This window comes from Typha latifolia, chromosome 2 (genome assembly GCF_019914945.1).
Source record: "Typha latifolia isolate L0001 chromosome 2, TyphaL0001v2, whole genome shotgun sequence".
In the NCBI taxonomy this organism is placed as follows: Eukaryota; Viridiplantae; Streptophyta; class Magnoliopsida; order Poales; family Typhaceae; genus Typha; species Typha latifolia.
In genome coordinates, this window is record NC_133087.1 from 3,469,305 (window position 1) to 3,588,871 (window position 119,567).

At 38.5% G+C, this 119,567-nt stretch overlaps 20 protein-coding genes, 2 long non-coding RNA genes and 1 other non-coding gene across 40 annotated transcripts; 12 read left to right on the plus strand and 11 right to left on the minus strand.

Moving 5' to 3' along the window:
* Positions 1-2,019: 2,019 nt before the first annotated feature.
* Positions 2,020-3,881, minus strand: LOC140781056 (acyl transferase 7-like). The gene is made up of 2 exons (XM_073126834.1): positions 3,223-3,881; positions 2,020-3,089 (listed from the first exon to the last, which is right to left on the minus strand). The coding sequence occupies exons 1-2, from the start codon at positions 3,640-3,642 to the stop codon at positions 2,250-2,252; spliced, it is 1,260 nt and encodes a 419-aa protein (XP_072982935.1). The 5' UTR covers positions 3,643-3,881; the 3' UTR covers positions 2,020-2,249.
* A 4,702-nt stretch (positions 3,882-8,583) lies between these two features.
* Positions 8,584-11,487, plus strand: LOC140782155 (acyl transferase 9-like). Its single transcript, XM_073128588.1, has 2 exons — positions 8,584-9,317; positions 10,488-11,487. The coding sequence occupies exons 1-2, from the start codon at positions 8,901-8,903 to the stop codon at positions 11,310-11,312; spliced, it is 1,242 nt and encodes a 413-aa protein (XP_072984689.1). The 5' UTR covers positions 8,584-8,900; the 3' UTR covers positions 11,313-11,487.
* A 583-nt stretch (positions 11,488-12,070) lies between these two features.
* On the plus strand, positions 12,071-15,465 carry LOC140781685 (uncharacterized). 2 transcript variants are annotated; one of them, XM_073127781.1, is made up of 3 exons: positions 12,071-12,778; positions 14,434-14,707; positions 14,847-15,465. In XM_073127781.1, the coding sequence occupies exons 1-3, from the start codon at positions 12,458-12,460 to the stop codon at positions 15,209-15,211; spliced, it is 960 nt and encodes a 319-aa protein (XP_072983882.1). In that variant the 5' UTR covers positions 12,071-12,457; the 3' UTR covers positions 15,212-15,465. The 2 variants fall into 2 exon arrangements, with proteins under 2 accessions (XP_072983882.1, XP_072983881.1); XM_073127780.1 differs by having other exon boundaries at positions 12,144-12,778; positions 14,434-14,773.
* Positions 15,466-15,742: 277 nt separating this feature from the next.
* LOC140782685 (uncharacterized) lies at positions 15,743-21,237 on the minus strand. The gene is made up of 4 exons (XM_073129387.1): positions 19,760-21,237; positions 18,300-19,231; positions 16,661-16,717; positions 15,743-16,128 (listed from the first exon to the last, which is right to left on the minus strand). Exons 1-4 carry the CDS (start codon positions 20,727-20,729, stop codon positions 15,886-15,888), a joined length of 2,202 nt encoding a protein of 733 aa, XP_072985488.1. The 5' UTR covers positions 20,730-21,237; the 3' UTR covers positions 15,743-15,885.
* An 807-nt stretch (positions 21,238-22,044) lies between these two features.
* On the plus strand, positions 22,045-23,474 carry LOC140782437 (crocetin glucosyltransferase, chloroplastic-like). The gene has a single exon (XM_073128991.1). It carries the CDS (start codon positions 22,051-22,053, stop codon positions 23,452-23,454), a length of 1,404 nt encoding a protein of 467 aa, XP_072985092.1. The 5' UTR covers positions 22,045-22,050; the 3' UTR covers positions 23,455-23,474.
* Positions 23,475-24,907: 1,433 nt separating this feature from the next.
* On the minus strand, positions 24,908-26,714 carry LOC140781118 (UDP-glycosyltransferase 75C1-like). Its single transcript, XM_073126931.1, has one exon. It carries the CDS (start codon positions 26,449-26,451, stop codon positions 25,042-25,044), a length of 1,410 nt encoding a protein of 469 aa, XP_072983032.1. The 5' UTR covers positions 26,452-26,714; the 3' UTR covers positions 24,908-25,041.
* Positions 26,715-29,706: 2,992 nt separating this feature from the next.
* On the minus strand, positions 29,707-32,023 carry LOC140782974 (UDP-glycosyltransferase 75C1-like). The gene has a single exon (XM_073129893.1). It carries the CDS (start codon positions 30,868-30,870, stop codon positions 29,977-29,979), a length of 894 nt encoding a protein of 297 aa, XP_072985994.1. The 5' UTR covers positions 30,871-32,023; the 3' UTR covers positions 29,707-29,976.
* Positions 32,024-34,658: 2,635 nt separating this feature from the next.
* LOC140782513 (uncharacterized) lies at positions 34,659-41,372 on the plus strand. 3 transcript variants are annotated; one of them, XM_073129124.1, is made up of 14 exons: positions 34,659-34,925; positions 35,099-35,259; positions 36,356-36,417; positions 36,617-36,704; positions 36,793-36,854; positions 36,930-37,023; positions 37,152-37,580; positions 38,078-38,533; positions 38,611-38,796; positions 38,875-38,979; positions 39,094-39,177; positions 39,663-39,816; positions 39,895-39,964; positions 40,929-41,372. In XM_073129124.1, exons 2-14 carry the CDS (start codon positions 35,161-35,163, stop codon positions 41,065-41,067), a joined length of 2,028 nt encoding a protein of 675 aa, XP_072985225.1. In that variant the 5' UTR covers positions 34,659-34,925; positions 35,099-35,160; the 3' UTR covers positions 41,068-41,372. The 3 variants fall into 3 exon arrangements, with proteins under 3 accessions (XP_072985225.1, XP_072985226.1, XP_072985227.1); XM_073129126.1 differs by having other exon boundaries at positions 34,723-34,925; positions 36,989-37,023; XM_073129125.1 differs by lacking the exon at positions 39,094-39,177 and having other exon boundaries at positions 34,685-34,925.
* A 721-nt stretch (positions 41,373-42,093) lies between these two features.
* LOC140782636 (FCS-Like Zinc finger 10-like) lies at positions 42,094-44,587 on the minus strand. 3 transcript variants are annotated; one of them, XM_073129313.1, is made up of 3 exons: positions 44,333-44,587; positions 42,590-43,709; positions 42,094-42,464 (listed from the first exon to the last, which is right to left on the minus strand). In XM_073129313.1, exons 2-3 carry the CDS (start codon positions 43,672-43,674, stop codon positions 42,323-42,325), a joined length of 1,227 nt encoding a protein of 408 aa, XP_072985414.1. In that variant the 5' UTR covers positions 43,675-43,709; positions 44,333-44,587; the 3' UTR covers positions 42,094-42,322. The 3 variants fall into 3 exon arrangements, with proteins under 3 accessions (XP_072985414.1, XP_072985416.1, XP_072985415.1); XM_073129315.1 differs by having other exon boundaries at positions 44,117-44,455; XM_073129314.1 differs by lacking the exon at positions 44,333-44,587 and adding an exon at positions 43,872-44,072.
* A 5,212-nt stretch (positions 44,588-49,799) lies between these two features.
* LOC140781277 (multiprotein-bridging factor 1c) lies at positions 49,800-50,452 on the plus strand. Its single transcript, XM_073127199.1, has one exon. The coding sequence runs from the start codon at positions 49,874-49,876 to the stop codon at positions 50,321-50,323; it is 450 nt and encodes a 149-aa protein (XP_072983300.1). The 5' UTR covers positions 49,800-49,873; the 3' UTR covers positions 50,324-50,452.
* A 316-nt stretch (positions 50,453-50,768) lies between these two features.
* Positions 50,769-56,694, minus strand: LOC140781275 (heat shock 70 kDa protein 15-like). The gene is made up of 10 exons (XM_073127198.1): positions 56,566-56,694; positions 55,212-56,426; positions 53,923-54,150; positions 53,718-53,813; positions 53,415-53,639; positions 52,564-52,758; positions 52,332-52,478; positions 52,103-52,252; positions 51,429-51,559; positions 50,769-51,202 (listed from the first exon to the last, which is right to left on the minus strand). Exons 2-10 carry the CDS (start codon positions 56,379-56,381, stop codon positions 50,998-51,000), a joined length of 2,547 nt encoding a protein of 848 aa, XP_072983299.1. The 5' UTR covers positions 56,382-56,426; positions 56,566-56,694; the 3' UTR covers positions 50,769-50,997.
* A 2,119-nt stretch (positions 56,695-58,813) lies between these two features.
* On the plus strand, positions 58,814-62,225 carry LOC140782620 (uncharacterized). 2 transcript variants are annotated; one of them, XR_012107915.1, is made up of 4 exons: positions 58,814-58,895; positions 60,567-60,895; positions 61,059-61,221; positions 61,939-62,225. It is a non-coding gene; the product is annotated as an uncharacterized lncRNA (long non-coding RNA). The 2 variants fall into 2 exon arrangements; XR_012107916.1 differs by lacking the exon at positions 58,814-58,895 and adding an exon at positions 61,533-61,634 and having other exon boundaries at positions 60,852-60,895.
* A 3,816-nt stretch (positions 62,226-66,041) lies between these two features.
* On the plus strand, positions 66,042-67,931 carry LOC140782099 (uncharacterized). Of its 2 annotated transcripts, none has more exons than XR_012107788.1 (4): positions 66,042-66,181; positions 66,526-66,606; positions 66,870-66,951; positions 67,173-67,931. It is a non-coding gene; the product is annotated as an uncharacterized lncRNA (long non-coding RNA). The 2 variants fall into 2 exon arrangements; XR_012107789.1 differs by having other exon boundaries at positions 66,056-66,265.
* Positions 67,932-68,225: 294 nt separating this feature from the next.
* On the minus strand, positions 68,226-71,772 carry LOC140782098 (uncharacterized). Its single transcript, XM_073128483.1, has 3 exons — positions 71,380-71,772; positions 70,918-71,211; positions 68,226-68,588 (listed from the first exon to the last, which is right to left on the minus strand). The coding sequence occupies exons 1-3, from the start codon at positions 71,652-71,654 to the stop codon at positions 68,420-68,422; spliced, it is 738 nt and encodes a 245-aa protein (XP_072984584.1). The 5' UTR covers positions 71,655-71,772; the 3' UTR covers positions 68,226-68,419.
* A 6,272-nt stretch (positions 71,773-78,044) lies between these two features.
* Positions 78,045-81,758, minus strand: LOC140781144 (ATP synthase subunit d, mitochondrial). The gene is made up of 5 exons (XM_073126962.1): positions 81,404-81,758; positions 80,287-80,368; positions 78,818-78,882; positions 78,567-78,653; positions 78,045-78,478 (listed from the first exon to the last, which is right to left on the minus strand). Exons 1-5 carry the CDS (start codon positions 81,575-81,577, stop codon positions 78,377-78,379), a joined length of 510 nt encoding a protein of 169 aa, XP_072983063.1. The 5' UTR covers positions 81,578-81,758; the 3' UTR covers positions 78,045-78,376.
* A 575-nt stretch (positions 81,759-82,333) lies between these two features.
* Positions 82,334-84,137, plus strand: LOC140781145 (glucan endo-1,3-beta-glucosidase 8-like). Of its 2 annotated transcripts, none has more exons than XM_073126964.1 (2): positions 82,334-82,669; positions 82,939-84,137. In XM_073126964.1, the coding sequence occupies exons 1-2, from the start codon at positions 82,428-82,430 to the stop codon at positions 84,035-84,037; spliced, it is 1,341 nt and encodes a 446-aa protein (XP_072983065.1). In that variant the 5' UTR covers positions 82,334-82,427; the 3' UTR covers positions 84,038-84,137. The 2 variants fall into 2 exon arrangements, with proteins under 2 accessions (XP_072983065.1, XP_072983066.1); XM_073126965.1 differs by having other exon boundaries at positions 82,508-82,673.
* Positions 84,138-85,248: 1,111 nt separating this feature from the next.
* LOC140782886 (syntaxin-124-like) lies at positions 85,249-86,193 on the plus strand. The gene has a single exon (XM_073129737.1). It carries the CDS (start codon positions 85,249-85,251, stop codon positions 86,191-86,193), a length of 945 nt encoding a protein of 314 aa, XP_072985838.1.
* Positions 86,194-86,299: 106 nt separating this feature from the next.
* Positions 86,300-86,370, plus strand: TRNAG-GCC (transfer RNA glycine (anticodon GCC)). The gene has a single exon. It is a non-coding gene; the product is annotated as a tRNA-Gly (tRNA).
* Positions 86,371-86,407: 37 nt separating this feature from the next.
* On the minus strand, positions 86,408-90,699 carry LOC140782885 (uncharacterized). Of its 2 annotated transcripts, none has more exons than XM_073129735.1 (10): positions 90,537-90,699; positions 90,374-90,435; positions 89,586-89,705; positions 89,383-89,482; positions 89,127-89,207; positions 88,759-88,808; positions 88,407-88,557; positions 88,089-88,145; positions 86,946-87,067; positions 86,408-86,852 (listed from the first exon to the last, which is right to left on the minus strand). In XM_073129735.1, the coding sequence occupies exons 1-10, from the start codon at positions 90,549-90,551 to the stop codon at positions 86,636-86,638; spliced, it is 975 nt and encodes a 324-aa protein (XP_072985836.1). In that variant the 5' UTR covers positions 90,552-90,699; the 3' UTR covers positions 86,408-86,635. The 2 variants fall into 2 exon arrangements, with proteins under 2 accessions (XP_072985836.1, XP_072985835.1); XM_073129734.1 differs by having other exon boundaries at positions 86,946-87,205.
* A 1,900-nt stretch (positions 90,700-92,599) lies between these two features.
* On the plus strand, positions 92,600-101,651 carry LOC140782589 (sterol 3-beta-glucosyltransferase UGT80B1). 9 transcript variants are annotated; one of them, XR_012107907.1, is made up of 18 exons: positions 92,600-92,732; positions 93,503-93,574; positions 93,670-93,763; positions 93,855-94,027; positions 94,222-94,292; positions 94,441-94,522; positions 95,664-95,765; positions 95,900-95,955; positions 96,748-96,819; positions 97,083-97,117; positions 97,340-97,559; positions 97,875-98,096; positions 98,196-98,255; positions 98,343-98,382; positions 99,267-99,488; positions 99,577-99,682; positions 100,993-101,116; positions 101,238-101,651. XR_012107907.1 is itself a non-coding variant. In XM_073129232.1 (17 exons), the coding sequence occupies exons 1-16, from the start codon at positions 92,646-92,648 to the stop codon at positions 99,643-99,645; spliced, it is 1,677 nt and encodes a 558-aa protein (XP_072985333.1). In that variant the 5' UTR covers positions 92,600-92,645; the 3' UTR covers positions 99,646-99,682; positions 100,993-101,132. The 9 variants fall into 9 exon arrangements, 6 of the variants coding, with proteins under 6 accessions (XP_072985333.1, XP_072985335.1, XP_072985336.1 ...); XR_012107908.1 differs by lacking the exon at positions 99,577-99,682; XR_012107909.1 differs by lacking the exon at positions 98,196-98,255 and having other exon boundaries at positions 98,302-98,382.
* A 2,724-nt stretch (positions 101,652-104,375) lies between these two features.
* On the plus strand, positions 104,376-108,556 carry LOC140781177 (uncharacterized). The gene is made up of 2 exons (XM_073127020.1): positions 104,376-107,452; positions 108,047-108,556. Exons 1-2 carry the CDS (start codon positions 104,608-104,610, stop codon positions 108,427-108,429), a joined length of 3,228 nt encoding a protein of 1,075 aa, XP_072983121.1. The 5' UTR covers positions 104,376-104,607; the 3' UTR covers positions 108,430-108,556.
* A 1,035-nt stretch (positions 108,557-109,591) lies between these two features.
* On the minus strand, positions 109,592-113,985 carry LOC140782326 (DEAD-box ATP-dependent RNA helicase 39). The gene is made up of 9 exons (XM_073128834.1): positions 113,371-113,985; positions 112,991-113,086; positions 112,710-112,898; positions 112,454-112,594; positions 111,921-112,061; positions 111,306-111,448; positions 110,633-110,762; positions 110,455-110,503; positions 109,592-110,330 (listed from the first exon to the last, which is right to left on the minus strand). Exons 1-9 carry the CDS (start codon positions 113,896-113,898, stop codon positions 109,873-109,875), a joined length of 1,875 nt encoding a protein of 624 aa, XP_072984935.1. The 5' UTR covers positions 113,899-113,985; the 3' UTR covers positions 109,592-109,872.
* A 755-nt stretch (positions 113,986-114,740) lies between these two features.
* Positions 114,741-117,102, minus strand: LOC140780990 (uncharacterized). Its single transcript, XM_073126731.1, has 4 exons — positions 116,904-117,102; positions 116,319-116,704; positions 115,662-115,826; positions 114,741-115,154 (listed from the first exon to the last, which is right to left on the minus strand). Exons 2-4 carry the CDS (start codon positions 116,616-116,618, stop codon positions 115,056-115,058), a joined length of 564 nt encoding a protein of 187 aa, XP_072982832.1. The 5' UTR covers positions 116,619-116,704; positions 116,904-117,102; the 3' UTR covers positions 114,741-115,055.
* Between the last annotated feature and the right edge of the window lie 2,465 nt (positions 117,103-119,567).

The window sequence follows — 119,567 nt, forward strand, 5'->3', positions numbered from 1 at the left end:
ACTGTACGTTCGACTGGGTTGTTCTCTCTTCTTAGTTTATAAGTAGGCCCTATGATAATGCCCATATAGTCAAGCCCAACAATGGATATTTTCAAGGCCTATAATAGAAGTTGTACCCCCCTGATTTAGTTTGTCCATTAGGTCTATGGCTATCAAAATAACCAAGCCGGCCCGAGCTTGGCTCGATGAGGCTTAATTAAGCTCTATTAAGTTGGCTCGAAAATGAGTTGAACTAAGATTGATATTTGAAATAGGTTTGAAAATAATTTCAAATCAAGTTTGATCATGAGTCGACTCGATCAATAAGCTCGATAAGGCTCGAAATAATTATATATGTATAATATGAGTAATATTTTCTTTTATACTGTACTATAATTATGTTATATTCTAAGATTTACTTAAATTGATTGTTATTTACTTTGATGTTTAGTTCTAAATTTTAATTATATTAGTTATATTTTTGAATTAGGTCTTATTTTAAGTTCGATTCAAATCTCAAGTTTGATCGGGCTAAAAATTTGGCTTAAATTGATTAAAGCTTGAAACTGTTTATTTATTGGCTCGAGGTCAAAATTAGCTCGAATTGAAATATTTTAATTTAAGCTTAATCACAAAAAATATGTTAGTGGTTAATTTTAATTCAAGCTTGACTTTGAATTCAAGCTTGATTAAAGTCAGGTAGATATGATCATCGGGCTAGAATATTCCAACACGATATTGCCTACTAGTCTATTAGATATTGGACTTAGGTTGGGTATAATGTGTTAAATATTTAAAAATATATATATTATATTCTATTGAGCCGAGTTTAATATGGAAGCCATTTTAATTATTTTGCATAGGAATATAATTATATATTGATATATAATTTATTAAATATCTAACGTGGGACTAAAAGAATTATAGAAATATACATGTATTATGGGTTGGGTCATAGATGAGAGTAATGGATCGGGCCGAGCTGGCAAAGGCTTAGCTTATGCTGCCCACTATCATCTCGGGCTCGAGTCGAGCCAGATCTAAATCGGGCTCGGACCGGACTTAGCCCGATTAAAATTGGACGGGTTTGAGCCTAATGATCATGTCTAAAGCTATGATTGATCAAGTTTGACTTGATTACATCCTTAATTAGATCTTCAACATGTATGTTGTATTTCACTAATAAAAAAGTATAGTTAGAGAATTTGGTCCGCAAAAGAATTCATTCAGTGCGGAAGGGAAATGCTTTGGTTTTTAATTTTTTAGTGTACTTATAAATGTGCTAAAGAATTCGAGAGGGCATACATAGACCATTGTCCTAATATTATAACCGAGGTAGTCCTCCTCCCTGGGAAGGTTTGAAGATGGTGGTTAAGACCTGGTCTATAGATTTGATGTCGCTTAAATGTAAACGGTAGATTTCTTATTATCCTAGGATTAGGATTAAGGCCCATTTCATGAGTCGTCTAAATAATGGTGCAGCTCACAAGTTAACTAGTCTACCTTTTTAAGCCTGTAAATATATTAATATTTCTATTCACGCTCATTTATTAATTTCTACAATTCAATATATATATATATATATATATATATATATATATATATATATATATATATATATTGGATATGATTAGCAGTGTTGGATAAGCATATTCTATGCCCAAATCAGCTCGCACCGAAATTATGCTCTGAATAGAATGCCCTATGTAATGGATATGTAACTTATTTCAAAAGAATAATATATCTCTTGAAAGTACTAATATTATATTTTAATTTTAGTATACTGTTCAATTTATATAAGACTAGAAATGAGATGAGTAAATAAAATTACATTATCGTTCTCGGAACTAATGTCGATTATCTCTCAACTTATATTATATCAATCACCATATTTTTACGTTTATTCCGACTAATAACTTAGCACTTTTTCATGTATTGCAATTTTACATGTCATGTAAGCCATCCTATTTCTATATCAAATCAACTAACAGTAACACGCTTCATGCAAGACTAATCAAAAGAAATAACGTCAAAGAATCATGGAGGGACATAGAACATGGTGTTTTTTTTTTGTTATTGTTGTTACACATTGTGGCTTTCCACGCATTCCATTCAGTTACACCCACCAAAATATATAAAAAGAAATAATAAAGTGGAACATAGTTAAGATAAATAACTACTAATCTCCTAAAATAATAGGACAATCAAATCAAACACTTCCTTTGTTTATTCCAAAGAATTATCCCACTAATTGCTCCATTAAGCAAAGTCTAATCCAAGTCCATCATCCCCTCATGGAACGCGGCCAAGTCCCCCTTTGTAACGCACTGCGTGATCAAGCGGGCCCCAGGCTTGTGGGCCGAGGGCTTGACGAGTATGCACGTCGCGATGTAGTCGAGGTTCGTGAGTGGCACCACGTGGATTGGAGGCCCCCACCCGTAGTCCACCTCAGCAAATCCCAACCTGGTCCAATCCGAGACCAGCAGCGTGTTGTAGTCGGACGTGACCTGGTACGGGTCCTCCCTGAGCTCACCGTTAGCCCACCTGGAGAACTCCGAGGGCAGCCTCTTCTTGCCTTCTTTGATCATCTTCACAATCTCCACGATCGAAGAACGGGTGATCTTCTCACTGGTGGTCGATACTCTCATGATGTAGTAGCAATTCCCGTAGTACCCGCCCTTTTCGGGAAGCTTCTGGTGCAGCAACGGGCGAGCGTTCATGGCGAAGGACAGGTGGATGCTCGTCTTCGGGTCGAAGTTTATCGCCAGAGTTCGGCTCTTCCATGCCTTCGCTATCAGAACGTCGAAGGCCGAGCACCTTTGACCGGTCTGCTCATGGAATTGGTTCTTGAAGTGATTGATGTAGTCAGTGGAGATGTCCATCGCTAAGTACTCCAGTTGGACATCGGACTGCCGTGGCAGGGGCCCAGTTGGCGCTTTAGGTGGGTCGGGGATTGCGTCCCGGAACCAGGCCGGCTCCACAGTGGGCTGTGTGCGGCCTCTCGCTATTTCTCCGACGGCATTCATGAACTGCGCCGCCCCGGGACCGTCCGCGACCGCGTGGCTGAATCGGAATCCGACCACAAATCCACCGCAACTGAATTCCGTTACCTTTGAATCACAAGGAGAATTTTAGGCTAGATCTACTATGATAAGGGAGAATTAATTGTCATCTCTGACATTGTAGAGAGAGAGAGAGAGAGAGAGAGAGAGAGAGAGAGAGAGACACAAAATATTTGTGTACCTGGACAAGCAAGACCATTGCATCCTCGTCAGATGCCTCCAAAGTGGGCTTATTAGGATGAGGCAAGAGCTCATCCTTGGACACCATCAAAGGGTGCTCCAAGTAATCCACATCCTCCAAGCTACAACTAGCCGAAGCCTCTATAAACCACACCCCTTCCCCTGTGCAGTTGACCTGCAGCTCTCCGCTCTCAGATTGCGAAAGTCTCCCAGCAATAGGATAGTAGTACACCAAGGCCTTAGCCAGAGCTCTTTTAATGGTCTTTGACGGCTCATGGCCTTTCCTGAATACATGGAGAGACTCGATGAGGGCTCGCTGCGTCGGATACCGGTCGAGCCACGACAGCGAGAGTTTGCCGGCCGGCGTCGGCTCCGACGGGACGACCACCGCCTGAGAGAGCCTTGTGACTTTGACGCTCATGGCTACGGGAAGGGAGGGAATTATTGAAGGGTGTGTGTATTATTTTCTACAAGATAGAGGAGGAGGAATGCTTGATGTGTTTTTTTATAGCGTTTGTTGGAATCTATCTTCCTATTTCAACTACCTTGGAAGTAGTTAAATCTAGGTGTGGATTTCCTGGTTGTTATTTTGAACAAGAAAGAAAGGACTTCTTTTGGTTTTACACCTAACTTCATTCGATTTATTTCACATGCTACCAGAATTAAATTTAAATTTGGCTACTCTTAAAAACCTCTTCATGCCAACCACTGCCCCAAAAGAAATTAAAATATATTATAACTCATCTTCTAGGAGAGTTGATTTATATATCTAATCTCTAATTAACTTACAAACTTATGACCACTCATTTGATGGTTAGATTCTGAGTCTGCATTGCAATCCAAATAGTATCAAACTATGACAAAGATAATAAGAAACAAGTTTCTACCAACTGTACAACTTAATTTTGTCACCTTGTGAGTGCATGCAAGACAGGGCCCATCTCTGCAGTGTCTACAGAAAGCAGTACACTTAAAAACTCATTCACTTGGTTTGTTAATTTGAAATCTGATATATACTCAAGGGAGTAGATTCTTCCCCAATGCTTATATTTGTTCTTACATCTTTTATAGGCTATTATTTATATAGCATATTACTCTTTAATTTATGATCATGTGTAATTAATATACTTATAAGCAATTATTATACGAACATGCTGCAGTCCTTATACATTGGAATAGCTATTAAACTGGCTCTATAATTGAGGCACATGTTGGCAGAGCAGCAGCAATGTTACAAATATATCTATATAATTCCTTTCTAATGTCTCGTGTGCTAAATAGCAGTGTACTCATCTGCAGAAAGATTAGGGCAACTTTAGATCCATCCTTTGTTCAATTGTTTTCACTTTGATGGATCGTTTCATCTACTTGATACCGTTCATAAATTTACATCGCTATCAATACAACATTTGAAGCTCTACTTCTTTAAATTCTTCTTTGCTTTTCTTTATCTCTAAAGGTGGGTTTGATTGGAAATATAATTAGGTTGATCTCAATTAGCTCGTCAATGTCAAAGGACAAGCAAAGGACAGATGAACCAGTTGGTCATTGGTTAGTTAATTTTCCATCATTAAAAGTGGTATTTGGTCAGAACTCACTTTTTCTCTCCCCCTTTGGTAAATTTCTAAATTTTTAGTTGTATTTCTGATTTATATACAACTACCTATTTGATGTTACTTTTCATGTTAAAAGAAGTCTAATATTTTTTAAAATTTGCAATAATGAGTAGGAAAATTAGTTTTTCTTTAAAAAAAATAAAGCCTCATATATATAATTTAGACTTTGCAAGTCTTTCAAAAGAGAGAAAAGATAAAAGATCAAAAATTTAATAGTTTTGACGAAAAATTATATACCTTTGATTGCAGATATATAAGATACTCTGAATTTAATGTTTGTATTATTTTTTGTACTTAATATTGTGTTTCAACAGCTGATGCTTTATTTTTTCTTTTCATTTCGGTGTATCAAGTTATAATAGATCGCTAAGCTAAATAAATCATAACTCTATAAACTCTCTCTCTCTCAAAAGAAAAAAAATTGTATTCTTACTGGAATTCTACAATCATGTAAGAAGAAATCATATAGGAGGGTTTCACTTTCACAAAGAGCTAATAGAGCAGTGACATATTACATGTCAATTACGTACTCCTGTAAGTTGCTAATGGAGGAGTTAAATATTACAAGTTAATTACTCCAAATGCTTCACTTTCATGAACAGCACGATGCATGATCGATCTCATCGTCATGTACACAAATCATTCAATGGTAAACTTAGTGGGTTAGGCTACTATCTGGCACACTGGCATGCATTATAAACGCTTCAAAACTGTTACTTTGACAGGCACATCAATCACTCGTTAAGAAGTGTTGAATGATTCATTCAAGGTTGGTTTGTTTTCCACGAGGAAACCAACGTTTGCTTAATTATTGCCTAGGAAATATTAAGACTAGTGATTGCAACCAAACCTTTTTAGACTTTTCTTCTCATTGTGAGAATGGAGGGAAAGAGGTAGGTGGGCATGCGTGCATGGATGTTGGCTTGGATTAATCTTTATTAGTCTTGTTCAATTAGCACGAAAGAAAGAGTTAGAAAAGGTAGCAAATCCTAATCACTCGACCACCAAATCTAACCTTGTGGTGTGTGATCCACTTCTCAGATTCTTGTAAGGTTTATTAGGTATAAAGATTAATTTAGGCCTTCGCTAACAAACAAAGGTTTGTGGGAGAAGAAGATGCTACCGTATAGAATTGGAGATCAACCCAATTAGTCTACTTAGATAGTTTAATTTTTGATTGAATAAGACTAGGTTTATTGACTACGAGTAAGACCCGAAAATTTTCTCTTTCAATGAGTTGGTGAATAAGTTTGAGCCGTTCTATTCATTTTTGTATTTACTTTTCTAAACACGATCAAAATTATTGAATACGAGTGATTAATATATATATATATATATTGCATACACTTAAAATTTAATTTAGATGAAATTAAAGTAATTAGATACACGTGATCAATATATCGACATATCTAACAATACGTTTAAACTGAATTGCTTAAGTCAGCCCACATTAAATCCACTAAAAATATGATTCGAGTAGAAGCTTACTAAGTTAAAAGTGTGTAAGGCTCCAACGAACTATGTTCTAGCCCGGGGTGATTAAGATTAATTAATTAATTAATAAAATTAATAAGAACCCAAATAATATAATATGAATAATGCTTCATTTAAAAAAGTCAGATGATATCTCAGATAAGATGCAGTTGCTGACTAGGATCCAAAGGTGCTCATGAATATTCTTTTTTAAAAGTGTACATATAAGTTTTCTATTCTAAACAAGTTGGATTCCAAGTCAGCATCCTAAAACACAATGAGTTACCTCAAACTGCTGGTGAAGAAGGATAAGGAATAGAAATGGAATTGATCATAGGAATTAGGCAGGTTTGTGTTTGGAGGGATTGGTATAATCTAATCTAATTCTAATCGTTCTCCTGCCCTCTTCCCATGTTCACTCACATGCCTAACTGTTCGCCAATAACTCCCCACATTTCATGTTCAAATCCACATTGCCTTCCGATCATTCTTGTTTCTTATTTGTTGTTGTTTTTTTTTATATTATTATTAGTTATTATGCCTTCCTACTTCCTATCCTTCTACCAACCTCCTTCATGCACACCACTCAAATTCCTCCAAACCAAACTCCCTCCCTCCAATTCAACTCAACCTTAGACTTCCAATGTCCAATGTCCTGTATTCTTATTCTGCTACGGGTACCTAAAAAGCACCACTCTCAACTGTAATTATTGATGTTTATTATCATACATACATATATATATGTATATTTATGGTAATAAAAGGAATTTTTGTGGCCTGTCTTTAAAGATTTTATAACTGTACCTTTCATTTTTTTTTTTCTATAATTTTTATTTAACATCATGATATTATTTTGACTAACTGTTATTGATCAAATTATTAAAATACTTTCACTATCCCCTCCGCTTCTCTCTACCTCTATATCTTCTTTTATCTTTCCCAACCACCTCCTCCGGCCGTTGCCACCTACACCATCTTTCCTCATCGTGCTCCTCCTCTTTCTCCTTCGTATTTTTGGGAAGAGAAAGAGAGGATGAAGAAGGCAAGAGTAATTTATGTATTTATAAATTATTTTATATATTATAATGGAATATTCTTGCTAGTATCGTCCACGTTAACCTAGGTTATAAAAAAAAAAGCATTAAGCCATATACGAGTAATATAAGAAAAAATAATTATTAAGCTTAAACACCACCCTTTTAACTTTAGCTTCATTATTTGGATTGAATAAAGTTGTATAGCTACTAAAGAACTTTTAAACCTAAAAAGATAAGACAACCAAAAAGATAATTGGCCCCATGATAACCAAAAATCTACCTCCGACAATAACTCGTCAGAGCCAGAAGGAGCTAGGTGCAACTTTCAGGCTGCAATGTTGTAGCAGAAAAGATGACAAGGTTGATGCGGGAGGAGTGAAAGAGCGGAGTGGTGATAGAGGAGGAAGAAGGCAGGTCGAACAACAAGCAGCAGCGGATAACAACAATGGGCGACAATGGATAGAGGCAAGTGGAGTGAGGGAATATAGCAAAGATAGAGGAGAAGGGCAAGCGGGACACGATGGACTGCAGCAATAAGGAAGAGGAAGGCATGCCAAACGGCAAACGATAGTAGGTGAAAACTCGATGGAGAGAGAAAGAGAGATGACAAGCAAAAAGAGAAAGATGAGACCGATGATGAGAGAGAAAAGACGATAAGCATAAAGATGGCGATGACAGATATAAATATAGAGAAATTTTATAGAGGAGAGAGGAGAAGGGAAAATGAATTGAAAAGGAGCGAGAGAACTCTCCGCTCTACCAACTAGATAAAATAACTTTGTCTGTACTACATAGAGTTAAATGCTTACATTTGAAATAAAGAGATGAATGTAAGATAAATAGAGGGATGGATGTAAAATAAATCGGGCCAAATCACCCAAGGTTAAATTATAATTGAGCTTATATAAATATGTGTGGAATTAATTGGGATTCCTTCTGTCTCAAGTAGTACTGCTTAAAAACTTTGTTTAGTCCTTATCCAATTAAACCTCTGGGTACCAAGTGTTGTACTCAAATCATTTACAATTCTTATAGGCTCTCCTCCACTCAGCTTATTATTATAAAAAAAATTTGGACCGACTCATTCCTCATTAACAAGGTTTGAATTTAATAATTGCAAATAAAAGGTACAGTTAGTGGGGGGAGGGCAGATCAATACTCTGCAGCCTCGATTGCAGGAATTTAATGCAGTCGGGTCGCCTGGCAGCTTCTTGATCACATCAGCCCATGTGCAGCAAAAAGAGGTGCAGGTAAAACTTTTCGTATTTGAATAGAGGTAATACAAGTAAATACAAGACTCGAGGCGAGGCCGCAGGGAATCCCATCCCCCCCAAAAAATTAACACTAAACCTGCCATTAACCCTCTCTAATGAACGCAACCCAAACCCAATTAGATTATAATGACCTGGTCATCGTGCCAACAACAACTCCTCCTCTCCCTCTTCACAATAAATACTAGATCAAACCCAAGCTTTCCCATCCTACTCCTCCTCCTCCTCGGCTCCTCCTCCTGAAAGCTCAATTACTACCCCCCCAAACCTACGACCACCACGATGGGGTTCACGGTGACGAGGATCTCCGAGGGCCCGGTCCGACCGGCCGAGCCGACCCCGACCGGAACCCTCCCCCTGGCCTGGATCGACCGGTACCCGACCCACCGTGGCCTGGTCGAGTCGATGCACATCTTTAAGCAGGCGGACGAGCCGGCCAAGGTGATACGGGAAGCCCTGGCGAAGGCGCTTGTATTGTACTACCCCTTGGCCGGCCGGATCATCGAGCCCGTCCCGGGCGAGCCGGTCGTCGATTGCACGGCCGATGGGGTCTACTTCGCGGAGGCGACAGCTAATTGCAGCTTGGAAGAGGTTAATTACTTGGAGCGGCCATTGATGCTGCCCAAGGAGGAGCTCGTGCCTTATCCCAAGAAGGAGGATTGGGAAGTTGAGCCGGCTAATACCATTATGATGATGCAGGTAATGGATTTCATTTTTTTTGTTTGTTCACTTGATTTGCTTCTTTTGTGCGAAAATTGGTTGAATTAGTCGTTGGAGCTATCGATGGGGGCTTTTTTTAGTGAAGATGGAAAAGTAAACATCTATTAAGTTGACTTAGATTTAATTATTTGAAATATTATTTTTCTGTTCAGAAAGGAAAAAGTTGACCACTTTGCTTAGCTTGCAAGTAGAGGTAGCGATCAAATAATTATCTTAAGAGCGATATAGGGGTAAAAAAGTAATTTTTTCCAAATGAGTAGTAATTGTAGCACTGTGACTTTATACTTGGGTTGAGAGATCTTCTTTGGAGGATTAGAAGCATTCAATTTTTTTCCTTACGTGAGCACAAAGTAATCTAGGACTAGGAGAGCTTTAGGCTGTGGTTAAAAAAGTTAATTGTTTAGGATCGACAAGTTAAAACCAATTTAAGAGGCACAGAAGAAAGGAGCGATAGCTGATTTCTAATGTAAATTTTTGATCCAGTTCCCTCTGTGTTCCTAACCATTTGGCTTAACTTCTTGAAAAAAGTAAATAAATAATAAAATTATTTAAGTGTGAAGTGTCGGTGCAATTATTTGGACTAATGCTACCAATTAGTTGGATCTTGATGAGATATCCAATGACTAGGAGGGAGTTGTTCAGCTGTCTCTCTCCCAAATAGCTGGATAACTACATGCAGTTGGCAATTTGTCTTAGCTTTTTAAGGACTTGTGAGTTGTCATAACTTTAGTCTCACTCACTTGTCTAGCTGGAATCATGTGTACATTTCAGGAGAATACAATGCCGTTAATGATTCATTTTGTGCAGGAAAAATCTATAGATATGATGTGGATAGTAACAACTACCTTACCCTGAATTATACCTACAATTGATTTGTTGGAATAAAGTTCAAATCCTCCCAAGAATGGAAGCTCCACCACATTATATTGATTTAAACTCACATATTGGGTTAAATAGAAGTTCTTAATCCCAGATATGATTGTGAGTGTTTATATGAATGACAATTTTTATAATTTTCTCAGCATAACTATGTGAAATGCCAATCATTTATTCATTGTCCTCGTGCAACAATTTGGTTTATGTCAGAATCTGATGTTCAAGAAGGGTATGCCTAATTTCCTAACCCACTTTTTTGTTTCGCAAAATCAGGTCACAGTGTTCACATGTGGTGGATTTGTTCTCGGCCTACGGTTCAACCATGCCTCTGCCGACGGCCTGGGAGCGGCCCAATTCATCACTGCTGTCGGAGAGATGGCTCGAGGCCTCCCAGAGCCGACAGTCAAGCCGGTATGGGGCCGGGAAGCTTTCCCAAACCCAAAGCTTAAACCAGGGCCACTTCCAGAGCTACCTGTGCTGGCCTTAGACTACATTGTACTGGACTACACCATAGATTACCTCAACCAGTTGAAGGCCCAATACATGGAGCGCAGTGGAAAGAGATGCTCTGGATTTGATGTCATCGTTGCGAAACTCTGGCAATGCCGAACTCAGGCTCTAAATTTGGATCCTGAGGTTGATGTCAAGCTCTGCTTCTTTGCCAGCGTTAGACATTTGCTTAAGCTTAACAGGGGTTACTATGGCAATTCCATTTTCCCCATTAAAATGTCTGTGCCCAGTGGTAAGATCCTTAGCTCCACATTGATGGAGGTGGTTGATTTGATCAGAGAAGCCAAGGAGAAGATGCCTGCAGAGTTCTTCAAGTTCGCTAATGGAGAGCTTACTGAGGACCCATTTGGAATGACATTCAATTATGAGTCTATTTATGTGTCTGATTGGAGCAAGTTGGGCTTTGCTGAGGTAGACTATGGATGGGGGCCTCCAATGGTTGCTGGGCCTCTGGTGAATAACGATTTTATCGCTTCTGTCGTGATTTTGAAAGCTCCGGCGCCGTTAGAGGGGCTTCGAATGCTAGCAAGCTGCGTCACTAAGGATCACTCCGAGGATTTTGTTCGTCAAATGAAGAACTTGGCGTGACAAGTTTGTTGTAATTGGATGAATAAGTGAAAGGATTACAGATATGTATTTTGCATACTGAGTGATAATTTTTAGGGGTTGTGTAGCTGCTACATGTCGTTTTGTATGTTGTTTCTTTGTATTCCTACAACTTTATTGAGCTTGTTCCACTAAAGAGAACAATAGATTTTATCTACATTGCAATGCATAATATTGATGTTTCTTGAATCCGAGAAAAGTAGCATCCTCACTCGAATAAATTCATTCAGACAAAGTTTAGTTCGATTATATATATATATATATATAATGGAACTAAACTGAGCAGAGACTAATTTGAGCTTGGCTCATTTACTAAACCAGCTCCAGCGAGCTCTTTTGACACACTTTAGGTGAGAATTGTCTCTCTTTATCCACTATCACTTCTTTTACTTATCAATATTTTTTAGACTTAATTCTTTAATACAATAATACGTCAATAATACACAAGAAACAGGTGTATATTAATCAAGCTAATTTCAAAATATACCATATATAAAGAATATAATAATTAAAATCTTTTCATATACTCAAATATGATCTGATTTCTGAGGTATCCAAATATTATTCCTACACACTGTTATTCTATGTCCTACCTCTTCTCCGACAAGCAAAAGAAGAACGAAACATTGTCTGACTCGAGGTCTCACTATATCATGCTATCTCCATCGTCGGATGCAGATCTAACGGTCGTTAATAGAAGATTAGAAGGGTAACATTACAATGAGTGGTGTACGTTACTTGAGCTCGCACCGCGTGGACAAGTTATTCCATTTCGACACGCCTCTTGTCTCTTCCCTTCTCTTCTCTTCTCTTCTCTCCGATGTCGATATAAACTACTCGATACCAACTCGTATTCCGAATTCTCCCAAGAAACAGATTTGTTTCTGTGATCTCTTCATATTTATATCGCTTATTTTCTCTCATCGAGCTATCGAAGGATTGCTACTTGATTGGATAATTTAGGTTTTGTTATCTAGAAGTTTTGATCTCTCGTTTGGGAATTTTGTATAGTGAATTCGATCTCCTTTCGGATTTCTTCATCGTTGGGAAATTTCAGTGTGTTCTTTGATCGGTATAAACCCTAAGTTGGATTTACTATCCGTTGCTTTTCGGAGATCGGGGTGTAGATGGCCGGGAACGGAAGCAGGAGAGACAACGGAGCCCTAAATTTTAGCAGCACGAACGTGTTCGCGGCGCTCGGGACCCTCAAGAAGAAGAAGAAGTCGGATAAGGAGTCGTCGAAGAGGAAAGGATCGGATAAGCAGCAGAATAAGGAGCCGGCGCAGCAGCAAGTATTCTGGGCGCCGACGCCGTTGAACGCGAAATCTTGGGCTGATGTAGATGACGACGACGACGACGATTACTATGCAACGACGGCACCGCCGCTGCCCGTTTGGGGCTCGTCGGAGGCGGGGGGGAGTAAGGGCAATGCAGGAACTTTAGAGGAGGTAGGCTTCCTTTTCTTGTTCATGAATTCTTTTTTTAATCTTTATTATTCTATTCATTGGATAGAACTGTACTTTTATACTAACTCTTCTTGTTTACTATTCTAATTGATAACTTATTTGTGACTGTCATCTAATTCTGGATGTATTCTTCTTTGTTTAACTTGTGCTGTTAGTTTGTACAAAGGCGAGAATTGAATGTTTTAAGATCGATAATGTTGGGTGTTTGCAATATGATACTTGGTTTAATTAGAGTAACTTGTGATTTAGCTTATGAAACTTAAATTGTTTAGGTTAAGGGTATCAGCAACGTTGTCTTAGAAGGATCGGATGACATCATTAAGAAATCTTTATTCAGTCAAGTTAGTTATGGAAGCAGCATGCTGTCCTTTGTCGGGAGCACACTGTCATTTTGTGCTGCCCGTTTCTGAGGTTTGGTATGAGTAGTGAAAATGGATAATGCCATAGAACTTTATCCACGTGTTCAGGAAATTATTCTGTATCCTTTCTATATCTGCATTTGATTGTCGTACTTGTTTGTCATGACAGAAAACAAATTAATGCAGAGAGAGTTCCTTTTTAGGCTCATGGAAGTAGTTTTCGGTGAGTCCCTTATAGCTGCGCTAGTTGATGTACGCTTACAGCAATTAAGAATTCATAAAATCTTAGATTTCTCATATAAAAGGTAAAAGTAATAACACATTTCTTATACGATATAGTAAGAGTTTAACATAATTATAAAAGGTTTGATGAAATATGCATAAGCTCTAGAATCACTAAAGCGAAACGGTCATATTATAGGAATCACTGTGGATGCGGCATGTCGAAATACATTAAATCAAACTACCCCTTTAAGAAACCTCTCTGGATCCATGTTGAAATCAATTCGGATTAGTAAGGTAGAGTTTGATAAGAAATTTGCCAAAAAAACTGTCATCTATGTCCAGAAAGGAGTTAGTTTATGTGTTCAGAACTTCAAATTTAGACAATTCCTAATTTATATCAGAATGAGTAAATTGATCCTAATGGCATTGATCTTGGCATCGTCAGTACTTGACTATCTCCACTTAGTAAAGATGTTCAAATTCCAATTGCTTAACTCATCAGGGTAATGTTCTAGACTTTGGTGTATACTGCGGTAGAAGTAATCAGACATGATTCTGTGAATGATAAACAATAACCTACAATGTTACAGAGGGTAAAAATGAGGTCGTAAACATTACATAGAGATCTACTAGTAGGTCTAGTTCTAGCACAATATATGAGATTTATCCTGTGCGGAGTTGGTACACGGACAGTTGCAAACTGAAAAGCTGCAAAATAGGCAAAATGAATTTTAGGCATATAATGTGATAAATTTGGTTCTCGAAATGTTCTTTGGACTTTTTCATGTAGAGATGGATACTGTGGTTATTTTAATGTAAGGATTCTAATACTTGAAAATAGGTTGGAGTTCAGATATAGAATGTGAGGAGAGTGGAAGAGCAATTAATTGAAGGACAAGCTCCTAAAGCTGTTTTCCTTCTTTCAGGAATGACGGATTGCATTGGATTTACCAGCACTAATTCTTTATGTTTTTTATCAGTTCTGCTCTTGACCAACTTATATTATCTGATCTAGTAGTTTTCTTAGATCCTTGTGTATATAATTTTCTGCAGGAAAGTGAAAGTGAAGAGGATGGCCTTGATGTTGATATAGGTGATGATGACGATGATGCTGAGGAGGAACCCGACCAAGAACCTGCAGCCACTCTTCCAGCAGCAGAACCAGAAGGGAAAGAACGTCGCCCTGCTCCTACACAAGCTAAAGATGGTGAAAGGCAGCTCTCCAAGAAGGAGCTGAAGAAAAAGGAACTAGAAGAACTTGAAGCTACATTGGCTGAGTTGGGAATTTCTGGCAATGGCAACAATGCTAGTCAAGGCAAAGCAAATGGTAAAAGTGCTAGTACACTTGCAGTGCTATTCCACTGTAATCCAAATCTTTTGAGCAAACTACATGGTACTATATTTTTTTCCTTGATAATGTGATGTACGCCAGTAACTTAGCTTTTCCAACATGTTCATATTTGCAGATGAGAGTAAACAAGAGGAACATAACGAGGACGAGGCCAAGAAGGAGAGTAAGACTGCAAAGAAGAAGAAGGCCAAGAAAGACAAATCTTCAAAGGATTCTAAAGAACAGCAGGGACAGACTGATGGTATGGAAGCTAATAAAAGCCCTGAAGAAACCAGGGTTGGTGAAGCTGAAGAAGAAACTTCAACAGTGGATGTGAAGGAGCGGATAAAGAAGGTGGCATCATCAAAGAAGAAGAAATCAAGTAAAGAGGTTGATGCTGCTTCAAGACATGCTGCAACGGAGGCTGCTGCGAGAAGTGCAAGGCTTGCAGCTGCAAAGAAGAAAGAGAAGAGCCACTACAATCAACAACCTGTGCGGTGAGCTCGTCGCTTTTTGGATGATGAGCTCCAGTCCTCAATTAAGCATTGGGTGTCTTAAATAGATTTAATTTTTAGTTAATTGTAAAATAATGGGGCGCTTTTATGTCTTTGTACATATCGCTCAGGGGTTGCTTGTGATGTTCCTTCATCAGTATCTCATGGAGACATTTCCCATGTCGCTTTGAACAGTTAAAGTTGGATGTTTTCTTGGACTTAATGTGCTAATTTTGATATTCCATTTCTTCTGTTTTGGAAGCCATTTTTTATATATTTCTTGACTACGGTACTAAAAGCTTTGCAACCGAGGAATTCCGGAAACCATAACTGCGGTCAAAACATCGAGGGTGCCAATCAAGAGAGGAAGATCTTAATATGTTAAGAGCTGAATACTGTTTCCGTTAAATAAATAATTTCGATCGGTTAATTCTCGCGATCAACGAGAAGTTCCCCTGTTTTGGAATGTTGAAATAGGTGTTGCTTAAAAGTAATTCTTGGTTAAGCACTCAACGAAAAATGATAACCCTGTACAATATCTCGAAAATGGAAATCAAGAATTTGAATCAATTAGACCATCCACTGTCACAAAATCAGTAAATTGATAGCCAAAGGCTTGGAGAGCTACTAAAAAAAATCAGAAAAAAAAAAATGTGGGAAGTTGTAACGAGATAGTTACTTCTATATCTTCATGCATTTGGCAAGGACCTCTGCAAATTTGTTGTATGTGCTATTCTTCAAGTACTTCTCTTGTACCCTTTGCCTTCCTATCATTCCCATCTTCTTCCTCACAGATGGGTTACTAAGCAAAAACTGTATATTCTCTGCAAGGGTTTGTTTCCCTTCACGGCCAATGGGATGGAGAAGGCCCGTTACCTTGTTCTCAACAATCTCCTTGGTGCCTCCTGCATCTGTTCCAATAACCTGCTACTGAAGAATGATTAGAAACATAACCAGTTATCCCTACATTACTTTCACCTATACCAGTCCAGAGTAGTGTCCCAACTGTAATAATTGAGCAACTGAGTTCAAGGGAGTTCATATGTGTGTGTTTGCATGCCCGTGTATTTTGAATCAATGACTAGGTGTCATGAATGAGATACTTATTTTTTAAAATTTGTTCACTAAAACAGATCTGATTTATTTAATTAATATATTAACTGAAGGGGAGAAATCAATTACAATTTCAAAGATCTAAAATGAAAAACAACATAGCCTGTCTGACCTACAAAACCTATAAATACATCTAAGTTTATGCAAATTCAATCATTGGTTAACACCATATTTTCTCAGAAAAAAAGAAGATGAATGCCACATTAAGGAGAAGAAATTTTGATTTTTCCTTCCTTAAAATGTGTGGCAATAGAAAGAGATTTAATAGTCACGGAGTATCAGACAGAAAATCAAGATAGAAGTAGGGCACTGCTGCTAAAATGAAGTAGAGGATCTTCCATACCGGCAGGCCAAATGCCATAGCTTCAATTGTCACCCTTCCAAATGTTTCTCCAACACCCTACAAAAACCAATAATTTTTTTGTCAGCCTTCCTGTCTTTTCACTGACAAAGGAACTCAAGCATTTGGACATGACTAGGAAATCTTACTAGCCAAAAAGAAGCATAACCCAGTCACGACCAAAGTACCAAAGGGCACTGAAGATTTTACTTATTGTTCATCTGTCACTGAGTTCCCTACAGAAACAGGTCGAGTTGGAATGTGTTCACATACGGAATTTTGGATATGTCTAGCATTTGAAATTCTGTTTCATTCTAACTCATGTGGTCCACAATTGTGCTTTCTGGATCATGAACTATTTCATATTATTGAGGTTGAATGATGGTCTACAATAGAACACATGCAGATAAACTAGGGGAATGCTGCTCTGCTTTAATGACTTCTCATGTAAGAAGAATTACATAATATAGTTAGCTAGTTGCCAATTCAATTGATCCACTTTGAGTCAAAACTTGCTTTAAGAAGATAAATTTATAATGAGACTATCCTGGAAATTAGATACGATAGCTTTCTAAGACCTATAAACCAAAATGGATATGCGGCTCATTCCTTGCCAATCTTTGGCACTAGGTTAATCTTTCTCAGTCATCAAGCTGTGCTTATTTAGCAGGCTGGCTGTTTCTAACCAAATAAATAACTCTAAAACGTTCTTTCTATGTTGATTCTGAATATGTTACAATTTGTGCTGCAGAATCTGACAATTTAGCTTCAAACAATCTGTTGCATGGGTCTTGACTATTTCTAAGGTAATCTGATATATGCTTTACCTCTGTTACTTATAAAATGCTTATCATATGCCTTGCATAAATTAAGTAGTGAAGAACATGTGATAAGTGGCAAGCTATAAGGTTATACCTGCATGTGTAGATAATGCTTTCTTTTTCTTCTCATAGTTCAAATTGATGATACTACCCTAATAAGTATTAGAAATCCTATAAAAGCAAATAAATAAATAAAAGATAAAAGATGAAGCACCAAGCCTTAACTAGCATAGTGATGACTACAAAGAGAGTGGTTTAAGCATGGAGTCCTGTCAGTTGTTTTTGGCGTCTTAATTCAAGGTAAATTTGGCATCTAAGAAGGGAGCGACTTTATAGTAGCTAGTTTGATATTCTTACCAACTCTTGAAATAGTAATTGCTCAATTTGAACTATTATATTAAATCAAAACAGAGAAAGGTCATAATGATCTCATATCCTACATCCATGTGATGTCCAAGAATATCGAGTATCCATGTTTAACAATCTTGCCATATGGGATTATCAGTGTTAGAAAATTGACTTGGTACAAAGGATTATCAGCAAAAGAACAAATGAATGATTACTCTGTAACCAAGTATGCTTGGTACAAAGGATTTAAACAAAAGGATTTCTTGATCATAATCAGAAGCTGTTAGTCTTAATAGTGAATCACTCAAAAAAGATAAGCTCCATGGATTTCTACCTTAACATTAAAAGGGTCACTGATCTTGGTATCTGAATAGCAAATGGTAAATTTCATCAAGCAAAGATTTATTGAACTAAACGAATGCATAATTATTTCAAAAGAGTTTTGATCGGAAATAACATGCAAGAATTTTTACCTGTGCATTGATTATGTAAACATCTGCCGCAGCATACAATGGGGCAACATGTGTTGTTGTTGGGGTCCAGAGAACTATCTTTGACAAGTTTAGATGTTGAGAGATCAATCCTAGAATTGCTTTGATATAAAGAACCTTATTGCTCTTTGATCCAAGAGAACCAATTAGAACTTTAAGATTCTGCTCTTGCCCATCCTCTCTTTCAGCCAGCAAATATCTTGACTTCCTGTGAGTGCTCTTTGCTGTGTCCTTAGAAGTTTGATTGCGCAAAGAAAAAATATAAGATAATCTTGAGCCTTTTCTCCTGTTTCTAGAAGCACCACCAGTATTGTTAGTTTGGAGGACATTCTTTCCTGGTTCATCGGTCAATTCCATTTTATGAGACGAAGTCTGGGGATTGGGCTTGCTGGCAATAGCGGATTGGTTTACAGATGCAACTTGAGGCAGCTCTTTCTCTTCAAAAGAATCATTAGGTTTAAAGTCCTTCAAAGAGACATTATGTTCCAGCACTGAAAGAGCTGATTCAAGAAGTAGATATTGGCCTTTTCCAGCATTTATGCTACTTAAGGACATAAGAAGCATATCATTATCACTTAAACCCATCTCTTTTCTAACTGCATTTCTTAACAGATTTCTCTTTTGCAGCATCTTCTCAACACTGAAATCCGGGGTATTCAGTGAACAAGGAATGCCTGCTACAAATGCCAATTCATCATTCACAGAAAGTGGCACTACCATAGGTGGTGAGCTCAATCGAATATGCTCTTCTTCACACCATGATAACCACTGTTTTGACTGTGAATCAGACAAGAAAATCAATATCTTCACATGGTTAAGCAGATGCAATGATCTATCAAAATATTCCCGTCGATTCTCCATGATCCACCAAACAATTTTATTCGATGCAGCTGGAAAATGCAACAAGTATGGTTCTGCAAATAAAATAACGGCATATATTTTATCAGCACTTCATCAGCTTGGAGACTAATTTGTCTATGCGTGAAGCTGACATCATTTTATAGGACAAATAAACCTCAATTATTAATTTCACATGATATTTCCTGTACAAAGGCTAAAAGAAAATAACATACAATTCTGGCTCACTAATAAAAAAATGAATTACTGAGCAGAAACTTAGTGAAAAATATAGTATGGTATGAACAACCGATGACAGTTAAGCAGCTGACAGAACAGCCAAAATAGCAACATGGGTCAAGGCAAAGGACAAGTGAACTTTATCAAAGTACAAAAATACTGTTAAAGATGATGCTAATTCGTGTGCCGCCATTACTTTTAATAGCCCATAGAGGAGTACAAAATATCCATGTTAACAAACTTGCCAAACAAAATAAACAGCCATAATTTTGAGATGACAATAGCTTGCCAGTTGCAATAACAGTAAAACAGAAAAGGAAGCGATAACCACAAGCTAGTATATGAATTGAAATGCAAGTACTCACCAATCCAGGAAGAACACACTGCTGATCCTGCTATAACAAGATCAGCTTTCATGGCACTCTTAAAGCTGGCATCTACTCTGTCATTAAGCACTTTGATTCCTCTCTTTCCAAGTTCAGCCATCAATCCACCTTTCCTGCTAAGGACTACTGCAGAAACAGTCCCTCCACAGCTCAAAATCTCTGTTGCCAACTCCAACATCGAAAGTGGTGCTCCTGTCATTGAAAGCTCATGAAAGATCAAAACAAATGACCGAGACCAAACAATTCTAGCAAAGTCCCTGTTCCTATCACAGGTCCCTTTTCTTTTATCAGGACTCCATCCCAAGATCGCACCCTCTGTGTTAGCAAATGGCCCCATGATTAACCCATAGGAAGTATTCCTTCTCGGTATCATCCCATCTTCCATTTGACCAATTCCAATTTTTTCAACATTATCCTTTGGTATCACTACTCTCTTTCGCGGCCTTCTAATTCTCTTCTTAGGAGCTTTCTTCTGGGAGGGAACCGGTCTCTCCTTGCTCACTAAAGAAACACCCATCTCCAAGAGATCTGTGTCATTCTTCTCTTTCACAACCGCAGATTCCTCACCAGAGGTGGTAGTAGTATTAGTAATTATCGGTGCTGCAGCTCTTCTGATATCCTCGTGCAACTTAGCACTACCAATCTCCGTATAACTCACAAACTTTGCCTCTGTATTGTCATTGTGAGCCCAATTTGATTGCACATGAAAGCCAATGTAGGCCCACAGGGCGATAAGAATTAACCAGAACACCACACGGTTGCTCCTAACCCATTGAAACCGCCCTAATATGCCTTTTGATTCCTTTCGCGGAGTCCGACTAGAATTCAACCTCCGAAAGGAAGGTGAACTCCTACCACCAGATCTCCCCGACAACGTGGATTTTGAGCTTCCATTTGTTCGAACTGAGATCTGCCTCAGTACACTTCCATGTTGATCGTTCTCCTCCATGTTTAATTCTTCATTCCAATCTTATCGTACTCAAATCCCCTCCCCCCAAAAAAAAGAACCCCTAATTAAGAGATCAAATCAAACATCGCATTGTGTTACTTCTCGAGCTGCCTAGCAACAGGAATCACTTAATAATCGCGAAAAAAATCTTGAGGACCAGTGCCCTAAATCTGCGGAAACTTCTCAAATGCGAGTTTCTAGCGATCCAAATGCATCACTGCTCTATCAAGTAGAGGCCAAAACAAACCGATACTAACTTGCTTCGTTTCAAATGGAGCAAGCGGAGAGATCAAACCCTAGCACCAGCGGAGAATCGATCCACGGATCCAGAACAGCTCGCTCCTGCTTCACGATCGCCGTCTCCCCGTTTCCAATTTGAGATTGGGAAGCTCGAGGGTTTTGGATTTGGAGACATGGAGGCTTGAGGATTAAGAGCTCTCTCGAGTAATTTTGGTGGCTTAAAAGTTACAAAGTCTTTCTTCTAAATCTCCGGCACACCACGCGGGGCTCGGACTAGGAGGCAGCAATGATGGAGCTCATCAAATGGAAACCTGGTTGCTCGAATCAAGTAGTCCACCTGGCAAACTCTTATTGGCAATCTGGAGCTACCATGCACTTTGGCTGTAGTAATTTACTACATCGCGGTTTGCAGACAATTAGCTTCCTAGCTGTGTCTGTTAATGACTACTAAGAAGGGTGCTTTGGTAGTGGTCGCGCATATCGCGCTTTTCTGCGGATTTCTCGTCATTGGTTCGTGAGATTTCCGTGAGTCATTTCATTGGGGCCCACAAGTAAAAGTTTAACTATTTAATAAGCCCATAAAAGGAAATCTCATAGCAGAAATTAAGACACGAATAATCGCTAATAATATGTGTTTATTAGAACATTCTTAGATCGGAATCGGGTTGTGGTAGGCCCAAGCCCGACTTGGCCCAGAATAAATATTCTTCTTCAAGTCGAAGCCCGATCCGCTCGGCAAAAAAAAGAATAGACGTAGTTAATAGTATGGCACGAATTCTAATAAAAGTCGCTCCACGTGTTCATTTCTTGAAGCGTTAAAATTAACCGGCGACGTAGTTAATAGTATTTATCCAACTTCTAGAAGTTATCTGACACTGTGTGTTCGGACGGAGATTATGAGAGAGAAAAAATAGAGAAAAGGACAAGGAAAGAAGCAAAAGTTTTCATCTCTCCCCTTCAGTTACCTATTCAAATGGCGTTTGCAATTACGCTATAACTTTGAAAGACCAAACGTACTATGATCTTTATAAATAGCTAGTAGCTCGTGTTACAGTAATTAATCGTTCATATTCTCATCGCAATGGAGGATTATTCAAAGCAACACTTGTTAGTAGTTGCCTACCCAGCCCAAGGCCACCTCAACCCATCCCTCCGCCTGGCCAAGAAGCTGGCCCGACTCGGCGCTGTCGTCACCTTCTCCACCAACGTCTCCGCTCACCGCCGCATGTTCCCCGACGCCTCCACGCCCGACCAAGAGGTGTCCGACGACGAAGTATCCTACCTACCCTTCTCCGACGGCCAGGACGACGCCGTTAACTACCACCCCTTTAACGAGTTCTACTCGCGCCTCAAGCACTTCGGAGAACGTAATCTCTCCAAGCTCGTGGTCACCCTCCGGGACCGCAACCGCCCCGTCACGTGCATCATCGTCCCCTTCCTTTTGCCTTGGGTCGCCGACGTGGCGCATAATCACGCCGTCCCTTACCTATCCTACTGGATCCAGCCGGTGACTGTATTCGCCATCTACTACCACTACGTCCGTGGCGACGCTCGTCTGATCACCGAGCACGTCGACGACCCGTCGTCCGTAGTGAGATTACCGGGATTGCCCCCGATCCTGGTAAGTGAGCTGCCGTCCTTCTTTACCCAGCCCGTTGATGATGAGTACAGCTCCGTCCTCGGCATCATACGCGACACGTTTGACGCACTGGAGAAGGAGACAACGTGGCGGAAGCCCAAGGTACTGGTGAACTCCTTCAGTGCACTCGAGAAAGACGTGATCCCCACCATCGACGCCGTCGACCTCGTCATGGTCGGGCCGTTCCTGCCATCCCTTAAGAATAAGTCCGTGGGCGACCTATTTGAGCCGGACGAGAAGGAGTACATGAATTGGCTCGACGCCCAGCCGGAGAGAACGGTGGTGTACGTATCATTCGGGAGCCTGGCGCAAATTCCGAGGCGGCAGATGGAGGAGATCACACGTGGCCTTAGGACGTGCGGGCGTCCTTACCTCCTAGTGGTGCGAAAGGATAACAGGGTACTAGAAGCGATAGAGTTGGAATCGGAAGATAACGCCATGGTCGTGGAGTGGTGCAACCAGGACAGGGTGTTGGGCCACCGATCGGTGGGATGCTTCGTGAGTCACTGTGGGTGGAACTCAACGCTGGAAGGCCTGGTCGCCGGCGTCCCCGTCGTCGGCTTCCCCCAGTGGTCGGACCAGCGTATGAATGCCAGGATGTTGGAAGACGTCTCAAAGACCGGAGTTCGGGCGGTGATCAGTGAGGAAGGGATTTTGGAGGCGGAGGAGTTGCGAAGGTGCTTGGAGTTGGTCATGGGGGACGGGGAGAGAGCGTCGGAGATCAGAAACAATGCAAAGGAGTGGAAGGAGAAGGTGCGAGAGGCCGCGGGAGACGGAGGGTCGTCCGATCAAAATCTCAGGGCCTTTCTTAAAGAACTCGAAAGGAACATGTTTGTTAAATCATAACTACGGTTGCGCTTATTGATCTGATGTACTATGTCTAATTTCTCTATTAATAATAAAATTCTCTATTTGATGGAGGAAATATATAGTCCACTATATTCTTAAAAGAACCACCTTCATATTATTTTTACGTATAAAATATCATTATAAATCAAACACCTTTTCGAGGACATTACTCAGGAGTATTAGAAAATTTGGCTAGTGTGATGTTAGCCTAGTTAATTCAAATAATATCGAGCGTCACATAACAAATATAGGCAAGACCGGGTATTAATCACAAAGTTATTTAGATGTTGATGTTATTTGAAATTCAATATAAATATTTTAATAACCATTTTTTTTTAAGAGAACAAGCTTCCTAGACTGGTAATTCATTAAACTTAGCAACATTAGTTGTATATTATGTGATCTAATTTGATCCTGTAGCCCTCTAACCTAGACAGATGATGTCTAAATTTCAAAAATGCCCTGGTTATTTCTTTCACATAAGCATTCTCAATGAGGATACTTTTGATATTGCTTAAAGGGAAGCTCCTGACCATTATTACTTAATGGTTGCAGATAGTTTTTTTATTGTTTGATTTGACTCTGTCCATTCTCTAAACAATATAAACTTAAAATTTCTATGAATATAATATTTTACTATCAAATTTTCAAGAACTACATCTTCAAAAAAAATGAAGGACCAATTATTAGCTCCAAAGATCAAGAACAAAAAATTCAAACTAACAAACTTAATTATGAAAGATAAAAATAGAGAGTTAACTTGTTGTTATAAGCAAGATGCTCTCTTCCCCTATATTTAAAAAAATTTAGAGATATATTCATACTGCAAAATCCGTACGAAATAATATATTTTGTACTAAGTAGAGACGGTGCTTAAAAAATAAAACAAAACAAAAGTATAGATTGTTCTAATAAAAAATAAAAATAAAATAATAGGTATTGATTGCAATTGGTGCCCTTAAAACATGTGCAACACTTAATTAATCAAAAAGAGAACGCCATAAATAAATTATTTAATTTTTTTTACATAACTACCGTTGAAAACTTTTAAATTGCCACCAATGATAATCATAATTAAAATATAGCCTAAAATTTAAAAATAATTTAAAATAGTTTAAAAACTATCAAATTTTATATCGATATTATAATATTACAGAAATATATTTTTTATATGAGATAAAAATTATTGATACTTTTTAATATTTTAAACTTAAAATAAGATCATAATTTAAATCATTTATATCTTAAGCTTAAATAATGATCTCTTAGGAATATTTGATTAAAATCACTTTGACTCCATCAAACTTTAACTAGTATACTAAATTGCAGAGTTGGTAGAAATTTACCTACTGACTGTAGAAGGGTGAGATCGGTGAACATGCCAAAGTTACAGTGGAATATATTGAAACAAGCCAAGAAGAAAAGGCCAAAAACGTCAATTCACACGAAATGATCAAATGATTTAATTATATATCAAGAATTAATGCTCGTACATCAGTCTGGTACGTGTTTATGAATACAATTTGATTGGATTCGTTATCATTAATTTTAATTAAGAAGAAAAAGGAAGGACAATAATTGTCTCTAGTTGCACCTTGCACTTATCTCCCCCAGGAAAGCCCAGAGATTCCTCTCCGACGAGCTGCCTTCTCCAACCGCCTCCCTCGCCTTCTCCTTCCACATCTCCACCTTCTTTCTTATCCCCTCCCCTCCCTCCCCTTCCCCCATCACCACCTCCAAGCACCTCCTCAGCTCCGCCGCCGGCAAAACCCCCTCCTCATTCACCTCCGCCCTCACCCCCATCCCCAAGATTTCGTCCATCAGCCACGCGTTCGTCCTTTGGTCAGACCACTGTGGCACGCCGACTGTCGGCACGCCGCACGTCAAGGTCTCCAACGTAGAGTTCCACCCACAGTGAGTGACGAAGCAACCGACCGAGGCGTGACTCAGTACTTGTAATTGGTTGCACCAAGAGACCACCATGCCATCATCTCCTTCCTCCAACTCTAACCCTTCTTCTCTGCAATCATTCCTTAGGACCCACAAATACGGCCTGCCGCTCTCCTTCAACCCTAGAATTATCTCCTCGATCTGCGGCCGCTTCACCGCCGACAAGCTTCCGAATGACACGTAGACCACCGACCTCGCTGGCTTTGTATCCAACCATTTCATGTAGTCCTTCTCGTCTTGCTTGAACAGATCCGACCCGGTCGGGATTTCCTTTGGCACCACCGGCCCGATCGCAAAAACTTCCATCTTGTCCTTTATAGGCCTCAGTACATCGCCTTCCAAGGAGTCAAACGTGTTCATCAACACCATCGGCCGTCGCCCGTCGTCTTCTTGGTCCAGCTTGTCGAATACCGCTCGGAAATTGTCGAGGATAGACTTGCTGTAGTGGTCTTCGGAGGTCGCCGTAAGAAATGTGGGGAGGTCGCGGATCCTTAGAGGCGGCAGGTCCGGTAAGCTCACCACAGGCACGCGGTCCTCTGCGTGGGTAGTGATGAGTTTGTCGTATCCGTGGAAGTAGTGGTAGTAGCAAGCGAAGACGGTTGCCGGTTGGATCCAGTAGAGAGCCGAGCGGATGCCGTGCTGGTGCGCCACGTCAACGGCCCAGGGGAGGAGGAGGGTGTACAACACGCACGTCACGCGCCGTCCGCGTGCTTCGAGGCGGTCGAGGATGGCGGAGAGGGTCCGGGAGCCGTTGATCACGATCTGGGACGCGTACCTGCTGGAGTCGTCGACGCCTTCCTTGAAGCCGTCGTCGTAGCCGTCGGAGAAGGGGATGTAGGAGACCGCCCCGTCGTTGACTTCCTGGTCAGGTCCCGCTGCCGAGGGGAACAGGATGCGGTGGCCGGACACGGCGGTGGAGACGGTGACGCAAGCACCGGTGACCGAGGCGAGGCGCACGGCGATGTGGCGCACCGGGTTGATGTGGCCTTGGGCCGGGTAGGACACCAGTAAGAAGTGCTGCTGCTCCTGTCCGTGTAGCCCCATGGAAAATTAACCGATGGTCAGGGTTGGAAACGAGAGAGAGAGAGAGAGAGAGAGAGAGAGAGTCGTAGAGACGATTAGGTTGGCGAAAAATCTAAAGAGGGCAGTGGATTTAATAACTTTCTTGGCTGAGAAGATCGAGGGGAAAATAAAAAATTAATTCCGTCTTCTCCAAGGATGGTATTCTATTGGCTGTCCCCAAGAACGATGGCTATATTCTATGTCACTAAAATATGAGGCCCATTTATGTTATGAAATTAATTTGTCAGAAATCTATTAAATTATATGGTTGTCCTAATAAATTTTGGGCTGCCTCCAGCAAATAGGTTATCAAATAATATTAAGATAAAGACCCAAGTCATAAATAGAGGCCCCTATTTAATTTTTTTTTAAAGTAACAAATATATGTTGCTAATTTCTATCACTTATTTCAACTATCTTATCTCGTACTTTTTTATTTCAGCACATATATATTATTTTTTTTACCAAACAAAGATAGAGGGAAGAAATAATTTTTTTCTTTATTTCAATATAAGTTTTTAAGTCTAATTTTTTCTTATCCCACAATTAAGGGCCTGTTTGAAGGATTGCATCAGATAGTTGAAAAGTAAATATAAATATATCCTTTTAATATTCTCATAGTTATTTTTATAATTATTATTCCAAAATAATTATTATAATTCATACACTATAATACCACCATAAATAACATGGACAACCCATATAAATCTTTTATATACATTTTTTATTATAAATATACTGTAGTATACGACCAAGTATATTATAGTCATATTAAACTGTTCAACCTGAATAAACTACAATATAAATAGTACATAAATAAGTGAGAGAAAAGGATCATTTACGTTTTATAATTAGTTGGTCAAATATTCTAAAATTTTTATCTCAACTAAACATAGAATAAAGATATCTAAAATAAAAGGATTTATTCTATTTCTATATTCCAAACTTTTACCCACAATTTCACATAAAGATTTTAGAGTAAAGAGGTTTTATTTGCAATAATTCACTCAACCACACCAGGAGCTTCTACTATAACCAAAGTCATGATCCAACTTGATCTGTATTTCACTTTTCAATTCCTACATTTGTAATTTCCTATAAAAAATATTTCTAATTTACCCGAACATGCCATTGTGATTGGATGGGTTCCTGGCATCGGCGTCTCTCTCTCTCTCTCTCTCTCTCTCTCTCGTCTCTGTGGATAGGGGAGGGGAGATTTTTTTTTCTTTACCCCTCGTGAGGGTTATTCTCTTTTTTCTCCCTTCCGCTCTATTTTTCCATCTTTCTTCTTCCCCTCTGTTTTCTCCTTCTCACCATCGTCACTCTTCCTTCTCATCGTTGCCGCTCCGAGACGGTTAGCTTTGCCCCAGATGAAGAGTTTGTTCCTTCTTCGTTTCTTCTCCCTCTTCCTTCTATCTTTCTTCCTCAGTTTCACTATGTCTACTCGCCTCCTTCTCTAGCATGCTTCACCCTATTTCCTCCTTGTCGTTGTCTCTCCCCCATTGTAGCCTCTCCTCTCTCATTGACCCTCCTTGATACTGCTTCTCCCCTAGTGCAGCATCTCCCCTATCGCAGTTGTCGTAACATCTCCCCATCGTAGCTTCTCCTCGGCCGCTCTTTCTGTCATCAGACGTAGCTTCTTCCTCATTGTCACTACCGCTCATTAGGTCCACCACTCGTCGCCTTCCGTGTTTTGGTCTGATATGTTTGCATTGTGCTCGTCCGTCGCTCGCAGTACTTTTGGTTTCACTGTTCCTCGGTAAGGTGCGGTGACACAAGTATGCTCCTCCTCTCAGATCTCCCTCTCGGGTTGCCTCTCTCCGGCTAGGTGGCTTGCCCCCCAAGTGTTTTTTCTCTTATCTGTGGCAAGTGCCTCGATCTGTTAGTTAGCGTAGATTTTTATGGCTAATAGCCAAATGGGTGAGGGAAGCCCAAGCAAAAATCTTCACCCCTAAATATAGCCAATGTAATAGTAATAGTAAAACCAACCAATTTGGGAAAAACTCTAATATGGTGCTAATAGTGATGGAATAGAAATAAATAATTTCTAATCACGTATTAGACACTCTAATACAAATAATATCAAGAATAAAAACAATAGAGACAATAGAGAGAGAGATAGAGAAATAAAATTTACGTGGTTCAGCAATGTGCCTACATTCACAGGCGGAGCAATCTTCTTCACTATGCAAATCTCTCAATTACAAATTTTTTTTAACTCTAATCTCCCTTAATACAATGGTGACTAACTCTTTTAATTTTTTCTTAAGCATACTTAGCCATAAAACCCTATTTCAAAATTTATAGGGTCGACTTAAGTTGGAGAAATCCCACGGGGCGCTCGAACATCCACATGCTCGTTCGAACAGCTCTGGAATTCAAATCCGAAACGTAGAATAGCGTTCTAATGTCTGTAGAGTGCAAATGCTCTCGGGATTTTGTGTTCAAACGCCTCCAGGACTCGTTCGAACGCCTGCAAATGTAATTACTCTCAGGTTATTACGTTCGAATGCCTCAAAGGCTCGTTCGAACGCCTTAACACAACAAGTATGAAAACTGAAATATGAATTTGAGCTAAATCTTCAATATTATCTTCCTTTATTTGTCCTATTTTTTTATTTTTTGTAGACCCATTGTCGCTACGTTAATGCTTAAAGTTACCCGACCTATAGTCTAATGAATGTACTGGGTACGTACGATGTTGGTTTCTTTATATCTTACAAGCGCTCTAGGCTTGATGTTTATAGCTTGTAAAATATGTTTGCCTAAATGGAATGGTAATGCTTACGGGTTTTTCATTAGCCAAAAAAAAAATTCGGAAGGGTTGAGAACTTGAGATGCTCTAAATTAATTAATAAATTAATTAATGCCGAAACCATCTCTCAAGACACCAATTTCCAGAGTCAAGCCCCAGGCGCAAAGTCTAGATAAGAGCATACTTGGACTACGTTTTAACTCCTATCGTGTCATGACACGTGTGTGCTGGGTCGAGCCATATAGCCTCGTATTAAAGATTATTTGCTTAAGAGAAATATAATAATTATATTAAATAAATAAAATTAATTATTTGGATGCGGTAGTTAGGACAAATACGTGACAGAGTCATAATAAGAATTGTTCAAGATAAGGTTAATATATCAATCTTACTATCGTAATGGCTCACGTCATAGGTATTCATATTCATATTTTTTTCTGTATATGCCAAATGTGCATAGGTTAGTGGATCAGTAACAATCATTACAAGAAACCATAACATTACTAATGCTCGTTCACAAATTATTTATCCAGAATCAAAGCTACCTAATACATCTGAATCTAGCGGCAGGTCTTCGAGAATCTAATTAGAGTTTAGGATCATTACTAAAGTACAAAAAAAAGAAGGGAAACTTAACCACTTCCAGCTTAATTCCAGATTGAACACAGCTATATCTAGATCTTCTCTCTAACTGACTATTTGTTTCTTATTCTTTTTTGATTGGTAGAGGGACTAAACATAGGTTAGATATCCTATGCTTTAGTAGATCTTATAATCTCCTTCACAAAGGCCTCGAGGTTTCTCTCCGACGAGCCGCCATCTTGGACTGCCTCCCTTGCCTTCTCCTTCCACATCTCCGCCTTCTTTCTAATCTCCTCCCCTCTCTCCCCTCCTCCCATCACCACCTCCAAGCACCTCCTCAGCTCCGCCGCCGGCAACATCCCCTCCCCATCCACTACCCCCCTCACCCCAATCCCCCATCCCTCCTCCTCCATCAACCTTGCGTTCAGCCCCTGTTCCGCCCACTGCGGGACGTCCACCGTCGGCACGCCGCACGCCAAGCTCTCCAACGTCGAGTTCCACCCACAGTGAGTCACGAAGCAGCCAATCGAGCGATGACTCAATACTTGTACCTGGTTGCACCAAGCAACCACCATGCAATCATCTCCTCCTTCCAAATCTACCCCTTCTTCTCTGTTATCCTTCCTTAGGACCCATAAGTACGGCCGGCCACTCTCCCTTAACCCTAGAACTAGCTCCTCCATCTGCCGCCGCTTCAACGACGACAAGCTTCCGAACGACACGTAGACCACCGAGCTAGCCGGCTTTGTATCCAACCATTCCATATAGTCCTTCTCGTCCTGCTTGAATAGATCCGCCCCGGTTGGGATCTCCTTCGACATCACCGGCCCGATCGCAAAAACTTCCATCTTGGTCTTTATAACTCTTAGGGCGTCGCCCTCCAAGGAGTCAAACGTGTTAAACAAGATCCTGGGCTTAGCTTCTTGGTCCAGCTCGTAGAACCCCTCTCGCAACCCGTCGAGGACCAGCGAGGAGAATTGGTCGTCTTTGGAGGTGATCGTAAGAAAGGACGGGAGCTCACGGATCCTTAAAGGCGGTAGGCCCGGTAAACTCACGGGAAACATGGGGTCCTCCGAGTGGGAGGCGATGAGCTGGTCGTATCCGTGGAAGTAGTGGTAGTAGCTGGCGAAGGACGTAGCCGGCTGGATCCAGTAGACGGCCGAGGGGATACCATGCCGGCGCGCAACGTCAGCGGCCCAGGGGATCACGAGGGTGCAGACGACGCACGTCACCGGCCTCCCGCGTGCGGCGTGGCGGTCGAGGATGGCAGAGAGGGTCCGGGAGCCGTTCACGCTGACCTGGGACTTGTAACTGCCGGAGTCGTCGCCGCCGATCTTGAATTTGAAGTCATCATCGTAGCCGTCGGAGAAAGGGATGTACGAGACGGACCCGGGGCGCCGCCGAGGGGAACATGATGCGGTGTCCGGAGACTGCGGTGGAGATGGTGACACGCACGCCGGTGACGGAGGTGAGGCGCGCCGCGAGGTTGCGCGTTGGGTTCATGTGGCTTTGGATCGGGTAGGCTACCAATAAGAAGTGTTGCCGGTGGGGTATCTCCATGCATCAAAAGACGGTAGGATTTGCAAATAAGTAGTGTTGCTGGTGGGTAGTGATCCTTTAAGTGTGCATATATAACCAGAGCTACATACGAACAAAGGGGACTCTCCTCTTCTACTCCACAGCTCAACCTTTGACTTAGTTTGAGGGAAAGGTCTCTCCCGTTCCCTCTTCTCTTTTGGATAAGGAGGGAAATCTTTTGTCAAAATTTGATCAAGTTTATCTTTTATTATTTTAGTGTTTTGTTAGGCGGGAAGTAAATCTTTGTAGCAGAGGTGGAGACAGTCAGACAGACAGGGGGGGGGCGGATCCAGATTTTCTGCAGTAAACCTCTGGTCCCACACTCCCACTGATATTTACTTATTATTGCGTATTCATTGGGTTGTGGTAATTCATTGGAATTTAGTCTTCATGTGTCCCTAATGTGGGGCCCACTAAGGAGATTAAAATCTAGCTCTCTTCCTAAAATGTGGGGCCCAAATATTAAAACAATTTAGTAGATATAATTATACTTTTTGCTAGGTTACGAGCCTTAATGTGCTTATAGATTTTTAGTATTGGCCTGAGATTATTTTTATATAGTTTGATATCTATTGGGCTTGATACTTCAATGTTCTGGGTTGGGCAGATTTATAGAAAGTACCCAAAAATGCTTGGGTTAATTCATTTTTTTCTTTTCGATTTTTTTTTCATGTATCAATATTTATAATATGAGGTAAAATATAATTTCTTAGAAAAAAAATACAAAAAAGAGTCACGTATATATATATATGCCCTTCCTTGACTTACTATGCTTATTTAAGATCCTGTATTGTTTAAAATTACAAGCACTGACCGTCTTGTCCGTGAATTGTGTCTATTCTTCCAATGAACACAACTTTTACTTGAATACAAACAACGTGAAATTCTAAAGAGGAGCTAGGCCGGCATGGAAAAGATAATGCTGTGACGTCTGCACTTACGATTTGGAGAGAACTGAAATGAGACTCTGTGTGCTTAGAGATATATATATATATATCTATATATATATAGAGAGAGAGAGAATCTGGAGCATTTGTTTCAGCGTTGTCATTATGCTCTTGAGGTCTGGAGGTCAATGCTAAATATATTAGAATCCTCTTTTCGTTGAATGGTAAATAGCTTATTTATGATTGAGACTACTTAGAGTGAGACTAAGATATTTTAAGATTATTATAGCCTTCTCAATTTAGATGATTTAAAAAGCTCGGAACAAACTTTGCTTTGAGAGGGTCAGGAACAAGACAGAATATACTACTTAACTGGCATCTTATATGGCAATTGAATACTTTGATAGGGATGGGATTAAGAAGCCAACAACCAGCTTGACCCAAAGGCTGGAAAATTAGACTCCTCTCTATATCCCGATGTCACTAAAATCAATTTTGACAGCTCGTGGGACCTGCTAAGAAATGAGTGGGTGTTGGTTTCTTGGCGTGAAACTACTATGGTGTCACAATGTTTTGGTATACCCGTCCGACCACGATGGACACTATCCTTGAAGCTGAGGCCCAAGTCCTTCTGTGGAGATGAATATTTTTTACTTAAATTTTATATATAGTATATTAATCATATGGAGCGGTCGGTTTGAGAAATTAGAATTGTAATCAAAGTCGAAGCCCAACTCGATTATAGACCAAATCTCATAATATATAATTAGCTTGACTTAATGGTATAAATTTTTTTGACCCGACATGCCATATAAACAAATTAAGTCAATTGCGTCGAATTATGCTATTAATATTTAGGATATACTAATTATCAAATGTGAAAGTATAATACTCATGGAGGTATTGGTTTGTTGTGTAGGTTGAAGAGTGTTTTATAAAAGAGATGGTGGATATTAGTTAACATAAATTTATAGTATATGGTAAGATAGTGGATGTTTATTCAGTCATATTTATAGATGTTTAATATATTTTGTACTCTTTGTATCTCGGGTCAAAATCACTTTACCTCAAGAACTTTATTTTGAATCACTATATCTCCTATATTTTTTTTACTAAGTTAAATATATTTAACATCTATAGGAGATATACTTATTCATATTATTTTTACGTATAAAATATCTTTGTATAAAATACCATTATAAATCCAACGCCTTTTCAAGGACATTTCTCAGGAGTATTAGAAAATTTGGGTAGGGTGATGTTAGCATAGTTAATTCAAATAATATTGAGCATCACGTAACAAATTACTTACAGGATATTAATCACAAAGTCATTTAGATGTAGGATGTTACTTCAAATTTAATATAAAAGTTTCAACAACCTTTTTTCTTTCATAGAACAAGCTCGTGGGCCGATAATTCATTAAGCTTAACAGTATATGTTACAACTTGATATCACACTATTAGTTATATATCATCTTATCTAATTTACTGTGACGTTTGTACTTACGTTTTGTGTGCTTAGAGATATATATGGAGAGAGAGAGAATGTGGAGCATTTATTTTACCATTGTCTTTATGCCCTTGAGGTCCAGAGAGTCATTATCTAAAACAACGAAATTCTCTTTTTGACTGGATGATATGTTAATTTATGATCATGAGCATCTAGAAGGAGACCAAGATAAATTTAAAATCATTGTAGCCTTCTCAATTTGGATGATTTGGATGGCTCGGAAGAAACTTTGCTTTGAGGCGGTGAGGACTAAGGCAGAACATATTGCCTAGCTGGCGCCTCAGATGGCAAAATACTTTGATAATAGTGGGGTTCAAAAACCAATCACCAACTTGATCCAAAAACCGGAAGATTAGATTCACCCACCTCCAGGTGTCACTAAAATCAACTTCAATGGCGTACGGGACCCACTAAGCAATGAGGAACGTGTTAGTTTCTTGGCTTGAAATCATCGTGGTGTCACGATGTTCTAGTCTAGCCATCCGACCATGGTGGACACTATCCTTGAAGTTGAGGCCCAAGCCCTTCTCTCTCTCTCTCTCTCTCTCTCTCTCTCTCTCTACATATATAAAATATATATGTATATTCACGTGGATGTCATTTTCTGCCATGCAGTTTTGTCATGTTTCTTTTCCCAAAAAATTATATTTATAAAATTTCTTTCAGTTCTAATTTGAGACAAACCCGAATTCGAGGTGCCCCGTCAGGAATCTTGACTTCCGGAAGCCTAAACCGTCGGGTTAAAATTAGTGACGGTAAATTTGACCCCAGCCAGCCTGGCATACTGCCCCTCTAATTCCCTTCCACATCAGCACCTCATTTTTATCCATCTCCGTAGGATATGGTTATAAGCTTAGGCTTGATAGCGGTAAATAGAAGCGTAGTAGTTTCTAGAAGCTGCACCGTCGGAATATTACCATCCGTAGACCGCAGCCCGTCGTCCGCGCCTTCGGATCTCTCTCCCTTTCTCGTACTCCCCACCTCTTTCTCTCTTCCTCTACCTTCGATGACCAAAAAGGGAAATAGGAAGTAGAGAAATTAATCGAGCTTTTCGTATTACAAATCTTACCGTGCCCCTAAATTTCCCTCCTCTTCGTCGATGGATCCATCCCGGCGCGAATTTTGATTCGATACTGAAGGAGGTTTACTTCGAACTGCTTTTAGTTTTCTTTTAATGGGATGTGGTTTCAGATCTGTGCGATTTGAGTTCCGATATACAGATTTCACTTTGGTTCGGGGATTAGATTGAGCTTCTCGAGATATGAACGAGTTTCTTCGTGATCTGATTTAATTTTTTCAAAATTTTCTCGTTTAGGCTTGGATCTCGTGCGGAATTAAGCAGATTTGAGGAAACCACGGGAGGATTTTGAGGAGAGAATGGCGAACCGGATCAAAGAGGAGGAGAAGAATGAGAAGATAATTCGGGCCCTTTTGAAGCTTCCCGAGAACAAGAGATGCATCAATTGCAATAACCTGGTTAGTTTTATCATTTTCCATTTCATTGTGTTTTGTTGAACACGTAAGAAATGTTGGTGTGAGGCTTTTTTTTTATCTATTTTTATAAAAAAGAGAGGTTATACGAGGTTTTTGCAACAATGTTCAGTAAACTGAACTAGGTAACAAAATCTTGAGAATTCTCCAGTAGGCCGGTTCATGAATATCGCATTTATTATAGGGACTTGTCGAAGAGAATTTTATGAATATATGTTTTGATCCAACCCAATGCATTAATATACCAAAATGAAGGGAATTGATGGTTGGATGTTGAACAAAGGTGGAGCTTGAGGGGATTATATGCCGTGAATACTTTAGGGGACATATCACCTTAAAATATGTATATATATATATATACGAACATATATACATGTGTGTGTGTCTCTCTCTCTCTATATATGTATACTGAAACTTGAATGCTTCATTTAGAGAAGAAATATTTGTGTACCCGCAGCATGACAAGGATATATTTTCTGGCTATGACAGTGTTTTACTGGACATTAACTAAAGTTTTTTTTTTCTTCGGGGGTGGGGGGTTGAATCAGCTAAAGTTTGTAAGTGCGTAAGATAGCTTATGTGCGTCGCCCACTAGTAACCTCACATTATAAGTGCAATGAAATGAGAAACTGATAAAAGAGACATTTATATCAAATGGCACACTTGAACCAACTGGTAGAATGGGGGTGCCAAAGTGCACTTCCTAGTTCTGGTGTTACTACATGACTAGCATGAAAAGCCTTTGTTTATGGTGCCAAATGATTTGCTAAACATCTCATCCATTCTAGTAAAATCCAGATAAGTTATGTCTTAATTTTGTGTTTGATCTGAGACATGGTGATTCTTTTGTTCCAAAGCATGTGTTCCTGATCTGCCTTTCTAGTTGAATACTGCTTGTGGAAAACCTTTCATTCTTCTCGGTGTTCTGCCTCTTTACTCATGGCTATTTCGTGTGAAAAGTATTTTGTGATGCTTCAACTTCTTGTTATTTACATTTAAATTTTATCTTGAAGAGAAAGTCAACTTCGTCCTGAAGGGGCATGTCATCTAGGTAGGCTATCTAACGTACATATGTCAACAGGGGCCACAATATGTCTGCACAAATTTCTGGACCTTCATTTGTACCAACTGCAGTGGTGTACAGTAAGACTTTGCTTGGCTATTTGTTATATTGAGTTTTCTAATTTCTACTTTCAGTATATTTATGCACCTTTCTGGCTTGTTTTGAATGTTGACTAGAAGATGCTCTTACATTGGCCTGAATATAAGAGATTTAATTTGGTGGAATGTCATGAAAAGGATGCATTGACTAGAATATATTCTTGCATATAAACTTTTTCAGTCGGGAGTTTACACACCGTGTGAAATCAGTATCAATGGCTAAATTTACTTCACAAGAAGTTAATGCCCTTAAAGAAGGGGGAAATGAGGTAATAGTCTGTTCTATATTGCTCATATTCTATATGTTTATTAATTTAAGGTATTTGGCATTATTCAATTATTTTCCATCACGTACAGCATGCCAGGCAAATATTTTTTAAGGAATGGGATCCACAACGCAATTCATACTCTGATAGCAGGTTATATTTGATTCTTTATCTTGTATTCGATTCGTATCCGTGAAAGGGTATCTGGATCTTTTCTTTTGGTTTCAGTAACATTGACAAACTCAGAACATTCATTAAGCATGTCTATGTGGATCGGAGATATGCAGGGGAAAGAAACACTGACCGGCCTTCAAGGGCAAAGGTAGTATCTAAATGCTTATAGCAGCAAAAGAAGTTTGATATCTTTTTTGCTTGCTGACAAAAATGGAAATAACGAAAAGATTCTTGCCTTTTGATCTCTATTTTGGGCTTTATTTATGAATGTCTCAGAATGATATGGAAGACTATAGTGAAAACAGAAGGACAGGGCTGAACCGTGCTGGGTCACGAAGTCCACCATATAACGACCATTACAATGGTCGACCTAGTTATGGTGGACGTAATGATGACAGAAATTTCCGATATGCTTATGGAGAAAGGAGTCCTGGTTATGGTCAAGGTGACTATAGGAGGAGCCCTCGCCACTTTGAGGTGGTTGATGACAGGTATCGAGATGACAAATCCGTAAATGGAAGCCAAATTCGAAGATTTGAAGACCGTAGATTTGCTGAAGCATTAAAGGCAGAAGGTGGGTCACCAAATCATCAGAAAGATGTTGTTGGGTCAAGTCCCCCTGCAATACGGCCCGTAAGGGATATATTGGGTGATGATACACCTCCACTTTGGGTTGGCGACCCTCCTAAACTAGATGGAACCAAGGTCTCTGATAATTCTTGACAGACATTGGTATTCTTTTTATTCATTGTATATGAATATGTTATTAGTCAGAATAGTATAACACTCTGCCAAAGTATTTTTCTGTACGTTCCATTCTTTTTCTTGGCTGTCACACTTGCAAAAATCCCTTGCAATGCCATTACTTGCTTAGAATCTGGAACAATAGGACAACGTAAGACAATGTTAAACTATAGAAGAACGTCTTAAGAAGGGTTTCTCATGTATTGTGGTCAAATGTGAAGTTTTGTGTATAAATGTGGTCATTGTTCTTTTTTTCTCTACATTTTATTTACATGTTTGTAGATTCCGGAATAATGAGCATGGTCAGCTGTTATGTGATGTTGAGTTGCATCCTCCCTTAATTTCCATAAGAGAGTTGCTTATTGAAACTTAATTACAATTTGTAGTAGTTTTAAGTGTTCTTTTCATCATTAAAGTTGGAAGTGCTTACTTATTCTTGATAAGTTTCACAATTGCAGAGGACGTCTTCCTCAAGTAGCATGGGGTCCAGTGATGGTAATTCAATTCAACCGAAGGGGGCAAACTCAGTAAGTTTGATCGATTTTAGTGCAGATTCAGAACCCCCTGTTGCTGCAGAACAACCACTACAGAATGTGTCTCAGCAAACCAATTCTTTATTAGCTAGCAATGGTGAGTGGGCATCTTTTGATGCTTTCAGTCAGCAAAAGGCTCAAGTGCCTACCAATCCCAATCCTCTGGAATCTGGAGTGGCACAAATATCTCTTTCTGAATCTGCATCTGAAGAAAACATGTTAACATTGCCTGTTTCTGCTGTCGTTTCCATTCCAAAAACTAGTGGAGAGAAGTTGCCCATGATGCAGCAGTCACAATCTTCACTTCTTCCAGCCGCTGCAGCTAGTCAGTCTTCAAGTTCAATATTTGATGTACCTGTTATTGGAGCTTTAAACAGCCAGGTAAAGTATATTTTGGTGTATAATCATTTAAAGAAAGTATGCTAGTTGAGGTATCTCACCTTTGCATTTGTTGTCAGCCACAGAATTCACCAGCTGAACCAAGCATTCAACGATCCTTGAATGTGGCTCCTGCCTCAGTTGATGCAACAGTTGCACATTCATCTCAACTATTGACGATACCCCCTGAAGAATCTAGTGGCGGAGGTTCAGCACTGTCATCTTTGAGGGAAATCAAATCTAGTGGAAGGAAAGCACTTCCAGAGGTAGCCATAACAACACTTCTGATTGTGAGTTAATGCCTAGTAATATTTTCATCGACCGTGAATATGAAATGTCTACAGGATTTTTTCACGTCACTTTATCCATCAACAGCTACACCACTCTCAACCTTGCAAAGAGGTCCGCAGCTTGGAATGGGCTATGTCATGCAATATCCTATTGGAATGGTATATTCTATCTCTTTGTCTTGTTAATTATTCCTTCTAAAAATATCATCACAATCTTCTATGCAATTTTCCTACTCCCCAATTTGCTTTGCTGATTATCTTCCAATGTTCCAGACAAAGCAAACAACTCCCCAGCCTACAACATCTGTTAATCCATTTGATATTGCAAATGAGACAGCAATGCCTCAGGCTCCCACGGTATGAAACCTTTCTGTTGTGTTGTAGACTTTTACTTTCAGTTATACCCCCGTTCCAATTTTGGGATGCTCCATTCTTCACTTATCCTCGTCTTTTCTCTATACCTCTCTTGTTTCTTCTAGCAATTTGCTGCATCCAATTCTCTCAGTTCACACTAGTCAGATTGTTGCAGACCTTCTACCCAGTGTGGATTGCCAAGCTCTATCCTTGATTAGCCTGTTACCATTACTACCTAGTATAAAAATTCAAATAGGTGCTCAAACTTTCCTACTCCTGTGATCGTAGGCAATATGAAATGCAAGAATTTCCACCGAAAGCTTCATTGGCAGCAAATCGTGGAAATATGCATTGATCCTTTAGCATGATCAGTGATGTAGGGCATTTTCCAAGAAGAGGGATCTTCACTATTGATAAAAAGAGTTGTTATGCTGTCTATGAAGGATTTAACAAAAGATTATCTTATTGTTCTTTTTCATGTTCTTCAGTTTCCATCTATGGCATCTCTGCAAGGGACATTACCAAATGTGACTGTTCCACCAGCCTTAATTCGAAGTTCCAGCTTTGGAGTTCCTTCTCCACGATGGGTACTCCCGCAGCAACCGTCTCAACAATTGTCTTATCCTTCAGCCATCTCTCCAAGTATATTTGTTTTATACACATTTATGGTTCTTCACTTATATCTTTCTTTACTGTTGCTAATGTTAAGTTAAATTTCAGGCCTCTACATGATGCAGCAGGTCCCAAGTAACATTTCCCAACAAGTGCCAAATACAATGATGCCAATGCCGTAAGTAATTCTGACAAGTTTATCATTTCCCTACTAGTTTCATACAATGACCAGCTGAGCTGGTTATAAAATGCAAGAGGCTGACAAAATGCTACACTAGTAAGGACTAATCAGTTTCATATTTGTAGCTATAGTTGGAATATGCAAATAGGTGCAAAGAGAGTTAACAGAAATAGTTAGACCTCTCCTTAAACTAGCTCCTTCCTTTTCTGTTAGTGTTACTATACTTTTTGCCAACAGAAGAGTACCAGCAATCTGATATACCATCCTCTAGCTTTATCTTGAGGAGATACGTTGATCTTAGGAGGTGAAACTTATCGAAATCTAGAACCTAGTTAACATATTGATAGACCACTTAATGTGCCCTCTTGCAGGTGTTCACAATTTTCAGTCAAGAAGCCCGTAGAGCAAATTGTAATGATTTCTTAACTTATTTTCTCAAGAGTTAGACCTGAAAGGTGCTTTCTCTTCCTTTTCTTTTCTGATAAAGAAGAGCTGAAAGCTTAGCTAGTTACAATTCTGGACTGGCAAGCGCTAGAAGAGTAAAAAAAAGCTGTAATCGGTCATCATGTAGGGGATCTCTCTCCCTTACAGAAAAGGCTGGCCAAGAAGTCTAGTAAAATTGAATGTGAATACTGTGAGAAACAAAAGGTTTAAAATCTTTTAGGCTAATTCAATACGCCTTGAAATTCATAATCACTCATCTCGAGAAGAAAAATAGTGAGGAGACTTCATCTCCACATAGGGATTAGCTTTGGAACTTTGCAGATCCCAATGAGTGTTTAGTGCCTACAAAGTTGGTTTTTTTGTTCCCAAACTTTCGAAATTTTAGTTAAACTTTTCCTTTGACGACAGTATTACAACTTGTAATAGGTCTACTTTATGGATGATTCCAACCTTTTCCAAATGAAATTGAAAGATGTTTTCTCCATTCTCATATATATACTATGTGGTGTGATTGCAGTCAACAGGGAGGTTTTGGTCCAGGCAGTGATGGAGCTGCTTTCGGCACTTTAGGGGTGGATCAAAATTCTACTGCCATATATTCCCATCCAAGCATCCAAAGTTCTTTGGGTTCTGTCGGTGGAAACCCTTTTGGATAGATTGATTTTCAGAAGCACAAGTATTCATTGCTATTTATTCTTGATATGTTGCCATTCTTTGTGTGAGAGGAGTCATTTTTGGTGTTTCGACAAAAGAATAAGCCACGTTATTCTGTGGCCCACAAGTGGAAGTGTAAAATTTGTAGTTCTATATGCAACTGGTTTGGAGGAGAAGAGTCTTAATAACTTATAAGTGGGAGAAAGGAGCCATTGAAGGTTTACCTGGCAGTTTTCCAAGTCAATTGGTGTAAATTAATACTTTATTTAATGTAGCCCTTCCTGATCCTATAAGTGGAAGTTGTTCAGATTTGTTCTTTGTTTTGACTTGTTATTTTGCTCTGCAAAAGTGTTCTAATTTAAGCTGTGGAGGAGCTGTTTGAGATTATTTCAGATTGAATACATAATACATTAGCTAATGCCCTTGACTATTTAATAGTAACACTCTACTTGGGGATGTCGTTGGCTTTTTTGTAGTGAAATTATATTCCAGTCAATTTATGAGAGTTGCATTTCTCTGCTGATCTGAACGACTTTGTTTACAATAATGCAAGTGTTTCTGCGGTTGTTTGGTTGAATATTACAATAAGCAGATTGTTGAGAATATAGGATGCTAATTTCTCCATTCACCTTCTGAGTATCCCATTGGTCTGCAAACAATGTATTTTATCTATATTTGCCTTAAACATTACGTCAAATTCTTAACGGAAATATATTCGTCAAACAAATAAACAATCCTATCTGCTGAGTTCTTCGAGAAACAAGAAGGCATCTGCGGGTTCTCTTCTTATGTAAATTATACGTATTTTATTATAAAAAAAATAGATATTTTGTATAAAAAATAATTGTATTCACTATTCAGTTTCAAAAACCTAATTTTAATATTACTAAAATCCAAGGATTTTATTTGCGGATAGCCCAGTAAGAAGATATACCTAAGAAGTAGTTTCATGTCATTCATATTAACTGCCGCAGGGTGAGAAAGTGGAAAACGGGGAGCGCCGATGATTATAATTACCAACACAATCGTTATCCAGAAAATACAAAACTCTGCATTAGAAAAAGGGGCAATTGCGAGAACTGCTAACTGAGACAGGATCAGTTAAACAAAATGATGTACATACTGATCAACCACAGCTGCAAAAGATCCACACACACACACACACACACACACATCTTCCTGAATGGATGATCTTACTTGTTGTATAAAAGTCCCATTGGTTGCAGGTTGATATTGTTGGATCTCAGGATCCTCTGGCTATGAAGCCACGACCATCCCCGTGAGAAAGATGTCCTCATCGAAGAACAAATCAGGAGACTCAATTGCATTCTTTTCCTTTTCCTCTTCAATTAGAATTTCTTGATCACGGCAATCGCAGCTACAGAACGCCTTCTCACCTCTGCAACGCATACAAAGAGACTTCAGAGACTACAAGTATAAACTGTAATAATAAAATAAAATGAAACCAGGGATATACTCAGAATCATTCGAAAGGACTTGGGGAAAAATATTAACAAAGCTAACCTATAGATGTAGATATCTTCCCCTCCTAACTTCTTCTTGCAAGAGAAACATAAGCTCAAGAAATCATCAGCACGGCCGGACAAAGAACCCACAGCAGAGTTAACCAGCTTTTGCTCTTCTTCCCTCTTCCTGTTCTTTTGCTCAGGTAACTGAATTATGTCAGATCCCAAAATGTAGTCCCCAAATATATGAGTTGTTTTTGGATTTGGCCCATGAGATATAATGCAAGTGTAATCTTCCGATTGCTCAATTTCACTTGCAGAGAGGGAGCCCATGATATTATGAGATGAGCCAATAGACACAGGAAGAGAACTGGAAGACCTGTCAAATCCTATGCCTCCTTTAGCTAATGGAGGAGAACCCAATAGAGAGTTGTTTGAATCCGATTCGAGAATTGCGGTACTAGACTTTGGATTGGCATCGAACAGAGTAAGAGGGGAAGAGAATCCACCTACGTTCGCGGAACAAGATCGAACTCTGCCGAACTCTCCATGTTCTAGCTCACCTCCATTTGATCCCAACGACATCATTGAGCTGCCAGATTGGTTGTTAGGCAATAAAATGAGATTTTTTGAAGGAAACCCGCAATCTTTGGGCAATGACTTGGTAGCTGAAACTATTAGATCACCTCTCATGCCATCCAGATAGTTTTCGGCCCTTGGGATGTTCATGCTCATCTGTGATCCAAACAGTATGTTCTTGCTCCAAGTAGACCCCAATACCTTACCAAATGAACTGGTGGTCTCATCATTGAGAGAGTCCACGAGGCCAAGACCCACTTTGTTGCAATCAAAGTTCTTTGGTTTCTTATCAAGGCCTGGTGATCTTGGGGAACCAGCAAAGAAGTTGCCAAGATTGGAGAAGACCTTAAAGTCCAGAGGAGATGTTGGGCTCCTAGCTGAATCACAGTCTGATAAGCCCTTGGTGCTGAATCCAACGAATAGGCCAGGAAGGCTGAAGATTGAGCTGTTCCTGGCCTTCTTCATCACACCATCAGAGGAGAAACCAAGATCTTGGGATGAATCAAGCAGCATGTTGGCTCTGAACTGCTCTTTGTGAACTGGTCTACTCCTTGTCTTCAGCATCTTCTCAAAGTTTCTTCCTCCTCCTCTTCGAATACCTGAATTAGATTGTCAAAGATTTTATTTTTTTTAGGATTATAATCGAGAGAAACAAGAAAATAAGCTGCAATCCTTATTCCGAAGGATCAGTGATAGGAATTAAAAAAATCCCCAATGTGAGATATAGGTTATGCATGTAAACGAAAGCAGTGCATAAGTACCCACTAAATCTTCGATCGATTACTAAATAGGTGATCGAGATGGGGGGCGAGGGCCGAGGGGCAGCATGAAATGGCTCAGAAATACTAAATATGAAAAAGAATCTATGATCTTTCATGGAAGGCATCATGATCATGAGCCATGAGCCATGAGCCATGAGCCATGCGAACGAAGGAAACAAGGAGGAAGATGGAGACTTGGAGACATTTCCCAATCAAAGAGAAAACATCAGGAGGGCGAGGGAGACCTGATGTTTCCCACCAAATCCCAACGACCCAGATGAAGATTCTTCACCAACAAACTCCAAATCCGAGGAAATAAATCGGAAGAAAGAAGAGAAAACCAGTAGTAAATTTCTCGGGTTTTCCCAGGCAAAATCCAACAACCCACATGAGAAGTGTACAAGTAATGCATGAAAAGAGAACCCAAAAGGAGAGGAAAGAAGAAAAAAAAAAGATCCCACCTTTGCTCTCTCTCTCTCTCTCTCTCTCTCAAGTCTCAAGAGTCACTTCTGAGAAGAAGCTCTCAGATGAGCCTGTTTAGAGAGCCAGGGGCACTAAAGAATAGTTGACAAAGGTATAAAAGCTCAAATACTCTCTCTCTCTCTCTCTCTCTCTCTCTCTCTCTCTCTCTCTCTCTCTCTCTTTCTCTCCATCTCTCTCTTCTTTTGTCTGTATGCATCAAAATCAGAGAAATGTGGCTTCTCCAATACTCTTCCAACAGAGTAAACAAATTATAAGATAATATAAATATGTAAATAAGCCTGTAATTTAACAAAATAATCCTTCTCATTAGCTGGAGCTACATGTATTTCCTACCATTACTCATCATCATTAGGCAGCAGTTTAATGTCGGAATTAAATATTTCAATTTAAGTCAACCTTGTGGAGTACCTTACAATTAAATGCACACTATTGACATCATCTTTATTTTTACAAAATTTTCTTCGTTTCACCATCAGCAACTGCGGACGGAAACGCGAATTGCTTTATAATCCAGGAGTTATTTTATATTTATTTATTATTATATATATGTACATATATAAAGATCTCGCTCCTCCTCCAATTCTCCATCCACCAAAGAAGCCATTTATGGGAATCGTAAGCGTTTCTCTTTTTAACTCACGTCGTCGGTGATGTCCTCTTCGGTGCGGACGCCGTGCAGTGTTTTGTCACAGAAGGGCTTTAAAAGTACACTCACGTATTTGCCCTCTCTCTCTCTCTCTCTCTCTCTTATTTTACATTACAATCTAGAGTTTTTTTTTTACACACAACCCCAAATATTTCCAGAAATTCGAAATTACTTAATCTAATGCATGGATTGCGGACACTTTTTGTACGTCGTCAGAATACAACATTCTAGAGTAATTCAATACTCTCATATTAGAGTTATTTTTATTTTAGTATATCACCAGAGATTCAGAATCATCATAGGCTAAACCAAAAAGCTATTAAACAAGTATAATAATAATAATTAAACATTAGTTTAAGATAAATTGAGTTTCTTTTTTCTCTCTTCTCCACTCTCCTTACCTTATTTAAAATTTTGCTATCCATCTCTCTTCCTGGGTCATTAATTTTTGAAGGGCATTTAAGATAATAATAACACCATTGTTCCAGTTTTAAGCTAAACTCTCAATTTTTCTAAATCCATTTAGGATACCTTATTTAAGATTAAGAAATTAGAATAACTAACTAGATTTTAGAGTTAAATTATATCCAAACACCATCTTAATTGGTAGTCATTCAAGCCCAACTCATATTCCTAATCACTACTAATTACTGTTGTCGAAATAGATCTCTTTCAAATTGTTTACAAAAAAACTAAAATAAAGAATAAATTATATTTGATCCTCTCAACTATCACTTAGTAAATAGATTAAAAAAAAATGCTCTCAAGTTTGCTTCCCCTCTCTTTTCTTTTTAAAAGAGTAGGTTTTAGAATAATTAAAAAATTATTTGACAATCTTATATTTGGAGAAGGTAACGGAGAAGCTGAAGAAAGACGAGTTTTATTTTAATTTTCTGTTTATTAAACCTCAAAATAAAATAAAAAATATCCATCTAATTTTCTCATGATTGCCACTCGATGGTAATGATTAGAAAAAGCCAAACCAAACCACTGAGGGCTCTTTCGTTGTAGCAAAACGGACGGCCCTGATCGAGATACAGGTCAACTGCTAGCGGACAAGAGCCCGAGATGAAGGGCTTGGATCCTTCCTCTTTAGTGCGGGGCCCATCTACTATTCTTTTTTCCCAAACAGTGGAAGGTGGGGTTTGGATTCGCTTTATGGCGACAGTGACGGCAGTTTTGGACAAAGCTGGGAGCGGTGGGCCCCAGAATGCTATTATTCTCACTCTTTTCTTTCTTTCTTTCTATTTTCCCTTTTCCCCCCCCTTTTTTTTACGTTTTATTTTTTTTGTCCCTTAATTTTTTAAGCTTTACTATGAGTTGGGGTTGGTGAGTCTCTCACTATCTTGTGCCGGGGAGAACGCTCAAGTTAGCGGCAAGGCTGATTGATTTGTTGTGGTTTTTTTTTTCTTTTTCTATAAATTATGGGATACTTAATATATATTAAAAAAATGGATGAAATAGTTTTCTAGTTTGTAGAAAAAAAATATAAATAAATAAATAAGCTACGTATGAATCAAGGTAGGGCCGGATGCCACATCTCCGCTCTCTCTGGTTATTAATGAGCTCAGGGTTAATAAGCTCTTGTTTGCTTGGGGTTGAAGAGGGTTCTCTAATTTTTTTTAGCTAAGTTTTAATAAATAAATCTTTTTTATTTATAATAAAAAATAAATAATTTTGAATAATTTTTTTTAATACAAATTCAAATTAATTTTATCATTACAGTTAAAAGGATATTTTAGTTCATTAATTTTATATATTATTTATTATCCTAGAAAACTAATCTATTTTTTATTTTTTTAAGTCGCATCAAAATAATAATTATACTCTGTATTAGACGACCAAACTATACTCTTCTATATATAAATTATACAACTTAATCAATTCTCCTAAGAATGACGCCTACCACATTAGTAGCATCTGACTATAATGCTGCATTAGTCAACTTATTTGATGATAAGAATATTTCTATCTAACTAAATTTGTACTCATAATCTCTTAATTTAACACTTTAATTCACCAACCTTTATTTTTAAAACTTAAGCTCTCACAATAGCAAATTTTATGTTAAATATTCAAACATAAAACAATGATAATAATGCTCACGATCACCGTCATTTCCTACTTATGTGAGACTAAATTCATACATATATGATACTCAACTATCTTTTCTGTACCATTACTCTCTCATAAAAAATTATATATCCATCGATCCAATAAATTAGCTCGCGAGAGTTCTAAGTCAAAGCAAAACAATGTTTAGCGTAAACTTTAGAATCTAATTTAACTTGAAAGCTTAAGCTAAAGGCCCAAGATTCTATATAAATTAGTCTGACTAATCTTTTTAACGTGTGACTAAACTCTCTTATACAATAATAATCTTACCAAAAATAGTAGACTTTCTAATGTTTGGTGACATGCATACCATTTGTATGGGAACAAAATACTCATGCATACGTTCTTCTTTACACTCGAGAGTACTAATAGCATATGATCACTCCAAAAGACTTCATTAACCCTTTCCTACTTTGCCGAGTTTTTTTTCCCCCCTTTGCTAGGCCTTCAAGTAGTCATAATAAGTGTGTTTAATTTTTACAATTTAAATTATTATTATTTTTTTCACCATATGTCTAATAAGATAATTAATTTAAAAAAATTACGGGTATAATGGCAGCTTCCGAACGCTTGGATTTAACTCGGGTTAAAAGTCCGAAACCATCCTCTCTCTTTTTGTCCTTTTTATTATTGTTTTTATTTTACTTATTAATTAGTACAATTCCTTTTCTGTCGTTTTGTGTGGCAGTGTAGCTCATCAAGGAGGAAATCTCACGGCCAACATTTAAAGTTCTCTGACCGTCGGACAGAAAATAGACGGCTCGGATCCGCCCACCTCCTGCTGCTACTGAGTGGCCAGCAATGTGGATCCCACCGCATGCGTATTCCAGATCCTAAATTTTAGGGACCCATTTCCAGATTATTATATTATAAAAAACTTTATTGATGCTTTTGATTTCATTAACCATTATAATTATATTTGCATCCTACGTAGTGATTGGCTAAAAAAATTAAACTAGCGAGAAGTAGAGGTGTTTATAATAATATAACATACTCCAGGCACCTTGGGATGTGTGAGAATAAGGGTATTTAAGAGAATTTAAATATTAATTTCCATGCACATAATATTACGAAATCTTTTGTGCACATTTTAAGTTATTTAATACCTTTTAGTTATTGCACCGATTATTTCTATTATATCAAAGGAGTGGGTGACAAAAGAGGAACCAAAGCAGTACTCTTTTTTTGGGTGTAGGGAGTGGTTGCTGGTGAATATATTAATGAGCGAGAAATATTTAAACCTTGCATATATGTACTATGATTGCTTTCTGTACATAGTTTAGGTGTTTGTTAATGGAACATAAACAGATCAACGAACTAATAATTTATTCATTTATGTACTACGACACAATATGAGAATGGGCCCCTGGAGGAAATATGGTATCATTTGCATCATTCTGGAATCTTTTTCTTTTCTTTTCTCTAGTTCGTGAAATAATTAAAGAGCAGTTTCATGTGATCATGTCTCGTTCTTGATGTCAAGTGCTTCGTCCACTTTGCAATATACATGCATGCTACTTCAAATTATGAGAAAATGCTGAATTTTATTATAGTATTTGTATCAATTACCACCCCCAAAAAAATAAATAAATAAATATATATATATATATATATATATTCAATGTGACGAGATAAGCTACCAGCGCTCGGAGCTGGGGTGGTGCAAAGTTTAGTCACACGGGGCGCGGCTGATAGAGAGGTGCAAGGACGGTCTTGAGATCGAAGAAGGGGTTGTTATCGGCCATCGCTTGGGAACCGGTGGTGGCAAACCATGCAATGGAGGTTGAGACAAGAGCGCTTTGGCTAGGCCTTTGAGTAGCAAATGTATATGGATACTCAAAGCTGGAGTCTTTGGAGCTGGTGCAACTATTGCAGAGGCGGAACGACTAGCCCCGGTGTATTCGTGCGCTCATGATGGACTGCTCAACCCTACTAAAGGAGTCTCGGGAGGTGAGGGTTGGCCACCATTTTCATGGAGGCCAACCAAGTAGCCGATTGGGCAGTGCACCAAGGCCACAAGGTCTTGGGATTTTGCTACGTGGGGCTTGTTGAGAAGCTTCTCCACCAGCTTTGTGATCTTCTCTGCTGAGTCCATTAATCGAAGTATTTTTATTTAAGCTAGTGATAGCTTCTTCTACTTAAAATAAAATAATAATAAAATAAAAAATTTAAAAGAAGCACATCTACGAGGTCCTAGTCCATCCCTTCGTGACCCGAAAATCTCACAAATCGATGATTGGGGCTATTTGTTGGGCTAGGTCTGGACCCAAAGTAAGCCTGATATGTTCGGCCAGAGTTCAGCCCGGCCCATGGGCACCCACTATGTCACTATGTGCGATCACAACTCACAACTCACAACTCACAAGGCAAGTATCTGATGACGGGCTGGCTAGGCGGAGTGGCCCGAATCAGAGAGTCACTTTCTCAGATCCGAGAACCGTGCTGCCCAAGTTTTATCCTCCTCATTACCCGAAACCCACTCCGTGCTGCCCAAGTCTCATCCGAGCAATCATGAGCCGTCAGTTGAATTTATGATCAATCCGACGGCTGATAACCTTCTAAGAAATTACAAATTTACGATTCGTAGCTTCCCTAACCAGCAGCGGACTTTCACTCCCTCCAAAATAATAATCCCGAGAAGCTCCGTGAACCTTCCAGACTCCCCTTCTCCTATAAATAGACCCCTCCTTATTCCTACTTCCCACGCGGTGGTTCTTTCCTCTATTTTACACATTATTAGCATTTCTGGGCTAAAGCAATGCCGAGTCGTTTCACGGGAAACCTTACCCAGGACTGGGAGCCGGTGGTCCTAAGCCGGAGGAAGCCGAAGGTGGCGGAGATGAAGTCCTCCAAGGCGGTGAACGACGCGATCCGTTCCGGCGCGGCGGTGGAGACGGTGAAGAAGCACGACGCGGGCACCAACAAGAGGTTGTCGGCAGCGAGCTCGGCGCCCGCGGTCAACGTGAGGAAGCTGGATGAGACGACGGAGCCGGGCGGTTTCGAGCGGGTTGGGTCGGAGGTACGGATCGCGATCCAGAAGGCGCGGGTGGGGAAGAAGATGAGCCAGGCGGAGCTGGCGAAGCTGATCAACGAGAGGGTGCAGGTGGTGCAGGAGTACGAGAGCGGAAAGGCCGTGCCGAACCAGGCGGTACTCGCAAAGATGGAGAGGGTTCTCAATGTCAAGCTTAGGGGGAAGATTAACAAGTGAGTGGAAGCGGATGGTGTTTCTTTTATGGCGTTTTTTGGAAGATGTGAATGTTTTGCTGTAGAAAGGATGGATGTTAGACTGTGATGTACTTGTGAAAAGCTTAGCAGAATGAAACGTGAATTAAGTAAATTCTCGATCTTATAACTTTTTATAAGGGGATAAGACTTGTAAGATAAAAGGCATCCTTATCTCTCTTTACTTGCAGAAAAAATTGCAGTCAGGATAAGTAAATTCTATTAGCAGATACGAACTATGAATTATCCGGAAAGACGACACAACGAAGCATTTGGTATGCAAAATTCATGGAGCTAAAATGCTATTACAGACGCAAATAAATATCCAACCACACCTGAGCAACCCATAGAGGGAATAAACGTGACCTGGAAACAAACACTCGCACAATATCGCGACCTGAGACAACAGTATATCAAATGGAAGGTACGCATGCAAAACTGAGGGCGATCAATCTGAATAAAAAAGTAGATCCTAGCACAACATCAAAAACCCGAGGATCTTTGCCATGAGAAAAAAAAATAATAATAATAATAAGCACATGCCATCAGCTTTCGCAAATTTTCTGACTCTCAATTTACGCAGAGCATCGCTGTAAGGGAAATGGAAAAACAAAAGACAAGCACAAACTTGTTTGTAACATGTGGGGTTCTAAGACGGAGTTATGCGGCGGTGTCTGAAGCTGTGTCCATAGGTTCAGCTCCTGGTGCCTGACCACTGGCCTCAGTAGTTTGCTCCGAAGCTGCTTCGCCTCCCTGATGATGCTCACCAGCTTGAGGTTGTGGTGCTGGTGGTGTCTCCGTTGGTGGTGAAGTTTGCGGCTTGGCCGGTGAGGGCCTAGGCTTCGTCATTATTGGCCTGCAAACCCTGTGGAAGTACGCATATATCAATCCATCGATATAAGCTAGATACATGACTCAACTTTGATAAGATAATAAACGGCCGTTTGCATGCTATATGCAGCAAACTGATTTTTTCCAAAATAAAACAAGGTCATCCCATTTTAAGCATTTGGAAACATGCGTAGGAAGAAAGCTAAAAGATCACCATAAGAGAGAATGCTTGCTTTAATTTAGCACAACATTTTTTTTACCTGTCAAGCGTCTCAGCCTTCCTCTTGACATCCGCGGAAAGGAGAACTGGGTTGGCATGCTTGGGAAATGCATCCTGCTGATGCTTTTTCTCTCTCAACCATGCTTCTGCTTGCGAACATTCATCAATAACCTGACACATAAAATTAACCAAAATATGAATAGAGACCAATGTACTTTCCCAATTCAAGATGTTCACTTGATCGCACTATCAAATTCAATTCGAGCAGCAGATAAAACATTTCTTGGAAGTAGAATTTGCGAAATTAGTGTTCAACTATGTCTCAGATTTATCGGTTAAATCGATGTTATTGTCAAGTAATACGCACTTCCCTCATTTTAACTGACGCAACCAATGCAAACAAAGACTAAAAATGACAAAGAGACCCTATTGGCTAATAGGTAGCCCATCCATTTCCTCTAATTATCCTCACTAATACCCTTGAGAAAATCAACATATCTTCTATGTCCTCATTTCATCTTAAAAACCCGTAATTCCAGGAAATTCTGTCACCAATGCAAACAAAAATTTGTGTCTCATTAAGGAGACAAACCACCTTCGATCAATGATTGCCAAGACAGATCACAAAGTGCCACATCAAGAGCAGAATATCTATAAATAAAATCAAGCAAAAAGGGAAAGGATGCCTGCCAAGGACATCATTCTATGCCATACCTTCTCCTTTTCCACCAAATCAATATGATCAAATTTAGGATCCTTAGATAAGGCTGCCTCTCTGAAGCTATTTATACAGTAAACAAGTTGGTCAACTGCTGGACCTCTCTCTGTCCACTCCTTATACCGCAATTCAATAGGGTCTCCTTGCTGCATACAGATGACTTCCGTTAGTGATCTTGAGCACCACAAGCAATCATTGTCAAATAGCAATAAGACAAAACCAAACCTTTTTGAGTTCTTCAAGCTTAGCAACATAAACTCCCTTGGTTTCATCTTCACCATCTTCATATAACCAATCCTCAACTTCCTGAAGCTTTCCAATTAACTCATCCTTATCTGTTGCCGTAATGAAGTCCTGATACTTGTCATAAAGCTAAATGCAGGAATACAAGACACCATCAGAAAAATCTCATTACTTTGGAAGAACAAGACCAAAGCTTTACAGAACAAAATTATACCTTGTTGCGCATATCATAAACATAGGCCTCCACAGCATTTTTCTTGTCTTTTGTTTCTTCCATTACTCTATCTTGCAACGCCATATCAAACTCCTTCTCTACAAATTTCTGCAGATCCCCAGCTGCAATTCCTCCATGAACCAACTCAGTAACTTGCACATTGGTTTTCTTCAACTTCGTTTTTGAAGCCTCAACCTACAGCCCAAATCAAAATGTGTAAATTATAGTGCTAAAGTGCTTATTTACATGGGTGAAGCTCTAATTACCAAGATATATACTCTGGTGGTACAGAAAATTAAGACATAAAATGTTGCAGTAACAAAAATAGAATGCTAAATAAGCAGCAAGAATTAAGACTGGAAGAGTACAATACTAGAATAACTCCCAAGCAGGGCAACTTAAAAACAATAAAGGTAAAATGACAGAGCAACAACCAATATAAGGACCTAGCTTTTGCCATAAAATAGAGACAGAGAGTCTAAAAAAGTTAAGTCAAATATAAGCAAGCACGCCATTTTTAATAGCATAGTGGTAGCAAGATCAAGACACAAGTTTCTTCTTTAAAATAATTGCAAGTTCAATCATGTGCAAGAAGGTGTGATTGTGCTGATCCTTAATCAACTTTCCCAAGGATGTATGAATTTATATATCCTGCTTGCCAAAGTATAGATCAGACAATGGATGAGCTATTCTACCTAGAATTCCATAAGACAACTGTGTTCTGCGGTCAAGCTATAAGTATATTTTAATGGCAGAGAGGTCCCAGAGACGAAAAATAAAAGCAATATATTGAGACATTCAGATCCTATAAAAAAAAAATGAACATTGAAGAGACAACTTTAACAAAGGACCTTTGCATCAGTTTCCATCTGCATAGGCTTCTCTGCAAAATCTGGCGCACCATTTTCAGTCCCAGCACCAGAATTATCTGCCGAACTTTTAGCATCTTGCATATCTAGATCAGTTCCAGTGGCACTGGACTCATTTGGTGCTTCATCCATATCCATCTTTGCAGCCTCCTTTGGTAGCTCGTTTGCAGCTGAAACTGGAACTTCAACTTCCTCTTCCTCCAACATCTGCAGATTTCCAATGAAATAATGAATAAGCTTACTCAAGCAAAAGGATTGATGTGACCAGTTGTTCTCCATACTTACCGTTGCTGATTCAATTGAAACAACTCCATGGAGATTCAAGCGGACTCTGACTTTCAATTTAGCCCTTTCACCTTTGCTGGTTTGAAATGGACCAATCTGTTGAACAGTAAGAATGTAGCAAATATTTACCACTCAAGGCAGCATCCTGAAGCTACTAATTAGGCTAGCATATACACTCACATAGCTACAGGTACTTGCAGCTTACCGTGTATGTGCTAATCTTTGCTGGGATTTGCAAGTCACCTATGTCGGCATAAGCAATGTCAACTGTAAATGTATTAGACCTGTAAAATGTCAGAGCTTTGATACTAGGAATCGTATTCCCTTTGGGAAATACAACTGTACTCTGCTGGTATTCTGTTGCTCCACTTTCAGTATCTGGGGCTGATCCTTTCCATGACAAAGCAATAGGAAAAGGGAAGCTTTCATGAACCTGAAGAAGATAGACAATGCCAATAACAATATCACACTCATAAGAAGCAGAAGAAAAGGCACAAGAAATCTCAAAAAACATCCAGTGGGAAAAGGGAGCACTATTAGCAAAGAGAGGTGCTTCACATTTCCCGTCGTAGTGTTTTACTATTTTACAAAAATCTACCCTAGTTCTAATAGAGAGGGAGTAAGAAAAAGTAGAAAGTTAGCATATTCCATTTTATCCAAAAATAATTTTCAGATCTAAGTATCTATTACTCTTAAAAAAATTCAAGGAGTACTTCAGCATACTTTGCTCTAAGGAAATTCCTCACTCCTATGATACAATTGCTCACGAAAATGAAGCAATCTATTACAGATGGAATCCAAGAAGAAAAATGAGTGCTATCAGAGAATTGCCTGCCGACAACTTGTAAAAGCCAGAATCTAAACTAGTGGGCTATTATAATGCACATCATTGGTGAAAAGTGAAAACTGCTGGGTGGTGACTTTACCTTATTAAGCAAATAAATATATGCATCTGCAGAACAATACTGAAAGAGGACAACGTAGGAATAGAAGATACAAGAGACAATTGGAAATACAAGTCGTATGATGGAGTAGTATATTAGTATGTTATATCACAATCTAACTTATTTCAATACCATTGTAATCCAGAATGCATTACCGAGGAGAAGAGAATCAAGCAAGATAACTGAGCATCTCTTAACAAACTACTAAACATTATATGCAAAACATGCAATAATACATAAACATTAGTAGATAAACAATTATAGAAGGATGTCTGGATTGATACTCCCCTTCCCTTCCTATGCTAATGCAGTAACAATCTATCATCATTGTTGATGCTCCAACTTCACCAAATAAGATATTTCAGCTATAAGAACATGGACTGACGAGAAGAATATAACAAGCATTTGCACTGTAAGTGCATGCATACAATAAATGATTGTAAAACTATATTGCAGGAAGCAAAATATCACATTGATGTACATAAAAACTCTTCCAAGCAGAAAATAAATGATAAAAATGACTGAATCAAAGAAAGGCATAAACTAGTACCTTAAACTCCCGCACTTTGAAGGTAGGGCTAAGAATAGCACATTGAAGGGCACAACCCCGAGCAACACACTCACTTGCATTCATGGTACGCCTAGGTTCTTTCCCAAAGAATTCCGTCAGTATCCTAATTATTGCCGGAACGCGAGACCCCGATCCAACCACCTCGACCGAGTGCACATTCTCTATGGTCAATCCAGCCTCACTAAGCGCCTTCTCTAGTGGTCCCTTAACGCGGTCCAAAATTGGGCCACTGATCTGCTCAAACTCCTCCCTCTTAATAAACCCCTTCACATCCTTCTCATCCATCAAGCACTCAATATTCAATGGTGCCTCCGGATTCGCACTGAGAACTTTCTTCAGCTTCTCGCATGCCGCTCGCAGTCTGATGCAAGCACGTGCGTTCTGATACACATCAATCTTATAACCCTCCTTGAACTTAGCGGCGAAATGCTTAAAGAGCACCTCATCGAAATCCCTCCCACCAAGAGAACGATCATATGCATGTGACAAAATCGTCAGCTGGCCCTTCTTATACCCCGCGATGCAGACCTGCATACTTGCATGCCCAACATCAACAAAAGCCACATTTATCTGATCATTCTCCGGCAGGTCAGTCTTATAGATACCATAAGCCAAAGCAGTCGCAGTGGTCTCATGGAAAAGGCGGAGAGGATGCAATCCCGCAATGGTTGCAGCATCCATGAACGCCCTCCTCTGGAGGTCCGTGAAATAGATCGGAATACCAATGCAGCAATCAACGACTGCCGCATTGAGATTGTTCTCGGCAATGCTCTTCAAATTACTCAGGATCATGGCAAGAACTTGTGTCGGCGTAAAAGTTCTCTGTTCGCCGAGATATCGCGCGTGGATCAACGGGAATCCATCAGGGCTCTCGGTAACCATGAAGGGAAGCGATTGGAGATCACGCTGGAGCTCGGGATCAGAGAATTTCCTGCCCACCAGGCGTTTGATCTGGGAGATGGAGTTCTTAGGGTTCATCGTGGTCGACGCCGCGCCTGCCGTGCCGATAAACCGCTGCTTCTCGCCGAAGCACACCACGGCCGGCGTCTCCCGCTTAGATTCTTCGTTGAGAACCACATCAATGCCTCTTTGCCGAGCAACCGCTATAATGCAGCTCTCGTTTCCGACGTCAAAACCAACCACGCTCATCTTTGCGTCTATAAATTACTTCTCCCGATGCAAAAAAGAGGCGATCTGCACATCAAAGACACAAAAACAAGCAAAGATGTCAACAACGCATCAAAGATCGAGATCTCCACATCTCAATCAAGTTACAAGACGATCAAAGATCGAGAAAACCACGCTTGGTCAGATCCTAAACACAAACACCTACCGTTCGGGATCGCTTATCGATCCAAATATCCTAGAATTAGGGTTTTGCGAATGAGAAGCTTCTCAACGAAGAAATGGGACGGGCGACAGAAAAAATAATGAACGATTAAAAAGGCATGGATTTTTCTAGAACCATCTAAATCCGATCCAAAAAGCCACCGTCCAAGTCGCGCGCGATTGGTGAAACTTGAATCTCAACCGTTGACGTCTAATGGATGAATCGAGTGGACGGTCAAGATGGAGTAGATTATAGTAGTTGCGGGGGATAGCATATGTTAATATGCTAGTTAGAAGGTGTGCTCGAAGTGTCCACTTTCGTGGCCAGATCGAATAATATGTTAATATGCATCTTCCTGTGAATTAAAATGAGGGTTTCCTATTAACTTTATCCTTTTTAGTCTCTTATTTGCATCAATAATTTCGAATAAGTATGGCAGTAATCCTTGGGCCTTAAAATTTGTGACTTTTTAGCACCTAAATAAGTATCTGATTCTGTCTAACTAGCATCATCCAAAAAATGTGAGCAATACTTGATCCAATTCGATTCGACCTGATTCAGTATTCGAGTTTTGCTAAATATAGATAAGATTTTCTTATCAGAGTGTGGAGACAACTAGTTAGCCAAACTTAATTATGTAAGATTTAGAAGGAAGTAGGCAGCAAACATCAATCAAATTACTGCCAGATCCTTTGAAAATCTCTGGTTCGCCAATACTTGCTCAAGAAAGGAGAAGAGGTCAGTGAATAAGATAGGTAATAATAAGAGCCCCAAGCATGAGCAGATAGGCTATCCATCCGAGAGAGCCCCATGGGCATTCGTCGATCTTTAGAAGAATCTGACCATGTTTGATTTTAAGGAGGAAGTAGTGAGAGGTATTGAAGTTGGTACTTACGAGGAGAAGAAAGAAAGTTATATAGACTAGAACAGTACTGTTCAAAGGATGGATAATAAGTTTTTTTTTTAAAAAAAATTAAAATCTAAACAATTTAATGCATTAAAAATTTAATCTTTAATTAGGAGTAACGATACAAAGATTTTACTATCAAGTGGAACAAAATTTATTTGTTATGAGAAAAAAAAAAGGAATTTATCAAGTTTGGAGGGGTCTCTATGTAAATAAAAGATTTTAGAAAGGCGTAGATGCAAAAATAGCTTGTTTGTCTAATGTCTTATTATATATTTTGATGGTAAATACGACAAGAGTTTACGAATCTAATGGTGGCGAGCTGATGGCGTGAGCGAATGGGTCAGCTTGAAGGAGAAATGAACTACACCATGCACGTATGAAGTATATAATTAAAAAGAATCGTATTGTTATCAACCTATAAATTAATTAAGTAGAGTCATTTATGATATTAAAAACAAATTGAAGGATATAACATGATCGCACGACGAAGATGATGCTAACTCACCAAACCATAAGTATAATGAGATTTAATATTGCACACGAATATTTCTGAACTCGGTCATATTTTGGTAAGCTCGAGTAGTTGATTATAGATAGTCATTAAAAACTTAAGTTGTTAAGTAATAAATTTAATATTGCACATGAATATATAATAAATAATAAAATACAGTAATTTGCTGTACCGTGATACTAAGAGTTAGAAAATAAATCATAACCTCTAAAACTATTTGCTCTAATACTAAATTCTATAACCAACCAATATATATCATAATTTTAACAAATTTAGCTTGAATTAGCAGACATTTTTATTTGATATATAAGATTAATTTAATAGTATATTAATTCATTAATTACTTAAAAAACTTAATCTATCAAAAGAAAATTGAGCTTTATTTTTATAATTTAACAATGGAGTTGACTGAGTCTTTTTGGTTTGCCAACTCTATAAATCTATGAATTTAACGTATAAAAAATTGCACTTATGAAACTACACTCGAGTATACATCAATTCTATGAAGTACTCCAACCTTATAAAATAAAATAAATGACCCACTCAAAGCATTATTGGCTATAATAGGTCTTAACAATGGCAACAAGTGTAGGGATTTTTATGTGCATAAAGATAAGAAGGGTAATGTAATGTAGAGAATTATTTTCTGAGACAACAAATAAATTATATAGTAATCATTGAGATCTTGGTCAAAATTCTTGATGAAACATATATAATTTTTAATATCTAGAAGGAGAAATATTCAATTATTTCATATAGTTAATCATTGAGATCCTTGTTGTTTAGTTCGAACGTTCAGGCGCAAATGCACATGAACAAATCGATCACGCATTCACGCTGATAGGTTATTCTGAGGATATAGAATTTTGCTGAACAAAATTAGAGTCATCGTATGCCCACCATCAATTACTGGTTAGTATTGTCACTTGAATAATTTTAATAAGTTGCAGACCGTAGGAGCTTATTTGATAGTATGCAAAACGACATGGAATTATGTGAAATAGATCATTGGAGATTGATACTAGGAGGAATATAAATAGCTTGCTCGCTCGAGCCAAATGCAGTCTCTTCGAATCCCTGAGTAGATTTCTCTACCAATTGTTACACCAAGTCCTCTTTCTTTGATCACTTCCCATGTATATTTGGATCCGTAGGGTATGTGAAGTCGAGTGGAAATCGTCTAAATCGATCTTGAGGAGGTGATCAGATTGCTTAATTAAGAGTCTTTCCTTGCTCAAGAATTCTTAGTAATTTCATAAGCATCTAACAGGTACTCTCTTCAATTGGGATGATTGGAGAGATTGGTTCATGGCAGCATTGGTTTTCACGTATACTTCAAAAACAGATTATTCTCTTCTCCAACTCTAGCTTTTCATGTATGCTTGTTGTACTAGAAGATAGAAACTGGCACAGCTTTCCTTTTAATAAGTTATATGTTGAGTTAAATTTATGAAAGATCATTAGCAGATTCGTATGTGAAGGCTTGATGAGAGATTGGCTCTCAATGCTTTATTGATTTATAAATATCCAGTTTATAAAGCTTATATTTACAGTTACTAAAACATTCGTTGCATGGTCTAGATCTATCTTTGTGATGTAGAAGTCTCTTACTTGTTCCCTTTTTAAACCATTGCAGCTTTCATTCTAGTTGATATTTGTGATTAAGGAAGTGAAAACATCAACTACATATGCACCTTTCATTTCTTATCTTCCATGTCGTTCTTTCCATTAATCTTCATTTTTTCTTTCCCTGCGAACCCGCAGCCCTGTTGACCACCTTTCATTTGGCTTCTACCTAAATGTGCAGCATGTATTGAGCTTGAAGCTGATACTCTTAACTGGAGTCCCCCCAAAGTTATATTTGAATGTTAAACTAAACTCTCTTTTGATATCTGTGAGCTTATGGAGCGTTGCTCTTAATTGGTGTACAATTACACTATGAATGTCGCCATTTCTCCTTGTGATCAATTCTGGAGGTGAAAAGCTACTAAAATGCCGGTATTGAGCTGAGATAATTAGATAAAGGTTTATGTGATCTTGCTGCTCTATTAAGTTCTATAAGTCCTAATGTTACCTTTACTTTCTTCTTTGATAGCCTTAGGTCCTTGAGCTTCAGGACCCTAGCTTTGAAATATTAGATAGGTTGCTCCTGAAATTTTGAGATCCCCACTGAGTGCTGCATTGTGATGGGAAGGTCAGTGATTTCTTAGTATTGTTGAGATTATGTACCTCCATAAGTTGTGTTGATTTAGCTAGTGAATGACTTAAACCCTTGGCAGGTGTTATGGTACTAACACTGAATCCATCAGAACTGCATATCATCAATAAATCCTTTAATTTCAAATTCTTAGGGTTCACTAATTTGGTTATACGATTAGTTATCATCTTCAATCAATATACTACCGATAGTAGTTCTTATTTGTACAAGAATTCAATTGCTTCAAGTTAAATTCTTATAAATCTTTTTGCAATGAGGCTGCGTGAGTCTGACATGTGTATACATAATGCAATAGTAGCAAACTACTTTCCCATCAGAAATAGTCTAATGGTGATAATTTTAATGCATGCTGTGTCCTTGAGCAGCTGAAGACATACTACTGGCATACTGCAGAGGACCATCATTCACAAAAGGCAACGCCATTGGACAAGAAAAATGCTTTCTAGTGCTGGAATTCTGTCAGCCCTTCTAACACATCAATATTAGTTTATAATTATCTTCATCAAGTACAGGGGCAAGGAAGGTTAGCCAGGGGCTGGGCTATCGGGACTGATGGTGGAAGCACTAAAACAACCGGAGATTGTGATCACCATCATTCCTGGTTATCACATTATCACAGATTTTGATAGTTTTGACTTAACTCGATGAGCTGAAGTTTGATCTAGATATCCACAGTACATACAGATGCAATCAGGTATTCGATGCCCCCCACATACCATATGGGTTGTCCAAGTTATGTTTGCCCAATAGTTTTATTGTTTAGCAGATTGGCTCAATATATGTTCTTTTTCAGAGTATGATAAAGCGCTCCAGTTGCTAACATAGTTTTCTCACCTGCTTTCATCAATCTTTTTCAGCTGAAGCACAAATTTTCCTCTGCCATCACTCTCTGAAAATTAGCTACAAGGAAGCATTGCCAGCTTAACGTTCAAAAGGCCATCAGCTCACATTGCATACCTTGTCAAGTCCTCTAAACTAAGTCCTATCTATCCAATATTCAAGAATATACGTCATATCACAGTAAGTCTTCACCGTCGTGTACATGTATCTTTTCTTTTCTTCCTTTCCTTTTCAGTTTCTCCTTTAAGTACAACGATGCTTTGTTTACTACATGAAATCAGAGGCGAAAGCAATTGAAAGTTTGAAACCACATTACCAAAGAGATTTAGTACTATGCAAACACTTTTACAATAAAACAAAGCCAGCTTGAGTACTCTTTGAGCCTATTTTAGGTACTTGAAATCAATTTGGCATCTAATTCTGTGTCAGCCTTGAGCTTGGATTACATAAGTTAATTGACACACGTCACATCTTCTGTTGGGCGTGATTAGGTGGAACCAAGCTTTGGATATCAGTGTCTAAATCTGATGTTGATTTCCCAACCTCTTTTGTTCAAGACTTGGAACCACCTGGCTAGTGTTCTCATCCTTCTGGTACATTTCATCTCTTCATACATTAAGGATACTATTTTCTTTTACCCTGATAAAAATTCAAGGCTTTTTCTACTGCTTGTTCAGAGGTCTTAATTTTACCAAAACACTTGAGATGAATTTTTGACTGAATCAATTGTTAGATGATGTGGATACATTGTGAAATCAAAAGCACCAATTCAAGGATTGGGTCCATGGCAGACTAAAATACATTTGACTGTTTTAAGATTAAACAAAGTAACATTTTACTGCTTGTTATCAAAATTGGACAGATCAAATTGAATACCACAGTGATATCTACATGCAGGTGAATCTGGGCACTTCATCATCAAGTCCCCAGTGTCTTCACCAACAAATTCTTCAAACCATACCTATCACCAGATTAATACAAAATTCATGTCAACAATATCAAGCGCCATTCCAGGTGAGGCTTTGACCCAATTGTTTTATTCTGACTCATCTAAAGTCACAACAAAAGAAACAGTTTCCCTTAGAAAAATCTCCGGCTACGGCTATTCTACATATCAGGTATTTGTCAGGCTTCTTTTGATTGGCAAAAATTCTAACATCAGTGAAACAGTTGATGAGTGCTCTAAAGCTTCGCCAGCCTGCTTGCTTTGTATGATTAAGACTGCATTTGTTAATGTTGCAACTCACTTCAATTATCGTCAGTAATGCAAGATGAGAAGATATGAGAGTGTGAAATCCACTAACTCACCTAGTTATGAACGTTAGGTATGTCAATGAGTGTCAGATTGCAGCAACTTCACATGATCATGTGGATGGTCTCAGTCTAGTGCACTCTTTTATCTTTTCTTAATGAGCATCACTATTTACACAGTTGCAAACCAATGTATCCCTGTCATGTCAATGTATTTTTATTCTGTCGATCAGTTAAATGGTCCAGAGATTTGAGTTCTCTCTCTTTCTTAAGATTGGATAAAAACAATTGAAGATACTCGTAGCATAACTGACGAGGATTGACGACAATTGGTCAAAAGTCTACACTCTACTTTCGGTTAACCCTAGATGCCCTAGGTTTGGAGGTTAGGTCATGAGCAAGAGATGGGGGATATGAGGAACTATACTTTATTTACTCTGATAAGCAAATTAACTAAACAAAACGTTATAAATGAATACATTTAAGTACCTTAAAGCAAGCTCTCTCTTCACGTTCTTCCCACTTCGCACCTAGACCTGCATAATTAACCGTACACATACCAACACAGTAAATGTCACATCTATGCGTCATATTGTCAAACATCTCGTGTGCGCCTCACCACTTAGTTTCTTTGGTTTACTTTTACTATACGTCAGCGTACCTAATGACAAAAATATATGTATAGGAGCATCACATGGAGGTGGATGCATTAAAAAGACAATATCGATCGTCCATATTAGAGGCTCCATGTGATAATCTTAGCGTGACACTAAAAGTGCATCTGGGTGGGCCTCCATATAACTCATTAATTCATTTATTTCAGTTTACGCACTAAATTTTTTTTTAGTGCCATTGTTGAGTAGATCAAGCAGTCTTTTATTATTCCCTATCTTTATCCCCCATGGAGTTTGAAGGGTTATTATTGGTCAAACCAGCGTACCTCCCTGTCGTCGTCTCCATTGAAAATAATAGGAGCTGGATAAGATATAAGATTATATTCCCACTTGCATATGTATATGTATAGGAGAAACCCAATTCGCAATTCACATTATTCAAAGACAATTGCTGCCATAATTTGAATGAGATGAGTGATAAATGCCAAGGTTGGACGATTCCTCTCGCCTTAAAAAGTCGTTGTCTTCCTTTCTTTTTCAAACTTGTGATAGAAGGATGCTATCAACTTTATGACATCCTTTCTCTACTTTGTTAAAACTCAGAGAAGAGCCGAGAAAACGTCAGGTTCGAATCATTTTATGTCTACCCATCAATTTCTTTGAATGAGAAGAGAATTCCTTTTTTTTTTTTCTTTCTTTTCTTCAATATTTCTTACCAAAAATTAGATTCAAACAGCCTCCGATGAAAGATCTACTCTAAATTCACAGAGGATATTAAAATCGCGATCTTTATGGTACACTGAGCTAGATTATGATCATAGAAATTTCCAAACTTAGCTTCGTCTAAGTTTTCAATGAGAATAAAATGCTAACTGGAATTTACAGAGCAACCCAATTAGCTTAGCATTTCCCTTATGATCCCATCCTGAAGCCAGTGAGCACAAACAAACGACCACCGCGATCATTGATCAAGCTATCCTCCGCAACATCCCCGAGGGGGCGGCGAATCTCGCCGAGAACGACCGCGATAAGTTCTCCGGCTCCACCGCCGCCGATCCTTCGTCGAAATTCTGCGCGTAGGTGTACGGGTCGTACGGCTCGTGCACGGCCGACCTCAGTATCCTCCTCTTCTCCCTCACGATCCTCCTCCATAGCCCTCGCAGTCTTGTCCCGGTCCACCGTGCCGGCGACGGCGAGTAGCTCATCTGTTCGAGCTCATCGTCGGAGTAGTCGTCGGCGAACGTCCTCGAGAAGCCCGCGGTCCTTCTGCTGCTGCACCAGATCCCTACGTCTACGCATGCATAGGATCTCTGTCTTTGGAGCTTAGGATTGCAGTACTCCATCGTTGTTAGTCTTTGTTTTTAGGTAAGGGAGTGAGAGAGCTAGGAAGGGCGAGCGTATTTATAAGGACGAAACCGAACCTTTTCTATGGGGAGGGGTCAACAATTGGATGCTTATTGCTTACCGTTTCGTGGTTATCAGGGGGTGATTTGAAAAATGAGATACATAGTTATAAATACAAACTACTTAATTACGTTTAGACCCCTTTCATCACTCTGACATTTTTTTAAAAAAAAAATTCTAAAAACTTAAATAGTTGAGATGGTTAACATACAATTAAAAAAAAAAAAAGAATAACAAAGAGGCAATAGCATAGCCAAAACGAAGACGATCTTTTTGCACATTACTACCTATATTTAACATTTAATTCAAAAAAGTTTTGAAAAGAAAAAAAAGACAAAATTCAATAGTAGCCTAGCCCTCTTTGCTGTCTTAGTATTACTTGGTTGGCGCGGTTGGTAGTTAATGAATCATGAGTGTGGTGTGAAATAATCCAATTGGCACCCTTTGGGCTTAAGAGTTGTTAAAGTGGGCCAACCTTCAATTGGGACCACCACCTCTTTTTATTTATTTATTTATTTATTTTATTTCTTGTGATTGATGAAATGATGACCACCGCTTAATTTGATTCCTAAGTCATCAATTGAACGGCACTTGATACCTTTGGGTTTATAATAAGAAATCATTACCAACCAATATGATCATCCTATACTGCCTACCCTTTCGGCTTCATGATACCCACAGGGCCCATGATTTAAGCTTCATTATATAGGTAGGTAGTATTTTGCTATATATTCTCTTTGAGCGAGAGTCTCTCGCTCAAAGAGAAGGGAATTGATAAACTAAATCAAACAATGATTGTTAGAAGCACAACTATCTAATTTGTTATCCACTTTTTTAATTCTTAAGGGTGACCTTGAATATTCCATCATGGCCCATTCTTTGAGCCCTTATATTTTATGGCCATCACTATATAAAAGTTTTCGAGTCTTTTTTCTTAAAGGAAAAAAAAAATAATCATATAAATTGCCAAAATTGAAATACAGTATTTTAGTTTGTTTCACGTATTAACATATATATGAAAGTGACTTGACAACTTTTAATAGAAACTAAAATACTCTTTTCTTTTATGACAACTAATTAGACAAATAATATGCCTCTTTTATCTCAGTAAGTTTAATACTTTGAACTTTAATATTAGTTTTACATGAAAAAACTAACGGTTGAGATTAAGCATCACAAAATAAAAGTTTATGAACACATTATAGAATTTGGCGGTAATATATATATATATATATATATATATATATATATATATATATATATATATATATATATATTCTTAAAATTATTATAGCATATACACAAGAGATCCAAGAATATCATATTGTTGAGGAGAAAGAGAAGCAACTCGTTTATTAAGCCCACTAGATTTCAAAAATCTTTGACGAGTATAAACAATCCGACAATTACGAATTTAGAAGTCAAAGAACCACACCAGACCAGACCACACCAAAACCAAACCAAACCAAAAAAAGTAGCTGATTTGGGTCAATCTTTTTGCCTAACTACACGCAACCTTTCATTGAACAGTTCCAACATCTCTCAGTCTTCTCTGAGAAAAATATTTACGTATATCAAAGAAAATTATTCAAATGCTTTGGAAGTCGAGGGAAATGAACTGGGCCAGTGCATAAGGCCCATCAATCTAATCTCTAGCCTATTGGGCTCCTCTCATTAGCCCACTACGGTGAGAAAGCCCAACGATGTATCTCGCCTCCAAGGGAGGAGAGAGAGAGAGAGAGAGAGAGAGAGAGAGAGAGCTTTTGGAATTTGGAAACCATGGCGAGGTGGGTCGGACGATGTACGGCACCTTCTGCGGGGCCGCGAACTCGCTCTCGCGAATCTACGCGCAGGCCGTGGCACAGCAGAAGGTTTAGTTGGTTGGATCCGAGATGTTGCTTTGCTATGATCGATGGCGGGTCTTGTTAAAATTTCGATCTTTGGTTTCTTGATAGGTTTGGTTTTAAAGTTGTCGTTGATGAATTTTGATCATTGATTCTTTTCCAAATAAAGTCTGTGCTTTCGAGTATTTGCAAAAATGTCGCATTGCATGCACGGTGGGATTTGCTTAAGCTTGTCGCCGCTTTACCATTTACTATCAAATTGTAGGGTTTTATTCCACTGGAAAATTTGGGATCAATACTTTTGTAGAGAATTTTGTGTCAGTTGTGTCGTTTGCTGCTTAATTTGGTAGTTGATTCTAAACTTTGTGCAGGGGAAACTTCACCAGTGGACATTAAAACAGCATGGAGAAGGTTCGAGGGTGTTGATTGCTGATGTAGTTGGTTAGTTTCAGGTTAGATGATTATGTTATATGTGTATTTATGAATCAAGTTGTTTGTGTCTTGTGTCTAATTTATTGACTTTGGGCACAACTTTTATGCCCATCCACGTATAGAATTCTAATTGTCACACGGATGTACCATATGGAATATGCATTTGCATTTTCAAGTGTTGATTTCCTCTGTGATATTGACCTAGTTGCTATTTCCAAGATCAGCTTATCCCACAAATTATGAAATATAGCTGCAATTGGATCTGAATTAATGCATTTTGCAGGATATGACTCGAGAGTATTAACCTGCTGGCCGCCCATTGATGACTTTTTCATCTGCTTGTGGAGATATGTTGATGATTTGAGGTTTGATATGTTAAGGATTTAGAATTGGCTTAAAACTTATGCTGTGAAGAAGTTCATTTTGCTATTCTAACGTATTTAGTAGCTCCTCTGTTTGTGTGATTAGTTGTTTCCATAACTTCCACTTTTGAATGTAGACAGCTCTTTGGTGTGGTGGTGTTAAGTTGATCTGCACTTGTACATTGTTTAATTTTAACATTTTGGAGATTTTCTCTGTGGTGCAGAATGAGATTGACTACGGCGAAGAGGATATATCGTTGTCTGCACGGCTGCGATACCCACATCAACATTTATCAGTCTGCACAGCACTTTGCAAACATAAAGAACTTTTCTGGTACATCTGGAGTTGGAGTCATCCCTTGGACAGGTCACACCAACCAGGCGAATAATTAAATTTTTGTGAATGCTCTCTCTCGCCCATTCTGCCGGACCCTTCTGCCTTATCATCTAGCTCAGCATGGAGACAATTATTCAAACTCTGCCTTCCCAAGTGGAAATGGAACTGCGAACCATGATACAAACTCCGACAGTCCATCCACGGATATGCAGTCCGATAACCTGTGAACTATATTTATCCTTTTTGAGGATAGTCTTTATGTGAAATCCTCATTCAAGCCCCAATAGTTCATCTATCCTCATCGCTTTACTGCAATATCGGCACCAAGAAGAAAGTGAAAATCATGGCGCCGAATGCCTAAATCCTGCAACTTTCTTTTTCAGGATATCTGAAAGCTGAAGCTGGTTTATATATGACTTCCAAAGCTATACCTGGTTATTCCATGGTTGTGCTACCATCGGTCGTAGTTATGTGTACAGATTGCCAGGACCATCTTTCATTCAACTATTTGTTGTTACTCTTCTTTTTTTCATCAGAAGGTCCTTGAGAAAAAAACTTTTGTTATGTATGTCTGGTCCTTATTGGTCAGTGTCCTCATTGTAACAGATGGTTGCATTAATCAATATTCGAGTTGAATTATTATGAAGTGAAGAAAATGAGCTTAAATTCTGCGTTTGAAATTAATTATTGTGTTACAAATGTAATATTCAGTGTTATCTGTTTGGTTTGAGCAGCATTCTTAAGCGTAAGAGGAGACCAAGTACCATAAAATTTTAGGCATTATCAGCTTAAGCTAGGAATTGTCTTTGCTATCGCTTCCAGCAATCTGACCGTGTACATAAAACTGCTGCATTTGTTACATAGAAACTTCACATTGCTTAGGAAAAGATTATGGCAGAGGAATTTACTCATACAACATTCCTCAAACACTGCACCAAGAGAACAAACAAATATAGTGGGAATCCATTGAAAATTAGGTTTATCATATTGCACATATCACATATTTCTAAAAGTTTTACAATGATTCACACTTATAGCTAGCCCCCAAGTCTCAAAGGAATCCAACCCAAATCGTGTTCTCAAACTATGAATCTATAGCAAATAACACAGAAAAGCCAATCATTTTATGGTAGACTACCAGTAGAAGTTCACCTGAGATGCAGCTTGGGACTCATCCTCATCATGTGACGGAGAATGCGCGTGTCTACCTTCATACGACGTGATCACCATCCGCGGGTCCTCTGCAAGTCGTTCCACCCTCTTCTTCACCCGACAATTCTCTTGCGTGCATCGATAGTAGCTCCTACACCATGAACAATTCATTTCATGATCATATCTCATTGTGGATTTAAAAGATAGCAAAATAGTTGTCACAAAACTCTCTCCACAATGACACCTGATCTATCCTCAGAGAGGATAGATTAGTGCATGTCAATAGTCTGTAAAACATATATACAAGTCTTCATGTGCTTAATTAAAGATTCTTTCTTTGTGAAAATTGATGGTAATAATTGCAAGGAGGAATGCACTTTTCAATCATACTTTTGACGAATACTTACCATGCCAACAGTAAGGTTCACAGAGTTAATAGAACACATCTAATTCATTACCCATCACTAAAAGCTTACTCATGTTCATATGACAATGCATGGACCACCAAGTTAGAAAGGAATGATTGCAGTGAGTCCAGTGATCTTTTTCATGTGTCTAGTGGCATGGGTGAGCCTGAGAGGGCTTTGGTGGAAATGAAATAACAAAGCTTATCAGATAGGATAGGACTAGTTGCCGGATCTATGTCTATACTGTGGGGTAATAGATAGGTCAGTCACCATCATAGCAAGTATATTCACTCAGAGAATTATGAGGCCAATACTTTACAAAAAGAATGAGAGGGATACCATCTTGTATATATGTAATTTTAAGCCTTGATATATATAAATGTGTGTGTGTGTGTGTATGCCTTTTAAAGCTACATGGAGACATACTAATGGGCTAGCATATGTTTCATATTCAACTTTTTTATTTAGTGATAGGGGACCATATATATGTATGCAGCCATCATTTCACATTCAGTGAATGCACATTTGAAACAGGTTCTAGTTGTTGTGCTCTGACTTCTTTTATAAAGGCATCTAACATGGTAAGTTCTTGATCCTTTTTCCTCTCTTTATTTTGAGAAACCTAGGAATGATACCAAATTATGTCAATTATGTAAAAGGTATTAACATGAGTAGCTTGTTAATCCAAGTAACTCAAACAAGAGATCTCTCAAATATGAAAAAGAAAAATCTTACTTCATAGAAAAATGCTGACCTAATAAACTTCGTATGTTAACTCGCATGCAGATGCAAAAGATAATCTCCTAAATAATTTGGCTAGAGACGCAGAGAACTCTATTAAGGGTTGCACAAGTTATATTATTCCTTCTAACAAGATCTCTTTTAAGAGTCAATGCTATTCTCCTATTATGGACATTGCATCCATAATTGAAGATAACTGTGTAGGAAACGACTCAATGCCTAATATGTGAACTGTGGTGCTAGTTTTCTTCTGAAGCGAAAACTGGAAAAGAACAAAACAGCAAGAAGATATCTTCAAAAAAACTTTATACTATCAGGAGTCTCTATTTTTCTGGCCTATTCTGTTGTTGGCATAAAAAGCTGAAGCTATTTCTATTAGACCGATACTTATCTACTATTTGTTTTTCAGAGAAAAGTGAAACTTAATAGTGTTCAAATATTCGAACAAAAAATACTCATACAACATGAGCCCTTTTAGGCTTCCGAGAGCACTCTTCCGCTATCCAAACTTATCAACTACCTAACAGAATTATTGGCATATATATGTTTATATATCAAGATGTTATCATGAGCTATATTTCGAACTTGCAGCCGATTCACATGTTCCTTTTGTTTTCCTCACCATCTCACATCCTGTCTGACATGGCCATAATTACTGCATTTTGCTTAATTTTGTGTTTAACTTCAGTAATATTCACTTATAATACCTAGTGGCTGGAAGTAAGAATAATTAAAACTGCTCTACTTGAACAGATACAATGTCTAGCTAGCTTGCACATTTACGCACGTTAATAAGGATTTATTTGAGTCATGATCATTACTGTGTAAATGTGCTGTGTTCTTTGTTAATAAGCAAACGAATATGATGCATATGCATGGATATATAAGAATCATCAATCTTATTCCAGCTAGTTATTCTTATTAACCAAAAAGAAAAAAAAAGAAAAAACTTACTAAGAGAGAGTCTTATCTTATCAAAGCCATAGTAGCATTAAACTTACATCTAGCCATGCATGCAGACAGCAGCGTAGAACTCGTAGACTATATATATGTAACTAGCAAATCGATGCAAGAGAAAGAAAGTGTAATAAAAGTATATAAGAAAGAGAATCTACGGAAAGATTTGATTTGCTTTATATTCATCCTTTGCTAGCAAACCCTAGGTATGCATCATAGGAAGTAGCGTTAAGATCTGCAAGGATCTAAGGAGGTCGAATTCATGGCAGGGGTGGAAAGCAAGAAAGGGAAAGAAGGGTCTATGATCAAAAGTGCAGACCTTTGGATTCCTTCTACTTAGGGTTTCGTCTAAACTTCTAATACGTACGTACATACCTCGGATGCTGGGTGTTCTTCACCACTTTCTGCCCGTACTTCCTCCACTTGTAGCCATCGTCCAACACATCCACCTCGCTCATCGTCTTGAAGCAAAACCTCGGCTCTCTCACCCTCCTCCTCCTCTTCACCTTCTTCATCCTTATATTATTATTATTATTATTATTATTGTTATTATTAACTTGTAGATAGTCGATGTTCACATCCTCGCCATTAATTTTCTTGTTATTTTGATGCTCCTCCCCCACCGCGAACGGTCTCTTCTTGTTGAGTTGCCCTTCTTCCTCCCATTGCCTGAGTGGAACACAGACAACTCATGATCATATGTGGATAAATATGCGACCTAAGGCATTGTAAGTGACAGAACGATCCACTGAGATACAGCCTCTCGACGTATTCATAAAACTTAATTTCTTTGAAGAAAATTAAAGGTATATATATGTATATATAGATGAGAATTACCATATAGTACTACTAGCTCTTTGCAACGACGAGGCTCCAGTTTGATCTGAGAATCCATCTCTAGGCCTAGGAGGCATGAATTGGAGGCTCTCTCTTTCTCCCACCGAGCAAGTGTTGTTAAAGAAGTATTGAGATCCGTATGGAAGAGGTCTTGGATGAGGAAGAGAAGAGGGTTGGAAACTAAAGCTTATGTGAGAAGCTGCAGCCATGGTGTCTTGGCTCTCCACCAACCCCAACCCTCGGTTTAGCACTGCACTCGAAGGAGAAGGAAACATCTTCCTTTCACCTCCTCTCTCTCACTATCTCTCAACCTTTCTTTCCCTTTTCCTTTCTTCCTTTCTTTTTCGTTCTTGTCCCAATATGATATAGTACAAAGGGGAACTGATGAAAGATAATTGGAAAATACTTAATACTATCATATGATTGTAGAATTGAAACTCTAAAGTTAGGTGGCTGATCTTCTGCAGCCTCGGACTGTAGGAATTTTGTGCAGTCCGGTACTTGGTAGTCCTTCGTTTGCTGCCAAATAATCCAATTGGCATTAATGGTTATTAAGAAAAACCCTAAAAAATCACTAAACCCACAGCCTATTCTACTTAAGACGCTACAGTAGTTAATGATTCGGTTTTTATCAACCTATGGCAGATGTCATGGATTAGATTCATTATCAACCATTTCTAACCACATAATTATAAATATTATGTTAAATAATCAGTTGACTCAAAAATATAATATTTAGAGTAACAACGTAATAATGTATATTATACTCATCCTACTTAGCTAAGGCGGTGAATAGCCTACTATTCACAAGTTATCCAAAAATAAATATGAATTAAACGTTTATTTATCTTTTCTCTTTCTCTTTTTCCTTTTTGCAGTTCCACTTTGATACATTGACACAATAGCTATTTCACGGAGACCACTATCTCCATCTCAGTTCTGGACCCTTCTTTTCCTCTGTCTTTCAACATGCACTTCACAGTAGTCAGTAGTGCAACAGCACACAACTCTCTCTCTCTCTCTCTCTCTCTCTCTCTCTCGGATTAACCCTACAACTTTGGCCTGTAAGAGAAGGTATAAATATATAATTAGGGTTGCAAGATAGATAGATAGATATATAATTGATTTCCAAGAGATGAACTATTACAAACTAATTAAATTCCCTCTATCCTTCCATGGGGGGGTTGGGTGGCTTCAGTCACTCAGATGAGTACATAATAATGAAGAAAGAGGGAGATGAATATTGTTTGGCATCCCAACATCCACTCAAATGTAGAGTTAGCTTTAATCTGCACGGCCTACATACGAAGCAATCATGATGAATCTTTGGTGCAAATCTTGGTAGGGAGGATATATATCATGACTGTGGAGGGAGAGAGCATCTTGACTTGCCCACCCCCAAAGAGCCTTCAAAAGCTCTCCAACTTTAGATCTCTTTTTTACCTTTTCACTGTTTAATTTACTTCTTTTCTTTCTCCACTCTCCTAGTACTGTTGTTTGAGTCCTACTAGCTTACCATAGAAAGATTATAGATTATAGATTTAATTTCTTTCGTAAATATTAGGGTTAAAATCTCTTTTTTTTTTTTTTGTGCTAGATCAGTATTATATGTGCATGATTTAGGCTTAGTCCAATTGCTTAATTTATATATTAAAAGAATTGGTCTTTTTGTCTAGTTTATGCTTAGTTTTCAAGCTTATAATCTATTAAAAAATAAGTATTAACAGTATAATGGAGATCAATTATTTTTTAGGAAGTTAAACAAAATATTTGGCATATGTTACAAAACTTATACTATAGTTGTTCGAGGGCAAATATATCAAACCCTATATAGAAATAGCATATATACGGATTTATTTTGCATATATATCTTTTTAAAATCTTTTATTTATATATGTATATTTTAAAATTGATACTGTATCCATATCTCTAAAATCTCATATTTATATGCATATCTTTTAAAGAATATATAAGTAAATATAAAATTTAGGGAAGTATATATTCAAATAAGAAATTTTTTGATGTCCACTAGGTATACTATTTCTCAACAAAAAAAAAAAAAAATCCATTTTATTATATCTTTCTTGATTTGATATTTACATGTCCATCCTTCAAATCCATTTGTGAGCAAATAATTAGGCCACTACGTTTTGATAGGTTATTGTTGTTGTTTTCTTTTGCTATCATAGGAGAGAGCAATCATGATATAATGGCTTGTTGCATTTGATTACATTTGATGAAAGGGCCACGCAAGCTGATGCTGGAGATTTCCTTAGGTTCAAATGACCCCAAAGCTTGGAGAATCTTAGTACGCCTGGCAGTGAGTATTTTGAAAGGCTTAAACATATGGGATTATAGTAAGGTAAAGAGACATAGCATCGCCCCTAGCTCCGCTAGGGTTTGGCACAGAGATTTTACCTTCCCTCTTAGAACGATCTTCTCTCTCGTCGTGGTTTGTGAGGCTTCCCTCTCTCCTCTCCTTAGCCATGGGCTAGGGGAGGTGAGCATTGTCCTTCCTTCATTTTCTTTTTTTATTTTCTTTTTCCCCTCTAAAGTCAGAAGCCTCATTCACTGCTACTCACAACTATTGTTCCTCCTTTTTGATGCAATCGTACTTTGTTTGTCGCTGTCTCTTCCTTCCTCTCTTACTTCAACGTCGCTATTGTTCAGCACTGTGTCGCGCCCATTGCAGTCGCTCTTTCTTGTCACGCCCCTATCCCATATATCATCCTTGTTGCTGTTGCTCCACTTCATTGCCACCTCACTATTTTCGCTGTCCTCCTTTTACTCCCCTCCCTCGTTAGATCCGTGCTTGAACACCATCCTTCTGCCGGATTCGAGCTTGCTGCATCCCCCTTGTCGATTCCTTCATTCGGCTTGTTTCTGTCCTAAACCCCCTTGTCGTCGTTGTTGCCGCTCCCTAATGTCGCACCTCACTACTGCCGCCACATCTCTTTCTCCTTTGCCAGATCCAAGTCTAGTAGCCACCCTTTTGTCGGATCTTAATGTTATTGGTTATTGCTCTTCTTTAATTAGTGTTACGAGTGGGTGATTTTCAATCCTTACGCCTTTATAGATTCTTAGGACTAACTGAAGGAACTTGTAGTTATTAGGCTAATATTGCTAAATGTGGGACTCTTTGTTTCTGAGAATCTCTTGGGCTATTCTTCACCTTATTATTATATTTGTGCTTTCGGGCTTGATTATTTAAATTAAACTGTAGTGCTATCTATTATCAATCAAGTGTGAAACTTGTGTCAAAGAATTGTCACTCTAACTCCCTCACTCTTTGTGTATTAAGTCTTATCATTGTATTATTTGAAAGTTAATAAATTACCTCATGAAAAAAAAAAGATTAAAAGGACTCCATTCCCACTACCTACTTCTATGATTCAAATGTTTTCTCTATATGGTCATACAAATTTGTCGTGTTACCTGGCAGCCCATAATTTGTTGAAAAATAATACGATATAAAAAATTATAAAATTCAATCTAATAATTTTGGATTTGAGACGTGTATGGATTCAATCGAGATAAACACATATGTGAGTTAATTTATATAAATTTATTTACCAATAAAAATAAGTATCTTTTGAGTTCCAAAGCTCACAAGTCATGAGCAACTAGGTACTTTATAGACCTTAATAATATTTTTCAAATAGTCAATATAATACTAAATTTATTTATTTTTTATTTTACATTGTTATAATAGGTACTTTTAAAGTCGATTTTTATTTCATTTCTCTTCATAAATTTATATAATTAAATATATAATATTAAAATATTTTTTTTGAGCTCTTTCAATTTCATTGTTAATAATGTGTCGACCACGTTTAAACTTTAGCACAAGTTTATATACAATTTATATTTAAATACATGATTTTTCCAACGTGATTGGCTTTTAAATCTTCGATTGCAGGATATTCATACAACTGGGGTTGCAGAAAACCAATCAAAATTTCCTATTTATTTATTTGATCTAATTAAACTTAAACTCCCTAAACTGGGAAGAAGAAAAATACATAGAAATTAAGAGAAGAAATATGAAAAATATTTCGGTCCTATTAACTAACTACTTTTTAATTATTTATAAGAGTACTTTTGTGTCATAATAATTGAGAGCACATCACCTATTTCCGTTGGAAAAGGAGACGGTCGTCATGAAAAAGTAACTATGATAATGATATTAGACCATAGTTCTAATATATATCCTTTACCTTTTCTTTTCTTCTTTCTTTAAAGACTCTAGAGTAGTGCTTTCCTTTTCCCATGTCTTCCACCTCAAGGAAAGCAGAGGAATTTCCATTAACGCTGTGGCAAAAGAAAAAAAGTTTATTCATAATTAATGTGCAATTAACTGTAGCTAGAGATGTCTAAATGGCTCACATTCCAGAGTTAGGATTATGCCCATGCCTAAAGTGTTTGTTTGCTAGAAGAATAAATATTTTTATTCTTAGGGATATGATTCAATAAGAATTATTAATTCTCTCTCCTAATCGAACGGTTGAGATTAAATAATACTAAATAAAATTAATTGATGAATCGAAAGTATTAATCACTTTTCTAAATTATAAGAATAAATTAATAATATTTTATTTCTCTCTCTTAACTATTCATTTTTTTTATAAAAGATAAAAATAATAATAAATACTCCTTTCATTAAGGAAATAGTTATACGGATAAGCAATAAGAAAATAGTTGATCTAGTTACACATGTAAAAAAAAAATCTTATATACCCTTTAATTTATTAACAGATAAAATGTAATTTTATAACTAATTGGTTAGTATCGAATCATTACTCTTATTCTTATTTTTCTCTATTCCAGTATTACAACTAAATACAATATATATATCTTTTCTTTAAACTATAAATAAAAAAATAAGTACAATACTATCATAGAATTATCTTATTCTTCAATCAAACGAGGTCTAAATCTCTCGTGCATAATCTCTGGCCCTTACTCATTGGGTCTCACGTGAGTGACCTTTTTTGTATACTCCACACGTATGGGTGGAATAATGAAATATAAAGATTTTGTTAATCATGCTATCCATAGTCATATATTATATATATATATATGTGTAAATAAATGCATGGGATTCTATCAAGCTTAAGCTCATGATGCTGAACAACAGACAATATGCATTGGAATTGGTAATGAGATCTCTAGGGCATTGTGTTCCGTTATGGGAGTTGCAGAGACTGTTGATCTAACAGTGTAGCTGTAGCTTATTGAGAGATAACTCAATCATAGCATGCATAGGAACATGAAGAGAAAAACCCTTTTAGCTTTCGCTTTTTAAAACTAGTGGCTTGCTGCCAGTAGCATTGGCAAAATTGCCTTCATGATTTTGCTTTCTTTAAATATAAGACCAAGAGGGATAGAGGAGTTTATCCGGAATAAGCTCATGTTTATCCAAGATATTCTTGCCAAATGGGTATTAATTCCCTGAGATAAGAAAAACACGGTTTATGTGGGATAAAGAAAACTGAGATAAGGTCTGAGTTATCTCATTTTTGAGAAAAAAAATAGAATAACTTTACCGAGATATATTATACTTGACAATATTCATATGTGATGCTATTTTAGGAAATTATAGTGAATTAAATACGTTTTAGCTATAAAAAATTCGAAAACTAACTATAAGAGATAATATACAGTTACAAAATAAAGTTACATTTTATTTAATTTTTAACCTTATGTAATTTACTCACTATCTTCTCAAAAAAGAAGAAGAAAAAAACGATAATGTCAATTCGATTATAATTATTCCTTATCCAAATTATCGTACCAATCACCATTCCTCTCCCTTGTATTTATTTAACACATTATTACATTTATTATTTTATTTTCCAACAAAATACCCCCCAAAAAATAAATGAAGTACCATCTCTTATATCGTAAGAAGTTCTTATCTTATCGTATCCTATCCTATCCTAATGTTTCTTTATCATGCAACCAAAACAGCAGGATGTTTTTTTTTTTCTAAATTTTACAAGACGACAAAATTGGAGTTACCACAGGAGTTTTAAGGGAAAAAAGAAAAGAAAAGAAACACTATGTAGCGGGTTAAAGTCGTCATTTTATTGTCAAGTAAAAGTAGAGTAGAGTAGAGTAGAGTCCTTGTAAACATAATACCGATTCCCTTATTAAGTACGAGCCAGTCAGTGACTGGCACAATAGGGAATCAAACACTCTAGTAATCATTAGTGCACGAGACGTGACACATGACATTGTTGGAGTAGCTCGGCGGTGTCCATGAAAATTTCATGTGAGTCTCAACTCTTACATGAGCACCACGTCACGCTACGTGTGAAAAGAAGGGACTAATGGTAACCGTCCCCCTTTCTAAGTTCCCTCTCCGGTGTTTGATGACTGACAACGTAACGGAACAAGCGAGGCAGGAGGCATCCTCAGTCCTCACAGATTGCAAAATTACACCCAAAGGAATGAGCCCATGGGAGTTGATGAATAAATGAATTGATTCATTGATTGCTGCACTATATTTACTGAGGTATATATATATATATATATTTTTTTTTTTTTTTCTTTCTTTCTTTTTTCTTTTTTGAAGGTATTCTTGCATAAAAAAGGTGTGAAATGTGGAACGTCCAAAGCACTCGATTTCATATCCTTAACACAGGCAAGGTATGCAATGTCAGTTGAACGGGAAAAGAGTAGAATAAACTTTTCTTGCAGAAGAGTTGGAATACTGCGCTGCAGTGCAAATAAGTAAGCGAGCATAACCATGTAAATAACAACCTTGCATAGTTAACAAAGCAAGACATTTCTCCACGAGAATTCTCTTATTAGACGAGAGCCGTCAAGAAGATTTAAGTCCATTGCTCCGACGAACATCAGAATAAAATTTGAAGGCACTTGAAAGGATGAGATGGGGCATAAACGGTTCTGCAATCCGCAATACCTAGCAATTATGAAGTTGAGCAAACCTGAAAAGTTCCAGGAAGAGCAGTAGAGACACCATCTCTGCTCTTCAGTAGCCCCAGTAATCATTGCGGATCTCATCATCAAACTTCTTCTTCAGCTCAGGATGCTTCTCAAAATACTCATTTGCTGTCATGGTGCTGATCTTTTGCTGCAGATACCACAACGTCTATAAGGATCAACATAAAGATAGCTGCAAAAAAATGATAGAGCATGCTTGCATGTAATTTCCTCCTCACCTTCATCTCTCGAACTTCAGCAATTTCCTTTTCCAACCTCTCACTCTCTTTCAGAGATTTTTGTTCTGCTTCTTTCAATTCGACTAACTACAGTCAGAAAAAAATAATAGCTTCTATTAAGGGTATAGACTTCCTTAAACAACACCCACTAGTAGCCTCCAGACGTTCCAGAATCTCCCTCACTCAAGTAAAAAAAAAAATGTAATAACCAACAATCATTGTGACTAGTTAAGAATGAAATAAATTCTTACCAGCGCATCAAATTTGGGCTTGTATTCAGGAGTCACAGTGTCAACATATTTGGGGATCTCGATGCCTGAAAAGTTATAAAGAATAGGTGGCTCATTAACAATCTAGTGCAGGAAAACAGGCAGACATAAGGAAGAAAATAAGTATCTATAATAGAAAATATTCAGTAGATACAAAATATTCAACTAAGAAATCATTTCACGGATTTGGATGTGTACATCATTTATAAAAAAATCTTTAATGGAGAAGACAAAATGAATGATCAAAATGAAAATTCATATTGACTAGTCCTTGAAAGCAAATTAAAGTTGTCCATCATCTTATCTTGCAACACACCAAATATGATGCAATACCCAGTATAAAGTACATTTAAGCAAATGTGCCATAATCCATGATGCCTGAAGTCCATAATGGAAAACAATGAAGCACATTGATTGACACTAACTACTTGAAAGTTGAAACATAAGTATGAGATATTTATTACTGGAAATGGCTGAAAAAATGAGCATCTCTCATGAAATCATATTATTGACTATAATTAATGACCGATGGCAATCAAGCCCCAAGAATGAATATCTAAATGAAAAGATACTCCAGAAGAAAGACACACACACACACAAATACAACAAGAAAATTTCCTAGAATAAATTAGTACTCAGAGTTGAAATCAGTAACTTACTCTACTCACGAACCTCGTTTATCAAAGTCTATACCTGTAGACTAACATACAAAGCAATAATGAAGATCAGTCTGCCTATGGAAGTGTTTGACACCAAGATTTAAGGGGAAAAAAATTGAGTGATGAATATGATACATCAAAAGTATATTAGAAACATTTGCACACAGGAATTCATGGTGTGTGGAAAATTGAATGTCATGGGGAGAGACACGTTATTTCATCATCAATGGAAGTTCTTCAAAGATTAAAAGTAACAGACTGCAGCAATCTAATCTCTTAACTTTGATGGTCTTCATATTCTACCAAACAAAATTTCCTATTAATAAATACAGCTAAGCTAAAAAAGACAAGCACATGTTCATGCACAGATGGACTTAAGGCCTCACAAATGCAAGAACACAAGGAAAGATGGGCGCAGGTGCATAGATGGACACAGGCATCCACACATACATGCATGCACACATGTTTCCAATTAAGAAAAATTATTTATTTTCAAAGCATGACTCCTTTTGTAAGGAACTAAGGATCATATTCATCATCTTCATAATGGAAAGAGATGTAACTGGAAATTTTTTAATGATTGATAGGACAAAGATAACAAGAAATGATGTGTCAATGAAGCTGAAATATATACTCTACCATGGTTACAAACTTAGTCGCCTTGCTTTGTTAGAGACAATTTTATGCTCACAAAATGTGTCAAGTCAAGAAAATACAGGGACGTGGAAAACAACTCTCACTGAACAAGGTAAGTAAATGCAATGAAGATTATCAAGTAGGAAAGAAACATACTCTCATAAGCCTCCTTGTACATATCAACCAACTTTGGTCCAAGATCCTTTCTATAACCTTCCCAATCAATGGGTTGAGGTTCCTATACAACATAAAAGGAAAATAGCCATCATATTCCTCAACCAAATCAGAAAAATGAGAAATGAGTCATATGAGATGGACCAGTCGTATGAATTTAGAAAGATTAAAAGAATATATTATATACACTTCCAACGTAGCATCACCATCTGCTTACACAAAATACAGAACAATTTGGGGATAGAAGAAATTCAGTTAATGACATAAAATTGTAGATTTACACCTTCGGAAGAATTATGAAAGTTATGTACCATCCATTGAGTGGAATTGAAGAGGTTCTTACATCTCATAAATAAAAATAAGACTCTTTGATACAGTACTAGCCTTTCAACATAGGTATAATGACTACAGAAAAGTTCACATTATTGTCTCACTCAACACCCCCCTCTGTTCCATTTTCATCCCAGTAACCTTCAACTTAAATGTGTTTCCTCTATCTATCTTGGTCTTATGCACCCTCGTCTTCCCTCTAAGTCCCCGTAAGTTCGCTTACTTTTTGCTCTAACAACAATTTTCCATCCTCCTTTCTCCTCTATTCCCTTAATTGACTCATTCCACCTGCACTAGAACCTTCCCATTTACTTCTTCAATTCATCAGTCACTAGAAAGAGAATATGATTCTAGTCAATCAACAGTCACAGTACTTTCTTTTCTGATCTTGCCAGGTTCGGCATAACCGAAAAATTATCAGGCAAGTGTTACCTATAGCAATCCATCTACACCGGAATAAGGAGAAGATTTCAATAATTAACACTAAGATCTAAGATTGGTAATACACATCAAGTATCGTGTGGTCAGTGGTTCCATAAGGACAGAGAACCGCAATCTGCAACTTTTCCCAATTCGTCTTAAATTTTGTTGGAGAAAGCCACTTTAAATTTATATTACGCTAATACAATGACCAAACCAAGATAATCCACTGCGATCGTCCAACTTCTCTAAAAATCTCCGATCCATAGCATCGGAAACCCTAGATCCGGAATAGACAGTCGAGACAATAAGAAGACAGAAGAAGGGAACGAGTTTAAATCCTTAATACCTGGCTAAATTTGGTCTGGAGTTGTTGGTTGACCTCATCGAAGGCGCGGCGGAGATTGGCGAACTCCTTGCGCGCGTCGTCGGAGACCAGCAGCTTTCCCATGCCTTCCCAATCGATCGCCTTCCGGGCCTTCGCCGCCACCTCCACCGCCTTCTTTACGCCGTTTCCGCTCATCTTTCTCTCTTCGCTAGTCTCTCTTTCTCTCTCAAGGATTGATCTGGTAGGAGGGGGAGGTGAGAGAAAAAGGAAAAGCTAGGGCACGAAATGGACAGTGGCGATTAGCAACAAGTAAATCCTCTGAGCTTCTTCTCTTCCTTCGGCTGCGGTTGGCCGTGGGCTTCTTCTATCGCAGTCCGCATAATAGAAGGCCCAGTGGACCTATTTATAATGAAACAGAGATCCATATAGCTTATATTTTTAATGGTCTTTTCCACGTACCCCATCAAAAGTTTCTTCTTTGCACGTGTAATCTATTAAATTTCACATGATTTTTGCTCCATTTTCATTTTGACACTCTAATCTACAGAAAAAAAAAATACTCTTAAATTAAAATATATATATATATAATAAAAGTTAGGATATTTTTATAATTAATAGTTAATTTGAAACCAAATGTTTAATGATATATATATTTTCTAGCAAATTTGTTAATATATGGTTTCTTTTAACAGAAATAAAATCTAAAAAGTGGATCATAAGTTCACGAAAAAAAAACTGGGTGTGAAATGGCATTTTGGTAATAACAATTTAAATTAAAAAAGAAAAGAAAAAGAGGATCAACAGAAAACGGTTACCTCCCGCCTCCCAATTCTAGACAAGTCTAACCGAAATCCATGGCCCGACCTCTCCTCCACCTCCAATTCATCTCGTCTTCCACCACAAAACAGAGCCTACCCCTCCAAAACCGAGCTCGTCCATCGCCATGGCCCGCTTGGCTATCTTCGTATGGATCTCGTGCGCCGCCGTGGCCATCGCGAACTCGGCCACCTCGTCGGAAGCAATCGGGGTGAACTGGGGGACCCAGATGTCGCACCCCATGCTTCCTAAGACTGTGGTCCAGATGCTGAAAGCGAACGGGATCGGGAAGGTGAAGCTCTTCGACGCCGACTCTTGGACGGTGAGCGCGCTCGCCGGGACCGGCATGGAGGTGATGCTCGCCATCCCTAACGACCAACTTGCGAGGATGAGCAGCAGATACGGGAATGCGCAGAAGTGGGTGAAGGAGAACGTTACCAAGCATGACTTTAACGGAGGAGTCAATATCAAGTAAGTGCGTACGTGTGCGTGTGGTGTGCATGGCATTAATTGTTCAGATTAATATGAAAGTATTTAAATCCATATCCCTCAAGTCATTAGGTAACATGAATTGCCGAGAACAATTCATGAATTGTTAATTTTTCTATTTCTCTAAAACCTTCAACGAATATATAAATCAATGCGTATAACTAAACTCAGTGTTCTTTTGGTAGTTCTAATCTTTTAACATGCCATTGTTGTTGTTAGTTTCCCAAATTTTCTGTGTTGAAAATGGGCAGATACGTCGCCGTCGGCAACGAGCCATTCCTCCAGAGTTACAACGGCTCGTTCCTTCACACCACCCTCCCCGCCCTCAAGAACATCCAGAAAGCCCTCGACGAGGCCGGCGTCGGCAACCGCATCAAGGCCGTTGTTCCCCTCAACGCCGACGTCTACAGCTCTCCCACTAACAACCCAGTCCCCTCCGCCGGCGACTTCCGCTCCGACATCCACGGCCTCATGCTCCAGATCGTCCACTTCCTCCACGACAACAACTCCCCATTCGTTGTCAACATCTACCCCTTCCTCAGCCTCTACCAGAATCCCGACTTCCCCTTCGACTTTGCCTTCTTCGACGGCACCGGCCGCACCATCACTGACCGGAACGTCTCCTACTCCAACGTGTTCGACGCGAACCACGACACCCTCGTCTGGTCATTAAGAAAAGCCGGCGTTCCCGACATGAAGATCATCGTCGGGGAAGTCGGGTGGCCGACCGACGGCGACAAGCGAGCCAATCCAGCCAACGCGAAGAGATTCTACGACGGCTTCCTCAAAAAGATGGCCCAAAAGACCGGGACGCCATTAAAGCCGGGCAAGATGGACGTCTACCTCTTCGGGCTAATCGACGAGGACATGAAGAGCGTCCTCCCCGGGAATTTCGAACGCCACTGGGGAATATTTACCTACGACGGGAGGCCCAAGTTTCCGATGGATCTATCCGGGCAAGGGCATGATAAGTACTTGGTCGGCGCCAGCGGGGTGCAGTATCTACCAGCGCAGTGGTGCGTCTTCAACGAGGAGGCCAAGGATCTGAAGGCGTTGCCGGCGAACGTCGGGTACGCTTGCTCCAATGGGGATTGCACGGCGTTGGGTTACGGCTCGTCATGCGACAATTTGGACAAGCGCGGGAATATCTCGTACGCGTTTAATATGTACTTCCAGATGCAGGACCAGGACGTGAGGGCGTGCGATTTCGACGGGATGGCGAAGATTACGACCAAGAACGCGTCGCAGAACGGCTGCTTGTTCCCGGTGCAGATTATGAGCGGTGCAGTGAGGAAGTCGGCGTTGGGTTGGGTTACGTTGTTGGGTGTCGTCGCAGTGTTGCTTGTGTGAAGGGAGAGTCGGTACTCGCTAGTGGTTTTGACTGGGGAAATACTGTAACGGATTCTGCACTTGCAATGTAGACTGTGTAAATGATTCGATATGAAATTAAGATACTCTGTCAGACTTAATTTTCCTTCAAATAAAACAAAAATATTCACCTTTAATTGTTAAAATCTGCTCATGATGTCTATTAATCTACCTATAGAGAATTAGAGATGCATGCGGTTCGCCATTCTCGGGAATTACTTCATATGATTTATTTTTTAATTACATAAATCCTATTTTTGAAGCTTTTTAGAGTGAATAGCGTCGTCTTAGTTTATGGGAAGTGATGCGTGTATTTGTAGGTGAAGAATATTAACAATAAAGATAAGAGTTTAATGCAAATCTCCAATATCTTAGACATCTATACTACTTACATAGACTGAAGCACTTTCCTTAGTTTAATTAAGGTAGAGGTATTATTGCTTACTGATCAAAAAATGATGCTTCCCATGGTAAAGGAAGATTAATTACTAATTGTTAGTTTTTATTTCTAAACTTTAGTATATAATATTTATGCAACTGAGCAAATCTAGTTTTTTATTTCGATAAATAAAGAAGAAATATTATTTGGTATTCTCGAAAAACTCATAACTCCGTAAATCTATTCGGCTAATTAACTATCATAAAATTAACCATAATTACAAATCTATTAAAATTCTTCAAAAATTTGAGTTTTAAATTGCTTAAATTACTAATTTCAAATTAATTTTAATTCTGAAATTAATAACACGCAATCACAAACACATAGATTGATGTAGTATATTTTCCCTAAAACTTTCTTTTATGAACTCGATAAGGTTAGTTGTCAAGAAGATCGTTGATCGACAGCCTTGCTTCCGACGTACGTACGACTGGGTCAACTCGGGGATTCTCTTCTCCCCTCTAATGCTTGGACAGCAGTTATTGTAGCAATCTTAAAAATAACTTGCCAAATGGCATTCCTCCCCTCTTCTCTCTTCTCCTCTCCTCCTCTCCTCCTCTTCTCTTCTTTCACCTTCCCCCCCAAAGAGAAAGCGGTCATCTTCGTCTCCCACGCCTCTCTCTCTGCCTTCTCCTTCCTCCATCTCCTTACGTCAAACCATTTCAACTCTAATCGACCCAATAAACGTAACATCTTGTAAATTACCAATTAGTGTATATATGTATATGGTCGTGTAGAATTACTGCTTGTCAAAATGAACGATCTCTTCTCGACTACCTCGTTCAAGAGGTACACGGACCTCAAGCAGCAGGTCCACCTCGACGACATGGAGTACGGCATAGGCGGCATGCCGGCTGATGACTTTGGGAAGGAAAGCATAAACCTCGATAAGTTCTTCGAAGACGTGGAGAACGTCAAAGACGACCTCCGCAGCCTCGAGAAGCTCTACCGCCGCCTCCAGGACGCCAACGAGGAGACCAAGACAGCCCACACCGCCCGCACCGTGAAGGACCTCCGCGCCCGCATGGATGCCGACATCGACGCCGTCCTCCGCCACGCGAAGGCGGTGAAGGGCAAGCTCGAGGCGCTCGATAAATCCAACGCTGCCCACCGCAAACTCCCCGGCTGCGGGCCCGGCTCCTCCGCCGACCGCACCCGCACCTCGGTCGTTGGTGGCCTCGGGAAGAAGCTCAAAGATCTCATGGACGACTTCCAAGGCCTCAGGGCCCGGATCGCCACCGAGTACAAAGAAACGGTCGGACGGCGGTATTACACCGTGACCGGCGAGCGCGCCGACGAGAGCACCATCGAGAGCCTAATCTCCTCCGGCGAAAGCGAGACGTTCCTGCAGAAGGCGATTCAGGAGCAGGGGCGAGGGCAGGTGATGGACACCATATCAGAGATCCAGGAGCGGCACGACGCGGTGAAAGAGATCGAGAGGAGCCTGCTGGACCTTCACCAGGTGTTCCTCGACATGGCGGCGCTGGTGGAGGCGCAGGGGCACCAGCTCAACGACATCCAGAGCCACGTGGCGCACGCCAGCTCGTTCGTGAGGCGGGGGACGGACGAGCTCGGGACGGCGAGGGAGTACCAGAAGGGGTCGAGGAAGTGGATGTGTATCGCCGTCGTCGCCGGAGCCGTGCTCGTCGTCGTCTTGTTGTTTCCGGTGCTCAACACCTTCATCCAGATCATGAAGTAGATATCCGGGAAGGAAGGTTTTGTGCGACCGTCATATGAAGTCGCCAGTCAACGTTTTGAATTCTTAAGAAAGAATTATTAGATCTAGAAAATAATCTTTCACAAGAGCACCAGTGGTCTAGTGGTAGAATAGTACCCTGCCACGGTACAGACCCGGGTTCGATTCCCGGCTGGTGCAATGTTTTTTTATTTTTTATTCTAATGCTAACAATATATCAGCCGCATTCCCTATTATTTAGATCAAATCAATGCACAAGAAATTACAATCACTCCATAATGGAATCATTCTCATTACATTTGTATCTTTTTACCTCACAATCCGTAGATGTAGCTACTTGATGATAAAGCAATCGATCTACTTGATGTTTGAAAAAAAAAAAAAGCTTTCATACTGCATACAGAACTTTGGCGCAATGCTCCTTCTTCCCTTTGATCAAGCAGCCTCAAACTTTAGCAGGTATGTTGCACAAGGACTGAAGGGTCTCCACAATTGAACCTATGTTTGCATGGGACTTTGCAGTCCCTGCAAACAGCAAATGTTTAGGTGCTTCCGCACGATCAAAGTAGAATGCACCTGATACCAACTTTTCCTTTGGTTGCAATGCCAACCAGATCACGGTGTCTGCTCCCTCAGCGCTTGTTCTAAGCTTCTCTGATAACCTGGCATTATATTTATCCAAGTGATTTAATGAGTTGTATGACACCTTGGAAGCAGTTATCAATGGGAAAGAATGAAAGATGTAGGATATCGACCTTTCGGAAAAACTGGGCAAGCTTTTAGCTACTCCAGGTGTATCAGCCCAACCTGGATGCATCGAGTAGAAACCAACCCCCTTATTTTTGTATGTTTCTGCCCACTGTTCAGTTAGTGCCACCTGAAATTTCACAGGGAGGGGAGATAATTCCAGATATGTAACGACATCCAAAAAAGTAGAATAAAAAGCATGTAAAATGTTTTCTTCTTGCAGATTGGAGTATCGTGTGTTCAGTGTCTTAAACTTTGTTTTCTTCTCCTGATACACCACAGATAGGTAGAAACAATTCACCTCAGTAAATGAGATCCTTATAGATCAAATAGAAACAACGTTGCAGAAATTAAGTGGAATATATTCAGCATTGCAGCAAAATTACAGCCCTAGTCACATATAATCACTTCAAATATAACACGTAGCTTGCAGTCAAATCAACCATCTTTGCTGGAGATTGACATCTCCAGCAGAAAAGATAGGTGCTTTCGTCCGGCAAGAGAAAGAGAACAACCAGTAGAAAATAGGAGTTACTGTGTATCATATAATAATTATATCAGGTTAAAGGTGGAATCAGATGAAGACTATTAATAAGAGTTTTTTTTTTAAAATTAAAGTTTCTAATGAAGCAATTAATTCCAGATATGATTTGATCCTAGTTTTATGACATACTCTTTCATGACTGCTTGATGTCCTCTAGGATTTGTGGTGGATACAGTTATCTTCTTTGTCTGATTTAGATATCCCAACTGCAAGTATATGTATCCCTCTTATGAGAATAACAATAGGTTCCACAGAATTGTAGCATCCATCTGCTTTTCAACACAACTTCCACAAATTTTGTCAACGGGGCCCAATTTTGAGTCAAATATATTTTTTTCTCAAATCATTTATAATACAAAAATGAACCAATTATTCTTCTGCCGCTCTTTGATGGAGCCTACATCATATTTATTTATGAATGAATTTCCTAATTGAATACAAAAACAAAATAAGCTGTTTCTACCACAGTCAAACATCTACGTGAAAGTGCATATAGAAGCTACTACTAGTTTTGAGAGCATCATTTTGGAAGAGATGCAGAGCTCTAGGGAAAGAAAAATACGGTGCAGTCTTATAAAGACTGTGTTATGAAGGAACCTTCACTGACCTGCACTCTCTTATTTCTAGCATACTGTAGCGTCCCATCAAAATTATTTTCGCTGAACTGCAGAGAGAAGGCACAGATAGATGTTACAGATCCAGCACTAGAAACATGAGCAGACTATTATAGCACAAGTATCCAATTAAAAACTACTAAAAAGATCTGAATGAAGCAAATGTAAATAGCAAAATTGAAACAGTTCGAAACAAAGGATATGTATGCCGACAAATTTATTAGCATGTGAAAAAAAAAGTAGTCAATAAGAAAATGTCAGATCTATATAGAAGTTCCTTTGCCCTGAGTGTATGAAAAAAAAAGATATACCTGCAAATCCCTGGTTAATGGTGTTGAGTACATACCACCTGATGAGACTGTAATAACACGAGCATCAGGTGCTGTTTTCTCTAACAATGGCATCATCAGCTCTGTTATAGCATAAGTTGCTGCCACATTAACAGCAAAGTTTAATTCTAACCTGGATAAGAAAAAAAAAGTTAACAGACATTAAGAGCAGGTAGTGTGTCTTAAAACAGTGACAATCAGTATCAGATGTCATAAGTAAAAGCAAATAACCTAAGATAATTGCTAATGTTAACATCCTATGTGTACGCTCAACTTTATTCGTAAAAGGGAAAGTGAAACATAAAAATTCATTATGCATCTCAAAGGGACGTACCCTTCTGGTGTAGTCACCCGCTTGTTTTCAAGTACACCAGCATTGTTAACCTAAACAAACAGGTAAGGTTAGTAATATTAAATATTTAACTGCATAAACATTATTGCGCTGTTAAGAAGTACACAGTATGGAAACGAATTACTCTGTGCATAAACTTTCGAGAAAGGAAAAAAGACATTATTTATGCTCATTGAAATATCACAATTACTCTGTCGTATATTTTGGTTTAGTAACAATCAAGCATATGTAGTTCTACTGTCACTCTATCAGGGACTTGATGTGCCTATAGACCTTAACCACCGATAGAAACAAATATGTACAAAAATTGAACGAAACTAACATCTAAAAGTTAACCAATAGTAACTTACCAAAACATGGAGTGGTTTATCCTCTGCTGAAAATTTAGACGCAAATGACTTGACTTCCTTGATAGAGGAGAGATCACAAACCTGCCATAGAATACGAAAATGGTGAAAAGATTTATTACATATAAATAAAAAGAGAAAGTAAAAATGTTAATAACGTGCGCAAGGAAGACTTGTTCCCTACATGTATCAACTCAAGCAGCAGACAGATCATAGTCAGATCAACATTGCAATTAGATTACTACTTCTAGTATCATACCTCCAGATGAACATTTGGATTGCCGGTGGTGGATTGAATCTTAGAGAGGGCATCCTCTCCCCTCTCCTTATTACGACAGACCATATAAACAGTTGCACCACTGCAAAAATACAACACAGATGTTTGTACGATATCACATTTCCAGATAAAAGTAATGTTTATCCAAAATAATACAGCATTGGAAAAATAAAAATAAATAATACCGTGAAGCCAGCCCCTCAGCAGTTGCAAAACCAATGCCAGAATTAGCTCCTGTCACCAAGCAATTCTTCCCTTCCATCCGGGTTATCATATCCTCCTCTATGAATTTTTTGGAATGTTCCCTGGGTAATTGAAGTTCAACATGAGAAAACCCACCACCAAAAATCCAAATATCATAACATCTTCTTTATCATAGCATTTGCTCATTTATCATACTTTATCATATATGAACAAATATTAAGCCCCTTTATCATGGATTCAAAAAATGTAGAATTAAAGTAAGGAACAATGAACTTAAGACTGTACTTTACAATGGGGAGGCTAGATATCCAACCATAGTGGTGGAACAGATCGTTAAACATATTAGAACCCAAGTCAACCCAAGAGGCTAAGCTGTTAGGTTATGGATCCAATAATCTAATTCTTTTTTTTTATTCACTTCATATAAGACTAAGCCTCACGCGTAATTGTAAATCAATGACCTTGCAATAAAATTTACACCCTACACCTATTTTTGAAACCACATATCATTTCATTCTCAAAACTATAACACTCTCAGTTTCTTTCTTCGAACAAGCATTTAGATGTACTGGAAGCCATACATCTCACGGATGATACTATCTAATCCACTCTTCTCCTGTTTAAAAACTATCTACCCATCTCCAATTCTCCAGTAATCCCAAATAAAGGATGCCAATAATTACCAATGGACATCAAAATCTTATAAAAATTGCACTAGAAATCCAAAAAAAGGAAGTAAAAGCTGAATCAATTAAGAATAATAGATTACTGGAAGCCGGATTTTGTGAACTGCGTCAACCCATACAACCCGAAAGCCACCTTCCTCCATGCCTGCGAGTTCAACAAACACCCTTCAATTTCACGGACTCACCGAACAGCGAACAAAAATTACGCGCAAATAGGCAACTTTTTTGGGATAAAGTATTGATTACCGTCTGGAGAAACATTTCGTGATCTATGATTCGATTTCGCTCTCTCTACTTTTAAAAACTGAAACAGAATTAGTCCATTGCCGATAACAGAGAAGAAGATGGAAAAGAAAAAGAAAAAGAAATAGAAAGCCAGAGGGGAGGGCACCGCCCGATGCATTGGATCAATCGTTGCTGTGAACCAGCCATAGCGGATTTATCGGGTATAGATCCGAGAACCCGCTAACCCAAACTACATATTAATGCGAGTGACGTGGTGAACCGGACACCGTAGAAGAATTACGTACGTGGATTATTATGAATCGGTCATGAATAGGAAATCTTAAACAAGTTGACCTTCGAAGGTTAACTTATTCAACATGATTTAGCTCATATAAGTAAAATAAATTGTAGCCATGTTTGAATATTCATGTTACATGAACACGAGTAATAAATGAGATACAACTTGCCTGCATTAAATCGTTAGTGGAGGTAAGATACAAGTTGATCTTAGTTTCCTTTGTATCTATATATACTTGGGTTATGCTTATTATTATTTATACTTTAAGCCTTTGAGCATGATATTTTTTTTATTGTAATACTTACTGTTGTTATTGTTGTTATTGTCAAATCGAATGTTTGTGTTAAAGAAGTGTCGCTCTATATTATCTTTCAATTTGTATTAGATTATCTTTTATGAATAAATAAATTTGTGTGTAGTTTTTTCAGAAAAAAGTGCTTGGTTACATAATTTGTCAATATAATAATAGGCTAATCATGTATTAGATATAAAAGATAAAAAAATTTATTCAATATATATGTTACATAAGTAAACCAATCGTTCTAAAAATTATTTTCTTACACGAGTACCAAAGAAAGATTTCAGATTATTATAATTACTATTACATTTTTTAAATATTATAATTACTAGTTATTTTTTTTACTCATTCAAAATTATTTATTATAATTAATTTTAATAGAATATTTCTAACGTAATATTATTAAAGTCATATAAAATAATTAAAATACCTTAAGATTTAGAATGTAAAATGTGTTAAATATATTTTACCATCTTTTGCTTATGCCCAAACTTATTTTATCATCTTATACCGTAAAAAGTCTCAAAATATTTCCTCTATTTATGATTAAAATATGACTGTTAATTGAAACTTAAGCACTCAAATAACATCCAAAATATATTATCGAGCTGAATTCTCTCTCTCTTATTCCTATATATTTTGGACTAAAACACCCTCTCACTCTTATATAAGTTATTTTCTCTTGAAAAACGATCATTCTCTTATTTTCTTCTAAATAACTCTTTCTTTCTCATTCTCATAGTCTCTTCCATAGCCTTTTTTTTTAGTACATTCAGCTTGGACATATGATAACATGGAAGAACATTTCTAAGTTATTTGAATAGTAATATGATTAACTAAATTTTTATAAAGTTTAGTAGTTACGTTACATCTAATAGTACACTTTATTGAATAACGATACAAATTATGACTATTTTGGTCATTTGATAGTGTGATCCTAAAAAGACCCGTGTTTTGCCTAATAAACACGGCATGCGTGCCTTAATTAAGTTTAATAGAAAAACTACGATCTAATTTTAGTTATAAGTATATGGATTGATTTAAGACTTTTAAAATACACGTGTAAAATAATTTTAGATATAAGTACAAGATGATAAAATATATCTAACTCATAAAATTTTTATAACAATTTTTATCATTAGTAAAAAAGAAGAAGATAATTTTCATTGTACTATAATATTGGGTAGCATATATTTGAATAATTTATATAGAGAAAAAGATTTTTTTTTTAATTTGAGTTTGGTGTTAATCATAATAGTAAAATTTAATTAAAGAATGCCATTTTTGAAAGAGTACAAAAAATTTAGCTGCAATTATGATAATTATAAAATGTAGTGTTAATTATGATATTTGGAAAGTTTTTAGTGGTAATTATGTTAAAAATTCAATAAAAAAAAGTAAAAGGAAAAAAAAAGCCAAAGATGAACATTAGTTGTCCTATTGATTCGAGTTCGGATCTTCCATTGCTCTGATCCGTTTACACTTAGACGTCGTTCTGGATTCGAATCCAGTTTGGAGTTTGGTAGGAAACTCGATGGAGGGTGACCTCGGCGCGAAGGAACGGAGACCTCGAGCGGTGTTCATGGCCTTCGGTACCAAAGGCGACGTCTATCCGATCGCGGTTGTAACGCGTCTCCTTCTCTACCGCTCTTTACTCATTTCTCGAACCCTAGAAATTTTGATCATGAACTATACGAAGTTGCAATTCTTGCAATGGTCGCGAACCACATTTGGTTCTTCAATCCGAGTTTAATCTTAAAGTCAAATTAGAGTTGTTGAAAGGCTTAAATCGGATGTATCATCTTGAATTTTAGGTCATCCTTTAGATTCCGTCTCCTTTGCCTTGTATTGCCATCGATTAGACTTATTTTTGAAAGATTCTTGAGAAATGCTCATAAATGGATGATTCATGTACCTCTGAAAGAAATGATATTCCTTTTTTCTAATTATAATTTATATTTATGATAGAAGACAACGCCAGATAGTTTTGATGTGCTTTTTACGATAGTTAATGACTTAGAATGATGGAACATTATTACCTCGAGTGAGGAGAGGACTCTCTTTCTCCATGGTTGTCCGAAAAGGAAGAAGAAACTGCACTATATTTGGGATTTATGTTGCAAAAACGTATTAAAGTTAACTTTGCAATTGTAAGGTTATTGCATTGTGCATTTATATGTCTTCTTTTTATATCTGATTACTGAAAGCCAATAACCAATAATGAAGTGCGAAGGGGTCAGTAAAGTTTCAGTTTTGTTGTCATTTTTATATGTTGTGTTTATCGGATTTCTTAGATCCCCATTGCTTTATAATTTCAAAACTTGATTATGCTTTTGTGACCCAATATGACACATTATATCACCACTTAAACAACACTATTTTTGTTCACAGGCCCTTGCTACAGCTTTTGCATGTGACCAGCAGCACTACCAAGTGGTTTTAATAACCCATTTAGCTCATCAGGTCTGTTGTAAGATGATATCTGTACACCCAATTTCATTTATGAGCCTGTTTAGTTGCCCAATCTTGTTGTTTGGAATAATGTTGTGATTTTGCAGAGTTTAAGTGCACATTTGGCATGTAAAAATGTTACCTATATGCCAATATCCAGTGCCCCTGTTCTTGCTGCTCATCAACACGACAACATCTCAGGTTAGATCTTCAAAAGATCCTCGACATCTCTGCATGTACTTCATTCCTTTTGTACACACAGTAAGAAACGTCAACATGTTTTAACTTTTAGTAGGTTCTGAAGGTGAGATTCCTCAATCACATGTCGACCAAATATCATTTTCTTTGCGCAAAAAGATCATTCAGAAGGAACACAGGCAAGAATGTTTATCTGCACTTGAAGGGGTTTTTGGAGATGATCCAAGCATGGAGGGTGATTTTATTGCTATCAATTTCTTTGCTTTGGTAACCAGAAATTTCACATGCTAATCCTTTTTATTATGCTTTTAATTTCTAGCTGCTGTGCAGTATGAAGGAATTCTTTGCGTTTACATCCTAGGGTGCCATATCTTGCTATTTTGAAATTTGCATGTCCTCTTTATTTTGTGTTTTAGATACTTTTTATCTTGTGAAGTATTTTATCCTTTCTCGTGATCCAGGAAGGTTGGCATCTTGCAGAATTATTCCAGGTTGAATGTGTTATAACTGCTCCTTATCTTGTTCCTTACAGGTACTATGGCTTTTCTTATCCATGGTAATGTTTTATCTATTATTCAGTACACTGTATATTGCAGTGTGAACTTGACATTGGTTGTTTTTCTGGTATACTACTTTGTGGAGTTTACTTTCATCTTCTAACATGTCATTGTCTTGTCTAGTGCCCCTTCATCATTTGAACGTCAGTTTAGACAGGAGCTTCCTTTCTTGTACAAATATTTTCAAGAAGCTCCCGCAAACACGGTATGGGTATGAAAGACTTTTACATGCATTATTGTGTCTTATGGGTTTCATGACATGCATGTTTGTTTGCATTTTTATGGCTAGTTAATCAGAGTATCTCTATCTTCCCAACTGAGTTGTAGTTGCCTCTTTGGAAAATGGACTGAAGTCCTTGAATTGCATAAGATGATCTTGGATTGAATTGTGAATTTGGAGGCAGAATTGGACATGGTGTAAGCATGAGTGGAGTTCAAAATGAAGTTGATTGCTTACCTAATGGGAAGTTGAAGATAAACATACTTAGTGAAGCTGAGAGTTGTTTACTAGGGTTAAAATCTGCGGTGCTCCTGCCATTTGTGACTATATTAGGACGTAGGTGAATTTGATAAAAGCAGTAAAAAATGAATGGTTGGGAAGATCTCTGATCTGGCCCTTTTGCAAATAAAATGTGTCCTCATGATTATCTGCATTGCCCATCCAATGATATTAGAGCTGATTAGCCATTTAACATCATTATTAGTTATTTGAAGTAGCGATATAACCTGCAGTATGGTATGGCTGCAACATGTTATAAAGTGATTTCCTCGTTAACCCTATTCCACAAAAGGGAATGATTGATGGGTACTGGTAGTAATCTCTTAAATACCATCATGCCAATTATGAGTGATCCATCTATCAGAAACTTAATTTGGTGCACTAAAACTCCATATGTATCTTTCCTCTGCTAGAGGCAGAGCAATTGTAAGACTTCCAAAGAGGCATATTTCTCAGATAGAACTTCATGTACGAGCAACTAAATTGCTGTTGAATGAAGCTATCATGGACTCAGGTTTAATGGCTCAACAGCATTTTACTCATAGTATATAACCACAAAATCAGACACAACTCCTTGGAGCTCTCTCCTTGCAGTTTGGGAATCTAGATCCTAGCACATTATTCTCCTCTAGTATATCATAACAAGTAAATTCAGGAAAATAATTACCAGCAATGGGTTCAATCTACTGATCTTCCTTCTGTTGTACTTTTGATTGTACTTTTAAGAGTAACTTTCAACCTTGCTTCATGCATGGAACACTGAATTTACTCTGTACTGGCTTGTTATACTCCCCTTGAAAGTCTCATTTGTGTTGCATGAGATTAAAATGTCTTAAATAATTGATAGGTATGCTGGAAAGATATTGCCCACTGGATGTGGCCACTCTTTATGGACAATTGGGGATCATGGAGAAGTGATTGTTTGAATCTAAGTCCAGTGCCTTTCACAGTGGGTTTAACCTTTACAAGCACTGTTGCTTATAACGGCTCTTTAACATTGTTCTGTTAATATATTATTCACCACTTCTCTTTCTTTCCTTTTTTGGGGGAATTTCCTTGAAGTTGCTTTTGTAACAACTGCAGGATCCAGTTACTAATCTTCCTTTGTGGCACATGCGGGCACAATCACCACTACTACTGTAAGATTCAAATACTTTCAGCATAAACTGGCAATTATGAAATTTGCGTGTTGATTTAGAAACATATGTTGGGTGAATTGTAGTTTTGCCTCTCCATATAGACATGGTGGCCTCATTCTCAAGCATCAGCTGTAAGGAGCTGTTCTCAGATTCTATTTGAACTAATTGGAAAAACCAGACATGCTTATATTAATTATTGTGTAGGACTGGTTCGTAATCTTGCTCAAGAATTTCATAGTTGAAATCTGGTTGGGTCAAGAATTTCAATGTTGAAATCTGGTTGGGAATCAATGGACGAATGATACCTGAACTGCCCATGTATATGTTGGTTGCTTCAATATATCTACTTTGCTTGCTTAAAGAAAGTATAGTATAAACTATAGTAGATAAATTTGCTGAGATAATATCATTATATCTAATAGGGCATTCCTTGATGTCAAAAAGGACACGGTTAATGACAACTGGCTGATACCAGTGTAAAAGTGTTCCAGTGACCAGGTCCTCACGAATGTTGGGTCGAGGGAGTGCAATATGTTCATAGAAGTCATCCCCAAATCCAATAGGTGGTTTACTTTACTCACATTCACACCACTATGGTGGTGCCAATATCTGACATTGGATACTCATCGAAACTTTTTCAGTATTCTACTATAGTAACTAGTAATCCCATTAGACTTTTGACATCTTAAAGTATTCTATTTCAACTTGTATGTGGAAGGGAGGTACTTAAACCATAAGAATGAGCTAGTAGCTTTTAGTTTGTCTGAACAAATTATTAATGTGCAATTGTAGGTTTTATTTATTTTGGAACCAACTCCTTCGGGAGAAGGGGTGCCTCCTCACAAAGGGGGTCACAATGACCAGGTAAGGAGCAAATGGATTAATAATCTGATACTTGTTTGTATTCTGATATTTGATGATTAAATCATACTTCAACATCGTGTCTTTCCGAGACACCTTCATGATTTTAGTTATTTTTATTAATTTTATTTTGAAGTGAGGATAACTCTATTCACGTGTTAATTATATCTTGATTTGATGTCATTTTGGCTTGTGTTTTAAATGTCTTATTGCATATATATGCCAATGAGATTGTTGAAAACTTGAACTCATTTTGCACTAAGCAGGTATGGGTTCAGCAAGGAAATTGTAGAGTTCCCAGGTATGACTTAACTTTCAGTTTTGAGATATTGCTGTTTCAGTTAGTAGTTTAGGCAATTGATCTTCAAATTGTTCTTAAAGGGTACTTATCAAATATCAATAACATATAAAACTTCTAGTTCAGTGACATTGTATTATTTTCTTTGAGTGCTCCATTGGATTGATTGATCTGAAGAGCTGACTTTTTAGAATCTGGTTCTGTGTACTAACACAAGCATGACAGGTTATTGGCCATCAAATGTTTACATTTGCGGCTTCTGGTTTCTTCCTATGGAGTGGCAATTTTCATGTCATAGATGCAGGGAAATTTTTCGTCCAAATCCTTATAGATCTGTGATTTCCATGGACAGACTTTGTGCAAATCATGCTGCCCTACAGAATTTTCTCATGGATTCCTCGAGACCATGTTTACCAGTATTTGTAGGGCTAAATTCTATTGGAAGGTACATTATATGCTACTGAGTAAAATAAATGGCACTTCTCATATTCTTGAGTAAAATAAAAATCTCCCAGAGTTCTCATGTGCAGTTTCCAGTCCAAATTTAATAGAACAGAATGAACTAAATCAATAATCAAGTTGGTCATGACTTTAGTTGATGATGAGATTCTCATTTATTTTCGTCGTCCAAATTCCTAGTTCAATTTGATTTGGGTAGACCAACAATCTAACTTGCACAGATGCTCCAATTATTTATGGCTGTTTTTGCAAACCCAATGTTCATTTTGCACAATCTCTTAGATGAAATCCATCATTGCAGCATGGGTTTTCTTAGAAATCCTCAAGCATTTCTGATGGTACTTGAAGCTGTTGTAGAGAGCACAGAGTATAAATTTGTCCTTTTCTCATCTGGTTACAAGCCACTAGATGCTACCATTCAATCGATTGCTGGTGCATCATCAAAATCAGCTGTACTGGAACGAGCTGTGTGCCATGAAGATAGCACTTTCCTCTTTAATGACCGTCTCTTCTGCTTCTCTGGGTAGGAATTGTCAGAATGTTCACAACTTCACTATCTTTTTGATACTTCTTCCTTTGTCATTTAATATTTAATGGATGTTCTTTATCGATATATTATCAGCACAATACCATACAGCTGGCTTTTTCCTAGATGTGCTGTTGCAGTTCATCATGGAGGCAGGTGAGGGACTTGAAATTATTTTAACTTAAATTTTTTTCCTGAACAGTTGATGAACTGAATTTTATACCTGCCCTGATTTGAGAACAGTGGCTCCACTGCTGCAGCACTGCATGCTGGCATCCCTCAGGTTGTAAATGGCACTTCTGATATTCTTCTTTTGTTCTGGTTCTCTATTCGTGTTGACATTGCTGTTTCCAAGTGAAAGAAAATCTGGAAGAACTGTTTAGATTGGCTCTTGTTTCTCTGAAATTCCTGCTGCTATTGTTGCAATACACTTTTCAATTCTATCTATATTCATTTTCCTCTTCATCTATAAGGAACATGCAGTAGCCTATGTCTATTCACAATCTATTTATTCTTAAGAATGCATCATAAGCTCTGTTGTATCTGATCTATAGCCAATACATTTGTTGGCTTATCTCACACAAAAATGAATAGTTACTTTCATGGCTATGAAGATTCATTCTTTACAAGTTGTCATGTCTAGTCATATTCTGGAAAGCATAATTTATCCCATTTTACTATGAAAAAAACTACAAAATTTAGTTAGTTGAGGTGTCAACTAAGTCTGTCCTCTCGAAGCCTGTTAAACATATTCTATAGAAGCCAACAGAAATTTTTCCGTCAAATTGTACACACACATGCATGTTGGTCTGACATATGCTAGTCAAGTTATGCAGGTAAGGAGTGAATCTTTCTATAAACACTTACAAATAGACTCATTTAATAATACTAATTAGTGCTAACAACTTCCCTGTGCAGGTGGTGTTAGTTATAAAGTGAACAATTGTATGGTTATTAGAAGAATACCTCAGAATTTTTGTTAGTTGAATTTCTTGTATATACTTCTAGTTTAGACAAACAGATTTAGTTATGCACATCCAGTTTCTACTTATGCATTTAGGTAGTGTTTGTGAGAGTTTGTTCTTTCAATATGATTTAGTTCACAAGAAAGATACTATTATTCCTCTTCCCACATGCAAAGAGGTATTAATATTTTTGTTTATGCAGGTTGTGTGCCCCTTCCTACTAGATCAGTTTTACTGGGCGGAGAGGCTTTGCTGGCTAGGAGTTGCTCCAGAACCACTACAAAGACAGCATCTGATTCCAGATGATAATGACATCTCAAGCATAAATCAAGCTGCAGGTGCCCTATCCAGAGCTATTAAAATGGCATTATCCCCTGAGGTCAAAGCTCAAGCAGCTAACATAGCTCACAGAATTTCTTCCGAGGTATGTGCAATGTGGTGACTCAGTTTCCTTTCAGATTTGTTTCACTGCAACAGCTGAACCTATTAAATAATCCATGTATGTTTTCTAGGATGGAATTGGGGAAGCCCTGAAGGCCTTGAAGGAAAAAGTGATCCCTCCATTTAATGATGGAACATAGATCTGATCTGGCACGGAACTCAATATTTACTGCCTAGGCATGTTTTAATTGCCATAAAATCCCCTGTTTCTCTGGGCTGCCTAAACTTTCGGTCCTAGTTTTATGTGGTTTTCTTCTCTCTAAATTTTTTCAGATTTTAGGTAACAAGTGAAAATCTTCTGGGCAGCTGCCAATCAGAAGCGAAAGATAGTACTCCGAAAAAATTGATGGAAAAAGAAAAGAGAACCTGAAATAGACCAATCTTCTAATATCATGAAAATTCACTCCAACTAACCAAAGGGAATGGTAAGGTGCATTAAGGAGGATTATTAGGCTCTATCAGCTAGTTCAGTACTCAACAAACAGTTGACGATTATGGTCCCAAGGTCTAAAATGCCTAAACTCTAGATAATATGTGCATGAGTCTTCTCACTGATGTGTGGAATGATTCAAACCATTTATTTTGTTAACAAGGGGAAGTGCAAACGGTTGTTCTTGCATGAATTCAAGACTTCTCTTTGCAACGGAATAAGGCTCAGAAATCATTCTGGTTATGGGAAGTTACTAAGTTGAACTATACTTAGTAAGTTTATTAGGTAAAAACTTGAAGGGCATGGAGTGTTAATAGAAATGGTCAATTGAGAGTGAAGATTAGCTTAAGAAAGAAAATGGGTCAGCTGCATTGTTGCTTGCACACTTTTGAAATCAAGAATGTTTCAACCTTGAACTCTAATGGGTGCTAAGTACCACGGTTCATTCTTCAGTTATTAACAACAAAATTACCTGAGCTGTTGAATATTAGCAGCCAAAACTCTTGAAATGAGATGTCTGTTCCAAATGGTATCTCCTCTGATTCACACGCCACATCTTGTAGAATGTTTTCATTAATTTTTTTGATTTCGTAAGGGAGCACTGCAAAGTCAGTTTTGCAAATGTTCCAGTTTATGTTTTCCAGGTTCCACACTCTTGCTGATCTAACTACTGGTTATTACTTTGAATATGTTCTCTGCTTATTTTCTAAAGCAGTTTCCTAGTTTGTTCATTGTGTATCAATCATATTCTTTTATACTGTTTAAGGTGTATATTCAACCTCTGAAATTTCTCATCCTTCATTTTTGTTGTCTTGATTAATACTAAGTTTTTAGCTACTTGTCGTATGCTAATGTTTCTGGCCAGACAGTTCTCATGCAAAGAAACATACAACAGGCTACTGTAGAAATATATACAATTTGATCTTTCTTAATTTGAAATGCTTAAATAATTTTGAGATACCATTTTTTCTTCTTCACTCAAAAAAGTTAGCATCAAATTACTATTTGTCTCTCTTTGTATTGGATTAACTCATTTCTCTTAGATTTTTGTTCACAGTTGGTTTACTGAGACGGAGGCAGGGATAAGAATCCAAAGTTATCTTGTTGTTGGTGCTTATATCTTTCAGATTTACCACTCTTGCTTGATGAGCTACAGTAAGAAGATTCAGATCAAACAACAGGTACTTGCATGGATATATGAAGTTGTTATCTCTTAGAGGGCTTCTTCCTGGCTCGTGACTGCCACTTAGGATTTGTGCCCTTGATATATAAACTTCAGTGAAAGCTGGACTTTGGTTGCAGTGTGAAGAAAATAATAAAAGATGCAATGTAAAGGAACACAGTACACAACCTATCAATTAGGGTTTGGGGCTCCATGGGTAAAAGACACAAGAGGTGGGCTAATCTAAGCAAAGGCTAACACATAAAGCCAAGAAGGTATAGATGCACGACTTCTAAAGCATGGTAATTCAATGAGAAGCTTACTTAATTGTAGGGTTTGCTCTTGGTTTCCTCCCTTTGATGCTTCAAGTACTAATTTTTTTATTGCATGGCATAATGTATATCCTTGGTTTCGAAAAACTTGTATAGTTTCTATAACTCTTCGGGGACAGGGAATTTTTTTTTTGTTGAGAAAATTTGGGAGAAGGGTTTTAAGGAAGCTACAAGAACTCAATTTTGTTTGGTTCATGCAACTAGAGCTTGTTCTTTGTATAAGTGCATTTTGTTGTATGCTTTTATCTTTTTATCCATGTTTGTTTTACACTTGTTGAACAGGGTATTTTGGTACATTACTTTTATTGCTGAATATACTTTGCGACTTGAATCCATGACTATTTCCAAATTAATCTTACAACCCAGTAGAGAGAGAGAGAGAGAGAGAGAGAGAGAGAGAGAGAGAGAGGCACACATGAGTGATCATAAATTCTTACTTGCCATTAGGAAGCTTTAATGATCATGCTAGTCAAACAGTCAAACTCTTTAATGAGCTTTTATTTTTTTATTTTGAGATATGATAATGACCTTCTTACTTATCCCTTACCACCTCGAGGAATTAAATCTCTACAACCATACTACTCATAATGATATAAATCGTAGGTCAAGCCATTGGTACGTGGGATCGGATAATATTATCCTCTTCCTTGGGTAGTCCAGTGTGCCACCAAAATGTTAACTACAATATGCACCTGCAGTTCAACTAGTTGTTTACGTTTCAACGTTGTCAAACATATTCAAATAGATATTGTTATGTAAAAGAATTTAATTTTTCTTGGATCTTTTATTTTTGTGCTAGTTTTATTACTTTTTTTCTTTTCTTTTCTCGTTAAAACAAAACATTTGAATACAACCTCATTGTATGCTTAATTCTTGAAGTGTAATAATTAGTTAGTATCATTTTTAATAATTTTTAAATACCTAAGCTACTCAGGCTACTCCTAAGTTACTTATCTGTCTTTTTAATAATGTTAGCTCACTTGTTCAATCTATATCTAAATTTATAATTCCCCCCCTCCAAAAAAGAAAATTCCTAAACTACCCTGTTAAGCCTTATCATCCCCCAAACCACCACCCCAACTAAAAAAAAAAAAGAGAAAATTCCTAAACTAGCCTTAACAGGCCCAACACAATATAATCACAATTGCTGAACCCAATCCCTCAAAGTACCGGACTGGGCATGCTCCCAATGCAATGTCTCGTGTGGGTACGGTCAAAAAGGAAAAATAAATAAATAAATAAATAAATAAATAAATATGAAAAGCCCCAAACCAAATCCTTCAATAAAAACCCCACCCCTGGCCAAATCGTGAACCGTGCCGGCCCAATTTTAATATCCACTAACGACTCCCAAATCGGACCGGTTTTATTTTTCTAATCCTTCTCATTAGCCCAATTCCCAAAACACCCCCACCACTCCCCTCTTGGTTACTTCACCCCTTCTGAATTACTTAATCTTAACCTTGTGGCCTCTTCTCTTTATTCTAATATCTTGTGATCTCTTCCTCTAACCTTATTATTATTATTTATATTTGAAATTTTTATCAAAAACACCTTATGTTTTAACTTTATTATTATTCCACTGCTACACTTTGCTTTAATCTCAACTGACATAATACAAAACATCTTGTTACTTTAGAAAAAAGAAAATCCTCTTTTATTTTACTTTAATCTAAAAAACTCTACTTAAAGATACAAAGATTATTTTACATCTATAAATAATTCAACTCATCTATGTGAATGATATTTGATATTTTTAAGATATTAAAAATAAAATGTAGACGATAGAGTGAGACAAACTTAGGGTGTTTTTAATAAAAAATTTCCTCAGTATTCCAAAGCATGGAAATGGGGTTAGCCCTTTAACTTTAACACAATCCCCTAAGCGTTGCCTCGCTCGTATTATCATCAAATATTGCCCTTCCCAAGGGGGAGCTCTCATCCTGTCATGGCTTGGCCTGCTGGAATCTGAGCAGACTTGGGCCCCACCCTGAGCACATGAAATGACAATAATGCCCTTGATGGCTTAGGGCATTGGTGGAGACTTGAGGGGTAGGTTTTGGGATTAGGGAAGTGGATAAGAGGTTTCGACCAACCCAAGGCCACTCCGCCGTAGCCCAAATGAATAAGTTGGGCTAATTTTGTCTTTTGCTACTTAGAAATATTTGTAGATGCCCCTTATTTGCACTAAAAACCTTCCTATTTCTTTTCAAGATATATTTTAACTTTCTTAATTAGAAATTTTGAAGGAATTAGGACAATCCCGTTGGGCCTGGATTGGGCCCCACCGCAGAGAAGGGACAAAGGAACCACCCTGATATCACGTGCGCGGTCCACCCGGAGGATCCTCTGAAGAAGCGGATGCACGGAACCTACAGCACTCGGTTTCCAGAAAAGCAACCGAGGGATGAGAAGTACCAGACCAGACGTAGAGATTCCAACAATCGAGATGCAGGGAATCCTTTCCCGTTGTTATAGTCAGATTTTCTCAGACAAAATCGGGGAAGATTTGCTAATTGCCATTAGTTTACTCTCAGGATCCTCTGTACCATTACCGACGTCTAGTATTAATTATTATTGTTCTATTTCCTCTGGAAGCACTAGAGAAGCTCAACTTCTTCTAAACTATTACCTATTTTTATGTATAAATATTTTTATTTATATTTCATAATATATGAACTTCTTTAACTAGGTAAAACTTCCAAAATAACTCTTCACATCATTAGTTATAGTAAACAAGTTAAAAGGATGAGAACGTTGTTTGATATTTTATTATTGACGACGTAAAGAGGTAAAAGAGATTAAATTGTTGACGGAGTCAAAGCATCACAAAATATAAACAAAAGAGTCTAATTAAAGTGTAATTAACCTCATAGATTAAGATATAATATATATATATATAGTGAGAGAGAGAGAGAGAGAGAGAAGCAGACACCATACCATGGCCTCCGCTTCCGGCTTCTCCATATGAGTCTTAAGTGCAGCCCAAGCAAAAGAGAAAAGAAAACCCCATCATCACCACATCTCTACGTCTCTCTCACATGCACATCTCTTTCATCTTTCTCACTGCTTCCATGCAATCACTCTCCTTCACACTCTCTGTTCCTTCTTTAATGACACCCATTTGAAGTATTCATCACCTTCAAATTTAACCTTCTTCCATGTTGCATTTGCTGTTATGTTGAACTCCAAACACCAAACAAAGAAGATGAACCTCGCCACCCTCCTCCTAGTAGTCGCCACCTTCTCGGCCATCACACCAACCTCTTCTTCTCTCTCCCCTGATGGCAAAGCTCTTCTCTCTCTAACACCCACCTCTTCTTCTCTCTTCCCTTCATGGGACCCAACCAACCCAACCCCTTGCTCATGGCAAGGCGTCACTTGCTCTCCTCAAGGCAGAGTCATTTCACTCTCCATCCCAAACACCTTCCTCAACCTCACCTCCCTCCCCTCGGAGCTCTCCTCTCTCTCCGGCCTCCAACTCCTCAACCTCTCCTCCACCAACATCTCCGGCTCCATTCCTCCCTCGCTTGGCCTCCTCTCCTCTCTCCGCTTCTTAGACCTCTCTTCCAACTCCCTCTCAGGCCCAATCCCTTCCCAAATTGGCTCCTTGAGCTCTCTCCAGTTCCTCATCCTCAACTCCAACCGCCTCTCCGGCCAAATACCCCCAACATTGGCCAATCTCTCCTCGCTCCAGGTCCTCTGCCTCCAGGACAACCTTTTTAATGGCTCCATCCCGTACCAGCTTGGCTCCCTTGTCTCCCTCCAGCAATTCCGCATTGGTGGTAACCCCTTCCTCGCCGGCCCGATCCCGCCGCAGCTCGGGATGCTGGCCAACCTCACCACCTTTGGCGCCGCGGCCACCGGGCTCTCGGGCCCGATTCCGGAGGAATTCGGCAACTTGATCAATCTGCAGACCTTGGCATTGTATGACACCGACGTCTCAGGCAAGGTTCCGGCCTCGTTGGGCTCGTGCTCGGAGTTGAGGAACCTCTACTTGCACATGAACAAGATCACTGGCTCCATCCCTGCCGAGTTGGGTAGGCTACAGAAGCTGACTAGTCTTCTTCTTTGGGGTAATTCTATCTCGGGGCGAATCCCGGGTGAGCTCTCGAATTGCTCGGCTTTGGTGGTTCTCGACCTCTCGTCGAATAAGCTCTCGGGGGAGATACCAAGCGAGCTTGGAAGGTTGCCTGCCTTGGAGCTTCTCCATCTTTCAGATAACATGCTTTCTGGATCCATACCGGAGGAGTTGAGCAATTGCAGTAGCTTGACTGCTCTACAACTGGATAAGAATGCATTGTCTGGTTCCATTCCATGGCTATTTGGGGACTTGAGGCTGTTGCAAAGCCTCTTCTTGTGGGGCAATTCGATATCAGGGACGATTCCGCGGTCGTTCGGCAATTGCAGTGAGCTGTATGCTCTTGATCTCTCTAAGAATGAGCTCACTGGGACGATCCCAGATGAGCTGTTTGGATTGGAGAAGCTTAGCAAACTGCTTCTGTTGGGGAATTCGTTCACCGGAGAGCTACCACCGAGCCTGGCGAATTGCCAGTCCTTGGTGAGATTGAGGCTAGGAGAGAATAAGCTCTCTGGAGAAATTCCAAAGGATATTGGTAAGCTGCAAAACCTAGTCTTTTTAGATCTATATTCTAACAACTTCTCTGGGAAATTGCCTGCCGAAATTGCCAACATAGCAGTTTTAGAGTTACTTGATGTGCACAACAATGATCTCATAGGAGAGATCCCTCCCCAGTTTGGAGAATTGATGAACTTAGAACAGCTTGATCTCAGCCAGAATAGATTCACTGGGGATATCCCTTCCACTTTTGGTAATCTCAGTTACTTGAATAAGCTCATCCTGAGCAACAATCTGCTATCTGGGTCACTGCCAAAATCTATCAGGAACTTGCAGAAATTGACCATGCTGGATTTAAGTGCAAATAACTTATCAGGTCCAATTCCTCCAGAAATTGGATCGTTGACAAGCTTGAGTATTAGCTTAGGCTTGAGCTCAAACAAGTTTGTTGGAGAGTTACCCGAGGAGATGTCTGGTCTAACACAGCTACAGTCTCTAGATCTTTCAAGTAATGTGTTGTACGGAGGGATTGCAGTGTTGGGTTCGCTTACCAGTCTGACATCTCTCAACATATCATATAATAACTTCTCTGGTCCAATTCCTATCACTCCATTCTTTCGCACTCTTTCTCCAAATTCATATGTTCAGAATCCAAATCTCTGTGAATCTTTTGATGGGTATGTCTGTTCTTCAGACCTTGTGCGTAGGACTGCTCTCAGCTCAATTAAAACTGTAGTTTTGGTTTGTGCTGTCCTGGGTTCCGCTGCTTTGTTGTTCGCCGTAACTTGGGTTTTGATCAATAGGAGTAGAAAGCTAGTATTGGAGAAAGCAATGACTGGATCATCACCTGGAGCTAATGATTTCTCATACCCCTGGACCTTCATTCCATTTCAGAAACTAAACTTCACTATCGACAACATTCTGGAGTGCTTGAGGGATGAGAACATTATCGGAAAAGGATGCTCTGGGATTGTCTACAAAGCTGAAATGCCCAATGGGGAGCTCATCGCTGTGAAAAAGCTATGGAAGTCAAAGAAGGGAGATGAGATAGTGGATGCATTTGCAGCTGAGATTCAGATTCTTGGGCATATCAGGCACCGAAACATTGTGAAGTTACTAGGATACTGTTCAAATAAGTGTGTCAAGCTTCTACTCTATAACTACATTCCCAACGGCAATCTGCAAGAGCTTCTGAGAGATAACAGGAATTTGGATTGGGAAACAAGGTATAAAATTGCAGTAGGATCGGCACAAGGTTTAGCCTATCTCCACAATGATTGCGTTCCTGCCATACTTCACAGAGATGTTAAGTGCAACAACATACTGTTAGATTCAAAGTATGAAGCTTATTTGGCTGATTTTGGGTTGGCCAAGCTGATGAATTCCCCTAGTTTCCATCACGCAATGTCGAGGGTGGCTGGTTCTTATGGTTACATAGCACCAGGCAAGTGAATCCTTCTTAGAACCATGCAAGTTCTTTCTTATTTGCTTCACTTACTAGGGTGCCATGAATAGTTTCAATCCTGCAGATACTGCATTCTTCTTGTCCTGCGTATTATATTAAATTTCAAACATCGTTATCTGTTTTTAGGTTCTACTGGTCCACATGCTTCCAATTCAATCAATCAAGACTTTCAAGTTTCTATCTTGCCCATAGATTAGAAACATTTCTTTTTTGCTGTTTCTCCATAATGCATCCAAACAATCACTTGCGCTTGTTTGCCTTGGATACTTTTACCAACAGAAGCATCTGTTGACTCTTTCCAGTGCCTTGATGCTAAAGCTGAGGTCTTCATTGGCTTCTTTTCTGAAGAGTAGATATCAAGCTTTTAGAGACGCATGTATCATCTCTTTAGATCCAATTTAAAGCTTATCATACAAGTATGTCATACGTTGTGCATAATTTCTCAAATATAGAATAATCTGTGACTGCCACCATTTGTGAAGGAAGGATCCATGGAATATCCCCTCCACTGTTAAGGTTCCTCTTAAATTATTTGATGCCTATGTTACTAATGAATCACATATTTTTCTCCAGAATACAGTTACACCGCAAATATAACAGAGAAGAGCGACGTTTATAGTTACGGTGTGGTCCTCCTAGAGATATTAAGTGGGAGAAGTGCAATTGAGCCAATGGTTGGTGATGGTCTCCACATTGTTGAGTGGGTGAAGAAGAAGATGGGGAGCTTTGAGCCCGCGATCAATGTGTTGGATTCAAAGTTGAGAGTCATGCCTGATCAGATGGTGCAGGAGATGCTGCAGACTTTGGGGATTGCCATGTTCTGCGTCAACTCATCTCCATCGGAGCGGCCCACCATGAAGGAGGTGGTGGCATTGCTGATGGAGGTCAAGAGCCCACCTGAAGAATGGGGAAAGAATTCACAACAACCTCTCATGAAGCCAACAAACCATTGCTAACAAACAGATGTGTCTCTTCTTAAAATTTTTCTTCAGAGGGTTATCTGGGTGACTTTTGAGTAATTCCCAAAGAGATGGAAGGTTTTAGAAATATTGTGATGTCTACTAGCTTTTTGATGTTAGAATAGTTGTACAGTTGCATTGCTCTTTTCAGCTTATTTAGGATTCTTAATGGAAACCATCAAATCCTTTTCTCCTGCCAATACATTAGAACATCTTTCATATGATATTAAAGCAACTATAAGTTTTGTAGAAAGAATAGACGGTGATAAAAAAGCACCATAGACAAGAAGTAAAACCTTTTATGTGCAAAAGAACGAGCAACAGGGTCAACCATCATCAAAAGTACGTAGAATAGCACCTGAGTTTTATGTTCTGGGAAAGGGAGGCATGCCCATGCCCATGCCCAGATGCCTACAAAGTTCAAAGTGTTCATGGTGTTCCCTCTGTACCATTCAAGGCTTTTGTCCTAGGCATGGCAAGCTCTTGAGAGTTTGTGGCCTGCCACTAACTTCCAAACATCCAATTTGGCACATGAAATTGGATATCTGGACGGCAAATGCCTGCATGCATTGCCACTCCCATGTGCACCGACTTCATTGGATCAGAATGGGTCCCCTGGTTGGCTTTGTTGACTCATCCAAATCATCTGAAGAGCTTGTGTTGAAAAATATCAATCATCTTAAGAAAAAAAAAGTTTGAGTAGAAAAATTCATCTTTACTTACACAATAGAATTATTAATATCATATAAGTAATTAAGTATTATAATAATTTATATTTTTTTGGTTAAGTTTATGTAAAAAGATAGACAGTTTCACATTATTTTAGATCATAGAGAGGCAAAATAATACAAATGAAAATTCTTACGACGGTTTAATTTTAGACATTACCATAGAAGAGTAATTTGAAATCACTCCTACATATAATCCGAATGTTGCATGTTGGTGAAGAAAGAAAGGCCCAGAGACAAAAAAATAATCTTAAGACGAGAAATCACATGTTAGTTCTCAAGCACATTAGAAGACGGAGTATATTCATCACTCTTCTGGTAGCTCCAATATAATGCGTATCCGTCCTAACACAAGAATATCAAAAGCATGACAGCATATCAGGTCTTTATTCGAGTGGGACTACTGACTAGACGATATACTCCTTTCTCAATGAATCAAATTTAACAAGTCAGGTTAAAAAAGTGTTTATTCCCAAAATTTCTTGATCATCTGTTGATGAAGACTCCAATTACAACAGACAGAAACGACATCACCGTGACTATAGTTTCATACTACAGGATACTGCTGGATTAAATGCTCAACAGAATGTAGAAAATATAATCATGTAAAGGAAAAAAGAGTCAAAAAGATTCAGCATCTACAGGTTATCTTCTGACGATTCTCTTTTGAAGAAAAGTTTTAGGCACATCTTCCGACGATTTAAACCCTATATCATGTTGCCCGTAATGATCTCCGAGAAGAACTGCGTCCCCTGAAGCCAACAACACTGAGTTTAGTCTTCTTGGGTGCATCCACCTTTTTACTCTCTGATCTCTTATTACCATTTGGAGTTCCCACACCACTAGCAAAAGGTCTTTTTGCTTTTGAATGTGTAGCAGCAGGGTTTGCTGGTTTTTTTCCTGCTTTCGCTGAGGTCTTCTGGGAAAATGTAGCTTTTCTACCCACTTTGGGGAATTTCTTAGGTAAGGCCACACTAGTTTTATTTTTCTGATTAGAAACTTTCACAATCTTTGATTTATTTCCTTTCTGAACAATCTGCCTTGGACTGGTGGCCTCCTTCCTATCATAGTTAACGTTAAGAGCTTCCAAGCTCTCATTTTTCTTAATGGCTTCTTCAATTCGAGTAGCTAACAGAAGATCCCTCTTTGCAACTAGGCTCGTAACCTTACCTACATGACAAAATTAGTGAAATAATAAAATACCCTGTAGAAATATTTCTAAGAGAAATACATGAAGCAAAGCATAATGCAAGTACTAACACCATTGAACATGGACAAAAGCATCTCTGCCTACCTTTGGCACCCATACGAGCAGTTCTTCCAGTCCTATGAAGGTAGTCAATCTAGAGACACATTAAAATTAAAAGGATCAAACATCAAAACCTTATGTAGGAGAATAGGAGAATAGGAGACTAGGAGAAGTGAAGCTGCATGCAGCATAAATATGATCAATGGAAAAAAGAAACACTTACAGAATTCAATGGGAAATCAAACATGATAACATGGTCTACATCTAAATCCAGACCTCTGGCAGCCAAATCTGTGCATACTAGTGTTGGACAATCCCCATCTTCACTCTTGAACTTTTTCAGGTTCTCAACTCTGCCATCAGTTATTTCTAGATAGTACAATAGTTTATGATAATTCCATAAATTAAAGTCAAACATGATTTTTCCAATAATTATTCAAGATCATGCAATCTCATTCTTAGTATATGGTTTTCCTGAAAACTGTACAGATGTAGTTGCATGGAGTCTTCCATATCCAATACAAATGGAGGAGATGAAAAAGGAGATGCTTAAATCAAAATGGATGGCATCTTACCAGAATAGTACATAATTTTGAACTTTGTTGACTGAATGGCTACATATTTTTTTAGCTTCATTAACTAAATGGCTACATCTTTTGAATGTTGTTAATATCAGTCATTCAGAAAACAATAAATTAACAAGAAGAATAATCCAGAAAAAAAGGCAGATTTAACAATTGAAATGGACATGCAAATGAGACCCAAATAAAAACATCCACAAAGTCCTTTAATTGTTTCTTTTGAACAGGCCATAGTCCATACCGTGAGATGCATAGATTGATATTACCGAAAACAAAGAGCAGAACTGGGTAGCAAGCAAGAATAAATCACCACACCTTTCCTCTGCTGGCACCTCTCCATGGTAATTCACAGTGAGGATCTGACTTTCACTTAGAAAATGATCCACAGCACGACTTGAGTTTAATGTATTGCAAAACACCATTACTCTATCTCCCTTTGCCAAACTTGGCTCAAGAACCTGCAAATTAATATTTGATGTAACTTTACAGAGTAAAGAGTAATCACAAATTCCATATCCCAATATCATAAGAAAATTGAGGTAAAAAATGAACTACGATGAAATAATCAAAATAGAGAATTGATACCATAAATTGAAACAGTGCAGACATATAAACTATGTGAAGATCCCATTCTTACGCAACAAGCATTACAAAGACAATTATTCTAACACATAATACCAAATTTTTTATGAGATTTAAACATTGGAATAAATCACAAATTTAAGGCTTTTACTTCCATAGAATGCCTAAATCAAGGTCAGCGGTCTTGTTCTTAAGACTTTAAAACTTATAGATCATAAATTAATTGTGAACTTTTCAATGTATATGTTCCATGGCAGCTACGGAACCGAGAATTAATGCCTCAGTCGTCTAAAGAAGAGAATTTACTACCAGATTAGCACTGAAAACATCCCATTGCTTAAAAATTACCTGTAGTAGAGCTTCTAGCTTGTTTTCCGAACCAGAAAGTTTGATGAAATCATGCCGAGCAGATGCAACTTTTCTGTGCAATGTGGATGTCCTCAAATGGATAATTCCTTGAAATTCCTCATCAACCAAGTTTTGCACTGCCTATATAGAACAAATAAGTCAAATATCACGCTTACAGATGAATTCAAACAACATACAGACACCAAGAAAGACAAAACAAAACAAAAATATAAGGCAATTATAATTTTCTTTGGAAACAGCACACTACTTGTCATAATGAAAAAAAGTTTATCACCATAGTGCATGATTACAAACAAAAGGAGGGAGAAGAGAAGCTTATAGAGATTTGCGGGTCCATGTACGATAGTAAAAATGATATATTGGTATGAAAATATGATGTAAATCTCCAGGTCAGGAGCAACAGCAAAAATTGCAATGACAAGAAAGGTGGTAATACAATATAAACCAGCCACATATTTGACTTCACATTGAACTGCTACTCATGTCATAGATAATGTTGGTTAACATTAAACCTTCGTCATGGTTGCAGTAACTAAAACAGTCTGAAACCCTGGATCATCAAGTTTTGCTGCACGATTCTTTAACGGGCCAAGAAACTTCCGGATATCAGGGCCAAAACCTCGATCAAACATTGTATCTGCCTCATCCAGGACCTGGCTTGCCGATTAACAAAATTAGTCCAGAGTAAATGAATTATAGAAATGGTCTTAGATGAAAATTACTAAGGATAAGGCCATTGAGTTGCTAAAGGATCTCAAGACAACTTACCAAGTATTTAATATCTCCATAGACCATGTTTCCTTCTTCAATATGCTGAAGTATCCTCCCTGGTGTCCCAACAACCATATCAACTGGGCCATTTAATGAATCCTCTTGAGGCCTCAAGCGACCACCTCCGCTTATCATTGTCGACCGAAATCGTGCATGATGGCTGATAGATTTTGCAACACGGAAAACCTACAAGGTAATAAATACAAAACTGCTTCTCAAACACACATCTGACATAGTCTTAGAGCTCTTATATCATAATCTTCACTAAAGCACCCAACCTGCTCACAGAGCTCTCTCGTGGGGCAAAGCACAACAGCTCTTGGCCGCCTTGGTCTCATAAGCATACCAGAGAGAGCTTCATCCTGCCGCATTAACTGCAATAGTGACGCTTCACTCAGTCTATGAGTTTAAACACCAAAAATAATATTTAACTGTTTATCGCTTCAGTGCAAATACAGGAACAGGTTCAAGAAACTCCTTCAAGCAGTCATCACAATATCCAAATTTTATGGAGTCATTAAAGTCATATATTTCCTCTTTTATTTGGAAGTCCTGTTGCTACTCTAGTTGCTTCCCAAAACTTTTTTTTTCCTCGCATTCTTACTGAAATACTGTGGTATAGTACCCTAGTTATATCAAAGAACAAGAGAGGAAGGACCTGAACAAGAGGCAGCAAATAGGCAAGAGTCTTCCCCGATCCAGTATGCGATCCCAAAACAACGCTCTTGCCCGCGAGCACCGCGGGCACCCCGATGCACTGGATCTCCGTGGGCACTGAGATCCCCATCTCCTCCAAAACCCCCATGACCTCCTCTCCAAGTCCCAGCTCCTCGAAGCTCGAAGCCCTCGTGCTCTCCTCCTTCGCCTTCGCCTTTTTCTCGGACACCTCTGTTGGGCCCCGGAGCGGCGCTTTGGCCGGGGCGAGCTTGGCGGCGTCCTTGAGGTGGCGGAGGCGGAGGCGCTCGAGGAGTACGGCGTGGCGGGAAACGTCGGAGTCGGCGGCGGTGGTGGTAGTTGTGGCGGAGGAGGAAAAGGAGACGATCTGGTTAGACCCTAGGTAAACCCTAATCCTAGGGGAGGGTCTAAATCGGGAGGAGGAGGTGGAGAAGAGTGAGCGGGAGAAGAAGGAAGAGGATGTGGAAGAGAGGGAAAGGAGGGTTCTTGCGGTGCCGCCGCCGCCGGCCATGGCTGCTGCGGCTGTTGTTTCAGTGGAGCGGGAGAGAGAAATGAGTAGTGGATAGATATTTTGGGAGGATAGAAAAGAGGAACGAAGTCGGTGGCGCGTAGACTAACAAGTCGCTTGATTTAAACCGAAGTCGTCGTCGAACCAGCTAATAATCATTCGTCAGCGACGATGTTAGAATCGGCACTCCTACACTTTATAATATAATTATAATTTACACCTTACATTTTTACTATGATTTAACGAATATATATAGAAAATATTCTAACTCATTTAAACTAATACTATCCGAGCCCTTATTTACCTTAATATGACTTAGTCGAAAATATTTTCATAATTTCTTTAGTATAATTAACTTAACTCAAATATTTATTTAAATTTATTTAATGACAGAATATTTTCAACGCTAAATTATAAAAATTTCTCTTGACTTATTTGATATGTATATATATATATATATATATATATATATATAATCACGTCTAGACTTTGGAAGCCAGTAGAATTATTACCATCACCTACCTATTAAGCTACTTTAGGTGGTTCTCCTCTAAAATCATCACGAGTTAATTTAAGAGCCAATCTACGATTAGAAGCTGTTTATTCTTAACTGTACAACACTGCTAAGAGCATAAACCTTTTAGAAACAACCGGCATAACAAATGGGTAAACTACTTTACAAATGTAGGAATCAAACATCCCGGAGGCAAAATATTAATCCAGCTTATCCCAACAAGACAAGCTAAAAATGCAAAAGATGAAGCATGAAATCTACTCGAGGATTATTCATGACACTTGATCAGGTTGGTTTCGTCGACGTCTGCGCATATAAAGTACAAAGAATATACCTTGAAAGCATAACATCATTTGAGGCTCTCCTCATACTTCTTAATGAACCTTTTAAGTACAAGAGAGAAAAAGATCACAAAGATGATTGCTTGTATCTTTCCAGCATAGCAAAACAATATCAGATAATAATAATAATGAGTGTGGATAGGAAAACAAGATCAAGATCGTAAAGCTATAAATTGTCTTGCTCCAGTTACACATTGTCTTGCTGTAATCCTAGCTATAATCAGAAGCCAGCTGCAGACCCAACTAAAAAGGTCGTAGCATAAACAGTGATCTTCCACTGAATGCATCAGTTGAACAGATTTATCTTATTCGTACATTTCAGGCTTAAGGACACCAACATAAGGCAAGTTCCTGTAAAGTTCGGCATAATCCATGCCATAGCCAACAACAAAGTAATCCGGGCACTGCAAATAAGATAGATGCCTGTAAGTGAAAGCATTAATACCAAGGGAGTCATTTAGTATTGCTATGTGCACATGGTTATTTAACAACAATCAAAAGAAGACAGTAAAGACAGTCAAGACCAACAGCTTATTGCAGGTAAACAGAATGGTTTTATGAAAATGAACAACAAAAACAGAGGTTCGAAGCATCTGTTTCTGTTTCGATCATATTGACTATATCGGCATTCCGTTTTGGACAATTTAGATCAAGGGTCAGCCAAATCGGTCCATCTAATTCAGTGATACGAATTGAGATCAACTGATACTTCGATCCATGATAAAAATAATCTCATAAATTACGTCGGCTGAAAAACAGAAAACTAAGAAAATTAACTATGCCAAGATCGACATTCTTTTCTTTTTGTTCTTCAATTCAAAAGAATATTGCAGCACAATTTAAACAGAGATAACTTGCATTTTCAACTTCATCCGGTCATCCTTGGCATACATAGAGAACAAACTTCTTACCTCAAAACCCCGGTAGAATTTTCCCTCTCCCACTAGCTCAAAATGAACTTTCCTCCTTGCAGGTTTATCAAGGAAGCTGCAGACTGATACAGAACATGCTCCTTTTCCTTCCAGGTGTGAGATGAGACAGGATAGTGTGTTCCCAGTGTCTACAATGTCCTCAACCTACAATTGCATATCCCTTGGTCAATAAATAAACTTAAACAATCACCTGGTCAATATAAAAAAACAATGAAGTGTTGATACTAAGGAAAAAAAAAACAGACAGCATAATTGAACACTCAAAATGAAGTGCAAGAATAACAGGCAATTAAAATACATTCAGACATTAGTGTAAATGGTGAACTTAGCTAAACTATGAAAGGAAGAGCAATCTAGAATCAATAGCAACTCAATTATACTAATGAAATCTATTATGTCTTCAAAGAAGCTCCACGCCAATCAAGTAAATCCATTAAATCCATGCCCTGATAAGATTTCATTAATAGTTACATTATCACATAACACATTGCTCCCTATGACGTATCGCCAAAATAATTCCATCTTTCCTTGACTTGTGCAGTAATAAGATAATCAACTCATGCTTCAGCAAACTTTCCACACAAAAACCAAAAAAGATCAAAACTTTAGGCAAAATTATCCAAACAAGAGACTCACCAAGATGACATGCTTTCCCTTGACATCGATCTTAAGGTCACAGGAAATTCTAGGCCTCCCGCTAGATTCCGTCCCTGACCCATACGACTCGACCCGGACGAAGTCGACGGAGACCGGAAAGGTCATCTTCCTCACTATGTCGGCGAGGAAGAGGAAAGCGCCGGTGGCGACGCCGACGACGACGACAGGCGGAGAAACCTCCCTGAAGTCGGCGGATATCTCAGCGGCCAGCTCGCCGACGCGGCCGGAGATTTCCTCCTCCGTCCAAAGAATGCGCTCGATGTCGGATTCGGAACCCATGGGAGAGAGCAGGAAGAGGGATTTCACGGATTGGGTTAGGGTTAGGGTTAGCGTTAGGGTTTATACGTTTTATCGTTTCTTAGATTCTGCTTGCGATACCCGCGCGAAAAAGATCGCAAAAATTCGTAGATAAGATAAAAAGGGAAGCATGGAAGCGAATCGAATCGACGAAAAACAAAAAGGCGAGAAAGTAGTCAGAAATTATTTTCCTCCACTAATTTCCTGTGCATTTGTGGCATTTTTCTTAAAAAATTTTGAGAATAAAAAGGAAAATTTACTGCTTACTTGACCCTTGCCGTTTCCACTCCAGATTGACACGAAAAGAACGAAGATCTTTTAGCGGTTAAAAGGCCTATCTGACTCTTTTGGCATCTAATTCAACCATGAATAGCTATAATGGCCCTAAACTTATCGATATAAGCTCCATTAGATTGTGATTCAACCTCCAGCCAGTCACAAAAATAAGCCCCATCACTACAGTAATCCATTTACTCAAGAAATAGGTGATGAATACTTTCCTCACCTAAGTCCACACGTAGTACATATAGGTTCAAAATTAAAATATAGAAAATGTTTAAATGAATTTTAGTAGGAAATTTCCCATGTAGCAACTTCCACACAAAAAATCTTAGACTATGGAAACCTTAATTTTTGAAATTTTGGTCCATTTAGCCCAAGAAGTTCCGCCATTGGAGGAATTGTTAAAGAAACACAGGCACTTAGAAGAGCCTGCAATTTGGGGCCCTAAAACCAACGGTCTTTGGATCCAATAGGCGCAATATGTAACATAGAAATCTTGAAAAAGTATTCTCATGAGTCTTTTGTTGACACACCCAATTTTAGTTTTCTCTAAGTCTCGTATAGGAATAATTTCACTTAGAGTGAGTTATAGCCTATTTAACACACACCTTTGAATTTCTTTTTAAAGTACAATTAGCCCATCTAACTATTGAAAACTTCTTAGATACTTCTTTTGTTAGTTTCGGTAAAAATTTTTATTGAAATACCGACACCTCCAAATATACGTGTAAACCGTGTGGGTAAATTCCCCACACGGTGCACAGGTCACAACAAGTCTTCAAGATACACATCCAAAATACATCGCTAAAGTTCAATATACAATGTCAATCATAACGTCCTCGTAAGGGCTCAATATAACTAATAGACGTAACTGAAATAAAAAGGCAGCTACCTGCACCTGCATCCCCTAGTTCTGAAATGATGCCACTAAGAGGTAGTGAGCACACAGCCCAGCGAGTATAATCCACACAATCTATAACAATGAAATTACAAGTGCATATCTAATGCATGCTTATAGTTGCTAGCAATAACAATACGCTTGTTTAGATAACTTACCATGAGTTACTAAATCCATACAATTAATAAAGACTACACGTCACTATCTTGAAACATATTAGTTCCTAAACGTATCAGGAATTTAGTCATTCCATGCTCACCAAGGCATTAATTATGTTTTATCATAGCTCACCGAGTCATTCACCACATAATAGATACTCTCAAGAAAGTCATCCATCACATAATCATCCATCATCTCATATATTGGGGAGGATAAATACACATCTAGCTGTAATGTCACCTACACATGCATGGCGACACTATATGTGACCGGTTATTTATAGTCATCATACTAAGAACCTCGGCCGTAAGCCCATATCTCACTCTCTTTAAATCATCACCGCCCACAGCGGAAGAATCGGGAGCCCTCAGCTCATCAACGAACGGACGCCCTAACCCTGCGTCGTCGGGTATCGCTAGAGATATATCTCCGCCTCACAATCATGTTCTTTTATCATCATAATCTAGTTCTGACTATGCAGTATAATTACATGAATGCCACATAGGCTCCCGACCTCAGGTGTAGGCTGCTAATAGTATAATTATATAAGATACACTCTACCCTTAACCCTGGACTGAGTGAGTAGGGGTATAGGGGTATTGCCTAGTCAGAACTCGACTACTAATGATAGGTGAAAGTGGTGCAGTGTTTGTGAGTACATAAGGTATATCATAGTCATCATGATCGTTATAGTCTATATTCACAACAGATATTTATACATCGTTACACTAATGTATATGCTAGCATTCTCATAATATCATGATGAGTAAACTATCAATAATACTCGCCTAGGTCTCCACAGTACTCTAAATCTCATCAGCTAGCCGGCTCCTCCGAAATCCCAAAATCATCTTCACGCAGTGTCAATTCTATTAATTTAATATAATAAATTTCCTTATTAGGGAATTTATGTTTAGGCATATATATGAGTAAGGGTCCTCTAGGTGATTTCTATGTCATCATAAAATTCACACTAATTAAGTAATAATAATTTATTTTTAGGATGGTGGTTACGCTAATTAATCAAGCCCCAAATGGGCTAGGCTGGGGTATTGGGTTAGGCTCAAGCCTAACCCAATAGGCAAGGGGCCTTGGTGTTGTAGCCCACAAGGTTGGCTGAAGTGGCCTAGGGGTCCAACCACAGCCCACCCAATCCACGCCTAGTGGGTCGCAGTTTGGACCGTAGCCCACCCAAAGAGGGCCCGTGGGTTGCGGTCTTACCGCAGCCCACCAAGGGAATTGGTGGGGGTTAAACAACCCCCACTCTCCCTCACTATCTCCTTCTAAGGGAGGAGACAGAGGGGGAGAGAAGGGCTCGGCACTGCCGGTGGCCCATGCCGTCGGCAGCCCGCCCTTGACGTCGGCGACCCACGGTTCTCATCCGGGGCGGGCGGCTGGCCGAAGGGGAGGGAAAGAAAAAGAGGAAGGAAATCGAGGAGAGAGAGAGGCGCGACCACTATTGAGGTCGACGGCACCGGCGGTGCAACCACGCGGCCGAGAGGGGTAAGACACGGTGAAAGAAGGATAGATAACAAAAGTAAATTAATGGTGTCGCGCGGTTGGCTTCGTCGCCCGTCGGCCAACCCGAGAGA

What these genes read in the sequence shown, in the direction of transcription:
- LOC140780990 (XM_073126731.1), bottom strand. Translation starts at nt 116,618, where the DNA reads ATGGGTTCCGAATCCGACATCGAGCGCATTCTTTGGACGGAGGAGGAA. An exon ending in AGGGAAAGCATGTCATCTTG is followed by an intron (nt 115,827 to 116,318) that starts GTGAGTCTCTTG and finishes ATGCAATTGTAG; the next exon opens with GTTGAGGACATTGTAGACAC. An exon ending in AATTCTACCGGGGTTTTGAG is followed by an intron (nt 115,155 to 115,661) that starts GTAAGAAGTTTG and finishes TCTTATTTGCAG; the next exon opens with TGCCCGGATTACTTTGTTGT.
- LOC140781118 (XM_073126931.1), bottom strand. Translation starts at nt 26,451, where the DNA reads ATGGGGCTACACGGACAGGAGCAGCAGCACTTCTTACTGGTGTCCTAC.
- LOC140781277 (XM_073127199.1), top strand. Translation starts at nt 49,874, where the DNA reads ATGCCGAGTCGTTTCACGGGAAACCTTACCCAGGACTGGGAGCCGGTG.
- LOC140782589 (XM_073129232.1), top strand. Translation starts at nt 92,646, where the DNA reads ATGGAGGGTGACCTCGGCGCGAAGGAACGGAGACCTCGAGCGGTGTTC. An exon ending in TCAACACGACAACATCTCAG is followed by an intron (nt 93,764 to 93,854) that starts GTTAGATCTTCA and finishes TTTAACTTTTAG; the next exon opens with TAGGTTCTGAAGGTGAGATT. An exon ending in AAGGGGGTCACAATGACCAG is followed by an intron (nt 96,820 to 97,082) that starts GTAAGGAGCAAA and finishes TGCACTAAGCAG; the next exon opens with GTATGGGTTCAGCAAGGAAA.
- LOC140782326 (XM_073128834.1), bottom strand. Translation starts at nt 113,898, where the DNA reads ATGGCCGGCGGCGGCGGCACCGCAAGAACCCTCCTTTCCCTCTCTTCC. An exon ending in GAGGTGCCAGCAGAGGAAAG is followed by an intron (nt 110,763 to 111,305) that starts GTGTGGTGATTT and finishes AACTGATGGCAG; the next exon opens with AGTTGAGAACCTGAAAAAGT. An exon ending in TTGATTTCCCATTGAATTCT is followed by an intron (nt 110,504 to 110,632) that starts GTAAGTGTTTCT and finishes ATGTGTCTCTAG; the next exon opens with ATTGACTACCTTCATAGGAC.
- LOC140781144 (XM_073126962.1), bottom strand. Translation starts at nt 81,577, where the DNA reads ATGAGCGGAAACGGCGTAAAGAAGGCGGTGGAGGTGGCGGCGAAGGCC. An exon ending in GTACAAGGAGGCTTATGAGA is followed by an intron (nt 78,883 to 80,286) that starts GTATGTTTCTTT and finishes ATAACTTTTCAG; the next exon opens with GCATCGAGATCCCCAAATAT. An exon ending in AGCCCAAATTTGATGCGCTG is followed by an intron (nt 78,654 to 78,817) that starts GTAAGAATTTAT and finishes TTCTGACTGTAG; the next exon opens with TTAGTCGAATTGAAAGAAGC.
- LOC140781056 (XM_073126834.1), bottom strand. Translation starts at nt 3,642, where the DNA reads ATGAGCGTCAAAGTCACAAGGCTCTCTCAGGCGGTGGTCGTCCCGTCG. An exon ending in CAATGGTCTTGCTTGTCCAG is followed by an intron (nt 3,090 to 3,222) that starts GTACACAAATAT and finishes TGTGATTCAAAG; the next exon opens with GTAACGGAATTCAGTTGCGG.
- LOC140782685 (XM_073129387.1), bottom strand. Translation starts at nt 20,729, where the DNA reads ATGGAGGAGAACGATCAACATGGAAGTGTACTGAGGCAGATCTCAGTT. An exon ending in TTTACATAATCAATGCACAG is followed by an intron (nt 16,718 to 18,299) that starts GTAAAAATTCTT and finishes TGGTTTTTGTAG; the next exon opens with GGTGTTGGAGAAACATTTGG. An exon ending in CTATGGCATTTGGCCTGCCG is followed by an intron (nt 16,129 to 16,660) that starts GTATGGAAGATC and finishes CTTCAGTAGCAG; the next exon opens with GTTATTGGAACAGATGCAGG.
- LOC140782885 (XM_073129734.1), bottom strand. An exon ending in ATAAACCACTCCATGTTTTG is followed by an intron (nt 88,809 to 89,126) that starts GTAAGTTACTAT and finishes CTGTTTGTTTAG; the next exon opens with GTTAACAATGCTGGTGTACT. An exon ending in CATTAACCAGGGATTTGCAG is followed by an intron (nt 88,146 to 88,406) that starts GTATATCTTTTT and finishes TTCTCTCTGCAG; the next exon opens with TTCAGCGAAAATAATTTTGA.
- LOC140781685 (XM_073127780.1), top strand. Translation starts at nt 12,458, where the DNA reads ATGGCCGGGAACGGAAGCAGGAGAGACAACGGAGCCCTAAATTTTAGC. An exon ending in ATGCAGGAACTTTAGAGGAG is followed by an intron (nt 12,779 to 14,433) that starts GTAGGCTTCCTT and finishes AATTTTCTGCAG; the next exon opens with GAAAGTGAAAGTGAAGAGGA. An exon ending in TCTTTTGAGCAAACTACATG is followed by an intron (nt 14,774 to 14,846) that starts GTACTATATTTT and finishes TCATATTTGCAG; the next exon opens with ATGAGAGTAAACAAGAGGAA.
- LOC140782098 (XM_073128483.1), bottom strand. Translation starts at nt 71,654, where the DNA reads ATGTTTCCTTCTCCTTCGAGTGCAGTGCTAAACCGAGGGTTGGGGTTG. An exon ending in AGAGCTAGTAGTACTATATG is followed by an intron (nt 71,212 to 71,379) that starts GTAATTCTCATC and finishes TGTTCCACTCAG; the next exon opens with GCAATGGGAGGAAGAAGGGC. An exon ending in AAGAACACCCAGCATCCGAG is followed by an intron (nt 68,589 to 70,917) that starts GTATGTACGTAC and finishes TTCATGGTGTAG; the next exon opens with GAGCTACTATCGATGCACGC.
- LOC140782155 (XM_073128588.1), top strand. Translation starts at nt 8,901, where the DNA reads ATGGGGTTCACGGTGACGAGGATCTCCGAGGGCCCGGTCCGACCGGCC. An exon ending in ATACCATTATGATGATGCAG is followed by an intron (nt 9,318 to 10,487) that starts GTAATGGATTTC and finishes TCGCAAAATCAG; the next exon opens with GTCACAGTGTTCACATGTGG.
- LOC140781145 (XM_073126964.1), top strand. Translation starts at nt 82,428, where the DNA reads ATGTCGCACCCCATGCTTCCTAAGACTGTGGTCCAGATGCTGAAAGCG. An exon ending in AACGGAGGAGTCAATATCAA is followed by an intron (nt 82,670 to 82,938) that starts GTAAGTGCGTAC and finishes GAAAATGGGCAG; the next exon opens with ATACGTCGCCGTCGGCAACG.
- LOC140781275 (XM_073127198.1), bottom strand. Translation starts at nt 56,381, where the DNA reads ATGAGCGTGGTTGGTTTTGACGTCGGAAACGAGAGCTGCATTATAGCG. An exon ending in AGCTTGAAGAACTCAAAAAG is followed by an intron (nt 52,253 to 52,331) that starts GTTTGGTTTTGT and finishes ATCTGTATGCAG; the next exon opens with CAAGGAGACCCTATTGAATT. An exon ending in ATTTGGTGGAAAAGGAGAAG is followed by an intron (nt 51,560 to 52,102) that starts GTATGGCATAGA and finishes TTTATGTGTCAG; the next exon opens with GTTATTGATGAATGTTCGCA.
- LOC140782513 (XM_073129124.1), top strand. Translation starts at nt 35,161, where the DNA reads ATGGCGAACCGGATCAAAGAGGAGGAGAAGAATGAGAAGATAATTCGG. An exon ending in CTAAACTAGATGGAACCAAG is followed by an intron (nt 37,581 to 38,077) that starts GTCTCTGATAAT and finishes TCACAATTGCAG; the next exon opens with AGGACGTCTTCCTCAAGTAG. An exon ending in GAAGGAAAGCACTTCCAGAG is followed by an intron (nt 38,797 to 38,874) that starts GTAGCCATAACA and finishes AAATGTCTACAG; the next exon opens with GATTTTTTCACGTCACTTTA.
- LOC140782636 (XM_073129313.1), bottom strand. Translation starts at nt 43,674, where the DNA reads ATGCTGAAGACAAGGAGTAGACCAGTTCACAAAGAGCAGTTCAGAGCC. An exon ending in GAAGATATCTACATCTATAG is followed by an intron (nt 42,465 to 42,589) that starts GTTAGCTTTGTT and finishes TATGCGTTGCAG; the next exon opens with AGGTGAGAAGGCGTTCTGTA.
- LOC140782886 (XM_073129737.1), top strand. Translation starts at nt 85,249, where the DNA reads ATGAACGATCTCTTCTCGACTACCTCGTTCAAGAGGTACACGGACCTC.
- LOC140782437 (XM_073128991.1), top strand. Translation starts at nt 22,051, where the DNA reads ATGGAGGATTATTCAAAGCAACACTTGTTAGTAGTTGCCTACCCAGCC.
- LOC140781177 (XM_073127020.1), top strand. Translation starts at nt 104,608, where the DNA reads ATGTTGAACTCCAAACACCAAACAAAGAAGATGAACCTCGCCACCCTC. An exon ending in TTATGGTTACATAGCACCAG is followed by an intron (nt 107,453 to 108,046) that starts GCAAGTGAATCC and finishes ATTTTTCTCCAG; the next exon opens with AATACAGTTACACCGCAAAT.
- LOC140782974 (XM_073129893.1), bottom strand. Translation starts at nt 30,870, where the DNA reads ATGTTTCCCGTGAGTTTACCGGGCCTACCGCCTTTAAGGATCCGTGAG.